This window comes from Clarias gariepinus, chromosome 26, assembly GCF_024256425.1.
Source record: "Clarias gariepinus isolate MV-2021 ecotype Netherlands chromosome 26, CGAR_prim_01v2, whole genome shotgun sequence".
Lineage (NCBI taxonomy): Eukaryota > Metazoa > Chordata > Actinopteri > Siluriformes > Clariidae > Clarias > Clarias gariepinus.
In genome coordinates, this window is record NC_071125.1 from 4,124,395 (window position 1) to 4,268,573 (window position 144,179).

Sequence of the window (144,179 nt, forward strand, 5' to 3'; positions counted from 1 at the left end):
AAAACAGTCTGTACGCCAGTCTATGCATATCCCCGACACCACAGCAGTACGACACACCGGAGATCGTCCTGCGCATGAAACATCAACCGGTGTGAAATCGAGAACAGCAGGATCTACAGACTCTATTCGAGGCGTATACAGATGGCTGAATGTGTGCGAGATGGTTCTGAAGCAGGATCTAAGAGATTAAGTGGAAATCCGATTCCACTCCTCTACTCATCACTATGCAGCTCGACAGTACGGACTTTTCATATTTACACCATGATAAAGAAGCTCTATATATGTAATGAAATGTAATGTTATATATATATTCTGTCCACATTGTGCTTTGTTGTGTAAAATATCTATCTATATATAGTATATAAATAAATATCTATTAGTCAACTATTTTAAACTCTCTGCATTTCTTTTTTTTTTCATGTAGTGGAAAAATGAGAACCGGTTTAAGGGATCTTTCAGTGCCTTATTAGTTTATACGGTACATTTAGAGTAAATGAATTTGTCTCCACTTTATCATCCTTCACCCTGTGACCTGGAAATTAAATGGTCAGAGTTAGACAAACAAACAAAAAAGCAAAGACCTAATAAACTACAGTGCTTCTCAAAACAACTAAATACTTAATTTAAAAAAAATTATTACACACGTTTTATCGAGTTTAAAGTCATTAAATCAAAGTTAAATGTATTAGTCAGTATGATATGCAGTGAAATGCCTAAACGACTGCGACCTTAAAAAAAAAAAGATAAGATAATAATAAGATTAATAAAAAATAATAATAAGACAATAGAAAGATAGAATTTTTTTTCTGCAGTTAAAGAAGAGAAAAAATTTCAGATTTTAGCACATTTCATTTCTCCGTCTGCTTACAGACTTTATGGAGATGCTGATTTCCTTTTTCGAGACGATTTATCACCTGTTAACAATACCAGAACTACCACTAACAGGCTTGCTGACCGTGATATTACCGTGATATTACATGATATCTATGGTGCATTGTCAATAGGAAGATGAGAAACACCTGATCCAACAATACAGACGAGCTGAAGGCTGCTATGAAGGCAGTCTGTTCTTAAATCATTCCTGCCATCTCCTCCATGTCTTGCCACACTGATGCAGTAATATGTGCTAAAGGAGCTCTGACCAAGTATTGAGTGTGTAAATGAACATAGGTATCATTTGGAGTTTTGATTTTTATGGGCTGTAAAAAGATTTATTAAGGGGAAAAAAGTTAAAGTTTATAAGATAATGAAAATAAAAAAACAGAAATGAAAAAAAAAAAAAAAATTCTTTAATTGGAGTTATAGAAAAATAAGCAATGATGAGGGATGTTTTTCGTTTTAGGGAACAATCCTATTTGATTCCTGTTATACCATGATACATCATTCTCATTAGAGAACAGTTATAGTTATAGTTATACATAATGTGTTCTTAACCTGTTCCTGTTAGCATTTACATTCAAATTTGCAGAAGCTATAAGGCTTCCAGTGTGAGGAACCTCTTCAGGACAAATGAGATATTTGAGGTCTCTTTCTCTCTTTCAATCTCTAGCTTTATTTTGTTTCCTATTAGAAAGACAAACTGAAAGGACAATGGATTAGAACTGCTTTTGCCGATCCACCGCAACACTAACTGTAACTAGAAACAGATTACAAATTCAGGGTGTCCTAACATAAATTACATAAATTCATCTAAATCTGTTTTTTGTCTAAATAAAAAAAAGACAAGGAATATCAGACTGAAAAACAAACATCACTTTATTTAAATTTCAAATCACTAATTTGGACAAGAAACCTTAAATCAGTTCAGCACTATGCATGTTACAGATTTTTTTTAAAAACATATATTTTATAGTTGTTAAGGGTAAAGTGCATATAGGAATGCATCCTGAGATTTGAAGTGAAACCTGAACCTGCAAGGTAGCGAATGATAAAAGAAAAGAATCCCGCGTCCAGAACCCTGAAAGTAAAAGTGATGAGTGCCGGTAATGTCTATATAAAATCACGCTTCCTCTGACGGGCTCAGGGGTTTTACAGATGGGATGTTGCAGTGTGCAGATAGCATGCGGGCCAAGGAAAGTGAAACTGCATTTATGAACATTTTCATATCATATTTAAAGTGAAATGCCACGGTGTGGATTGTTCTTAGGCTTCCTGTAATCTGCATATTTATAGATATTACATCACTCCACGAGGACACATGAAGTCACGGACTGGCAGTTTGGCTGTTTCCTGTCTCTGACTCGCTCCTGCAGAAAGGAAATATCAGTAACAAATAGAAAACATTCACCTTTTTGATTGAACACAAGTAATCAGTCATGTTTCGCACTGGAGCTATAAATCAAAATTGTCCAAATCACTTTTATTGCACAATTCTGCCTGTTAAATAAAGGTCAAGTAATATTACATGGCACTTATGAAGTACTTGACAAAATTAGTGGAAACCTCACAGCTACCTAAAACATTCTGTAAAATAAGCTTTATAAAATGCACAAGCTAGCAGACTATATATAAATATATATATACAGTGGAACCTTGGATTACGAACATAATTCGTTCAGGAAGCGGGCTCGTATTCCAAAACACTCGAAATAATGGAAACCCAAATTATTCATTCCACAGCCCAAAAAAATACATAAATAAAAATAATTAATGCAATATATAAAGTAAAAATAAAACAAATTAACCTGCACTTTACCTTTAAAAAAAAAGTAAAAATAAATCCCGACGGATAAGTGTTTCCGTTTGTGCGTGCAGGTGCTGTGTCACTAAAGCCGAGACAGTATGTGACCCGGCACGGTGTCAAATTACGCGTGCACACACATACCAAAGAAATGAGAAATTGGATTTTTTTTAACCTCCTAATGCGACTTACTTTGGCTTTACACGCGCGCAGACGAGTGTTATAAGAAACAGTACATGCGCGCTGTACAGATGTGCATACATACACGAAATAAAATATGTTTTACACACACACACACACACACGTGGTCACAGTGTTATAGTAAACAGTACAGACGTGCACAGATGTTGATTATACCAGTGAGAGATGAGCACTAAGACCCAGCAGGGGCGAAGATTACCCACAATTCTGCAGTGCAAGAGAGAGAAAAACCATTGGCTCAGTTGTGTTCCCATGATGCTCGGCGTCAAAACAAGAAGCGCATGCGTGATACATGATACTCGGTACTCGTAAACCAAGACTTGCTTCTTCTTCTTGCTTTTTCAAGTCATAATTGATTAAAAATCTTTGCTCGTCTCGCGGAACACTCGCAAATCTCGTTACTCGTAATCAGAGGTTTCACTGTATATATATATATATATATATATATATACTGTATGTTCGGTGCCTCAGTCGTTTGTGGATTTTTCCTTAGAACCCAATTAATAATTGTTCATGGAATACCCTGCAATTTCGGCAAATATCCTCCACAATTTTAGTTTTTTTTCTTAGCAATATATAATTTTTTATGCATTTAAACACTACACTTTTAAGAACAATATCATTTACTAATTTAAATATCAATGTACTGTATAAATGTTTTAGTACTGTAGAGAGAACACAAAGCAAACGTAGAGGAAAACGCGGCCTGTGGTGGTGAATTATTACTGTATTTACCCTACAGTACTTATACTAAAGAAAACCACAGCGCATTCCAAATAAAATGTGCTTGCATAAAATACAGTACATACTGTATAGGGGTAACATCTGTATTTTACATTCTAGCACTGCAGGAGACACAGCAATATAGTACTGTACAGTATACGGGTTTACCTGTACTTTATATCTATAATGAAGTACAGTATAGTTACAATATCTGTTTTTTGAGTTCTGAGTTTTAAACGAAATTAAAATGTTTTTTTGGGGTCATATCTAGGATTAAAATTATTAAAATAGGAATTTACAGGTTTTTTTTTTAACCGCATCCAAAATTAGTGTTTTTTACAGATTAGGAATGTAACTGTGAATTTTGTCTGTTGACTGTAAAACAAACAAAGAAAACACTCCTCATGGCTCTTCAAATACTACTGTACGAGGGGCGTTCAGGTCAAACTGGGACTTGTGATGCCATTTCTGTTGACTGATGGCATAAAACTGCTTGATATTAAAGCACAGTACGCTAATGAGACTCACACTGTGGTAAATATAACGTTTGAATGGTGCGAAGATTTTAAAGAAGGCCGTACATCTGTGAATGACAAGCCCACTGCAGTTTTGAGAACTGTACACACAATCATTCACCAACACCACTTGCATATTACTGGAAGTTATCGCCATATCCCCCATACAGTCCTGACCTCGCTCCAAGCCATTTCCACATGTTTGGGGCATTCAAGAAATTCCTGTAGGCCAGTGTTTCATAGGTGAAGCAGACAGTCTGATTATGGCTCCAGTGTACTAAGAAAACTTTCTACCTTGATGGTATCGAAGCGCTTGTGAAACTCTGGGATAAGTGCATTAGTGTAGCAGGGGATTATATAGAGAAATAAAGAAAGTTTTTAACTCTCCTATGTCTGTTATTTTGCATAATCAAAAGTCCTGGTTTGACAAAGACATCCCTTGTAGTAAAACATGGACCCTTCAAATAGATATTGGTAAGAGTACCTGGATAGAGGTGGGCTGTAATACCCACTTTGCTCCAGCACTTCTTCAATCATGACCTGGGAAACAGCAAACACATACAGATGTAAAACTATGGAACCTGCAGAACACTAAAACTGATACTATATTTGAAAAAAGTGACTTTTACAAACTGACCTGTACCTGCTCGTAAGTGATGCCTTCTTGAGGACCCAACTCCCCTTGAAATACAAGCATTAACAAGATATTATGATAAAAAAAAATATATATATATATACTCAGCAAAAAAAAGGCCCTTTTTCAGGACTGTGTATTTCAACAATAATGTAAAAATCCAAATAACTTTACAGATCTTCATTGTAAAGGGTTTAAACAATGTTTTCCATGCATGTTCAATTAACCATAATCAATTAATTAACATGCACCTGTGGAACGGTTGTTGAGACCTTAACAGCTTACAGAAAGTAGGCATTTAAGGTCACAGTTCTAAAAACGCAGGACACCAAAGAGACTTGTCCACTGACTGTGAAAAACACCCAAAGAAAGATGCCCAGGGTCCCTGCTCATCTGCGTGAACATGCATTAGGCATGCTGCAGGGAGGCATGAGGACTGCTGATGTGGCTAGGGCAATAAATTGCCATGTCTGCACCGTGAGACGCCTAAGACGGCGCTACAGGGAGACAGGAAGGACAACTGATCATCCTCGCAGTGGAAGACCACGTGTAACAACACCTGCACAGGATCGGTACATCCGAATATCACATCTGCGTGACAGGTACAGGATGGCCACAACAACTGCCCGAGTCACACCAGGAACACACAATCCCTCCATCAGCGCTCAGACTGTCTGCAATAGGCAGTCCATGAGGAGGAGATGCACTGCAGTGCTTCAAGCAGCTAGTGGCCACACCAGATACTGACTGGTACTTTTAATTTTGAGCCTCCCTTCATTCAGGGACACATTGGGAAACATTTTTAGTTTATGTCTTATGGTGTTGACTTTTTTAGTGTTTATACAAATATTTACAAATTAAGTTTTACTGAAAGTAAAAACAGTTGAAAGTCAGAGGACGTTTCTTTTTTTGCTGAGTATATATATATATATATATATATATATATATATATATATATATATATATATATATATATATATATATATTAGCACATAATAGGTAAAAAAAAAAAAGGGTGTTATTCTACCGTGTGTCTCAGCTCGGCCAGATGGCACCATGGACCACCAGTCCCTGCTGCCCAACCTCAGCTCTACTACCTCCTGACTTCCCTGAAGCACCTGAAGCAAACAAAATATTAAAAAGTGCTCTGAATTTAGATATATAAAAATTTTATACTTTACTGTTATCTGTTACCTTATTGAGCTCCATCTTTAAATGAAATGCACTGCTTCCTCTCTGAAACAGTGATTTCTTAAAGCGCTCTAGTGCACGCCGTTGAAAACTGCTCTGAGGTCCGGGTGGAAGCTGATCACAAGTGATATACAAGATAAAATTCTTTAGGAATATACAGTACATTCACATCAGCTCAGGATTAACATCATAAACCCTTCTCTTATTTGTCTATTTTAAGATTCTGATGGTTCTTAAAGGATTTAAAGTGTTAATGTTGTAGGGAAATGATATACGTTATCACCTGAGTGACAAATATGATTTTATGGAGCAGTTCAAGCAGCCTTAGGTTGGGATCGTTAATCTGACGGACTTTTCTGTGGGATACGCAGATTCCTGCTGATCCTGTGAACCACAGAAAAAACAAAAGAATAAGACATAAAACGTGACGGTAAAACTGCTCAGAGCTACAGCATGTCAATAAGTAAAATGTGCTGTTAACTGCTTTTAAAGGTGCGGTTGGACATGTTTAAAATGTTTGTGCGCTCCTAATAATGATAAAATTCCAAATAAACCTTGATAAAGCATATCAATCACAATATGGTATACAATGATTATGGCTAATTGTCCTGGATTAATATAATATATTTTTAAAAATATTTTTCTGACCCAGAAGTGAGCTTTGATTTCTGTTTTTTCTTAAAAGTACACACACACACACACACACACACACACACACACACACACACACACACACACACACACACAAAATAGCTAATTTCAACAGAGGAGGATGTTGGTTCAAGAATCAACACTTGTCATGGTGTATGGATTCCCTTAGATCTGCCCCTTTCATCAGTTATAGGTCTAAATATTACAGTTGTACAGTATATTGTCAGTAAATATGTTTGGTGTACCTGGTCGAGGTTTAGGCTTTAAGTCTGCGCTGCAATATAGAAAAAAAGATAACGTAAAGAAGGAATAAAAATAATGGGGTGTGCAATTGAAGGAAAATAAACAATCACTAAGAAATCTGTAATAAAAAAATATTTCTATTATGATTACTGTTTTTATACATTAATAGGCAAAGTATGCTTTTTATATCTGTTTATAGTTACATTATAGTTACCACCATAATAACTAACCACCCAGTCTAATGAGAAATATTCAAATAAATATAATACCGTGCAAAAATCTTAATCCACCCCTCATTTCTTTATATTAAATAAAATTATGTAAATTATATTAAAGAAATTGGATCAAATGGTTTGCTGAAAAATGGCAAAAGAGACAATTTCAAAATTGGTTGTTTATTTTTTTCCTCCTCATTTCCCCTCTCATCTGTTCCAAGCACTCAGCATTCAGCATCACCAGTATAACAGATCCTCTGTCATCATCTGCACCTCTCACTGGTTCATGCCTTTAGTGTAAGATGTTTTTTGATGCTCTAATGATTCACTGTGTGGATTAACAAACAAAAGACATTCTACTGAAATTGTTCACGTACAGGGACTGGATTGAAAACTTGCCAGAAGTCCTTCATGAAGCGTGGAGAACTATTCCTCAAGACTACTTTAAAATACAGAAAAGTCTACCGTATTACTCTTTGGAAGGACATGAGAAGAAGAATTGAGGGGTCAAGACTTTTGTGCCATACTGTACATTACATAGTATAAACGTATAGTAACATACCCAGATTGGCTTTGGTCGTCTGGTAGTGAGAATCTGTCAAGGCTCTTGGCTGAGTGTACACATTTCAGGAAAATGTTCAAGTAAGTTCTAGACAAATGTACCAGTGATAATACTTATTTAGGTAAATTTCGAATTCCAGGCCTTACCTCGCTGTTGGAGTAGATGTGTCTGAGCTGAGGCAGTTGTTGAGGCATTACTGGCTGCAAAATCTGTGTAAATGTAAGAGCAGCATTACATTTTGTCCAAGATCTTATTAGATCTTGTTAAAGCATTTGTGCTCCTTTACAAAAGCAAACCCTGATACCTAACCAGTAGCAGTACAGCATTCCTAGGATAATATTACAAGAGGATAAACTACATTATGCTGTACATAATATACTGTACATTATGAGACATTAGATACACTATATGCACCATCGCACTCAACACAGTCAAACTGTTGCCTGAGAGTTGTCTTTGTAGTCTGTAGCAATACATTATAGTTACCACCATAATAATGTACCAACAAAAAGCTTCACTGGAACTGAGAGTCCAAATCCTGTTCCAGCATGACAACGTCCATGTGCACAACTTGAGCTCCATTGAGACATGGTTTTCTAAGTTTAAAGTGAAAGATGACCTGTAGAGGACCCTGACTTCGAGGCTAGCCGATCTTTGGGTCTACTGACAACACTAATGCCCCAAAAACTAGTGGAAAAACTTCTCAGAAGTGTGAAGCTTATTATAACAGGAAAAGGGACAAATAGGTGTGATGGTCAGGTGTCTTCCTACTTTTTGCCATATAGTGATAATATATTGTTGACTTCACGGAATGGTTTAACTCTCCCGTCATCTTAACCAAAAATTGAAGTGATAAATGTTGTTTCATTGCATAAGGTTAAAGAAAGAATGCCACGTCGAATATGTGTCCTAATCAAAGCTAAAGGCGGTCCAAAGAAATATTAGCGTGTGTAGGCAGTGTATAATAAAGCCTGCATTGTGCATGTGTCGAATCATATCCATTACATCTGGACTTTCTTTTACTAACCTTGCACATTAGCTTCTCCATCTACAGAGTCTGAGAAACTTCGATCCCGTCTCTCAGACAGCTGTGTGTGTGGACCACTCAGGAGCTCGTCTGGAAAGTCCATTCTCTGAGACATTAATTGATTTTTAATTAAGTGCATTTACAGCAAAGCAGGCAAACAGTTTTACCATCTCAGGTAATATAATAATTAACAATTTAACACTCTCAATGTGTAAGAATTCACTTATAACTGAAATTAACAAATGTTTGATGAATACTGGCATGACCCAATATCCTTTAAATTTATTTATTTGTGGTTAGATTGTAAGATTTTGTAAGTTTTGTTAGATCATAGATCATCAATGGGGACAGTGCAACAATTAAGGTAACTCTTCAGGGCATGCAGTAATCACAGAATACCTCAAATCGCTTTATTCTTTATATTTCTGACTATTTTTTTAATGAAGGAATGACTTTTTAATGTTTTAAAGATCATAAAATTATACCAGCTATAGCCAGCATGACCATTAAATTACGTTTACACTGGACTAACTGACTTCTTGAAAAAAAATCTTAAATAAACATCCCCTCATAGGATTTTTCACCCTCTCAACAATTACATTAAAAAACAAATCTGTTTACGTGGAGCATTTGTCACATAAATTGTTACTGTAAAATTGATCACATCTGACAGTGTGAAATACTTTCACTCTAAGGCTATATCATTTATCACAACAATGTAGAACATATACAACTATACTGGGATTTGGTCAAAGCAGTACAAGACGAAAATGTAAAACATCTGTATCGAACAGTGCTCAGTGTTCAGTCTGTCATAGTGAATCTACCTGCAGAGGCCTGCAGCATGTGAGCTTCAGCCGGTTGCTCTCGATGCAATATTTCTGCGCTCGCCTCCTGTCGCGCTCGGCTCTCTTCTCCAGAGTGTTATGTGAGGTGTTCACACCATCCAGGTACTTCATTATGAGGTCACAGATCTTAGAGCTGACCTCTACGATGTCGGGCCGCATATCTGCATTCGGAGTCAGGCACCTGCCGAGAGTGAGTGAGGAGGTAAGTCAGGAAGCAAAGAGGAAGGGAGATCGACTGATTGGTAAATACTGTATATCCTAAGATGGTCTCACCATTTAATCATGTCTGTAACTCTTTCTGATAAGACTGTGTTCTCCAGGGGCTCAAATTCAGCTTCCACAATCTAAAATGAAACATAATAATAATAATAATAATAATATCATAATACAACTTAGGCTGTTCTAAAAACTAGTTCAAGACCACAACTACCCTCAAAAAATTGCTTCTGTACTGTATATGCTTTTACATATTAGGTCTAATATGCTTTAAAATTTTGTACACACACTCAATAATATTTAATGACTTTAACATAAACATACCATTATTTATTTTTGTTCAATTTACATCTTTAAATTATCTGGAAAATGTTAATATGTTTATACATAAATCTTTCTTTCTTTTTTTTTTAATTCACTAGCTGAAATTGAGTCTAAGTAAAGTCAAAATCAAATTAAAATGAAGCCAAGATAAATGAATAATTAAGAAAAAAAAACATCTAATTTAGGCCCAACTTTTACTTTAAAAGAGGAAAGGATTAAGCTTATTCATTGCACATAACATACAGTAATTTCTTGTCCTGGCCTTGGCACAAAAAAATGGAAACAAAAAAAAAAAAACACCTACGCTTACATAATTATTTGAACTTGAACCAACTATGCTTGCACAACTGACTGGTAAGTATTTCGTACCATGCAAAAGTCTTTTTTTAAGTAAATAAAATTGAGTGATGTACCAGGGTGAGTCAAAAATGATCCACTCTTTGGCTGTAGAATTAATCTTAATTTACTTTCCTTAAAAAGTGTTTAAGCCTGAGCTGCGAACCACAAATGCACCACTGTCCTCACTTCTTCACTAAAAGTAAAACTTCGTCCTCGTAGGGCTGCTTTTAGGGGACCAAACCGGTAAGAGTCCAATGGAGTGAGATCAGGAAAATGCTCTAACACCTCCAAACGAAGTGTCGACAGTGTGGGAAGGGGTGTGAGCATGTTCGTCATCAGTCGTAGATATGGGGAGGCGTCCAGCTCCTTCTTGATAGCTAACACTTGTGTGACCACCCTTGAACATCTCTATTCATTCATACACACTTCTTCAACTTTCTCTGTACAAATGCAGGTACACCCTCAGACCACAAATAACTAATCACTGCAAGCTTCTTTTCTTTTGTGCATGATCACAAGTGGGGCATCTGTTTTTGTTAGCACCGCAGTTACAAAGGAACTAATGTAACACGTTCACACCTGCACAACACTGACTGGAGAGCGAGTAGCCTTGAACAAAAATTGCCAACCATTTAGCATTCAGCATCACCGGTATACTAATCCCCGGCCCGGTCATCTGTACCAAACGTGCCAAAAATGAGAGCCGAAAATTCCTTCAGGAAGCCTAGAGAACTATTTCTCCCTTCATATTACCCCTCCCTGCATTTTTATTACTCCTATCGCACTTTATTTTTGTTCTGTCAGCACTGTGCAATGGGTCATATCGTGTATCTCGCCCCATGGGTGCAGAAGAAACGTTATTTCAGCTCACTGTAGCATACGGCTGTGATGAGAATGAGGACCCTCTTGAAAAAGAAAAATTATTTCATGGTTAAAGTCACAAAAAAAAGCAATAGTAATGTCTCTTCTAATTTTCTTTAGAACGATGGGTTGAAACAACTAGGGACCAACGTATAAAAACAGTGTGACCACAGGAGGAATTAGCAAACATGCAGACAAACTTTGTGACCTTGGTGGCAAGCGAGAGCATGTTGTTGCTGTAGAACGGGGGACGGAGAGTGACCATCTGATACAGGACACAGCCGGCGGCCCACACATCCGCCTTCTCTCCGTATGGCTCACTTTTCACGATCTCTGGACTGAAACAAAATGAGCCGGTGAACAATTAACCTGATTCATTTAGAATATACTTTATATAATGAAGCATGTTGTATCAATGAAACATGAAGGTCGCAAGAAACACAATACACACCAGGAGTAGAGAATGGTCCCGACAACAGACATTAGCTTGCTGGTTTCTTGTTTCTGCTTTGCGAGACCAAAATCAGCTGAAAAACAATACAATGTTTTTTTTTTTTTGTGATGAAATAGAAAGTCACATTGGGTTTTAGAACATGTAGAGATATTACAGTATGTATCCATAAAATTACTGTGTCTAGGAATACATGTGACTTATCTATGACTATTCATAATTCAGTGTATGCTTTACTAAGTTTTTATTACATCTTACACAATTTAAAACATAAATAATAAAAAATAAATCATGGAGATGGTGGACAGTCCTGAGAAACGTACGAGATATTACTTTATATTTCTACGTTTTCCACTTTAGACTACCAGCTAACTTCTGGGGTTCTGTGGTTGAATACCAAATAACATGAAAGTGAAAGCGTGTGCTCAATATAGGATGTACAATCCCTTGTTCCATTCACCAAGTAGTACCCTTACTTAGGGCCTAGAGATGGATTTGGGTTTCAGCCTTGTGTTAGAAGCTAGCTAGATTTTGTAGCTCGTGGACGATTCAAGGGCAATTTAAAACAACCAAGAAGAGAAAGTGTTGTTTAACATGAAATAACGTTATCAGATATGTTTTTTTACTGAAGGTTCTTCTGTGACTGGTTTCGAATGTGGGTTTTGGCCTCTTTAAAGTACCTATTTTCACCCATGCTGCAACCGAGAGTTCTAGTGTAATTAACGATTGGTACAATACCTCTGATGCGGAGTGATACATATAGTTAAACGTCCCAGTGCTGTTATCGTCTATTATCACCACTCGTGGAATGCCTCTCGGCCAATCAGATTACTCGGTCAGAACTAACTGTTGTTTAATAATTATTAGCAGTATTATTAAACATAATGTGTAGATATTTAAATAATATTCATTAGAAACATGTCTTGTACTGACTGATGGTGAGTTTGTCTCTTTCTCCCAGCATGATGTTATTAGGAGTCAGGTCTCTGTGGACGATTCTTTTCTCCTTGTGTAAGTATCTTAACGCCAAACACATCTGTGGAGCAACAAATTTTATGTAATTTAATTTTTGATTGAATCTTTTCATAATTTTAAAAAGCGGACTTTAAAACAATTTTGAATGACCACATTAAGCATTTAGAAACTTCAGGTCTTTAGATTCTACAATTTCATTACACTGAGAATTTTTTTATGAATTGTTGGTCTTGTCGTGCATGTTACTCTCTAGATTGATAAATTCTGTCTGTTCCATTGCTTGACTATTGATCACCTGAATGAAAATATTCCAGACTCGTTCTTCTGTGAACGTTTGCTGTTTTTCTTTTAGGGAGCTGAAATGCTCGGCAAGCGGCGCACCTTCCACCAGCTCCATTACGATATACAGCTTGTCACCTACAGTAATACACAAGTACATTCTGACTAAAGATAGACTGGCAAAAGTTATAGCATTAATCATGTTAATAAATGATTAACAATGAAAGAAAGAAAAAAACAAATTAAAATGTATGCCATGTATTTAATACAATATATTCAAATTCTAATTTTATTCGTCACATACACAGTCATAGACAGTATGATATAACGTGAAACACTTATACGACTGCTGTTGACCTCAATATAACAAAAAATAAGAGAATTAAAAAAACTTTTTCCTTTACATAATATACAGCAATAAGAATAAAAATAAAATATTAGAATAAGATACAAATAGAAAAAAGTTTAAGAATATATAATAAAAAAAGAAAAGAAAAATTGTAAAAATAAAATATAATAGAAATGTAATGTAGTGCAGTGTAAAACCTTTTTCAGTTATTGGCAAGATAATGTGCAATATTGCAGTTAAAGTTCATATACAACATATTTATTACAATATATTTAAATAAATGTCTACTTAATACACTGTATACACATTTATATACATATTTGTATTTTAAATTCTTAAATATATTTTATAATCAATTATATTAATCCAATATGTAAGATAATATATTTAGGGGTCCCTGAACAGACCAAAAATTAAGCATACTTACATTCTAAAAATGTCTTGAGGTATTTCACTATATTTGGGTGTGTCATCTAAGAAAACATGCAATGCAGTCATTAGTAATACAGCATTCATTTGCAAATAATATGAGCTCTTTATTTTCACCCAAATGTCCAAAATTACAGTAAATCCTTTTGTCCATTGTTTGTGTAAATATGCAATATATCATTATGACCACAAGGGGGCAGCAAATATTACAGTTACACATGCCATTTCTTACTTGCTCCTTGATTATGGTGAGCTCGGACACTATTTTCTCGACGTTGCTGTCTCTGGATTTCTTGTCGTTGCCGAATGCAGGATTGTGGAGGTTCACTTCCTTCAGTGCCAAACAGTTTTGCGCTCCCTGTTTGCGCACCTTTGAAAAGAAGACAAAAGTCTGGTAGAATGCTCGTATATATGTACAGTTGTCTACTATATATACAATAAATGTGTAGTTATATCACTGTATAAAATAAATTACTGTCATTATATCCTGCACAGCACATTGGAGGACCATGTAAGTGTTCTCTAGATGCAGCAAAAGTATGCAATGCTGCACATTTATTGTACTTTGTAATCACATTTTATTTGGTGCAGTTTTAACACTGTTATACGGTTGATACATGACTTGATACAAAAATTTAGATTAACCTTAAAAACAGTGCCGAAGGCCCCACTGCCCAGAGGATGGAGAACGGAGTAGCCGTTGATCACTTTGAGAGGAGGACGGTTCTGATTCACTGCCTCAATCCTCTCTTTCAATCCATCTAGTTCTTCAGTCTGCAGAAAAGAATATGTGCTTCAAAATACACTAGTGTTTATTAACCACATGCTAACTGCATCGAGATGGAGTGGAATGAAAATGTGGGCATATACTGTACTGTATGTCAAAACAAGACACACGAGAAACACAGGTAAAGAAAAAGGCAAGTCTAGGGATGTGCTCTAACCTACAGCTTTTTTCTTCACCTTTCTTTCCATCCATCTGAAATCGGAACGGATGAATGTCAGATCCAACCCACTAGTGTGCTCATGTAACAGACCTAATTTGATTTTGTTATATTGTGCTAAGGTTAGATGCACAGGCGCTCATGAGGTGCATATGTGTGTGTGTGAGGTTTTATCCCCTCGGGGCTTGCCGTAGAAGGGCAAGAAAGGCGCATGCGCACGTCCTGTTTTAGAGTGTCGCGGAGTTGGATTAGAAAAAGGAGAATAAACAGTTGACAAGGATTTTGTGTGCTCTCGTCTTTATTATTTTTTTTATATTGCAAAGTGTGTAAGCGAACCCGGCACGAATGCTCGGTCACATTGGTGGCAGCGGTTTTGTTTTAATAGCGTTTACGTAAGTCTGTGTGACGGCAGGTGTTTAACTAGTTAGTTTATAGTTGAAAGTTCTTAGCGGAGTTAGCACGCGCGAGTTAACGTGGGCGCGGCCATCATGTGGTGTAAGGAAGAGAACGAATTATTTTCAAGAAGGGACCGCGATAAGATTAACAGACACGTGAGGATTGAGTTGCCGCCGCCGTTTTCCGGTAACGAGAAGCAGAGTTTTTTATGTTGGGCACGGCAATTCGAGGTCGCTGTGAAAGCGCTTACAGAGGGAGATGACACTGCATCCTATAATTATGAACTAGCACGGATTTTACCGACACGGCTGACTAACGCGGCATTTCTTTTGTGGGACAGCCTTGCTCATACTGTTCAGGCGGATTATACAGCGGCCAAAGAACGGCTTAAGGAAGCTTTTGGTCAACGGCAATTTATGGATCGCTTCAGAGCCAGCCTATCAGCCCGACCTCGTGCTCTGGGGGAAAGTTTGGAAGTGTATGCGGCAGAAATCAGTAGGCTGGTGGACGAGGCCTTTCCTGAATACGGCGAAAGAGCCCAGAGGGAGGAAAGATTTCGTCGGTTCCTTGCTGGTTTGGATCCTATGCTCAGAGCTAAATGTCATGAACAAGGAGCAACGGATTTGGAGGAGGCTGTGATAATTGCAGGTCGGTGTGAGAATGCTAGAGATGCAATGAAGACTGATTACATGACTGGTAGTGCTGCAGGGAGTACTAGTGATGTAGGAGCTGTGGCTGCTGTTTACTCTGTGACTGATAATGGAGGACTACACAGAGCAATGGATCGATTGACTGAGGAAATGAGGGATATGAGAATGGAATTGAGGAGCTTGGGTGATGAGAATCAGAAACTGAAGGCCAGAGTGAGTTCTAGAGCAAGGGATGAGTGGGATGAAGGCCGCTCCCAGTTTAATGGAAGGTGTCAGTGTGCCTGCGGAGGTCGAGGGTGTCAGTCACGCGTCTTTGATGGTGCTTGGAGAGGCCGCTCACCTGAGAGGAAGTTTCAGCACAGGGATGAGCACGCGTCAGGTATGGATGTGCGTAATTATAAAGAATCACACCCTCCTTTGTCTTCTACAAGACGCAGCCCGAGTCCCGGCCCCCGCAGATGGAACAGCTATGAGGATGCTTCAAGAAAAAGGGGAGTGCATTTCAGGTCACCTGGCAGAGAAGAGCGCCACTATCAGCCGGAAAACGGACTGTAGCTGATGTTGCGGCCCAAACGCCAGCTATCTTTCCTATGGGCCTTTATACTGATAATGAAGAGGACTGTAATTCTGTGCTAAAAGACAATGAGTTCAGTTCTGAGACTGATCAGGAGCTGTTAGTGTCGTATGTGAAAGGAGTGATTGAAGGTGTGGAGGTTCGGATGTTAGTCGATTCTGGCTCCAGTGTGTCCCTTATGAGTGCGGATTTTCGTATGTCAATCCCTACACTTCGTAATCGCCCACTGAGAAAGGACTATGTTTCTGCACATGCAGTGAATGGACAAATGCTGGATACACTGGGTACTATCACCGTAACATTCCAGCTAGGAACTGAGTCATGGCAGCATGTTTTCCATGTGCTGAGAGAAACTACACAGACTGTGCTGCTGGGCTGGGATTTTCTGTTGAAGAATCACGCATTACTGGACCTCAGCCATGCTAAACTCCAATTGTGGGACATCACAGTTCCTCTGCTTAACAGTACTGAATTTGTTCCGACATGTTGCAATGTGTCACTGGCGACCACGACAAATCTACCACCCCTCAGTGAGACAGTGGTGCCAGTTAAAGTATGTCTACCCAATGCGGCTCATGTGACAGGTGACTTTGTTGGATATCTAGAACCTAATGTGGCAACATCTTCTAATTTAATAGTAGCGCATACGCTGGCAGGAGTTCACAATGGACTAACGAAGGCACGAATTTTGAACCCTACTGGACATGACATTTCATTAAAACAAGGAATGCACCTGGGTGAGTTATACTCCGTTGATGAATCGGATATTCAACTGTTTCATGCCCCGGTTGATGTAGCTGCGGTGACTTCGTCCACTGCGGTGCCTCCTATATCACTGAACGAGTCCCCTATTTCTGACTCGGAGAGGGCTTCATTGTATGCCATGCTGTGTGAATTTCATGACATTTTCAGCTCCTCCAAACAGAATGCTGGAAAGTGTAAGCTAGTGAAACATCACATAAGAACTGGCGAACAGGCTCCAATTAAACTGCGTGCTCATCGTACATCTCCTGATAAACGATCTGAAATAGAAAGACAAGTAGCTGATTTGCTTGCGGATGGTGTGATCGAGGAAAGCTGTAGTCCCTGGGCATCGCCAGTTGTCCTGGTGAAAAAAAAGTGTGGCGCATGGCGTTTTTGTGTGGACTACAGACGTTTGAACAGTGTGACTATTAAAGACTCTCATCCACTGCCCAGAGTCGATGACACATTGGACGCGCTGGCAGGCGCTGCCTGGTTCAGCACATTAGACTTTTCTAATGGATACTGGCAGGTGGAAGTTGCAGAGGAGGATAGGGAAAATACGGCTTTTACAACGGGACAGGGCCTATATCAGTGGAGATCTATGCCGATGGGCCTTTCCAACGCTCCGGCTACTTTTCAACGTTTGATGGAGCTTGTCCTTAGAGGGCTCCCATGGCACATCTGCATGGTATACCTTGATGATATTTTGATTTACAATAAAACCTTTGAGGAACACATGTCAAGCCTTAAAGAGGTGTTTTTGAGGATCCAGTCTGCAGGTTTGAAACTGAACCCACGAAAGTGCCACCTTGCCAGGGATCACGTAGTTTTCCTGGGCCATGTAGTTTCTTGTAAGGGTCTTTAGCCCGACCCTAAGAACACTGACAAAGTTTTGAACTGGCCGGTTCCTCGTTCTCCGTCAGAGGTGAGAGCCTTTGTGGGACTGTGTTCTTATTATAGACGTTTTGTCCAGGACTTTTTTAAAGCTTGCTGCGCCACTGAACCAACTCGTTGGTAAAAATGTGCCCTTCATATGGAACGATACATGTGATCAATCATTTCATCACCTGAAAAATGTGTTATCATCTGAGCCTGTCGTGATATTACCCGACTTCAGGGTGCCATTTAAAATCTATACTGATGCCTCCAACTTGGCAGTTGGTGCGGTTCTCGCGCAGGACAGAGATGGACGTGAACATGTGGTGTCATATGCCAGCCGAGCACTTAATTCTACACAGAAACGCTGGTCCACTTTTGATCGTGAGTTGTGGGCGATTGTGTGGGCAGTAAGGGAATTCAGGCACTACATTGGACTTTCCTCATTTACCATTATCACAGACCATCGTCCACTCTTAGCTCTTCGGCGAATGTCAGTTGATGATGACCCAACGGGGAGAAGAGCGAGGTGGATACTGGAGCTTGATCCGTTGAATTGGGTCATTGTTCACAAGGATGGCCGACATCACAAGAACGCGGATGCGCTTTCTCGCCGCCCTGAGACACTTGACACGAATGTGGCGCAGAACAAAGTTGGGAGGGCATTTCAAGTAAATGTGGTGAGTTCTAATCAGACAGACATTACACATTCCTCTGAAGTCAAAGATTCCACTGGCAACATGACTGCGGAGAACTCACTTGAAAATTCTGAGAGCATGTCTCATATTAATGTATTGTCGTGCAGTTTATCAGATATCAGGGCTATGCAAGCTGCTGACCCTGACATTAAAACTGCGTTGAGCTGGGTGACACACGCCCAAAGACCTCCCAGAAGAAAGATACAAGTGACTTCACAGTGTTTACGGAAGCTTTGGACTGAATTCGACCGTCTTTCTATCCTTGATGGACTGTTGTGCCGCTTAGTTTGCTGCCCCCTGACAAATAAACCTGTAATCCAAATAGTTGTCCCCTCTGTGCTGATTCCTGACATACTTTTGCAGTTGCATGGAGCACCAGCTTCTGCCCATTTCTCTTCAGAGCGCGTGTGGGAACGGGCGAGGCAATTTTGTTATTGGCCTTCCATGTACAGGGACATTAAGAACTGGTGTGAGCAGTGCAAGGCATGCCAGACACGGCGCAGTCCTGTTCCAGCCCAACGTGCACCGATGGGTGGATCCCAGGCAGTACGGCCATTTGAAAGGGTGGCTATGGACATCTTAGAGCTGCCCGTGACTTCGAAAGGAAATCGGTATGTGCTGGTTGTTGAAGACTATTTCACAAAATTTGTCAATTTATATCCCCTGCCTAATCAGACAGCACAAACAGTAGCACATTGTCTCTTCGAGAACTATGTTCTGCTTCATGGTGTTCCAGAGACTTTGCACTCAGACCAGGGTCGTCAGTTTGAGGCTGAAGTGGTTCAAATCCTCTGTCGTCTCCTGTCTATTAAGAAGACTCGCACCACGCCCTACCATCCTCAGTCAGATGGCATGATTGAACGTTTTAATCGGACTCTGATTGATCAACTAGCTAAGACACTGTTGACTTATAGTGGAGAATGGGACGAGTATGTAAAACATGTGGCATTCGCCTATAACACGACGACTCACTCCAGCACTCATTTCACACCTTTCTTCTTGACCCATGGTCGGGAAGCACGTGTTCCCGCTGATGTACTGGTGCCCACTCGTGTTCTTGACTCTCAGATGTCGGTATCGCATGCTGAATTTGTTTCTTCACTGCTGACAAAATTGGATTCTGCCTTCAGTGGCGCACGGATGCACATTGAGGCAGCGCACGACCATCAGAAACTGTACCATGATGTTGGCTTGCGTCACCAGCCTTATAGGGTGGGTGCTATGGTGTGGCTTCACAACCCAGTGGAGAGCCGCATGAAACTGGCACCTCATTGGAAGGGACCTTACGAGATTGTGCGAGTTATGGACTCATGTGGTGAAGTGGGACTGACCTATCGGATTGTAAATCCTTTGGACATTGGGGAACAGGCACAGGTCGTGCATTATAATAGGTTGCGGCCATACACATTACCTGTTTCGCGAATCCGGACACCGTCTCATGTTCCGGACTTGCAGCGTGTGTCGATTCCCCTGGGGACGGGAGTTTCTAGTGGAGCCCAATCTGTCTCTCCCCGGACAGATACTACTTCTTTGTCTGACTCACATTGTTCAGTAAGAGAATCTGAGCCTAGTGTGAGTAGGACTGGGAGAATTCATAGGCCTCCTGACCATTTGAAGGATTTTGTTCTTTATTAAAAGGATAATTTTCGGATTAGTCACTATTTGCTATGTTGCTGTTGTTTCAAAAAAAAAAAAAAAAAAAAAAAAAGCCAGTTGAAATGTGTTCTGTACTTTTAGTGTCATATTGTTCACTGATGCTACTGTTCCTGACTATGTTTGGGTACATAAACGGGGACGTTTATTTTGTGAGGGGGGGACGTATGTAACAGACCTAATTTGATTTTGTTATATTGTGCTAAGGTTAGATGCACAGGCGCTCATGAGGTGCATATGTGTGTGTGTGAGGTTTTATCCCCTCGGGGCTTGCCGTAGAAGGGCAAGAAAGGCGCATGCGCACGTCCTGTTTTAGAGTGTCGCGGAGTTGGATTAGAAAAAGGAGAATAAACAGTTGACAAGGATTTTGTGTGCTCTCGTCTTTATTATTTTTTTATATTGCAAAGTGTGTAAGCGAACCCGGCACGAATGCTCGGTCACACTCATATTCTGGCCACGAACCTGGGAGGGTAAATCCTAACATGCTTCCAGTAAAACAACAAAGCGAAACCTGTACTGCATCTTTTCATCACATCAATGGAAAGTGCTATCTGCCCTCTTCTTCATAGTGACCGCACAGATGCCTTTTATTAGCTAGTGTCGCAAGAAAGCACGAGCATCCCTCCCTCTCACACCAAAAGACCATTTTGCTTCTTTGGTTCCCGTCTACTTCGGAAAAAGGAAATTTCATGGAATATTGGATGATTATCAAGATAAGAAAATGAAAATATAAACATACAACATAAGCGGAATGTTTAAAGACGTACATTATGACAAGAGTTTGATCGTTAACGGTTTACCGAAAGCACCGAGATTCGTTCCTGCAGTGGAGCGTACGATGAGATGTCTCTGACGTAATGCCCGATGTCTATAAACATCTCGAACAGTTCCGGTGGGAAGAGCCTGTCCAGACAAATTAAAATGAACCATCCAGACATTTTAAAAAGCATTAAAAATAACATTTAATAAGCCAGAGAACTACATTATCACGCATACCTTTTAAAAAGATGTCTGTTGCGCTCCATACTAAACAGAAAGCGCAGGGTCCGGAAAGCGTAACACTTCGAAAAAAGGTGTATAAACGTTAGTGAAAAATGATGCTACGTAGCTAACTTGAGCAACACTGTAATGTAAGTAGTATATCTATACACCTGTAAAGATGCTGTTATTGGTCCATGTGGCAAGATCAGTTTCCCGATTATGTACACACCGTTTTCCTGAGAAAAAAAATAAAAGGAGAGAAAATCAGCTACCACATGATACATAGGCAACAATTAAAATTGACTTTTTAAAAAATAAATAGCGTCAATTTCACATAGTAATTATAGACAATCCTAATTCAAATGAAACACTAGCCACTAAACCGGCAACTACACTACACAATAACAGCACTGCCTGATTTCATGTGGCTCCTCACTAAACTAGCAATTGTCTTTTAGCGGTCAGAAATACAATCTTGAGAAATCATTCTCACACACGTTTAACGTGCAAGTCCAAGTGGCCACTAGGCGGCGCCAGTGTTTTTGAAATATTCTTTTGTGTTCACAGCCAAGCTTCTAAAAGTAAATTAAATTCGAACAAAGCAGTGAGGGATGACAAGTACTTTTTTTTTCACCTACTGACCAATTAGGTTACAAGTTGGTGGGCAGGTGTAAAAGAAAAATCACTAATTTAAGATTTACATTGTGATAAATTTTTAGATTTATGAGGGGTCAAATCAGGACGATGAAAATTTGTTGTGAATTAAAGCATAAAACCAATTGATATTTACAGAAGAATTCAAGCACAGAAGTTTACTGTAAAACATTTTACTGTAAAACTTATTCGCAATAAAATATTTGAATGGTAAAAATGTTTAGGCCGTATGTTCGCGATTCATGGTTTCACATTTTTACAACAAAATTCTTCATAATTTTTAATTTATATTATATTGTATATAATTTATATCATTGTCTCCCCAGTCTTATTTTTATTTTTTTTTATTTTGTACATACATACATATTCTTTAGTCTTTTTTTTTCTTTTTTAAATCTGCACAGTCTGGACCCACAGTCTGAAATTTGTGAATGATGTTTTCGGCATGCTGCATTAATTCAGTGGAATGCCTGATCCTTATAAATGTCAATGAATAACTTGCGGCCATCTTGTGGAAGAGACGCATCTAACTGTAGGAACTCGACACACAATCATTCACCTCCACAACTTGCACATTACAGGAACTCGACTAGGAGTTATTGCCACATCCCCTGTACAGTCCTGGCCTCACTCCAAAGCCATGTGCTTAAGAAATAAAAGGAGGTCCTGGGAGGCCAAAATGTCAGATGTGACCCACTAAACATTGGACGTCGGATAGTCGGATATGCAGATCATGTCTATATTGGGTCCGTCGGTCCATGACCAGTTCTGGACATCTAATCGACGTCCAAACTAGGTCCACTATTTGGATGTCCAACCATGACCCAACTTGGACGTCATTTGGACGTTCAACATTTGACCTAATCTGGCTTTTTTTTGGACGTCATTTGGACGTCTATGGCAGTGGCAGTAAATGTGTTTTACAAAATAGTGCCTATTAACATATGATTATACATATAAATACACATTATTTATAAACAAACAAGATTTATTATCTGTATGACTATTTATTCATTTGGTAGACCATATATATATATATATATATATATATATATATATATATATATAAACTGTTAGGGAAACAGGAAAATGTAAAAAAAAAAAAAAAAATATATATATATATATATATATATATATATATATATATATATATATATATATATATTTTTTTTTTTTACATTTTCCTGTTTCCCTAACAGTTTTTATTTAATTTAAAGTAGCCTATAATAAGGTATTTAAATTTTTATTTTATATTGTATTGTGGCGTAGGCGGGGCGGCGGCTGATGACCATCATGCATTGTGGGAGGGTTTCTGTGTGTACCATGTTCACTCATGGACTCAGCTCATCTATGTGTCAGTGGATCTCCAACTTCCTAACTGGCAGACCACAGGCAGTAAGGATGGGCGGACATGTGTCAGCCTCCATCACTCTCAGCACTGAAGCCCCCCAGGGGTGTGTTCTGAGCCCCCTGCTGTACTCTTTGTACACATATGACTGTGTGGCCACTACCAGCTCCACCACCATCATTAAGTTTGCTGACGACACCGTCGTGGTGGGCCTGATCTCTGATAACAACGAGACGGCCTACCTGAAGGAGATTAGGAATCTGGAGAACTGGTGCCAGAGGAACAACCTCCTTCTAAACGTCAGTAAGACAAAGGAGCTGATAGTGGACTTCAGCACTAAGCAGGAGAGGAACTACCAGACCCCTGTCATCAACGAGAGCCCAGTGGAGAGAGTGGACAGTTTCAAATACCTCGGTGTTCACATCACGCAGGACCTGTCATGGTCCTGTCACATCAACACCGTGGTGAAAAAGGCCCGGCAGCGTCTCTACCACCTCAGACGCTTAAGAGACTTCCGACTGCCCTCCAAGGTGCTCAGGAACTTTTACTCCTGCACCATAGAAAGCATCCTGACGGGAAACATCTCAACCTGGTTCGGGAACAGCACCATGCAGGACAGACGAGCTCTACAGAGGGTGGTTCGATCAGCTGAGCGCATCATCAGCACGGAGCTCGCTGACCTGCACTCAATCTACCGCAGGCGGTGCTGGACCAAGGCCAGGAAGATTGTGAAGGACCTCAGCCATCCCAACAATGGACTGTTCTCTCTGTTGAGTTCAGGAAAGCGATTCCGCTCCCTGAAGGCCAACACAGAGAGACTAAGGAGGAGCTTCTTCCCACAGGCGATAAGGTCTCTCAATCACACCACCACACAGTACTGACACACATATGGTCTTTACACACATACACTGGACATTCTGGACATTCGTTTACACTAGTGGCCACTGCACAACTACACCTGGTGGTCACAAGTCACAAGTCACTTTACATAAATCACTTTTTAAGCGTTTTTTGCACGGCACTAGTCACTTTAAATATGTGAATTGCACAAACAGTGGACATTACATTACCATTACAACTACCATTTCATACAAAAATTACATAAATATACCAGCCCGTTCAGCTGCTCTTATTGTTTTATATTTCATTATACATTCTTCAAATATTTTCTATATTGTGTATTTTGTTGTACAGTTATTTATTTATTTTATTTTATTTTATTATTATTATTTTTTTTTACTTTAGTTTTTATATTTTATTTTATTCTTTTCTAGTTTTATTTACCCTATATTTTAATTCTCAAGTTAGTCTTTATTTTAGGTCATGAGCAGTTGCCTAAGCATTTCACTGCATATCGTACTGTGTATGACTGTGTATGTGACAAATAAAATTTAAATTTGAATTCACCATGTTGGGGAAGTTTGTTTGGGCTAGTGGCTTCGGCCATGTTTGTGAGTTAGGGTGTTTGTGACCTGTTAAATTTTCCCAGGTTCATGCTTAGGCTGAACTAGGTGTAGGTTCCGGGTGAATGTGTTGCTCATGCTATAGAGTGCTGTGTGTAAATAAAGTACTCCTAGCAATTAGCATTGGGCAGCAAGTAAGCTCACTCATTCTCCAAAATCCTTCCGGCGGTAAACTGCTGCAATATTAAAATAAATAAATAAATAAATAAATTATATATATATATATATATATATATATATATATATATATATATATATATGCAAATTATATTTTATACAAATAAATCATGGTAGCCTATCCACCTTATTCCTATCTTACGAAAAAATTTAATTGGACGTCCAAAAATGACATGGAAAAGACGTCAACATTAGACGTGTGGTAGACGTCAAAAAAAGACATCGTCTGGCGTTACAAAACAAGCCCATCAATGGACGGAAATTGGCCGTCAAAAAATGACATGGAAAAGACGTCACTACGACGTCACGTTGCGCAGTGGGGAAGCAGGCAGCCTGATTATGGCTTCTGAAGTACTAAGAAAACATTCTACCTTGAAGATAACGTGATGGTAGTGAATCACTGGAATAAGTGCATTAGTGTAGCAGGGGATTATATAGATAAATATTGAAAGTTTTTACTCTTATTCTCCATAGACAAAAGTCCCGGTTTGACTTGAACACCCCTCGTATTATGTTGTAAAATCCTAATATTACACTAATAACGAGAATTATAGCACAATTCTCATGCAGTAAAATATCTAACCAATCACAGGCAAGACTAAATTCTTATAACGCAGAAGACCAGGGTTTGTTGGAAAAGATGGGTTAAGTCAGAGTTAGCTATCAGTTCTTAATCAATGGAATGGACTGTTTTCCTAATAGACTCCCAGACAGTAAGCATCTTATTGAACACCATATCTCTTACACCTGCTTATGATGGCTTTATACCTTTAGTACACTGACAGATGTGGTAGTTGGACATTACAGACAAACAGGTGACTGTTTCCGTTACCTGCACAACATGGTGGGCCGCTGCATCGTCCAGCACTAGCTCTGTTATTGCAGCACAGCATGCTAGCAACAGTGACAAAGTCGAGCAAAGGTTAAACTACTCACAATCATTAACTCACATGTAAAGCAGTTGATACTTTATCCTAAAGTATAACTCATGTGTCAAATGGCAGGAAGTGAAACTAGAAAAAGGACGTGAAGAAAAGTGATTAAGCAAGAGGATAAGTGTGCATGTATTGTACTGTATATACAGTATGTGTGTGGGGATGGGGGTAAGTGTGTGTGTGTAAACTGGAGCTCACCAGAGTGGAGGGCCACCATGTTCTCTTCAGTCTCAAGTGGACTCAGATCCTCACATACATGCTGCGTGTGCAGACGGCCAGCAGCGTTAGCACTGGAGAGAGTCGCTATGGACGAGCGATCAGAAACATACACTCGCTCTCTACAGGAACAAATACACACATCTTGTACAGTATACACATACATGTACATGTAATACTGTATATAGACAATCATGTGTACTGTGTATCATTATTGCTTTTCATGGGATTTATCATAAAATATATAAAATTTAAAATAAAAAAAAATTCTATAAAATAATAGAATTACAATAAATATTTATATATTATATTTATTATATTAATAGTTATAAAATATACATTTATATTAATTATAAACAAATAAAAAATGTAATGTAAAAGTAACATATTATCATTATTATTATTATATGTATAATTCTATTATATAAAGTGTTATGATATTATTATTATCATTAAAAAATCGATATTTCATAGTATATTGTATATACAGATGTAGCCTAGCCTGCGGATATATATAAACCCCAGTTAATATCACCAGGCTAACTCTGATATAAAGGAAGTAGAGTAGAGTGTTAAAGAGAGTAGTGACCCGTTCAGGATGCGCAGGAGCTGCTGAATTCCTCCCCAGGCACGGATGTTGGCGCTGCCCTCTGGATCCTGGCACAGCTGGACCAGAACCCAGACTGTGCTCCAGAGCAGCTTCAGATGGTCAGCGTGGAGCATGCTGAGAAGCACGGGGATGCCGTCGCATTCACACACCTGCTCACGGACGACTGGTACAGGGCAGAGAAGACGCAGCAACTCTGCGCTGAGCCTGTGGACACACGCAAACCAACATGCATACAAATGTTCACACTATGTCAGAGATAGAGCAGAGTTATACTGTAGTAACCAGCTTCCTATAACACTACATACTACTAACACAAACTGTTTTAATCCCCTTAGAGCTCAGAAGCATTTTATCAATAACCATTTAATGCATAGTAGCCATATTTATGTCCAAATCTTTTCAGACGTACTATAAATAAATGTAAACCCTGACTTAACACATAGATTTCTTAAACAATTACTCTAGATAGTGTAGATACATATATTTTTTTAATTAGTATGGTTATTAAAAATCTGTCTTTAATTTTTTTTTATCTCTTTACAAAACATTCCGTATGTTAACAACTGATATAGCTGTGTAAGCTTTAGAATTAATAATATATGTAAGAAAGCCGAAAATAATACGCTGTTATTGCAGTTAATAAAAATCCATTAATACTTTTTAAGCAATTGAGGAAAAATAATGCTTTAAGTCATGGTGCTGATTGGATCTTACCTTTTTGACAGCATGTCATATTCCTGCAAAATCACCAGCAGATTCTCCACAACAGACAGCTCTCCGATTTTCTCTTTGCAATCGTGGCTAAGAAAATCTGTCAGTTGCAGTCCAACCGTGGTATGATGTGTACAGTATATTAGCACTGATCATATATATTTATAAACTCACCTGTCTGCTAAAGAAGTGAGGGCCAGAAGGGCACCTAATAGCACGTTACTGTCTCTTGCCGAAAGCAGCTTTACAAGAGTCTGAGGGTTATAAGGATTGAAAGGACAAACACTTCAGGGTTAATAAAACATCTATAGTGTTAGTGTACACAGCAGCATCTCTGTGAGGCTTAAATACAGTACTGTGCAAAAGTTTTAAGACACCTTTCATTTCTGCATGATAAATAAAATTTAATTATGTATTAAATGAAAGAAATTGAGAAATTGTGTCCAAGCAGCAACCTCATTTCTCCTCTTGTCTGTTCCAACCACTCAGCATTTAGTGTCTTCAAGTCTACATTAAAGTACAAGAATGTCTGGCTCTTTGGAAGCAAAATATAAAATAATGATGAGTGGCTCAAGACTTTTGCTCAGTACTGCAGGTGTACATCCAGCAAAAACAGATAAAACTCCATGAATAACTGTTTTTCATAATTACTGTCACAATATGTCACAATAAAAGGGTTACATTCTGATTCATTAACCAACTGGATTATACCTTCCATTCACAATCCCACAAAACGCTTTCTGATTTAACCAACCTTATGAGCTTCACACTCAATCAGCCACTTTCTCTGCTCTTCAGCCATGGCCAGTTTTTGACACACATCTACAAGCAAAATTAGTATTTAAAAAAAATATATATATATCTTTATTTATTTATTTTTTTAAATGCTCTTCATGTAGTTTGAGCGCTTCTTACAGGTCATGGTGACGAGCTGCTCGGTTTCCAGTGCGCGCTCTTTATTTTCCAGATATGCGCTGCTGACTGAGTCCATGTACTGAAAGAGCAGCAAATACAAGCTAAAAACATTTCCAAAATATGCATAATACATGTCTTATCGCACAGATTAAGGAACATAGACACTGTATACAATAGCTTATTATTCATAACAGTCCTTACTTTTATAAGGTGAATTAAGCCATGGAGCTCATGAAACACTTTCTAAAGGAAGAAAGTATAAATTAGGACAATTCAGGAAGCTTACAGTACATTATATATACAACCTTATATAACAATTGTTTAAAAAGATCCACGCTTCAGTGTAGAAGATATGCAAACACTAACTCCGCCTTCGTGGTTTCAAATGAATGTTTAGCATTTATTGAACGTGTTGTTGTTTATAGGAGAGAATAACTTATACACAGTACTGTATCTTTAATATAATAACTTTAATTTAAAAAAAAAACACGATCAAGATTAATGTAACTCTTTGGTTAATGCTTTTATTAGTAAAGGACCTACTTATTGGTGCGTTCTGGCCTTATCAGAGACAAAAAGCTAACATTAAGCACCAGGTAACTCAATACAGCATGACCTTGGATTGCGAGACAAACAAAAATTTTTAAATAAATTTTAACTTGATAAATGAGCGAGCCCTTGCAACACGAGTAGTAAGTGTACGCTTTCTCTGCCGGGAGCCATGTGATCACAACTGAGCCATGGATCTTCTCTCTCTCTCGTGCTTCAGGATTTTGGGTAATCATCTCCCATGTGTTCAGTCTCAGTGTGTGTGCCTCATTTGTACATACAGTCAATATCCGTGCGAGTGTAAACTGTTTACTATATTGTGACAACGTGTGTGTGCAAAAAGCATTTTTTTATTTTGTGTCCAAGTGTAGTGACTGTTCTGTAGCAGTGCAGAAGATAAATCTGTTTAGCGACAATGCAGCGTCACATTTCCGCGAAATCCTCAAAAGGAGGCAAAAGTAATTGTCATTAGAGAGGTTCCTTGTTAAAGTCACACGAAAAGAAAAAGTTCCAGCGAGCCTACAAATATCCGTGATTCCGTTAGCGTGTGTGTGAAAATCATCCTACACAATAACCCTCCTTTTCCTCCTCCTCTTCTCTCTCTTTCTCTCTCGTCTCCCTCACACCAGCCATGATTCTTTTGAAAAGTAAAGTGAAGGTTAATTTGTTTTATTTTACTATATATTTTTCTTGATATTTTTTATATGGATATTTCTACGTTGTGGGACGAATGATCACAGATTCCATAATTTTTTAAAGTGGAAATTCCCTTTGATATACGAGTGCTGTCACGAACCTTCCTCTGATGTCTGTGTGTGCGTGGCATAATGTGCAGGAGGCGAGCTGGCGGTTTAGTAATTGGCTTTTATTTATAAAGCACATAAATCAACACAGGCATAAATTAACTCAAAGGAAAATAACTATAAGGACAACAAAAGCTAGACGCCTGACTGTGCTCCAGTCAGGCTCTTTATAATCAACTTAATTATCTCACCTCGGTTCAGGTGAATTCCCACGTCACCTGACCGAGGTGCAGTCTGGGACATGCAGTCCAACTAAAACACTAACTTTAACATAAAACAAAACAAACCCAGGCGCTTTGGCGCCCTCTAGGGGTTAACCGTTACAAGTGCTTTATGAATTACAAAGATACTCGCAATCCAAGGTTTAACTGTTTTATCATTTCCCAATAGTATGAAAAGTCAAACTGGGACTTTTGATTGTGCAGAATAACAGAGCACAGTTAAGTGTTAAAAAACTGCCTTTATTTATTTATATAAATCCCCTGCTACACTAATGCACTTATCCCAGTGTTTCACTAGTGCTTGGATACCATCAAGGTAGAAGGTTTTCTTAATATGCCAGATCCATGATCGGACTGTTTGCTTCATGTCTGAAATGCTGACCTCGCAGGAACTCCTTTAATGGCACAAACGTGAAAATGTCTTAGAGCAAATTCAGGACTGTATGGGGGATGTGGCAGTAACTCCCAGCTGGGTTCCTGTGATGTGCAAGTGGTGCAGTGGTTAGTAAAAAACCAGAAGGAGTTCCTGGGAGGCCAGCATTTCAAACATGAAGCAGGCATACCTTCATGGTATCAAAGCAGTAGTGAAACTCTGGGATAAGTACATTAGTGTAGCAGGGGATTATATATTGGAATAAAAGGAGTTTTTAGGCCAAATTTAATATTCATACCTGGTACCGAGGCTCTCTTATAAACAATCTCAGACAGATGAGGACTTGGAGGATGTTTTCAGATGATGAATGGTCCAGCCACTCACTGTAACACAATTTCACAAAAAAAAGGAAGAAAATAAAAAGGCAAGATAAGTCCTGGGTGCTTTGAAGTGAGGCCTTCATGTCATGTGTTTGTGTATTTGGAAACCTGCAATTGAGTCGGTTTTTGATCAGGGCGGCGAAGATGTCTGAGAAGAGACTATGATGAGCATGTCCAGAGAAATGCCTCTGTTCTCTGTACTTCATGCTGTAGAAAGATAAAGTTTCATCGGTTATGCTATCACAGATCCCAAGTTTGGATTGCGTAAATGCTATTCGCTAGGGAGGTATTTCGAGCGCTGGGGGTGGAGTAGTTTGTGATGGTCCAAGGCTACCTCCCCAAATTTGACAAATTTAGCTCACTTAGGTTGCCTTTTTAAGGCAATTTTAATGCAAATTATGCACCACCACTAGTGAGGTAAAGTCCTTGAGTGTTTGTACTTTGTTATTGTGTCCAAGTATTTTTCTACCTTTGTACTTTCACTGTGTATTAACAATATTGGGAATTTCTGACAAGTTAAAACATTTTTGCAAACCCAATATTGTCGTGACATCAATGCTGACAATGCAGTATGTAAACTTCCAGTACCCATATAAAAATGATACAGTATAGTCAAACCTTCATGACTCACAAGAGAAACACAGTGGTTGTTTGATATACATAACATCATGGTGAATTTTGATTTTGTTAATGGATATGCCATACATAGTATCAGAACTACTCACCTGAACTTTTCAAGCTCTGCTGTCTCTGCTGCTGTGTACCTCACATGCTTCCTGTTCTCATTCACCTGCGGAGAATTCTGCAGCTTTCTGCCCTTGTACTGATTTCCTGTAGACTAGTAAAGATGAACAATGTCAGTATGACTTGCAACATGACACGTCAAAGCATTAGGATAGGATCTCCTGTCCATTTATTTGTACCTGCTGCTTAGAAAACAGGGCCGAGACAAATGAAAGAAGCCGCCGCAGATCAAGAATCTCTCTGAAAATAAGAAAAACGTCAAGCCAGACCAAATAAAAAATACTTTTCCAAAAAACACATATTATAAGGCCTTACTTTTCTTTATTTTTTGAAAATGTTCTATCAAGTGTTTTCGCTCGTCTGTCTGGAGGTGGCATTTTGGAAATGGTCGTTCCTCTTTCATCCCTGCAGACGAAACATTATGCATTTCATGTTCAGTCAAAACAAAGTTGCATGGTTATGGAAAGTAAGACAAAACAAAAGAGCATAACTCTGACATCTTCTAGACACATGGAATATAGAAATCATGCTTACATTTGTACACAAACATACTTTACCTGCTTGTGCCATTTGCCTAATTATGTACTTGCTTTCTAGAATATTAACAAGTCAAATCAGGACTTGATGAAATTTCTTATAATGAAGGCTAAAATCTGACTAAAAGACTTCAAGCACAGTATGGTGATGAGACTCTTAGCTGCAGGAACTCGGCAGGGAGTTATTACCACATCCCCCATACAGTCCTAACCATGCACCTAATAATTTTAATTTCTGTTTGTCTCATTAAAGGAGTTCCTGGGAGGCCAGCATTTCAGATGTGAAGCAGGCGTACTGAGAAAAATTTCCACCTTAATGGTATCTACTGTAAAAACACTGGGATAAGTGCATTAGTGTTGCAGAGGATTATATATAGAGAAAAATCTAGTTTTAACTCTAATCTTAATTTTTTTTGTTTAAATATTTTTGGATATTTCTGTAAATAATTAAGTAAATTAAAGTAAAGGCTAAATAAATAACAACTAAAAACAACAAGTGAATTAATTAAAGTCATATTTTAAATGAAGACATATATTTTAGACATATAATTATTTAAAAAAAAATATATATATTTTTTTAAATAAATATAAAAATAAAATAATATAAAGACAAAATAATTAACAACTAAAAATATACTGAATTGAATGAAGATATTTTAAATAAAGACATATTTAATATGAATATATTTAAAATAAATATTAAAGCCATATAATACATTAATAAATAAAAATATTTAAAAATAAAATTACAATTAATAAATAAAATAAATAACTACATAAATGATATAAATACATTTTAAAATAAATCTAAAAATAGATAAATAAATAAATAAATAAATAAAAAACATTTTAAAATAAAGTTTCAAATTGAATAAAGACAAAAAATAAGGAAATACCTTGAAAAATTATTAAAGCTGCATATGACATACGTTACACTTGCATACACTCAGACTAGTATACATACTTCATATTCATACATAATGTCAGTTTATTTAATAAACTTTTTTATGTAAGTGTAAAACACTATTTATAATCTCCAAGCAGTCACAGGAATTAATTTAGTCCGGAGAGTCTAAAGGCTAAATATTAAATTGGTAAATAGTTAATTACTAACAGCATAAATATGGCACACAAAGTTCTCCTGCAAGCTGTGCCGCATCTCTCACCTGTTTTTATCGAAAACACCCGCGGCCATTAGGAGTTTTAATCTCAAGGTCGCAACTTAATTGTCAAAATGCAGTCAACATAACAACAGGCGCGCGCACGAACCGGAAGCTCCGGTATACCGAGGTGCACAGGAGGGAACCAATCAGAAGGCGCGATGGTGCTGCCTGCAGTGTTACTATGGTGACGCCCGACGCTGCAGCGCGCGCACAGTCGGGTAGTTTATACATTATATATATGTTATATACGTTTTTTTTTTATTTTTTTTATTTATCTATGTTATGTCATTTTTTGGTAGATTAACAGTGTAATTTTAAGAAATGAAGTAAGACGCAATTGCAGGTTGACAAAAACTGACAGAGAATAAAATAATTAAAGTTAAGGTAGCAGTGGTCAGGTGATCATCAGTTAAACATGAACAAGACAAGAGACAGAAGTTTATAAAGAGAAAATGGGGCATATGGCAGGATGGAATACGTGCAGAAAATTACCTGAAGTGAGTGCGTGTGTGTGTGTGTGTGTGTGTGATGATTTGACACCATGTACCCCACCTCGTTCCTGAAGTATCCTGGGACCCTCACAGCATAAGCAAAATAATAAATAAATGAAATAGCTCCTTGTGGGAAGTAAAACAAAAATGGCAATATCGCTAAATGGTAGTGCTGCTGAGGTTGTTGCATTTGTTCCCATTTCTTTAATTTAATCTACATAATTTAATTAAATTTTGCACAATACTGCACACAAATGTATTTGTCCATTAAACATATGCTTTATGTATTTTCTGTCAAAGCACTGTCCTGAGCAGGAATATTCTGTAGACTTTTTCCCCCCACATACACTTACTGTAATACTTTGAGAACACAATATCCTTTTCAGCTTAATAGATTTATGTTTCCTGAGATTCCTTTGAAAAAGTAAATGCAGACCCAAGTGATCGATCAGCATGCACATAAAACTGTTTGTTCTGCTTTCTAACTTTCAGTTAAAATGTTGATGTTACTTTAATGCATCAACAGCTTCGAAAAAAAAAGAAAGAAAAAAAAGAAAGTCAATTGACAATGTTTTAAACTAAACAGGACGTTTCCGTGACAAATTTCTTAGAAACTCAGGAGCCAGTTTTGGGTAAAAAGTTAAACTTTCTATTGTACTGTAGACTGTGTCTCAAGTCTAATGCTAAAACCAACAATCATCAATGTAAGCTTTATTTTTTATTTAATTACTTTTTTTTCCAATAGGGCAGCAAATACACGCACTCTCCTTTTTCTCGCGGTCTCTCCCACTTCCTCTGTCTTTCTCTTGGCCCCCGTGAAGCTCAGTTTGGTTCTGTCTCTATTTCCAACACAAAAGAATACCAATGAAAAACTTCATACTGAGCCACAGGTGGAAAGCATTATGTGTTACCTTCTGACTGCACCCACCTCTCTCCATCTGCAGTCACGCTGATAATCCTGCCCTGGCTTTACCTTGGTTTAAGTGGGTACGGAATGCTCCAGCTATGGAAAGAGAGGTGTTTAGAAAAAATGTCCCAGGAAAAGATTATAAAGGATACAGGAAAGGGCACAACATGGGTTCGAGACATCCGTCTTGTGGGGATGGACATCCCTTTCCTTTATGCATAGGTAGGGATTGGAAGTGAGGCAAAGGGAAAGGGAGAGAAAGGGACTGCCTGTTCTTGGATTGGTCACCAAATGGCTCTCAGCCAGCTGGACAGTGGCACTAAACCTACTTTGCTGTTTTGCCTGGCAGGTAGGTAACAAACTGCTTAAGCACTACAATGTTGACCTTCTCTTCTGTATGATGCTCTCCTGCCTGTACAAGCCAGATTAATGCTCAACAACATCAACCTTATACAGTTAGTTCATGCTGCAGCGCCATTTTCACTAGTACCACTGTGGGCATTGGTTCAGTGGCTGTACCTGTGTGCCTGGACTTATTTCTGTAGGCTTGGTGGATGGTAGCAAGGAACCAAATAATATCAGTGAGGGGCAAGGACTCCATGGTGATGTATCTTCACTCCCAGTTTTGCCATCAGTGGTTTGAGGACAAAAGAACAGGAAGCAGGCTGTGAGTCTCGATAGTGAACTGTATTTATTGGTTCTCAGTGAGGCAGCAATCTCTCTCTTCCTCTCTCTCAGTTCAGCTCAGCTCAGTCTTGCCAAAAAAGGACACAAATAAATGAACTTCATAATGGGGTTTTGGGTCATTGTCCTGTAGGAAAACTCTTTATTTCCACGTTTTAACCATCTAGCTGATGATATGAAGATATAATGAAGAATCCTGAGTTGGCCCTCCTTCTTTATTATTCCATCTATTTTATGTAGTGCAATAGTTCCAGTGGGAGCAGAACAGCCCCAAAGTAGGTGCTACCACCACCATGCTCAACAGCTGCTACAATGTTCTCGGATTGAATGCTTCTCCTCTACTTCTTCAAACATACATCAAAATGTCAAAACAACAAAAAAAAAATCTATAAAAGATTTTTTCCATGTCCGCATGGTCAGTTGCAAACTGTAGTCAAGCTTGATGGGGTAGATTTTATTGCAGGGACTTTTATCTCAGATGGCAGCATTTTAGTTCATGGTAATGTAAGACTCTCTTGACTGTAGACAGTAACACCGGTGATTAAGCAGCTTCAAGTTGTTAATTCCTGGGTTGTTCTTGGACATTGGTCACCAATTTCCTCTCAGCTAAGGGTGACAGTTTATGCCTCAAGTTCATGGTAGCCCTGTGCCTCGATGGTTCCTGGGTTGTCCCAGACCATCTGAAATGAAGTTGAGGGGGACAGTTTGGGTCTTCTTCTAAATCTTAGGCCACACCTCCAAATAACGTGAACTTACAAATGTTTCTACTGATTTTTGAATCTTTGTGACTTGTGTAAATCTACAGTACCATGTTTTTTTTTTTTTTTTCAGATTTACTAAAACTCTGTGGACTTTCCCATTTGTTGTCAAATAAACATTTTTTGATCAGCCAGTTAAAAGACATTTCGGGACTTTCAGCACTGAATTAATAATCTAATTGGGTATACACAATGCATATAAACTGTATTTCCCTTTATGTGTAATTTTAACCCTATTCTAAAGCCGAAAATAAACTCAATATGCTTTAAACTCTTGGGGTTGTTTGTTAAATTCTTGTTCTGCTTTCTCACTTTCAGTTCTGCAGTTTCTCCAAAACATTTTAGGGTTCTCATAGCTGCTGTGAGGGGGAAAAAAGCAAGAATGCAAAATGACAGGACGTTCCCCTGACACTGTAGATTGCTGTGTGTATCAGAAACTTGCCTGTTAAGAAAAGATCATCTGTAGGTGTGCAAGGTAAAAAAAAACAATAATAAAATAAAACAATAATGACATCACCATCATCAACATGATCAACATGATCATCATTATCATCAACAACACAACATCGAAATCAGTGTATTGCAACATGTTACACATTTGGAACCAGTCAAAAGTGTGGACATACCTAATTCAATGTTTTTTTTTTTTTTTTTTTTCTATTTTAGAACAATACTGTTTTTTTTCTAGACTACGAAATGACACACATGGCAGTAGTCAATTAGGTATCAAAAAGTACAGTCAGGAGTTATCTAAAGCACTGTTCTGGATCAGTTCTGGCAAGAACAGTATTGTGTCAAGTGCATTTGCAAAACCCTTTAAGCACGATGATGAAACTGGCTCCCATGAGGATCATCCCAAGAAAGCAAGACCAAAACTTACCTCTTTTGCATTTTCTTTTGGACTTCTTTTGGAATTACCAGTCTCATAAATCTCCAATTAATATCACCCAGATTAGAGTCGTTATGAAGGCTTTACAGAGCATAAGTAAAAGACACATCTTAATATCAACTGTTCAGGGGAGATTATTGCATTTTTGGATGCATTCAATGTAGAAAGAAATGAAAATTAGAAAAGACCATGGGATTAGTAAAGTTTTGACTAGTTGTGTAGAATGTGTAGAATGAAACCAGTCTTAAAACATTGAAGATATTACAGTGAGATTCATATTTTTTAAAAAAATGCCTGCTTTAACCTGTTTTAATCTAATAATAGACTAGTTATGTTATATAGTTATAGACTTATTTATCACTTTGTATTATCTAGTAGATACTGTACATATCTAACCTAACAATGTAATGAAGACCACTAGAATGGAGAAGTCTTTAAAAAAGGGGCTGAGCTTTTGGTCTCTTGACCCACTTGACATAAAAGAGCAAAAGGTAGATTTCTGCCACCACAAGTGAGCAACCCAACAGCAAAGTCACTTCACTGTTTTTCAAGGTAAGTGATGCCTGTGAATGATCTGCTTTGAGTCTGTAAAAGTGTTATAGTTTCACTTTATTCGGTCTGTTACTGCCAGCATGTTCTTGTTGCCACTGTGTCATGGGATTATAAATAATTAAAGTAAACACATTTAGACATTGTAAACAGTACTATATTATTATATACTATATTATTACTATATATATATTCAGTATAATCAGTCAATAACAATATTGGTATGAGCAACAGGATTGTGATTAGGTTTTCTTTACAGAGAAACAGAATTCACAGATCCAGAAAATCTACAGAACCCAGGTACGGTAATATTAACCTCTGATGATTTATGTCCCCTAAACTTCTTAATGTATTCAGGTCTAATAATGTGATTTTACAGCCCACACTATTTTTTACTATATAATAATATGAATAGAAGGTTTACATTTTTGCAGCACAAACTTCTAGTCTTTTTTTTTTTATCTTTAAGACACTTTTACTTGTTTAATAGTCAATAAAAGCATGAATGAATAATCACTTGATTTCTTGTGTTGTCCAGTTGTTCGATCAGACTCCAGTAATGGATAGATTTGGCACACTGAAGCTCTTTATTGCTGGTAAAGTAATTTCACCGATCAGTTCTATAAAGTGGAAGGGTGAAAACCCTACATTGCATTTTTTTTCTCTGTTTTAAATACACTGTAACCACCTCCTTACCACTACCTTAACCACTATTAACAACCATGGTAAGTGGGAAAAAAAGCAGTTTTGAATGCACAAAACATAAAGGAAACCATCTTGGGTTACTTTGCTGTAACCCTGTTCCCTGAAAAAGCGGGAACGAGATGCTGCGCGAAAGCACTATGGGAAAGTTAAGTTAAGCCTTGATTGAACTGCCGATCTTCCGGTTGGTAACTCGCACTCCTCATGACCGGTTGTGAAGCATGTGTGTGTCAAACACGGCAAAATTTTTAGCAAACATAACCTCGGTCAGGTGACGTCACTCCATTAGGTGCATCTGGAGGTTATAAATAGGAATTAACCGGAACATCCTCAGGTCAATTTTGCCCGAAGGATTTACCAACATCTCTCACCCGACTCGTCCAGTGGCCACTTCGGCCGTGGTCCCATGACATATGAAACCTGCTTTGATTTATACCACTGGCTAGTGTGGTGGTGTGCTGTAAATTTTGAAGAGCATGAACTAGACACAGTGAATGAAGTCTTACTGCTCCGGGGCTGTAACAGCGGAAGACAGAGGCTTCAAAACAACTGCGGAAGATAGTTGGGTGAGGATGCAGAATAGCTCTAGCTAGCCAATTGGCACAGCCTAAGCACCATAGAAAGGCTGATGAGGCCCACAAATAAGCCGGCAATTAAGGGGTGCTTTCCACAAACCCCATCAGTCAGAACGAAATAGCGACTGCTTACGTTCCGAGTGTACTAGGGCACAAGCCCGAGGTTATTTTTCCCTACAGAAACTTTCAGCACTAAAACAGTTTGGCAGTGGACTGGGTCTACATGTTTTATGTCCTGGAATGTAAATGACCCTGAGGGACAGAATTGTCCTGTCCTTAAAGCAGAACCTAGTGTGCTAGTTTCCCTTACGGCGCAAATCTAGTCTGCCCGGGCAATATTTACAAGGCTATCGTGATGTTGTCCATCCGTGCTAGAACATACTAGCCTCCTGATTGCTGGAGGGAGTATTTTAGGGCCAGAAATAAAGTCATCAATTCGAGTCAGTTGATATGCCACATGAGAAGATGACCTCTCCAGATCCCTTGGGCTGGTTGGCCATCTAAGGCTGCGCTCTGGCCCGTAAGGGAAAAACGTCTGCCATTAGCAACTTGCGACAACAGCACAGACCTAGAGTGGGACCTAGAGACAAGGACGAGCGTCTGAACCACATAAAGAGGGTACGAAGCTCTCGGCGGGTAACCCTTATTGACTCTGGGGATTGGCCCTTGGATGAAATTCTCCGGCACTTAGCCACCACTGAAGCGGTGAAAGTTACTTTCTGGCCTAGCTTGAACTCCTTTAGAGTGTTTAAAATAGATTTGACGCGCGCAAGAGACAGCTGTGCCCGCATTGCGGTCGGATCCCACATGACACTCAATTTCATACTTTGTGTAGGAAAGAGAACGCTTTCTGTGGCGTTGAGACTCCATTCTGAAGAAAACGAGGTGAGCTAGGGTGACGTGTTGACGCCGAATGGCTCTGTCTGGGAGGGGAACATGTGCTATGACCCCTTTTTCCAGCAAGTCTGTGATTTTTAATTAACAGAGGTGCTCACTGTGGTTTCACGGAAATGAAAAACCCACGCCGTTAAAACACAATGATTGAATTCTGTAGCCAGGGAGACATGCTTGGCAGTAGCTTACACGCTGCCAACTTCTCCGAAGGGGCGGTAGCTTTGTCGCTTAGCTAGGCGAAGGAGTAGTGGTGATGGTGGTGGCTGTTAAGTGTTCGGTGTCCTGAAACACGACAGGAGGGATGTTTGCACAGACAGGACTTTGGCTATTGGTCTTAAAAGACGGTAATGAGATATTAGTGAGCACTAATGCAACCAGAAATACATTTTTGATTTTGCACCCTTGATTCCTTTTTTACTGATGTAAGATATTTTGTTTATTTATAGGACAAAAGCAAAAAAACAGAAGTTGTGTTTTTATAAATGTGGCAATGTGCAATTTGCATGTAATTGTAAAGAATTGGATAGCATTGTAAACTCTTTATATTGGAACCTTATTAAAACTAAAAATGTATTTACTGTAGTTAACTTGTTTAATCTCCAGTTGCCCAATAGTACTTGTTTGTAGAGCTATGTAAAATCTACACATTACAATTACAACAATTGCTTGTGAAAAAGCTTTTAACTCCTTAGATTGTGGTTGCACCTTTGATTAAAATAAAACTGTTTTATGCTATTTATATATGTTTTTATAAACAAAAAATGCTTTTCAATTCAATTACCATATATGACATTTTTTTCCTTATTTTTATTTCCAGACAGTTCAACTAACCCTAGTAAAAAAAAAAAAAGTAAGCTAAGTATACTTAATCCTAGCATGCCAAAGCATACTTAAATGTACTTGCAGCCAGACTAATGACTAGTATACTTAAAGTTTGCTATTTTCGAACAAATAATTTTGTACTAAGTGTATTTAAGTTGCAATTGAATTGTACAAAAGCACAATTTTAAGTGTATTAAGTATACTTTGGTGTGCTAAAGTGGAACAACTTTAAGTATACTTAGTACACTTTTACATTTAGGCATTTGGCAGACGCTCTTATCCAGAGCGACTTACATTTTTTATCTCATTATACATAGAGTTGAGGGTTAAGGGCCTCGCTCAAGGGCCCAACAGTGGCAACTTGGTGGTTGTGAGGTTTGAACCTAACCTAACCTGAACCGTAGTCCAATGCCTTAACCACTGAGATACCCCTGGCCCATACACTTAAAGTATATGGCTGTGTGTGTACTAACCTACATACCTGACAGTAATTAATGAAATGTAAGTATATATTTAATGTATAAAGTATATATTTAATGTATTATTTTTATTGTGTTACAAATACATGATTAATATACTACAAGTACATTCTTATTGCAGCAGTAGCATGCTGTTATACTTCTGGCCAATTACAAATACTAAAAAAGTACATTTTGTGGGTAATGCAAATATACTTTATTGAATCATACAGTACATACAACCTTCTATATTACAAATTACAAAGATTATTGCAATTGTATTACCAGTACACTAAAAGTGTTTAGGATCATTTACAAATGCTAAATGCATTTTCTACACTATAACATGTTTTTGAGACACATTACATCAGTTATTATGAGGGAGATTTTATTCATGAGTTCAACAGATTAAATTTGCACAAGGTTACAAAAAAGCACTACTATAGTTTATTTGTGTTTAACAAAAGTCAGGTTGTTTTACAAACACACAGACTTTAAATTTTAACTGTTGTGTGAACACAGACAGACATTAGTATTAGAGTATACAGGTACAGTATTAGTTTAAACCTGGTGTGTGGACACAGACAGACATTAGTATTAGAATATACAGGTACAGTATTAGTTTAAACCTGGTGTGTTGATTCTAGCTGTTACACAGAGACTGAAAACAGGCCAAGAGCTACGGAACATTATACCACAAGCAAAGTACATAATATTTAGCAACAACACATTAGACAATACATTCTATAGCTTAAAGTATGTAATTAATTAAAAGCGCGCGCACGAGAAAGTTGTGCACTAAATATAAGTACATATAAATAGGTACATTTACATTTAACTGATAATATACCGAGACTACCTTATTTTAAAAATTTTATTCTAATGTGTACTTTCTGTACATTTGTACAATGATTGCCTGCATTTAGAAGGATGTACTGTTACTACTAGCTCAACAGTAAAAGACCTGGGCGTAATATTAGACAGTAACTTGTCCTTTGTAAATCATATTTTCAATATCACAAAAACAGCCTTTTTCCATCTTAGAAATATCGCCAAACTTAGGAGCATCTTATCTGTATCTGATGCAGAAAAGCTAGTTCATGCATTCATGACCTCCAGACTGGACTATTGTAATGCATTACTAGGTGGTTGTCCTGCATCCTCAATAAACAAGCTTCAGTTAGTCCAAAATGTGGCCGCCAGGGTTCTCACTAGATCCAGAAAATATGATCATATAACCCCAGTATTATCATCCCTGCACTGGCTACCTGTTCAGTTTAGAATTATTTACAAAATCGTATTACTAACATACAAGGCTTTAAATTAGACTTTAATTAGACTCATCTCTATGCTGAACTGGACTTCATGTTAATTTAAAGAATCTCTGTTATATTGTACTTTCAGCTGCATAACACACATGATGTTATATCATCTCTATCTGTTATCACACAAATGAGGATGGGTTCCCTGTTGAGTCTGGTTCCTCTCAAAGTTTCTTCCTATTGCCATCTCAGGGAGTTTTTCCTTGCCACTGTCGCCGTCACCCGTGGCTTGCTCATCAGAGACATTTCATTCATTCATCTCATTATCTTCAGAACCGGGCAGTGAACTGGGGCCCCCTGTCCGAGACGATGTCCTTGGGGAACCCATGCAGACAGACTACATGCTCCAATATCAGCTCAGCTGTCTGTTTAGCTGACGGGAGTCCGGAAAGGGCTACCAAGTACACAGCTTTGGAGAAACGATCTACGGTGGTTAAGATGGTGTTCTTCTCTTCCGAAACCGGCAGGCCCGTGATGAAGTCGATGTCAATGTGCGTCCAGGGCCGGCGGGGAACAGGAAGTGGTTGGAGTTCTCCGGGTGTCGCGTCAAGTGTCCTTGGCTCGGGCGCACACTGGGCACGCCTGAACGAACTCATCAATGTCCTTGGCCATGGATGGCCACCAGAAGGCGCGTCGGATAAATTGGAGGGTACGCTGGGTGCCTGGGTGTCCGGAGAGCCGAGTGGAGTGACCCCACCGGATCACCTCATTCCTTACGGCGTTGGGCACATAGAGTCGTCCAGGCGGCACACCTGCCGGTTTGTTTTCCGCCGTCTGTGCTTGGCAAACCCTTGTCTTAAGTTCCCAACAAAGTGGGGCAAAGATTTTGGATGAAGGGAGGACAGGCGTGGTATCCGCCCAGGGGATGTCCTCTTCATGCTGTTATGAGAGAGCGTTGGCCTTGGTGTTCTTGGACCCCGGGCAGTAGGACAGATGGAAGTTGAATTGTTTGAAGAACAGGGCCCACCGCGCCTGTCTAGGGTTCAACTGCTTTAGATTGCGGATAGTGATAAGATTTTGATGATCGGTCCAGATGATAAATGGCTCTCTGGCGCCCTGGAGCCATTGTCGCCATTCTTCCAATGCCCACTTTATGACCAGCAGCTTGTGGTCCCCTACCCTGTATCACTGCTGAGTGGGGTCCAATTTTTTGGAGAAGAAGCTACAAGGGTGCAGCTTCTGATCTGGACCTCGTTGGGATAGAACGGTCCTTGATAGTTATGTTGTTGAGCCCCCGATAATTGACACATGGGTGTAGTTAGCCGCCTTTTTTCTTCACAAAGAAGAACCCTGCGGCGGCAGGTAATGAGGAGGGCCGGATGGTGCCATGACAAGGGCAGAAGACACGTACTCCTCCATTGCCTGCGTCTTGGCGGTGGACACAAGTAGAGATGACCACGGAGAGGGAAAGAACCAGGCTGAAGGTCGTAAGGTTGATGAGGCGGCAGATGGGTAGCGCGTCGCTTACAAAAGGCTTCAGCCACGTCCTGATAGGCGGCTGGAATGGCGTTGGTGTCGACGTCAGGGTCCTCGGACTCCCTAGAGCACGTCCCAGCCGAAGCCCACAGGCAAAGTTCAGAACAGGTCGGCCCCCATTGTAAGATCCGGTTTTGGGTCCAGGAGATCAACAGGTCATGTTGTAGGAGCCAAGGGTATCCGAGTATGATGGGTGGTGATGAGACAGAGGTGAAGTGAAACTGGATCGATTCGTGGTGCTGGTCGATGATGAGGGTGATGGGTTGAGTCTGGGTCGTGATGGGGCTGGAGGAGAGAGGCGGACCGTCAACTGATGTGATTCGAACCGGCTGGAATAACGCTTCCAACTCCACTCCCAGTTTTTTGGCATAAAAAAGTCAATGAAGTCAATTAACGCAGTACTTCAGACCCGTTTGTGGCCAAACTGGAGGTGTACCTGTACCGTGAGCCGAGAGACGCTGGGTGTCGTGACAGAGAGGTGAAGATGACCCGTCGAACTGCTCTAATCGCTCACCAGGCTTGGGCGTTGGGAGCAGGAGGTGGAGAACCAACATGTCCATGGGTGGTGTAGGTGGCGGAGGTTGAGGGTCGTGGGGTGGCAAAGATGGAAGTGGATAATGGCGGCAGAGTTCTCGGGGCTGGCTTCGAGTTAGATCAATCCCTCCAGCGTGGCGGGAAGCTCCCGCCTGGCTAGTTCATCTTTGATTTTGGAAGCCAGTCCCTCGTAGTAGGACGTCCGGAGCGCGGTGTCTCCCCAGGTAGTCTGCGGTGTAATGGCTCACGGACGATCCTCCCTGCTGCAGGTGGTATAACTTGGTGTCGGTCTTCACCTCGCCCGTTATATGAATGAGCGGTACCTGAATTAGATCTAAGAACTGCCGTGGCCCATTCAGCTGCCTGCCCGGATAGCAACGAAATGAGTAGCGCGATGCGCAGCCGATCGGTGGAGCACTTGGTGGAATTGAACTCAAACACCAGATCTAAAGCCGTCAAAAATACACTGCACTTCCCGTCTGTTGCATCCCATTTCTCTGGTAGTAAAAGGAAAACATCAGAAGGGGGGGTTGCGCAGGTGCGGCTGCCGCGACAGGAGGCCGCCTAGCCGCGTTAGCAACAGCTGCGCGAAGATCCGCGTTCTCCCGCCGGAGCTCCGCAACATCAGAAGAGGGGGGGGGGGGTTGCGCGGGTGCGGCCACCCCGACAGAAGGCCGGCTAGCCGCGTTAGCAACAGCCGCGCGGAGATCCGCATTCTCCTGCCGGACGTCTTGGAGGCCCTGGCGCAGATTAGCGAACTCTCCGGTTAGCTGATCAATAAGCGTGGTGTGCTGATCTACCACGTTGCAGAGGCGCGTGTGATCCGCCGGGTTTACCACGGAAGGCTCAGTCATTCTGTCAGAGCGAACTAACCTGAAGTGACCAGAAGACGAAGCTTACCGTTTAGCCCTTTGTAGCGTGGATGGTAAACCTAAACACAGAAGCAAGGGAGTAGGCAGGATAACCACACGAATTAGTCTAAGGACTCTTACAAAAGGGGAGCAAGGGAAAAACACAAATTTAACCCACGTCCTATAAACTCACACTCAAATCAGAAAGCAAAACACAAGAAAGTGAGTACTCACGAATTGGTAGACGAACAGCCTGAACCGACATGGGCGAAACTCAATGACTGAGCAATGTTCCATGGGTTGTTTTTATACTTCTTTTATACTTCCTGGTTCGCGACCGCATTACTTTCGGGTCCTAGTGCCGGTTGCGGATTGAGTGTGTATGACAAGTAAACTTTGGAAATTAAACAAACCTTTCATTTAAAGTATATTTTCCAATAATATATTTTTTAGAAAGTGTACTATAATACAATTATTTTTAAGTATATTTAGAGTATAATTCCAAAATCTGGTAAAAGCATGATGTTAGTACTTTTTTATACATTAACTGATGGTACAACTTTTTGTTACTATATTTGCAATATACTATCGAGGATTTTAATATATTTGCAACACACCAAAGTGTATTTTTTTTTCACTAGGGAAAATGAATTTTTTTTTTTTCACAGGGGGAATTTTTAGTACAGGCTGTGAAATTTGGAAAAAATGAAAAGTCAGATTTTTGCTGCATAGTATGTACGTTAAAATGCATTTTTATGATTTATAAATACTACTAGTATATATTCTATTAGCTGCTTATGTACACAGATAATGGGAAAAAAACTATCATACATTATGTTTAAATATTAAAAAGACATTTATAACTGATGTTATACTCAGGCCTACTGAAACATGCAGGCCAAGTTCAGGAACAAGTTTTGAATTATGAGACTAATTATGACACTAATTATGAGACTAAGGCTAGAATTTTAAGTTTTAAGTAAGATTTTAAAAGCACGATTCTGATATTAAAGTAAGAAAAAAGTCAGAACTAAATACATTTTTTATAGTGGCCTTAATCCTCTTTCATGGAAACAAAACAGTAAACCAAATAAGTATGCAACAATCATGCAATCTGTCCAGAGTATAATTTCATTTCATACTCAAAGTTATGAAAGTTTTTCCTTAAATGCTGCACTGCTAACTGTTAGATGCAAACCTGCAATGCCATGAGTTGTGATATAAACAATAAAAAAATAATGTTTATTTTATCTTCTCAGCTTCACTGCTAGTTGGTGTGTGCCACTGCTGGTGGGTGTCCGTGGATTCAGTCAATGCCGTCAGGGGTAGCTGTGTGTTGGTGCCATGCCGCACTGCGGCTTACAGTAAAGTCGCCTGGTACAAGTATGCGAGATGGGGATACCCAACTGTGTACTCAAATGAACGCAGTGAGATATTAAGTGAGTTTAGTGGAAGGACATCAGTCCCAGGATCTCGTTATAGTGGAGACTGCAGTTTAAGGATTAACAACGTCCAGGACAGTGACAGTGAGGAGGGCCTGTACGTATGGGTCTGGGATAGAGATGGGTACAACCAAGGATTTTATGAAGATCATCAAATCATCAACATATATGTCTGTGAGTATACACATATTATACTGTATTAGGGTTACTGCATGCTAATGTGTGAATAGTTTAGAGTGCACCTATGCAGAATTCTAGAGAGATTTTTTACCACCTCAAATGCAAACATATTGATACTATATTTTATATTATAGATATTATCATAAAAGACGCAGTGGCTGGTTTCACATGAGCCTTAGCAGTTGTACGATAGAGTAGACATGGTTGGTGGATGGGAATTGCTATTATTGTGTTAGGTGTTAATTCGTCCTATGATAAATCTTACAAACACATATTTTTTCTCACAGGGGATCCTACAGAGCCTGAAATATCTGTTGAAAGCAAACAAGTAGAGGGCAAGCCTTTCACTGCAACATGCAAATTCCGCCATTCCTGCCGCTCGTCTCCACCACGGATTTACTGGTACGGTGCGAGTCCCATTTCTAATGCGTTTACCAACACGAAGGACTGGGAGGAATTTTGGGAATCTCAGGCCACTGCTACATTCAATGTTACTCAGGACACAAGTCTCAGGTGCAAGAGCTCTCTCAGTGGAACATCTTACTGGAGTACTTCAGTTTATATCAATGTCTTGTGTAAGTAAAGTTTGTAAGAATTATTTCATATTGGATATAAAATTAGAAGCCTTCTAACAGTTGTAAAAAATAGTTTGTCATTGGTTAACTTTACATCTCATTATTTCATGTGATCCTGTCATTTTAATATACTGTATTGTCTTGTGTTATCATGCTAATATTTAACACCACATGATCTTTCAATCTGCCTAATTTAGTAAAAAGTATATTTCATACACTTTTCCAGATGGCACATAAGCTATACGTTGCAATAAATTAATTTACTTAACACATACTGTATGCAAAAAAATCATGTTTTTTTTTTCGTCACTACATTAAGCTGTACTGAATATATTGTATCTACGAAACAGAGCTAGTATTCAATAAAATAGTCAAAATATGTTTGTTAAATATGTGAAATTTTATCATGAGTTATTATATCATAAATAACATAATGCTTTTTTTTAGACTTATTTCATTAATGTCTACAAAAATGTCTATGACTTCAAGATCTTTAACTGAATTGTATTATAAAGTGAATGTTTATACAATAAAGTGTAGAATATAAAAATGATGCTGCATTCGTTATCACACTTTGTTTCATCAGATGCACCCAGGAATGTAAGAATAGAATACACAAGAAGAAGTCCTGTAGTCGAGGGTGACAAGATCTCACTTCAATGTACCAGCAACAGCAACCCTACAGTCACAGCCTATGAGTGGGTCGTCATCCAAAACACCACCACCACCCGCTACAGAGAAAATCCTCTTGTCCTTCAAAATGTCAGGAGAGACACGTCTGTCTCCTGCAGCGCCACTAACTCTGTTGGAACGGGCCGATCACAACAGTTATCTCTCAGTGTCAATTGTAAGTAGCAGCTATCCATCAATCTTTTTTTTAAGTAATCATGATTTGATTGGATTTTACTTTAAATAAAAGGGGTAAAATTAAGAAATAAACTTTAATAATTAAGTCAATGTCCGTGGTGTAATATGTAAAAAATGCAAAATACTGCAAGACAGTAGGCAAAATGTGATAAACACTACAATCTAACGAGTCAATTTAAGGTTGGCATTTAAAGTGCTTTGAAAAAGCACATCTGCTTTTTTTTTGCAGATTTTTTAAATCAATTAGATTATTAAAATAAAAATAATATTACACAAAGATAACCTGAGTAAATACAAAATTGTTTTCAAATGATTATTTTATTTATTTAAAAAAAAAAGTAATTGGCCCATAACTGATTGTGCTACTCTTGTTTTAATTCAGTCACATTAGACAGTTTTCTAATATGAACTGCTTGTTTAAAGATCATGAAAATATTTAAATCCAGACTTTGACTAGGCCACTCCAAAACCTTAATTTTGTGTTTTTAAACCATTCAAAAGGTGGACTTGCTGGTGTGTTTTGGATTATTATGCTGCTATAAGTAGCCCAAGTAGAGCGCAGAATTCTTGGTTTTTGTTAATTTTCGCAGCTCCAGACCATCACACTACCATCACCATCTTTGTCTGAATTTTTAAGAAATTTGGAAAATGTAAGACGAGCTTTTATGTTCTTTTTGGTCAGCAGTTGTTTTTAAATTCTCCCATGGATGCCATTTTTGCCCACAGTCTCTTTTTCATTGTTTGAATCATAAACACTGACCTAAACTGGAGCAAGTAACTCAAGGTTTAGATGTTGTTCTGTGTATTTTTTTAAGAGCTCCTGAATGAGTCGTCGTTGTGCTTTTTGAGTAATTTTGGTGAACCAGCCAGTCCTGGAAAGGTTTAACATTGTTCGAAGCTTTCTCCATTTGTAGATAATGGCTCTTACAGTGGTTTGCTGGAGTCCCAAAGCAGGCATAATGAACTGCTATTAAGCACTAATACTGACAAATGTTAGTATATTTCGCATTTTGTGTTTAAATGCTAAAAACCTCTCCTTTACTGTAAGGACTTCGTCGTTTAAATGATTATGTCAAGAAGAAAATTAAAAAAATTCTAAGAGAGGCAGCAATCTTCAACATGCTTGAAATGACCAAATAATTTACAGACAGACAGGGTTGACAAATATACTGACAAGATAGGCAAGTGTATGAACATTATTCCTTGTGTTGCTATGGCAAGAGATGTACCAGTTTTTGTCAGGAATGGCCCTTTGTTATATATTATGTTACTTAAATGTACATATTAAAAATTGTTAAATTGTCCTAAATTATTAATACATAATTTAAAAAAATGATAAGACTAATAAATTAATTAATATGGTTAGGGGTCATTTGCCTAAAACAATTCCCCTGTTTTAAAGGACATCAACATGAAGCTGTACTTATAACCATATTTTACATTTATCCCATTTCATCAGATGCTCCAACGGATGTGACAGTAGATTACACAGGAAGCAGCTCTGTGGTCGAGGGTGGCCAGATCTCCTTTACATGCACCAGCATAAGCAGTCCTGCACCCACGCACTACAAGTGGCTCGTTTCCCCAAACAGCATCACCTACAGCCCCAGTGGAAGTACTGTTGTCCTTCAAAATGTCACAGGAGACACGTCTGTTTCCTGCATTGCCACTAACTCTATCGGACAGGGTGAATCAAAGCAGTTGTCGCTCAATATCCATTGTGAGTAGTCTTGAAGTGTTTTGCTGTTAAGTTTCTTTTAAAAAGTATTTTTTTAGTGATCTGTCTTAAAGTGGCAATCCAGGTTAACATTAGTGTTCCATTTGTAACAGTCCTTTATATTTTCAACATGGGAATGGAGGAAGCATGGAGACATTTACTTTAATATTGCAGAAAAAAAGATGCTGGTGAAGGAACAACTACTGTATTTAGAGCAGTTAGAATTTACAGTAGGTACACAATTAGAATGTCTATTACCGCTGCAGGAAAAACGACAGCACCCAAAATAAATCAGTTGCATTTCAAAGTCAGTCGTGAAATGACCGCCAGGTGGCGCAAAAAAGTGACTTTTCTCTCGCCGCAGTTTTAAAATACAATTTATTCATAAAAAAAAAAATTTGTATCGAAGAAATACAATAGTGATGGTAATTTCCAGCAGAGGCTGGGGCATTGCCTTTGTCTCTTTCTTTCTTTTCAGCACTTGTCTTTGGCTTGTATTTGTTTTTTGGCCCTGATACCTTACCGGTGCTACATAAATGATTGCACGAAGTGCAGAGGTATCAGGACCCTTATATAGACACACCGCCAAATGCGGCATATTCAGGCTGATTGCGCCGTTGCCTGGCAACCGGGTGTCTATAAATGGCCGTGCCTTTGCCTGTTTAGAACGTTCCAAACAGTGCGAAGCAATTTTGCACGGCTCTACCCCTTGTGAGACCCGCATCGTTACAGTTTATTCATTATTTTCTCGTTTCTTCAAAAGGCAGACTGCTAAAATGTTCGAAACATTACTGTTATTGTGTCACAAGTCAAGAATGCGTGTGTATACAGCTCAAAACATTCATCCATTTGGATGCGCCAAAGATTCACTTTTTTTATACGAATTACAATCTAAACAATGGATTTTTTTCCCGTTAGTTTATATAAAAGAGGATATTTTGCTTTATATAAGTACACTCAACAAAAATATAAAAACACAAAAACACAAGCATGGCTGAATGACATAGACATCTGCTGACGCAGTAGAACGTCCTGACAATGTTTTAACTTTATGGTCATTTATTTCAGTAATACATCTACTACAAATTTAAAGAACATAAAATATAAGATGACACAAAACACTACATGGAAAGCTTTTCTATTTACACATGACAAAATCTAAAGGCAGCATTGACATTTACTTCGCTTAAATTCGATCCTAATAAGATTTGATTTAATTTGAATTCCAAATTTGTACTATAATTTTAGTACTGTGATTATGAATTTGTTTAACTTTGTTTAATGTTTCACTTGATTTTACTACTGTATGTGCAGCTCTAAAGAAGCGTGGCTCATTAATCCTTGAAAGAATGAACTGAGGCCTGAGGCGACAGTCTATAGTTTTATAGCGCCACTTAGCGGTAAAAGCCAGCAAACGCACAAACCCCAATGCTGCTGCCGTGCGCCACGGCGGTAAAACCAACATTCCAATTGAGTACCTACTGTAAGTGAGAACTGGAGCAAACTAGTATTGCCAATGTTGCAAAACATTAAATGTACTGTAACTACTGTAGATACAGAGGGGCCCAAAAAGAATTTACAGTAGGTACACAATTAGAATGTCTATTACCGCTGCGGGAAAAACGACAGCACCCAAAATAAATCAGTTGCATTTTAACGTCATTCGTGAAATGACCGCCAGGTGGCGCAAAGTCATTTCTCTCTCGCCGCAGTTTTAAAATACAATTTATTCATTTAAAAAATTTGTATTGAAGAAATACAATAGTGATGGTAATTTCCACATAAGTACTTTATACAACAAACATGATAACTCTGAACCAAAGCTATTGATATAACTAGCTGGTTATTTTGACCCAACAACTGATTTATGTTACATGGCGCGGTATGAAGAGCTGCACCACAGGATGTTAAAATGGTCATAAGAGCCCTGACGCAGAGCTTTAGAGGGGATCAATGAAATAGGAGGCTGTGAGAGTGCTTGTGATACGCACGGGAAGACCTCCCCGTTTGGAGATGGCGAGGGATTATTAACTAAGAGAACTTAAAAGGAAACAAATGAAAACTAATAACGCAAAATTAAAAGAGCTCCGCTGTCTACATAAGAATGGACGGGGATCTGGAAAACAAAACAAAAACTATATACTTTCGGGGCGATTGCTCTTACCGAGGATTTATGGTAAAGAGAAAGGAGTTGTGTTTTGTGTTACTTTATACTTCACCCGAGAGAGCACGCTCTCCCTCTCTCTCTCTCGTCGGCGTCTTAAGGAGGCAGGGGCTGGGGCAATTGCACGCTCCCTCAATGCTTGTGGCATCTGTGGCATTTTGCTGTGAGACAAAACTGCACATTCCAGGGTGGCCTTTTATTGTAGGCAGTATAAGGTACACCTGTGCACTACTCATGATGTCAGATCAGCATCTTGATGTGGCACACCTGTGAGGTGGGATGGATTATCTCAGCAAAGCAGAAGTGCTCACTATCACACATTTAGACTGATTTGTGAACAATGTTTGAGAGAAATGGTAATATTGTGTATCTGGAATGAATTTTAGATCTTTAAGTCCATCTCATGAAAAATCGGAGCAGAAACAAAGGTGTTGCGTTTATATTTTTGTTAAGTGTATATATTTTTTCACGTCTGTGAGGCAAGTATTCACAAAGTTTCGGTTCATTTTCTGACTCACTCAAGTTCACCAAAAACAATAAAGAATAGTGCACCTGGTTTGCTTTCATTATTTTACAATTAAATAAAAGAAAAATAACAAGTCTTTGAGGGTCAGAAATCTGGCTGATAAGTAAGTGATCAAATACTTATTTGACACAGCAATTCACAATAAATTTTAAAAAAATCATACAATGTGATTTCCGGATATTTTTTTTTTAGATTCTCACAGTGGAAATGCACCTATGCTGCAAATTTTAGACCCCTCCATGATTTCTAACAGAGCTAGGTAAAAGAACTTGCAAAATCACAAGGTGATCAAATACTTTTTGATCTCATTGTATATAGTTTTCGCACATTAATCTGGCAAACTTTTTCTTAGCACATGATATAATCTAATATATATATATATATATATATTGTAGCGTTTTTACGCCGGAAGGAATGCTGGAGAGACGAGTGAGCTTATTTGCTACCGAATGCAATGGCTGGGAGTACTTTATTAAGCACACAGCATGTAAAGCATGAGCAGCACCTTCACTCAGGAGCCTACATCCAATTCAGCACTAGCTTGAACTGAAGCACATTTCACACGTCACACACCTCAACACACACACAACAGGGCCGAAGTCACTAACCCAAACACCTTTCCCCATCATGGTGAACACACCGACATTCCCGCAAAGCATGCTGGTCGTCAGCCGCCGCCCCGCCCACGCCACACTGCCCCCACCCGAGCTGTGACCGTCCCTGGTCACCATGAAGAACTTTGTTTCGGAAGCGTGGAGGCGGTCGGCGCTGGCGGTGGGAACGCCGGCGTCCTTTGGCAGGTGAGGGATGAACGCAAACGTAGTCCTGAGGCGGTCCGGCCTCCACAGAGTTCAATGTTTCCCCGGCGTGCGGCTGGCAAGGCGCAAGACGGTCCCAGTGGAGCAAAACTCGTGCCCGCCCCGCCAACCGCATCCGGTAGATGACATCGGAGAGCCGAGCTATTACCGTACAGGGGCCCACCCAGTGAGACACACGCCCGGCCGAGAGCCCCCTCCTTCTCCTTCCGGAGGAACACACCCACACCTGCTCGCCAGCAGCAAAATCTCGCCCCTGGCTGTGAGTGTCCACGCCCATTCGCCCCATAGGTGCCCCCACCCGAAAGTCTTGCAGCGGTGCCCGCGAGCGCTGGGTGGGGCCCTTCTGCCTGGCGATGAGCGGTTCACAGTTCAGCTGTGAGACCGGCGAGACCGGCGGAGCGACTGCGGGTGACGCTCTGGGTGACGCAGTAAGACGGCTGCATGCTGGCTTGGACGGCTGATCACCACCGGAGGGTCTGGAGGGCTGCACAGGGGAAACGTCCTGCGTCGAGGATTCTACGTCGGCTACCGGGAGTTCCATTTCCCGGTGTGCTGCTAACCTGTCCGGCTGTGGTTTGGGTCCAAGCAACCTGGCTACCCCGAAGTTACCACGCAGAGTTCCGCTGGACAAGTTCAGCACCGCACCCCATCTATCCAAAATGTCCAACCCCAAAACGCAGTCCTCCTCGACACTCCCCACTAAGAACTCGTGTGCGTAAGTTCGACCACCCACCTGGACTAGCACCGTGCGACACGCCCGTACCTTGACGCAGCCCCCAGCAACGGTGCGGATGCTGAAGGCAGGATCAGGCCGTCGGCGAACACGCTTGCTTTGCCCCAGTACTCCAGAGCGCAGCAGCGAAACAGTGGAGCCGGTGTCCACGAGCGCCCACAGTAAGACGCCATCCAGCACACAGTCAATGTAAAGCCCCGCGCGGCTTCCCAAGTGCCCTCCCGGCGCTAGTTTAGCGGCTGCTAGTGTACGCTGTCCCGTGCCTCGGCCTCGCCGCGAAACGTCGGAGAGTTGCTCGTTGCCTAGCCGCGACGGGTAGCCCTGTCCCCGGCTAGGTTCACGAACCGAGCGCCACTGAGCTGCGGGCGGTCGCTCGGCTCTTTCGCCGTGATGTACCGCCGATATGGGCTCAGTGCGCTCGGCCTCGCGCAGCGGCAGGTCGCTTTGCCGGCTAACGGCGCGCAGAGCTGTCTCTTGCTCCGGCGCTTGCGCAGCGCCAGCCTCCGCCCCGAGATCCAGCGCCGGAATTTTCACCTCGCCGCTCCGCGTTGGTTGCCGTGGTGTGCTCGCTTTAGCGCCGTCGGGAAAGCGCTTCTTCTTCGCGAGTAGTCGCTCCGCTACTCTGCGGCCCGCTTGGATTTTCAGAAGGTCCTCCGTTGTGCGCTCAAACCCGTTATTCTCCATCCCATTTCTGACACCAATGTAGCGTTTTTACGCCGGAAGGAATGCTGGAGAGACGAGTGAGCTTATTTGCTACCCAATGCAATGGCTGGGAGTACTTTATTAAGCACACAGCATGTAAAGCATGAGCAGCACCTTCACTCAGGAGCCTACATCCAATTCAGCACTAGCTTGAACTGAAGCACATTTCACACGTCACACACCTCAACACACACACAACAGGGCCGAAGTCACTAACCCAAACACCTTTCCCCATCATGGTGAACACACCGACATTCCCGCAAAGCATGCTGGTCGTCAGCCGCCGCCCCGCCCACGCCACAATATATATATATATATATATATATATATATATATACATACAGTATATATATATATATATATATATATATATATATATATATATAAAAGGTTCTATATTTAACTTAAATTTTAAATCTAATGTAATTTTAGTACTGTGATTGTAAATTCGTTTGATTTTTTTAACTTGTATTTCATAAGGTTTTGCCAGTGGTGGTACAGCTCAACGGGGGTCATTATTTATTAAAGAAAATTATGATGATCATAACAGCCTACTGCATTTCATTCTTATGATAACACAAAAACACAAGCAGGGCTGAATAACATAGACATCTGCTGACGCAGTAGAACGTCCTGACAATGTTTTAATTTTATGGTCATTTATTTCAGTAATACACCTACTACAGATTTAAAGAACATAAAATATAAGATGACACAAAACCCTACATGGAAAGCTTTTCTCCATTTGTGGATAATGGCTCTTACAGTGGTTTGCTGGAGTCCCAAAGCAGGCATAATAGACTGCTATTAAGCACTAATACTAATAAATGTTAGTATATTTCGCATTTTGTGTTTAAATGCTAAAAACCTCTCCTTTACTGTAAGGACTTTGTTGTTTAAATGATCATGTCAAGAAGAAAATAAAAAAAAATTCTAAGAGAGGCAGCAATCTTTAACATGCTGGAAATTAACTAAAAATTTACAGACAGACAGGGTTGACAAATATACTGACAAGATAGGCAAGTGTATGAACATTATTCCTTGTGTTGCTATGGCAAGAGATGTACCAGTTTTTGTCAGGAATGGCCCTTTGTTATATATTATGTTACTTAAATGTACATATTAAAAATTGTTAAATTGTCCTAAATTATTAATACATAATTTAAAAAATGATAAGACTAATAAATTTATTAATAAGGTTAGGGGTCATTTGCCTAAAACAATTCCCCTGTTTTAAAGGACATCAACATGAAGCTGTACTTATAACCATATTTTACATTTATCCCATTTCATCAGATGCTCCAACGGATGTGACAGTAGATTACACAGGAAGCAGCTCTGTGGTCGAGGGTGGCCAGATCTCCCTTACATGCACCAGCATAAGCAGTCCTGCACCCACGCACTACAAGTGGCTCGTTTCCCCAAACAGCATCACCTACAGCCCCAGTGGAAGTACTGTTGTCCTTCAAAATGTGACAAGAGACACGTCTGTTTCCTGCATTGCCACTAACTCTATCGGACAGGGTGAATCAAAGCAGTTGTCGCTCAATGTCCATTGTGAGTAGTCTTGAAGTGTTTTGCTGTTAAGTTTCTTTTAAAAAGTATTTTTGTAGTGATCTGTCTTAAAGTGGCAATCCAGGTTAACATTAGTGTTCCATTTGTAACAGTCCTTTATATTTTCAACAATGGAGTGGAATGGAGGGAGCATGGAGACATTTACTTTAATATTGCAGAAAAAGATGCTGGTGAAGGAACAAATACTGTATTTAGAGCAGTTAGAATTTACTGTAGGTACACAATTAGAATGTCTATTACCGCTGCGGGAAAAACGACAGCACCCAAAATAAATCAGTTGCATTTCAAAGTCAGTCGTGAAATGACCGCCAGGTGGCGCAAAAAAGTGACTTTTCTCTCGCCGCAGTTTTAAAATACAATTTATTCATAAAAAAAAAAATTTGTATCGAAGAAATACAATAGTGATGGTAATTTCCAGCAGAGGCTGGGGCATTGCCTTTGTCTCTTTCTTTCTTTTCAGCACTTGTCTTTGGCTTGTATTTGTTTTTTGGCCCTGATACCTTACCGGTGCTACATAAATGATCGCACGAAGTGCAGAGGTATCAGGACCCTTATATAGACACACCGCCAAATGCGGCATATTCAGGCTGATTGCGCCGTTGCCTGGCAACCGGGTGTCTATAAATGGCCGTGCCTTTGCCTGTTTAGAACGTTCCAAACAGTGCGAAGCAATTTTGCACGGATCTACCCCTTGTGAGACCCGCATCGTTACAGTTTATTCATTATTTTCTCGTTTCTTCAAAAGGCAGACTGCTAAAATGTTCGAAACATTACTGTTATTGTGTCACAAGTCAAGAATGCGTGTGTATACAGCTCAAAACATTCATCCATTTGGATGCGCCAAAGATCCACTTTTTTATACGAATTACAATCTAAACAATGGATTTTTTTCCCGTTAGTTTATATAAAAGAGGATATTTTGCTTTATATAAGTACACTCAACAAAAATATAAAAACACAAAAACACAAGCATGGCTGAATGACATAGACATCTGCTGACGCAGTAGAACGTCCTGACAATGTTTTAACTTTATGGTCATTTATTTCAGTAATACATCTACTACAAATTTAAAGAACATAAAATATAAGATGACACAAAACACTACATGGAAAGCTTTTCTATTTACACATGACAAAATCTAAAGGCAGCATTGACATTTACTTCGCTTAAATTCGATCCTAATAAGATTTGATTTAATTTGAATTCCAAATTTGTACTGTAATTTTAGTACTGTGATTATGAATTTGTTTAACTTTGTTTAATGTTTTACTTGATTTTACTACTGTATGTGCAGCTCTAAAGAAGCGTGGCTCATTAATCCTTGAGAGAATGAACTGAGGCCTGAGGCGACAGTCTATAGTTTTATAGCGCCACTAAACGCACAAACCCCAATGCTGCTGCCGTGCGCCACGGCGGTAAAACCAACATTCCAATTGAGTACCTACTGTAAGTGAGAACTGGAGCAAACTAGTATTGCCAATGTTGCAAAACATTAAATGTACTGTAACTACTGTAGATACAGAGGGGCCCAAAAAAATTATACACACAATATTGTATATGCCTCTTTTCTGACGGTCAAATGATGTTATCAACTATGGTGCGACTACTGACATCTTTAGAGGAAACATAGTACTGCACATTGCTGCTATAATTTAATTTGAGTTGTTTAAAAAGGCATAAATACCAACTGTTGAATCTTGTATACACTTTTGGGCCAATATATATATTGTAACGGGTTCAACCCATGCTGCACGGGGCGGGTGGCTTTTCTGGCTGGGATTGGGGGCCTTAACACAGTCCTCCTCGTGGCCTTCTCCTCTTTGTTGGCTAGGCCGCGAAGACGGGCTCGGTGCAGGAGGATAGCACGGAGATCAAAGGGCGGAATTACAGTGTCCTTTTTACAGTCCCTCGGAGCGTCATATCGCCCCGCTCGCTTCCTACTCTCTCCTACTCCACTGCACAGCTCTTTACAATCTCTCCGGACCCCGGACTAAACTCTGCACCTTGCTTTTATAATGCGCAGCAAGCCCGAGATCCTATTAACGTTAATTATTGCCAGCCCGCCCAAATAGGCGGCTCCGTTCCATTGCATACCTGCAAAAGGGGGTGCCTCCTATCTAGGGAGCCTAAAGAGTGAGCGAGAAGTGATAATAGATTTGGGCGAGACAATATATGTCATTTATTTCTTTTCTCTTAATAAGTCTGAATATTGTTATTGACTAGACGAGTTCTCGGTTTTATTCGTGTAAAAGCCAACAGGCCTGTTTAGAGTTTGTTTAGTGGTTGAGTGAGAACTGAGTGTTTTCTTGTGTATTTTACTGCCGTTTTTTGTTAGTTTATATGAACTCAAAATGTGGTGGATTAAGACGCTTATTTTTGCGAGAAGAGCTAGGAGATAGGTTAAATTGGGCGAGTAGTTTAAATTTTTTTTGTGCTGATCTCCGCCAAATTGGATTGCACTTTTTTGCACTCTTTGAATTGATGTTTTTTTTTTCAGTGTGTTGAAAGAGAAGGCACTGATTATATTAGGTGTTCATCTGAGAAGTTGTCTCATGTTTGAGATTACCATTTTTTTATTGTTTGTTTAATGGCATTGTGAATATACATATAGGCCTATATATATATATATATATATATATATATATATATATATATATATAGTGGAACCTTGGATTACGAGTAACGTGGTTTACAAATGTTCCGCAGGACCAGCAAAGATTTTTAAATAAATTTTGACTTGAAAAACGAGCATTGTCTTGGTTTATGAGCACCGAGTATCATGTTTCACGCATGCGCTTCTAGTTTTGATGCCGAGCATCGCGCAATTTACAACTGAGCCAAAGGATTTTCTCTCTTTTGCGCTGTGGAATCGTCTCCCCTGCTGGGTCTTGGTGCTTGTCTCATACTGGTATAATCAACATCCGTGTAGCGTGTACTGGTAACTATAACACTGTGACCACGTGTGTGTGTAAAACATATTCTCAATACAGAGGTTAAAAATCTATTTTCTTCCTCATTCCGTAATTTGACACTGTGCTGGTGTGTGTTTTACAAAAACACACAAGCACAGAAATGAAGGCGAGAGACACACTCTGCTCTCCGAAGAAACTCAGCTCTGTCGCTAATCTTTTCAGGGGTAAGGTGCTGGTTCATTTGTTTGTTTTACTTTACAGCAGTGATTCTGTAAGTCTGCGCTCACACTAGTGTCATGAGCAATGTTTATTGCTCATTTTCAGATAAAACAGTGTAGCGGGAGAGAGACGTTGATTTATGACCGCTGTTTACGGAAGTGTAGTCCAGTGCGGGATATGCATTGTGGGTAATGCAGTCCGGTGTGTGTGAATGCGAGATGTAAGCTACTGTAGGATATAGCGCCTGAGTTTTGTTCTTCAGTAGTTTATTTAAGTGCAGGATACACCCGAAAGTTTGTACTATAACCTGACATTATTTATATATATATTATAACATATATTATGTTTAACTGAAACCTGGATTAAAGAGAACAGGTATGTAGCTCTAAATGAAGCTACATACACCAGCCTCGGCTAACTGGTAGAGGAGAAGGCGTCGCAATTTTTTACAACAATAATCTGGCTATAGTACAAAAACACAGATTTAAATTTAATGCATTTGAAATTCTCTATAGTAACAAAGTTAGCTCAGACAATTCCGCTAATCATCATTTACAGACCCCCAAGGCCGTACTCTGAGTTTCTCTGTAAGTTTGCAGATTTCCTCTTAAACCTAGTCATTTCTGTAGACAAAGCATTAATTGCTGGAGATTTTAATATTCATTTTAGGAATCCAGAAGACCCTCTGAGTCCATACTGCACTCAGTAGGAGTAAATCAGTGTGTAGTAGGACCCACTCATAAAGCAGGTCACACTTTGGACTTAATATTATCCTTCGGATTAAGTATAAGAAACATAATTACAATTCCACAGACTGAAGTTATCTCAGACCACTGTCTTGTCTTGATTAAAGTGTTGTCACGAGCCAGCCACCTCCTGCTAACATCTCACAATCCTAACTCCACCCCGGAGTTTTCAGCACGCCCAGCGTTCATCACGGCACACCTGGATCTGATTACGGATCACCCCTAGGCTTTAAAAGCAAGCTGAGCGCACCTGTTGGTGCCGCAGTGTCTCGCTCGTGTGCCTTACGTCTTTGTGATTATTATTGATTTCTTGGATTTTGTCTCGTTGCCGACCCAGCTCCCCTTTGGACTCCTCTTTCGTCTCGTCCCTTCTGCTTATCTTGCCTGATTCTCGGACTGATTCCCGTGTATGACCCTGCCTGTAGTAGTTTCCTGATTTCTGTCTCGCCCTTTGGATTTGTTTTGTTCACGCGGCTGGATTTACTGGTTATCGACGCTTACCTGGTTAAAGACGCCGACTGTGTTCTTCGGTCCACGGCCAGTGACGCACCCCGCCGCGGCGCAAGAAGACTTCCGCTTCTTCGGAGGACCTCCCTCGACGCGCGCCGTGCCCATACTTCTCACGGACGTAAGTCAAAACCCCTGCACCTCTATCCTCGACCGCAACGCGGACCCACATCAGGAATCCGCATAGCGCTTGGCCCCTCTCGGCGCTACATCCGAGGATAATTCGTGCGCTCCCACTTCCGGGTTCACGGAGGATCCCCTGACGTCGTTGCCCGGACTCCCGCTACGTCACAAGGTATTTCCCAAAGCATCTTGTGCACGCCTTGAATGACTCTCTCTCTCACACACACACACACACACACACACGCGCGCGCCGCCCCCTGCTGCGCGCTTACTCTCTCTCACACACACACACACACACACACACATACTCGTGCCGCCCCCTGCTGCGCGCTTACTCTCTCCCACACACACACATACTCGTGCCGCCCCCTGCTGCGCGCTGACTCTCACACACACACGCACGTCCCCTGTGGCTGTAACTTAACCCTTTAATCCCCTAATAAAATCCCTTGAGATTATCTGTGTCTGCTATTGGGTCTTTTTCCCTCTCCTGCCTTTTCCCCCTCCGTGACAGTACACTGCGGCCATGGCAGACCCAGCAGACACTTCTTCCCCCAGGGCGGGCCTCCGCACCAGACTCCAGTCCAGGACGAGTAACCGATCCGAGGCTAGGCTTCGCCAGACCGTCGCCCAACAGGGTGCTCTTATTAATTCTCAGCAGCAAAGCCTCCAACAGATGTCACAAAGTCTGTCACAGTTGTCAGCCCAGTTTCAGCAGGTCTGTTCGGTTCTCCCAGCTACACTCGCACCCCTGGCTCAGCATGACCGCCCAGCACGGCACGAACCTCGCCTACCGAACCCTCAACCCTACGGCGGAGACCCTGGCACCTGCCGCTCATTTTTATCACAATGCTCTCTGCTACTTGAACTCCAACCCTCGGCTTTTCCTACGGAGCGCTCTAAGGTGGCTTACATAATCACCCTGCTTACGGAGAGAGCCCGGGAGTGGGGAACGGCCGTCTGGGACGCTAACGACCCTTGCTGCGCCACCTTCAGCGCCTTCACAGAGGAGATGAAGAGAGTGTTCGACCGCTCCCATGTGGGAAGGGAGGCCGCTAGGCAGCTCTTGGAGCTTCGTCAGGGTCCCCGATCTGCTTATGACTACGCCATTGAGTTCCGGACCCTGGCAGCCGCCGCTCAGTGGGACACTCAGGCGCTTTACGATACCTTCCTGAACGGGCTCTCTGAACCAGTTAAGGACCAGCTGGTGTCACAGCAACTTCCTGGAGACCTGAATGGGTTGATGGACCTAGCAGGGCGAGTGGACTCACGCCTCCGACGTAGGCACCGCACTTTTAGCCAGACTGGGCAACGGGTTGGAACTTCCTCACTGACCATGCCAGTTGCCGCCCCTGCGGAGCCCATGCAGATCGGACGAACCCGGATCTCACCAGAGGAACGGCAACGCCGTATGCAGGCGGGAGCATGCCTCTACTGCGGTCAGGTTGGGCACTTGCGTCTGCAATGCCCAGTAAAAGCCAGGCCCCCCCAGTGAACCTAGGCACACTGGAGGGGCGCACCCAAGAGCAGCTGCCTAGGGGCCGTCCAGTCCTGCCCGTCACGCTCTTCCTGGGTAATCAGCCCCACATAGCCCATGCCCTCGTCGATTCCGGTTCCGACCAGAATATGATCAGCGCCACAAGGGTCAAGGAACTATGCATTCCTACTCTTCCCCTGAACATTCCATTGTCCGTCCACGCTCTTGATGGAACGCCACTTCCTCCTATTACCCGACGCACCACTCCGGTAACCCTAAGGACCTCTGGGAATCACTCGGAAGAGATCTCCTTTCTCGTTATGGACAGAGCTCAGTGCCAGTTGGTGCTTGGTCGTCCGTGGCTTGTTCGTCACAACCCGCGCGTGGACTGGAGGAACAATACCATACTCGAATGGAGCCCTCTCTGCCTGGCCTCTTGCCTGAAATCTGCTCTTTGCCCCACTGTAACATCAGGACCTCCTGAGGACTTTCCCGACCTTTCCGTGCTCCCTCATGACTACATCGACCTCAAGGCTGTGTTCAGTAAATCCCGGGCCGTCTCTCTTCCACCTCATCGTCCGTACGACTGCGCAATTGACCTCCTGCCTGGCACTACCCCGCCCCGGGGCCGTCTCTTTTCACTTTCACATACTGAAAGGAGGGCCATGGACCAATACATCTCTGAGTCATTAGCCGCCGGCATCATTAGACCATCTTCATCACCCGCTGGGGCGGGGTTTTTCTTTGTGGCCAAAAAAGATGGTACCCTCCGTCCTTGCATAGACTACAGGGGGCTGAATGACATCACCGTAAAGAATCGGTACCCCCTGCCACTGATGTCCACAGCCTTCGACCCCCTGCAGGGGGCCCAATTCTTCACGAAATTGGATCTTCGCAGCGCCTATCACCTGGTCAGGATAAGAGAAGGGGATGAGTGGAAGACCGCCTTTAACACCCCGTCGGGTCATTACGAATATCTGGTCATGCCGTTTGGGTTAGCCAACGCCCCGGCCGTGTTCCAAGCTCTAGTCAATGACGTCCTCAGGGATTTTATAAACGTCTTTGTCTTTGTATACCTAGACGACATCCTCATCTTCTCGCGTTCCCTGGAGGAACACAAGATACATGTCCGTCAGGTTCTCCAGAGGCTGCTTGAGAATCAGCTGTTCGTCAAGGTCGAAAAATGCGAGTTTCATAGTAGCACAGTCTCCTTCCTGGGCTTCATTGTTGCCCCGTCTAGGATACAAATGGACCCTGCCAAGCTGAAGGCAGTCACGGGCTGGCCTGCCCCAACAACACGCAAGGAACTTCAGCGCTTCCTGGGGTTCGCAAATTTTTATAGGCGGTTCATCCGCAATTATAGCTCAGTAGCCGCTCCACTCATCTCGCTAACTTCAGCCAAGGCCCCATTCATCTGGTCGGAGGAAGCGGCTAGGTCCTTTCAGGATCTGAAGAGGCGATTCACTTCGGCTCCTGTTCTACTTCAACCGGACCCACGCCTTCAGTTTGTGGTTGAAGTGGATGCCTCCGACTCGGGCGTTGGAGCAGCCCTGTCTCAGAGGTCGCCCAAGGATAATAAACTGCATCCGTGCTGCTTTCTCTCCCACCGACTTTCTCCGACCGAGAGGAACTACAGTATTGGCGACCGGGAGCTGCTGGCGGTGAAACTCGCTCTGGAAGAATGGAGGCACTGGCTAGAGGGCAGTGAAGTTCCATTCCTGGTTTGGACGGATCATAGGAATCTGGAATACCTCCGTACCGCCAAACGCCTAAACTCTCGTCAAGCAAGGTGGTCCTTGTTTTTTTCACGTTTTAACTTCTCCCTATCCTACCGTCCGGGATCTAAGAACACGAAGCCGGATGCCCTCTCTCGCCAGTTCTCTCCTGCCAACGATCAGGCACCCGAAGCCACCGTCCTGCCCCCTCATTGCCTCGTGGGAGCGGCGCTACTGGAGGTTGAATCGCGGGTCAAGAACGCGCTTTATCAACAGCCGGGCCCCTCACAGACACCAGAAGGCAAACTCTTCGTTCCAGAGGCAGAACGGTCCCACGTCCTGGAGTGGGGACATAGCTCGAGACTGGCCTGCCACCCCGGTGCGGCACGCACGCTGGCCTTGGTTCAGCAACGATTTTGGTGGCCCACCATGAGAGAGGACACTCGTCAATTCGTTAACGCCTGCGACTCTTGCGCCAGAAGCAAGACCAGCAATAAACCCCCCGCTGGCTTCCTTAGACCCCTTCCGATTCCTCGCAGGCCCTGGTCCCACATCGCCCTCGATTTCGTCACGGGACTCCCTGACTCGGAGGGTAACACCTGCGTGCTCACGGTGGTGGATCGCTTTTCCAAGGCAGCCCATTTCATCCCACTATCTGGACTCCCTACAGCCAAGGAGACAGCCGAGCTCCTAATCATGCACGTTTTCCGGCTTCATGGACTCCCCACAGACATCACGTCGGATCGGGGCTCCCAGTTCACCGCCCGGTTTTGGTCTGCTTTCTGCAGATTAATTGGCGCTACCCCCAGTCTATCTTCGGGCTATCACCCACAGACCAACGGCCAGGCGGAGAGAGCCAACCAGGATCTTGAAACAGCCATTCGGTGCATGGTCACAAAGGAACCCCATTCCTGGAGCCGGATGTTACCATGGATCGAGTACGCCCACAACTCCCTACCCACATCAGCCACGGGTCTTTCCCCCTTTCAGTGCTGCCTCGGTTATCAGCCTCCTCTGTTCCCGTCCCAGGAGGTGGAGGTGGAGGTTCCTTCAGCCCAAGCCTTTATTCGTCGGTGTCGGAGAACATGGCTAAAGGCGAGATCTAGGATTCGCCGGACCGTTTCAGCCTTCAAACAACAGGCCGACCGGCGCCGCTCCAGGGCATCGTTATACCGCGTGGGTCAAAGAGTGATGCTGTCATCCCACTACATTCCACTCAAGACGACCTCACGCAAACTGTCTCCCCGATTCATCGGCCCATTTACCATCACTAGAATCATCAACCCCTGCACCGTCAGACTTCATCTGCCTTCCACCATGCGTCGGATAAACCCTTCCTTTCATGTATCCCAGATAAAACCCCTGGCCTCATGCCCACTGAATCCACCCACCCGCCCGGCTCCTCCTCCCCGTCTTATCGATGGTAGCGAGGCCTTCACTGTGAGCAAGCTTATGAAGGCCAGACGACGGGGCAGAGGCCTCCAGTACCTGGTAGATTGGGAGGGATATGGCCCTGAGGAGAGGAGCTGGGTTCCTTCCAGATTCATCTTGGATCAGTCCCTTATTGATGACTTCCACCGCCAACACCCCAACGCACCGGCCATTCCGCCAGGTGGCGTCCGTAGGAGGGGGGGTACTGTCACGAGCCAGCCACCTCCTGCTAACATCTCACAATCCTAACTCCACCCCGGAGTTTTCAGCACGCCCAGCGTTCATCACGGCACACCTGGATCTGATTACGGATCACCCCTAGGCTTTAAAAGCAAGCTGAGCGCACCTGTTGGTGCCGCAGTGTCTCGCTCGTGTGCCTTACGTCTTTGTGATTATTATTGATTTCTTGGATTTTGTCTCGTTGCCGACCCAGCTCCCCTTTGGACTCCTCTTTCGTCTCGTCCCTTCTGCTTATCTTGCCTGATTCTCGGACTGATTCCCGTGTATGACCCTGCCTGTAGTAGTTTCCTGATTTCTGTCTCGCCCTTTGGATTTGTTTTGTTCACGCGGCTGGATTTACTGGTTATCGACGCTTACCTGGTTAAAGACGCCGACTGTGTTCTTCGGTCCACGGCCAGTGACGCACCCCGCCGCGGCGCAAGAAGACTTCCGCTTCTTCGGAGGACCTCCCTCGACGCGCGCCGTGCCCATACTTCTCACGGACGTAAGTCAAAACCCCTGCACCTCTATCCTCGACCGCAACGCGGACCCACATCAGGAATCCGCATAGCGCTTGGCCCCTCTCGGCGCTACATCCGAGGATAATTCGTGCGCTCCCACTTCCGGGTTCACGGAGGATCCCCTGACGTCGTTGCCCGGACTCCCGCTACGTCACAAGGTATTTCCCAAAGCATCTTGTGCACGCCTTGAATGACTCTCTCTCTCACACACACACACACACACACACACGCGCGCGCCGCCCCCTGCTGCGCGCTTACTCTCTCTCACACACACACACACACACACACACATACTCGTGCCGCCCCCTGCTGCGCGTTTACTCTCTCCCACACACACACATACTCGTGCCGCCCCCTGCTGCGCGCTGACTCTCACACACACACGCACGTCCCCTGTGGCTGTAACTTAACCCTTTAATCCCCTAATAAAATCCCTTGAGATTATCTGTGTCTGCTATTGGGTCTTTTTCCCTCTCCTGCCTTTTCCCCCTCCGTGACAAGTGTCTCATTATAATAATGTGCGCACAACACCGTGCTACCACCTTAAACGTACATTCACATCAAATACCACACAGAGCTTTATCGATAATCTCCCAGAGTTATCAACTTTGATTGGATCGCCATTTGACTCCACAGAACTCGATCAAGCGACTGAATATCTAGAGTCAACACTTCGTTATAGCTTTGATAATTTAGCTCCAGTTAAAAGAAAAATGATTAGAGATAAGAAACTCGCTTCTTGGTATAATGACCACACACGCACTCTAAAACAAACTGCTCGGAAATTAAAATGCAAATGGCGTCAAACTAAATTGTTAGTTTTCCAAAGAGCATTGAAGGAGAGCATCCTGAACAATAGAAGAGTTCTCAGTGCTGCTAGATCAATGTATCTCTCCACTCTTCTAAAAAATAACAAAAATAATCCTAGATTTTTATTTAATACCATAGCTAAATTAACTAAAAACAAGACCACTGCAGAAATCTCCACAACAACAACATACAGTAGTGAGGATTTCATGAACTTTTTCAATAACAAAATCATAAATATTAGGCAAAATAATTCAGGCTTTGAAACCAGACAATTTAAGTGATACAGATGATACATTTATCTCACCACATCAGAACCTAGAATACTTTACTCCCCTAAAAGCGAGAGAACTAATTTCACTCATCTCCTATTCAAAATCGTCAACCTGTGAATTAGATCCTATACCGACACATTTTCTCAAGTAGATAGTTCCAGCAATAACAGAACCCCTGTTGAAAGTAATTAACTGTTCACGCAGCAGTGGGTATGTTCCTAAGTCCCTTAAAATAGCAGTTATTAAACCACTAATCAAGAAACCTGACCTTGACTCCTGTCAGCTTTCCAATTACAGGCCGATATCAAACCTCCCCTTTATCTCTAAAATTCTGAAAAAGGTAGTATCACAGCAGCTATGTTCATATCTACATAGAAATAGCATACATGAACTGTATCAGTCAGGATTTAGGCCTCATCACAGCACAGAGACAGCAGACATTAAAGTAGTAAATGACCTCCTAGTGGCCTCTGATCAGGGTTGTGTCACTATACTTGTGTTATTCGACCTCAGTGCAGCTGTTGACACTATTGATCATAGTACTCTCCTTCACAGATTAGAAAATGTAGTAGGAATTAAGGGAATGGCCCTCTTATGTCTCAGTTGAGTTTGGTGTTCCACAAGGTTCTGTTTTAGGCCCACTGCTTTTTTTCCCTTTACATGCTTCCTCTGGGCAACATAATTCGTAAACATGGTATTAGTTTTCATTGTTATGCTGATGACACACAAGTGTACGTTTCAGCAAAACCAGATGAGAAAAAACAGTTTACTAAGGTTGAGCAATGTGTGCAGGACATAAGAGATTGGATGTTAATTAATTTCCTTCTGCTTAATCCTGATAAGACAGAAGTTCTAGTCATAAGACCACAAGCAGCTAGAAGTAAGCTTTCTGATCACACTGTGATTTTAAATGGCCTTTCTGTTCCATCAAGTGCAACAGTAAAAGACCTCGGTGTGATTATAGATTCCAGCCTTTCATTTGAAGCACATGTAGATAATATTACCAGGATAGCATTCTTTCACCTCAGAAATATTGCCAAGATAAGAAATATATTGTCACCAAATGATGCAGGAAAACTAGTTCATGCTTTTATCACGTCTAGGTCTGGTTGTTTAACAAGGTGCTTAAACAAGCTTCAATTAGTCCAGAATGCAGCAGCGAGAGTCCTCACTCGAACCAGAAGATACGAGCACATCACCCCTATCTTATCCACATTGCATTGGCTTCCTGTGAAGTTTCGCATCGATTTTAAAATACTACTCTTGACATATAAAGTATTAAATTGTCTTGCGCCGCAGTATCTGAGTGAACTGCTAGTGTCTTACAATCCACCGCGCCTACTTCGAGCGAAGGCTGCAGGCTGCTTGTCAGTACCGCGTATTATGAAAACTACAGCAGGGGGCAGAGCTTTTTCTTACAAAGCCCCAAAGTTATGGAATAGTCTTTTAAATAGTGTACGGGACTCAGTCACAGTCTCAGTGTTTAAGTCCAGGCTAAAAACCTATTTATTTAGCCAAGCATTTTTGTAAATAGATTAGCCTTAGGTAAAAGAGCAGATCTGGGGGACTCATGGACATAGAGTATTAGGTGAACTAGTGTGTTTAGATGCTGTCTTTCCCACTCTCATTGATCACTCAGGTTTGTTGACGGTAAGGTGATTGTTTGCTTTACATCTCTAAAAGCCCTCATGTTTGTGTTACCCCTGGCTCTCCCTTTTTAGTTATGCTGTCATAGTTAGTCTTGCCAGAGTCCCTACTTGCACTCTGCACTAAATATACATTCACCTTATACATTGTTCGACTGTGACCATACCCAACTGTTATTTCTCCATCTCTTTTGCTCTCTCCTTTTCTCAAATTCAAATTTCAAATTCAAATTTTATTTGTCACATACACAGTCATACACACTACGAAATGTAGTGAAATGCTTATATAAAAATCGAATTATACTGTACAAATTGAAATACTGTACTGAGAAATATACTGTACAAATTGAAATATACTGTACTGGATGTGCAAATATGCATAGAACAAAGTGTCTTTGTGCAGAGGTTATTAAAGTGTCTTTGTGCACTGGTCCAGGATGTAAACGTAAAACATGTAGTGTAGTTGTGAAGGTAGGTGTGCAAAGTTATTAAAGTGTCTTTGTGCAATGGTCCAGGATGTAAGCGTACAACATGTAGTGTAGATATGAAGGAAGGTGTGCGTGTAATTGTCCATAGTGTCCATGGATGTAAAAAGATTGATTGATCAATTATGAAAAGATTGTGTTAGTCCTGCATAGTGGTGTGGTTGTGGTTGAGAGACCTTATCGCCTGCGGGAAGAAGCTCCTCCTCAGTCTCTCTCTGTTTCCTGACGCCACAACAGTGTCGTCAGCAAACTTGATGATGGTGGTGAAGTTGGTAGTGGCCACGCAGTCGTGGGTGTACAGAGAGTACAGCAGGGGGCTCAGAACACAACCCTGGGGGGCTGCAGTGCTGAGAGTGAGGGAGGCTGAGACATGTTTGCCCATCCTTACTGCCTGTGGTCTGCCAGTCAGAAAATTGGAGATCCACTGACACATTGATGAGCTGAGTCCTGGGTGCTCCAGCTTGGTGGTAAGTGTGGAGGGAATTATGGTATTAAATGCAGAACTGTAGTCGATGAAGAGCATTTTCACATAATTCCCCCTCCGAGTGTCCAGGTGAGTGAGAGATGTATGGAGGAGATGAGAGATTGCATCGTCCGTGGAACGGTTTGAACGATAAGCAAACTGTAGTGGGTCCAGTGTGTCTGGTAGTGAAGAGATGATGAAGTCTCTGACCAGGCGTTCAAAGCACTTCATCACTACTGAAGTGAGGGCTACAGGGCGATAGTCATTGAGGGAAGCAGGATGAGGTTTCTTTGGGACAGGAACAATGATGGACTCTTTGAAGCATGTGGGGATCACCGACTGAGATAAAGAGATGTTGAATATCTCAGTGAACACAGGTGCCAGCTGGTCTGCGCAGGCTCTGAGAATACGGCCTGAGATGCCGTCTGGTCCTGCTGCTTTCCTGTGTTGATGAACGCGCTTCCGGTGCTGGCAGTGACTTGCTGTCTGCAGCCGTTAGCGCCGCTAGCATTAGCATCGCTAGCATCTTTAGCTGCAGCCTCGAAGCGAGCATAGAAAGTGTTTAGCTCGTCTGCCAGAGACACGTCTGCGTTCATCATACCGGATGTTGGTGCTTTATAATCCGTTGTTGTCCTTAATCCCTGCCACAGGCTCCTAGAGTCACTCTGTTAGAGTTGTGACTCTAGTTTCCTCCCGTAGCGCTGCTTCGCCTTTTTCACCTCCTTCCGTAAACACACTGACGTCATCATCGGAGCTGTTTCTGAACATGTCCCAGTCTACGTCATCGAGTGCGTCCTGTAACACGGCCACCGATTGGTCCGTCCAGCGCGCGACCTCCCTCTAAACTGGAACTTCCTGTTTCAGCCTTTGTTTGTATTTTGGCATGAGGAAGATGGCGGCGTAGTCGGATTTACCAAACGGTGGGCAAGATTGTGCCTTGTAGCCGTCCTTGACAGTTGTATAGCAGTGGTCCAGTGTCATTTCGCCACTGGTGTGGCAAGTGATATGCTGATAAAAGTTCGGTGCTGCGCGTTTGAGGTTGGCACTATTAAAGTCCCCCGCCACAATAAGCGCAGCGTCCCGGTGTTGTGTCTGGTGTTGTGTGAGTGCCTCATGCAGCTCGCATAAGGCAGTGTCCGTGTCCGCTTGTGGTGGAATATAAACGGCACTGATTATGACCGATGTAAACTCCCGAGGTAGATAAAAAGGACGACACATGATGGACAGTAGTTCCAGATTTGGTGTGCAGGAGCGTGTGAGAGGAACAACGCTTGCGCTGTTGCACCAGCTGCTGTTTACCATTAACCACACGCCGCCTCCCCTTGACTTCCCCGAGTCCGGTGTCCTGTCCATGCGGTGAACCGAGAAGAACTCGGCCGGCTGGATGGCGTGGTCCGGCACCGCTGGGTTCAGCCATGTCTCGGTGAAGCAGAGGAGATTGCAGTCCCGAATGTCTCTCTGGAACTTTATCCTGGCCCTGAGGTCATCGAGCTTGTTCTCCAGTGACTGGACGTTGGCGAGCAGGATGCTAGGCAGAGGTGTGCGGTGTGCACGGGCTCTCAGCCTGTTCCTGACGCCGGCTCGTTTCCCTCGGGGCCGCCGCTTCGCGTCGCGTCCTTTGTTGTCCCTCAGAATCTCACTCGGCCAGCTCAGATCCGGAGTTAAAAACGTTGAATTGTGAGTACATTGTATACCAATAGAAACAAGAGTGTCTCTATCATAACTAATGTACTCCATGGTGGTAATTTTGCCGGTTTTAAAACGCTGTAAACTAACTTAAAGAACAAAAACAAAGAAAAGGTGGTCGGAACAGTCGTGACGGCAGCCGACCTCACCGGCGCCATCTTGGAAACCCTTTTTTCTGCTTTTTCCTCTCTCTCTCTTCATTTCTCCTTTTTCCTCTACCTATCTCTCTGTGGAGCTATACATGTCGCTCCTGGGCTGACAGTGATCCAGACCTCCTCTGCCCTCTGGACCTGTCTAACTCATCCTGGAGTCCTGCTTCTGGTTGGAGATCTCATCACATGGATGCCCCGTGTGGTCTGCCTGGAATGCGTGTAGTGACTGGGGATGGTTCCACTTTTCTATGAAGGTGGTCCTGTCCTCGACTGATGCAGACAGTTGTTCTCTGTGACTTCAGTCGCTCAATAGTTCAGGACTGGAATTTCTTACAGTCTACCTGAGCCTCCAGGAACAAACTGGACTTTAATCTTACACATCTCCTCTTATACTGAACTTCCAGTCTCGCATATTATTATGCACATCAATCCCTGCTATCTGTTTTCACCTAGATGAGGATGGGTTCTCTGTTGAGTCTGGTTCCTCTCAAGGTTTCTTCCTATTACCATCTCAGGGAGTTTTTTTTCTTGCCACTGTTGCCGTCGTCCTCGGCTTGCTCATCAGGGAGAATCATATCATTTTGATTCATACACATTCACATTTCATACAAACTTAATTCCTTTGATTGTGTAAAGCTGCTTTGTGAGGATTTAAATTGTTAAAAGCGCTATACAAATAAAATTTAATTGGAATTGAAATGCAAGCATGAATTAACAGGCTGTTACGCTGTCGTGAGCAACATTAAAATAAAGCAGAGAAGCTTTAATAATTTAGGGGAGAACAACAGTCTTTCCGTTAATGTGTGTGTGTTTAATTCAGACGAAAGGAGAAAGTTTTACTGTGTAAGATAAGGAGGGGGAGAGCTTCGAGTTCGTACTTGATGACGAGAACATTGCATAGCGCAGGGAGAGCTCATCTGGGATTCCATTTTGCGCTCCAGCTATGTGAACTAAAGAAAAGGATAAGTCCTGTGGTGAGAGAAACCAGTGTGTTATACAAAGGTTAGTGTCTTTTGCCCTTACCAGCCACTATAGATGAGCATGGGTGGTTTCTATAGTGAAAAGGCGACCTTTTAAATAAAAGTATTAATTATTAAAAGTTTAATGGTTTGCATGATATACTGTAGCTCAGTGCGACTTTGCTTATCCAATTGTTGCAGTCTGTAGTTCACAGGATCACTTTTTGCACAACAGTGGAGGGTCCTTGCTAATGGGCCAGGACCTTAGAGGTGACACTGGGGAGCAAAGATAGGACACAATAACTGGGCTGGAACTCCTGGGGTTGTGCAGGCCAGTCATAAGCACTCCTTTGTTCAGCCTAAGCTTGTTCCATATGCTGTTTTACAATAGGAAGCACATGGCTAATATTATTTTAAAAGTTTTGCACACATTCAATAAATGACAAGAAAGGTGATGGTTGCTCCTCCTAGGCTTTTTTGACCACATCAAGCAGGTAGCAAGGCCTATGATCGAAGTTTAAAGGAAGTGAACCCTGTGAAGGCTTAGGGAGTCTCCCGTACTGCTAAGAAGAAAATGGGGATAGGCTGATACCAATTTCACACTCCTTTATCCACCACCTACAGTAGCATAGCATTTTCTTCAGTGTCTAATTAAACCGTTCGACAAGCCCATCTTTCTGTGAGTTGTACACAGATGCGGGTCTGCTTGATCTGCAGCAGTCGACACACATTAGACATTAACTTTGACATGGAAGACGTATCTTGGTCTGTGAAGATTTATTTTAGCAATCCTATGCTGCTGAACAAATACACCAGCACCTTCCGCTATGTTCCATGATGTAGTTTTCCAGAGCGGCATTACCTCAGCATATTGCGTTGCTTGTTCTACCATGACCAAGATGATTTTGTGACCTTTGCTGATTTCAGGAGGTGCCTGACAATGTCCATACAGATGTGCTTGAATGGCACCGTGAGCTTCACTGGTACAGTTTTTGACACTTTGGGCAGAGCTGGCAGAAATTCACATTTAGACATTTTGCAGATGCTCTTATCCAGAGCGACCTACAACAAAGCTCATGTTTCCGTCATTGGATAGATCCTTACACTGGGTTACTTGGTTACTAATTAAGTACCAGTCAAACACCATTGGAATGTTTTTTTTTTTTTATATACAGCAGGCCATTTCTTACCAGGAATTACAGTACAAGGTGGGCCAGGGCTGTGCGGCCTCCTTGGCTTCACCCTCAAATTCACCTGTTTTAAGCAGGGTTCTTTCTGTTGGAGCTGCATTAAGCTCCAGTCACATCTCACCTGCTAAGACAGTGAGAAAAAATTATTAAAAGGATCATTAGCCTCACCTTCTGTGTGAGCTACTGTAGACAGGCTTGGCAGGTGTTGGCCTTCGCTTCCTAGGGCGGTAAAAACGCTTCTTCTGTGGATAATTTTTACAGTATATGCCAGAAACAGCAAACTAGTCGCAACCTAGAATCAGAAGGACGGACAGGTCAAGTATAATGCCAGCCGTCAGGTTATACTTACCAGTCACTGGATAGTCACTGAAAGCAGTATGCAATTGTGATGCAGTGGGCGGGACCACAGCAGGACGAGCTACAGAACTATGCTTGGTTGGTGGAAAGGCTGTAACGTGCTACAGTTTCTGCTTTGAGTAGATCAGAACTTTTGGTGTCTTCATCAGAAAGGGAGAACTGCTCCGCGGTTCTCTGAAAGGTGCGCCTCATAGTGGACATGCGGCATGAGTTTTGTTAACAAGTATTGAGCTTCTCTGCATGGGTCCGGCAGCAGCACAAAGCCTTGCCCATTGTTGCCTGTAGTACTTGCGATAGCTGCTCCAGCAGCGCCTGCTGTTGGATGCTCGTTTTCAAGAGGTGCCAGAGAGACTCCCCTGGGGTTCATTGTGGACGCAGTTCTGGTCTGCCTTTCATAGATGGAACCAGAGCAAGTATTTAATTAATTTGTCATACTATGTTAGTATAATTAGTCAAATTTTATCAAATAAGGTGAACTAATAAGTTAACCACTTAATTTTCTAGTTCTATAAGTTATTATAATATTAAATAAATTCATTAAGTAAATTTAAGGTTGTAGTAAAAAATAATTATGTCTATAAACTTACAGAAGGGTTGTTGACTGAATTGCATAAGGGATGTACAAGTCTAGCCAGGACTTGTGATGAAATTTGAATTAACAAATTTAAATTAAACCATCAAAGAAGACTTCAACCACAGACAAGTGATGAAACATTTAATGAAGCAGGCAGTCCATTTATAGCTCTGGTGTACTGAGAAAACATTCTACCTTGATGGTATCCAAGCAGTACAGAGGACTATATAGAGAAATAAAGATAGTTTTTACTTTTTTAAATGTGTTCTGTTATTCTGCACGAACAAATTTGAACACCCCTTGTACTATGAGTAAAAATGTTACAAGTTTTTGTGCTATGTTAAAATGAGAATGCACTTATTGACCCCCTTTATATTTACCACCTTTATTAGCTCACAGGGATGTGGAAGTAGATTCCACACCAAACAGCCCTGTAGTTGAGGGTAACAAGATCTCACTTCAGTGCACCATCAAGGACCATCTTGGATCTACAGACTATGAGTGGCTCGTTTCCCAAAACACCACCACCACCCGCTACAAAGGAAGTAACTTAGTCCTTGAAAATGTCAGCAGAGACAACCGTTTCCTGCATCGGTACCAATTCCAGCAACTATTGATCAGTATCTATTGTAAGTCATCTTGATGTGATTTATTTTCATTTAAAGTGAAATCCTGAGGTAGGTTACAGAAATATGTGTTAGTAGTCATATTATGTAGTGTTCTATAAAGATCTTGCACATGAAATCACAGAATAAAAAATATAAAGTATAAAAATATAAAGATTTTAGTTATTTTCTAGTGTGTACTAATAGTAATAAATGTTGAAGTATACTGTGTACTGTACAGAGCAACCAATGGAGGCTTTATCAATTCATTTTATTATTGTTTAATATAAAACAACATGATTAGATTAGTCATACTTAGCTTTTAATAACTTCAATAGTGTTCCTGTCACAGAAAATGTGACACAGGATATGTACTAGCACCTGTGTAATGACTTTTCTGTGTTGTAGTGACCAATGGAGGGGATAAAGAGGAGACAAATGAGAGCCATGAGGAAGACAAGTAGCCGAGCAACACAGCGCCGAGGTTGTGCATGTGTGTTTATGTGTGGACATGCATAGTGAAAAATTTCTGACAAAAAAAAGTGTTCAAGTACAATAAAATGTCTGTACAAGTTTAGCATGACTCCCGTCTTCTTATTTTTAAACCAACTTTTCTGTGGGCGTCCTTTACTCTTGTGAGTTCACTCAGGTTTGTTGATTAGGACGTAACTGATTGCTTTACTTCCCATGCAGCCCTCGGGTATGTTTCCTTCTGGTTTTCCCTTTTAGTTACGCTGTCATAGTTATTAATGTTGAAGTCCCTGCTTGCTCATTGTACAAATATACACTGACCTAATCCATTATACAGTATGTGACAGCGAGCCTAGCAAATTCTCTCGCTCTCACTCTCTCTCTCCCTCGCATGGCTCCTAAGACACAAGTAGTCTTGACCCTTTGTGCCCTTAAGACCTGGCTGATTCTTCCTGTTGATATACTTCTGTTTTTTATTATTATTATTGTTATTATTATTCACATCCGGAGGTATTATTTTTTTTCTGTAAGGCCGCTTTGTAACAATGTGCATTGTTAAAAGTGTTATATAAATAACATTGATGCAAATTTAATATACTGTGGAACCTTGGATTATAGTTGGCAGGGAATTAGACTCCCCTCTCCATCTTCCACAGTAACCCTTCTTCCTCTATTATTTAAGTTTCTCTCTCTCTCTCTCTCTCTCTCTCTCTCTCTTACACACACACACACACATTAACCTGCACTTTAAATTTCAAATTAAAATTTTATTTGTCACATACACAGTACGATATGCAGTGAAATGCTTAGACAACTGCTCGTGACCTAAAAATAGAAGACTATGAATAGTAATAGGAAATAAATATGAAAATTAAAATAAAGGGTAAATAAAACTAGGAAAGAATAAAATAAAATATAAAAATGAAAGTAAAAAAAAATAAATAACTGTACAACAAAAATACACAATATAGAAAATGGCAGCTGAACGGGTAGGTATATATTTATGTAATTTTTGTGTGGAATGGAGTTAGAATAAATGGTAATGTTCAGCGTTTGTGCAATCCACATATTTAAAGTGTCTTGTGCAGTGCAAAATATGCTTAAAAGTGATTTATTTAAAGTGACTTGTGACAAAGTGATATGATGACCACAAAGTGTAGTTGTGCAGTGGCCACTAGTGTAAACGAATGTCTAGAATGTCCAGTGTGTGTGTAAAAACCATATGCGTGGGTCAGTACTGTGTGGTGGTGTGATTGAGAGACCGTATCGCCTTTGGGAAGAAGCTCCTCCTCAGTCTCTCTGTGTTGGCCTTCAGGGAGCGGAATCGATTTCCTGACCTCAACAGAGAGAACAGTCCATTGTTGGGATGGCTGAGGTCCGTCACAATCTTCCTGGCCTTGGTCCAGCACCGCCTGCTGTAGATTGAGTGCAGGTCAGGGAGCTCGGTGCGGATGGTGCGCTCAGCTGATCACACAAACCTCTGTAGAGCTCGTCTGTCCTGCATGGTGCTGCTCCCGAACCAGGTTGAGATGTTTCCTGTCAGGCTGCTCTATATGGTGCAGGAGTAAAAGTTCCTGAGCACCTTGGAGGGCAGTCGGAAGTCTCTCCAGCGTCTGAGGTGGTAGAGACGCTGTCTGGCCTTTTTCACCACGGTGTTGATGTGACAGGACCATGACAGGTCCTGCGTGATGTGAACACCGAGGTATTTGAAGCTGTCCACTCTCTCCACTGGGCTCTTGTTGATGACGGGGGTCTGGTAGTTCCTCTTCTGCTTAGTGCGGAAGTCCACTATCAACTCCTTTGTCTTACTGACGTTTAGAAGGAGGTTGTTCCTCTGGCACTAGTTCTCCAGATTCCTAATCACCTTCAGGTAGGCCGTCTGGTTGTTATCAGAGATTAGGCCCACCACAACGGTGTTGTCAGCAAACTTAATGATGGTGGTGGAGCTGGTAGTGTGTACCAAGAGTACAGCAGGGGGCTCAGAACACACCCCTGGGGGGCTCCAGTGCTGAGAGTGATGGAGGTTAAGACATGTCAGCCCATCCTTACTGCCTGTTAGGAAGTTGGAGATCCACTGACACATAGATGAGCTGAGTCCCAGGTGCTCCAGCTTGATGGTGAGTGTGGAGGGAATTATGGTATTAAATGCAGAGCTGTAGTCGATGAAGAGCATTTTAACATAATTCCCCCTTCTAGTGTCAAAGTGAGTAAGTGATGTGTGGTGTAGATGAGAAATGGCATCGTCTGTGGAACGATTTGGACGGTAAACAATCTGTAGTGGGTCGAGTGTGTCTGGTAGTGAAGAAATGATGAAGTCTCTGGCCAGGCGTTCAAAGCACTTCATCACTACTGAGGTAAGGGCTACAGGGCGATAGTCATTGAGAGAAGCAGGGTGGGGTTTCTTCGGACCAGGAACAATGATAGACTCTTTGAAGCATGTGGGGATCACTGAGATAAAGAGATGTTGAATATCTCAGTAAACACAGGTGCTACAGTAGCTGGTCTGCGCAGGCTCTGAGGATACGACCTGAGATGCCGTCTGGTCCTGCTGCTTTTCTGGTGTTCACTCTCTTGAAGGCTCTCCTCACGTCATGCTCGGTGATGAACGCGTTTCCGGTGCTGGCAGTGTCTTCCTGTCTGCAGCCGTTAGCGCCGCTAGCATTAGCATCGTTAGCGTCTTTAGCTGCAGCCTCGAAGTGAGCATAGAAAGCACTTCAGCTCGCTTCAGCTCGTCTGCCAGAGTCGCGTCCGCGTTCGTCATACTGGATGTTGGTGTTTTATAATCCGTTATTGTCCTTAGTCCCTGCCACAGGCTCCTAGAGTCACTCTGTTGGAGCTGCGACTCTAGTTTCCTCCCGTAGCGCTGCTTCGCCTCTTTCACCACCTTCCGGACGCTGTATGACGCAGCCTTGTATGGTTCCATGTCCCCCAACGCAAGTCCCGTGTTGTAGACAGCGGGTCAAGATCTCAGAGTGTCGCGGATGGTTTTATCCACCCACGGCTTCTGGTTGGGAAACATTCTAATAGTCTTTTTCTCCACGGCATCATCCGCTAGTTTCCCAATGAATCCCACAACCGCTTCCGTAAACACGCTGATGTCATCATCGGAGCTGTTTCGGAACATGTCCCAGTCTGCGTCATCGAGTGCGTCCTGTAACGCGGCCACCGATTGGTCCGTCCAGCACGCGACCTCCCTCTGAACCAGAACTTCCGTTTCAGCCTTTGTTTGTATTTTGGCATGAGGAAGATGGCGGCGTGGTCAGATTTGCCAAACGGAGGGCAAGATTGTGCCTTGTAGCCGTCCTTGACCGTTGTATAACAATGATCTAGTGTCCTTTCGCCCCTTGTGGGGCAGGTGATGTGCTAATAAAAGTTCGGCGCTGCGCGTTTGAGGTTGGCACTATTAAAGTCCCCTGCCACAATAAGCACAGCGTCCTGGTGTTGTGAATGTTGTTGTGTGAGTGCCTCATGCAGCTCGCATAAGGCAGTGTCCGTGTCCGCTTGTGGTGGAATATAAACAGCGCTGATTATGACCGATGTGAACTCCCGAGGTAGATAAAAAGGACGACACATGATGGACAGTAGTTCCAGATTTTGTGTGCAGGAGCGTGTACAAGGAACAACGCTTGCGCTGTTGCACCAGCTGCTGTTCACCATTAAACACACCCTGCCTCCCCTTGACTTCCCCGAATCCAGTGTTGCCAGCTATTTTCAACGGACAGTAGCTAAAGTCTGCTCGAAAAGTCGCCAAATGTCGCTAGATGACGTCATGCGTAAAGTGCATATTGATGACGTAATTACGTCGTATTTGCATTTTGCGTGTTTTCCCTAATCCTTCCTCATGTGTCCAATATAATTATGTACTTAAGCTTTGTAACAGTGAGTAATATAAGTGCATCGGAAGAAAAAATAAATAAAAAAAAAAGAAAATGAGGAGAGACAGGCCTGTCTGTGAGTGCTTTGGGACGGGGGAGGGGCTGGCGGCGGCAGCTGCTGTGGCAAGTTGAGAAGAGTCAGTACAGACACATCAGAGTCTCCAAAAGTCTCCAGTAACACAAGAAAAACTCGCCAGATTTGTCGCTAGTTGCTTTTTAAAAAAAATGTCGCTAGAGGGATTTGAAAAGTCGCTAAATATAGCGACAAAGTCGCTAAGTTGGCAACACTGCCCGAATCCCTGTTCCTGTCCATGCGGTGAACCAAGAAGAACTCGGCCGGCTGGATGGCGTGGTCCGGCACCGCTGGGTTCAGCCATGTCTCGGTGAAGCAGAGGAGATTGCAGTCCCGAATGTCTCTCTGGAACTTTATCCTGGCCCTAAGGTCATCGAGCTTGTTCTCCAGTGACTGGACGTTGGCGAGCAGGATGCTAGGCAGAGGTGTGCGGTGTGCACAGGCTCTTAGCCTGTTTCTGACGCCGGCTCATTTTCCCTCGTGGCCGCCGCTTCACGTCGTGTCCTTTGTTGTCCCTCAGGATCTCACTCGGCCAGCTCGGATCCGGAGTTAAAAACTTCAAATTGTGAGTACATTGTATACCAATTGAAACAAGAGTGTCTCTATCATACCTAATGTACTCAATGGTGGTAATTTTGCCGATTTAAAAACGCTGAAAACTAACGTAAAAAAAAAAAACTAAGTCACTAAGAAAAGTCGGAGCATTCGTGACGGCAGCCGACCTCACCGGCGCCACTATCTTTACCTTTGAAAAGAATCGTGACAGAGCACTGTTTCCATTAGAGAAAGAGAAAGAGAGAGAGAGTGTGTGTGTGTGTGTGTGTGTGTGTGTGTGTGTGTGTGAAAGTGAGGGGAGGAGGGGTGGGTGCGTGAAGGCAAGAGGGTATGTGTGTGCGTGTGTGACGGGGCATGATGTCCAATAACAAAGTGCAGGCTGATACAGAGAGGGAGAGGGAAAATGAATCTTAAACCTCTCTAACGAGACTTTCTTTTGCTTTTTACGTGCGCACACACGTGTGTTATAATAAACAGTGCATGCATGCTGTACACACACGCATACAAACACAAAATAAAAGATGTTTTACGTGCCCACACATGGTCACAGTCTTATAGTAAACAGTACACAGGTGCACGTATGTTGATTATACCAGTAAAACACGTGACACAAAGACCCAGCAGGGGAGACGATTACCCACAATTCCGCAGCGCAAGAAGTAGAAAACCGTCGGCTCAGTTGTGATTATGTGACACTTGGCATCAAAACAAGAAGCGCATGCGTGATACATGATACTTGGTACTCGTAAAGCAAGACTTGTTCGTTTTCCAAGTCAAAATTTATTTAAAATCTTTGCTCGTCTTGCGGAACACTTGCAAACCGCGTTACTTATAATAGGGAAGTGAAACCAGAACTTTTATAAACTAAATGGCTTGATTATGTTGTAACAACCAGATAAAGTACTGTTAAAAGAAGTTACACTAAATGGAGGCCTTTTATCTCTGTGTTGGTGTTGCGTTAAAATCAGAAGCGCAAAACAGACGAACACACAAATAATTAAACAAACCCAAACGTACTGTATATTATACAAAAAACGAACAAAGCAAACAAAAAGTGCACCAAAAACAAGCAAACAAACAATATTTACAAAATACATACAACAGTGTATATGTGTGTGTGTGTAAGAATGAGTGTGTGCGCGTACGTGGATGGATTAAATGTCCAGATTCGAGGTTATTATGAGTAGGAGAATTGGATCACCGGGATTAATGAACAGTCCGAGAGCTCGATTACGGAGATTGAGAAGTCCTGTGAAGAGGTCCGGTCGTTGATGATCCGTATCGCTTCTTCCCGGTTGCCCCTTTAAATCTGGGTTGGTGACCTCCTGCGTCACTACTGACCTCTCGAGACCAGGAAGTAACGTCTTGCAAGAGCACACTTTGAGAACCAACAGGTTTTAGAAGCAAACATAACCGCTTGGGTCCTTTGAGTTCATCAGCTTAATCTTTCATGCCTATATATCAATAAAAATAACCCTTATGAGGCCGCTCTACAATGTATTATTTACAACAATAGGCCCAAAATCTGTAAAGGAAACTGAGTCTCACATGTTAATACTTTTTGCATTATTTTATCTTATTTAAAAATATATATTTTATAATAGATGACATCACCCAGTATCTAAACACTGACACGTACATTGATTTAAAATAATTCTGATTTAAGGTTTTAAAGAAGGAAGAAATAATTTGAGTATACTCACATCTTAAAAATCTTGAGCTATTTCAAAATGTCTGGGTGTGTCATCTCAAAATATGCAGTGCAGTTATTAATATAAATTTTTCATATTTTTGTAAATAATAACCTATTTTCCGGGTAATATAGCACCAAAATGTAAATCCATCTGTACATCATGTGTTAAAAATTGCATTGTGTCATTATGGCCACAAGGGGGGAGTAAACTTTACACTACAAGGATTACACACACATGGCATTTCCACCTGCCTCTTGATTATAATGAGGACTGACACTATTTCTCGACATTGCTGTCTCTGGATTTCTATCTTTGCCAAAAGCAGGATTGTGGAGGTTCACTTTGTTTAGTAGCAAACAGTTCTGTGCTTCCTGTTTGCACACTTTTGGAAAGAGACAAAATCCAGCTGTCTGCAACTTGTACAGTTCTAAATACAAAAGATGTTCATGTACCTACATGGATCATATGTCAAAGCTTTGTATAGCGTAAATTAGTCATTATATTCAATTTGCACAGCACATTGGAATACAATGTAAGTGGTGTCTAAATGCAATAACAGCTGTATGTTTGGTAATGTGCATATCAGAATAGTGTGTTAATAGTGCTCTAATAACTTGTGTAATAGGTATAATGATATTTATTTATTATTTAGATGCAGAATTTTTCAAAAAAAGAAAAGTCAATTATAATCTGCAGACATTAATGTGCATTAATGCACATAAAACACATTTGAGGGAAAATATATGAATGGATGTCAGTAAAAGACAAGCATGTGGCATTGCAAGGCAGCATAACACACTCACTATCTGCCCTTCTCCTTATACATAACCTTACATACTGTATACCCTTACCCTCACTGGCTAGTGGTACTGTGGTTGACAGAGGTGAAAAACAGCATGCCATTCCCATCATCCAAAGAGAGTATAGACAATTTTGCTTCCTTGGCTTCCAACTGAAGAAATAGAATGGAAAAACTGAGTAGCAAAATAAGGAAATGAAAAATATACTGCTTGCAAAAAAAATAAAAATAAAATGCACACACTGAGTTTTCCTATGCCAGTTTTTAATTTTAATTTCACTGTGCAATAGGGTGGCTGATTCATAAGCAGAATGAGAAAGAAGAAAAATTCTAAAAGTTGTGATAATCTGGTGGTTCAATACATTCAGGGCATCAACTGACTTGTACAGTAAATAGAAGCCTTTGTTTTTCTGATCACTATTTTTCTTGCCAGGTAATAATAGATAGATGGGAGTTTAAAATTTTTAAAATAGCAATTCTTTCCAGATGTTTGTTGCATGAAAACGAAAGGTTGCTTGACTTAAGCTTAATGGCTAAAGTTTAAGTACAAAAAAAGAGTCTTCTTTGTCTTTCGGCTGTTCCCTTTCAGGGGTCTCCACAGCGAATCCTCTGCCTCCATCTAATCCTATCCTCTGCATCCTCTTCTCTCACACCAACTAACTTTATGTCCTCTCTCACTGCATCCATAAATCTCCTCTTTAGTCTTCCTCTAGATCTCCTGCCTGGCAGTTCCAACCTCAGCATCCTTCTACCGATATATTTAGTATCTCTCCTGAACATGTCCAAACCACCTTAGTCTGGCCTCTCTGACTTTATCTCCAAAACATCTAACACGGATTTTACCTCTGATGAACTCATTCTTGATCCTATCCATCCTTGTCACTCCCAAAGAGAACCTCAACATCCTCAGCTCTGCTACCTCCAACTCTGGGGTCAGGGGTAGCTCAGTGGTTAAGGCATTGGACTATGGTTCGGAAGATCCCAGGTTCAAACCCCACAACCACCAAGTTGCCACTGTTGGGCCCTTGAGCAAGGCCCTTAACCCTCAACTGCTCAGATGTATAATGGGATAAAAATGTAAGTCGCTCTGGATAAGAGCGTCTGCCAAATGCCTAAATGTAACTCTGCCTCCTGTCTTTTCATCTGTCATCCTGTCCATCACCAGAGCAAACAAGAAGGGGCTTAGAGCTGATCCTGAATGCAGACCCACCTCCACCTTGAACACCTACAGCTCTCATACATGTCCTGCACCACTCTAACATACTTCTCTGCCACTCCAGACTTCCTCATACACCACAGCTCCTGTCGTACGCTTTCTCTAAATCTACAAAGTCACAATGCAACTTTTTATTACCTTCTCTGTACTTCTCCACCAGCATCCTCAAAGCAAATACTGCATCTGATGTACTCTTTTCAGGCATGAAACCATATTGCTGCTCATAAATGCTCACCTCTGCCCTTTACCTAGCTTTTACTACTCTTTCCCACAGCTTCATTGTATGGCTCATTAGCTTTATGCCTCTGTAATTGCCAAAGCTTTGCACATCTCCCTTGTTCTTAAAAATCGGCACTAATACACTTCTCCTCCATTCCTCTGGAATCCTCTCACTCTCCAAGATCTTGTTAAACAAACTAGTCAGAGACTCTACTGCCACCTCTCCTAAGCATTTCTATACCTTCACAGGTATGTCATCAGGACCAACAGCCTTTCCAAACTTCATCCTCTTCAACGCCCTTCTCACCTCACTTTTATTAATATTTGCTACTTCCTGCTCCACAACAATCACCTCTTCTACTCTTTGTTCTCTTTCGTTTTCCTCATTCATCAACTCCTTAAATCTTTCCATACCCTCCTGGCATCTGTCAGTACATTTCCATCTTTATCTTTAATCACTCTATCCTGCTGCACATCCTTCCCATCTCTATCTCTCTGCCTTGCCAACCTGTACAGATGCCCCTCTCCCTCCTTACTGTCCAGCCTAGCATACAAGTCCTCATATGCTCATTGCTTGGCCTTTGCCACCTCTACCTTCACCTTACGCTGCATCTCCCTGTACTCCTGTCTACTCTCTTCAGTCCTCTCAGTGTCCCACTTCTTTCTAGATAGCCTCTTTCTCTGTATATACTCCTGGACTTCCTCAATCCACCACCAAGTCTCCTTGTCCATTAAGTCCAAAACCAAGTAGTGGCCCATTAATGCTTAATTCCTCTCCAGGCTCAGATGTTCCTCTCCAAGCTTCTCTTTAACCATGCAATAAAATGCTATTAAGCAATCATGCAACTAAAATAACAAAACTCAACATTTGCATATAAAAATAAAATCCATTATTAAAAGCAACAAACTGTATTAAATTGATAATAATCTGTATTAAATGTATCAACCCTTTAATGTTCAAAATGCATCAGTGGTCTGGTAAATAATTTAGAAAATAAAACCAGATAGACTTCTTTATCAGTCTGTGTATTATGTGATATAATGCATCCTTTAATGCTGTTTAAAAACTCTACTAGAGTAGTGAGGGCCAGAGGGGGATTTAATAACACATTGCTGACCTGTGCTGAAAAGAGCTTTACACTAATTTAAATGATAAACTGTAACTGTTAACTAAAACATCATCATGAACTGAGAGCATACACAGCAGATCCCTGTTTACAGTGGATTCACTTATATAGTCTTTGAATCTTATATTTTTTTGCCCCAAACTTTCAAATTCAGCATGCCTAAAATGCCCCCATTCCAAGCAGGAATCTAAATATGGATGCAAATGAGTTCCACTATTATTCTATGCTTCAACTAGGTTGAATTTTGACTGACTAACTAGCTGGATTAGTAACTGGGTTGTCTTTACCACACACAATTGTACAAAATTCTTTCTAATTTAACCAACCACTCCAACCAGAACACACTCCGAGTTTTTTCAGAAGTGTAAAAAACAAAATTAGCACAAATACAATAGCACAGCATGAAGCAGAAATAGTTTGATTGACATTTTTCCATATATGGTCTAAAATATAAATTATTTTATATAAACTCCCTAAATGTGTTTTAGTTTGCAGAGCCCAAGTGATAAACGTCTTGTTAGTAATAATGATTTATGAATGACTTCTTTTGAACAGCACTCATTCGATTGACCACAATTTTCCTATTTTATTTTTTATTTTTTTGCAAAGATTGGGAAATGCAGGATTTCTAATGAACTAATCCTGTTTCTCAAACTAGCAGCCAAAAAAAAAAAAAAAAAACACACAAAAAAAGAGCAGAATGTGCAAAAGATTTTCCCATATTTGTACAAGGAGTACCACAGAAGATATATACACAGAATCTTATAAAACAGTTTCGGCTTAAGCCATGACCTCATTAAAGTGTACCAAGTGTCATTGCACGATGTGACAAAAACAAAAAGAGAAGTACTGTAGCAAAGCCTTCCAGCTCGCAATCACTCCTCTTCACATGCTCCCACACCACACTTTCAATTTCTCAAGCATTCATATTTAAAACAATTGTTTTTGGAAGGCAAAACAACGAAATCACTGAGCTTCAGCCTTTTTTTAAGAGTCAGTTGTAAACAGATTTTTATTCTGAAGTCAAATCGCTATATTGCTACACAGTGGCCGGAGCGCACCGGCATGATGCTTGGCCCCCTTTTTTCCTCTCCAAGTGAAGAGACATAATATTCATGTAATCCAGTTAAAATTAACACACATTTATAGCAGTGTAAAGGCATTAATCGTGGGACAGGGGTAGCTCAGTGGTTAAGGCATTGGACTACGGTTCGGAAGATCCCAGGTTTAAACCCCACAACCACCAAGTTGCCACTGTTGGGCACTTGAGCAAGGCCCTTAACCCTCAACTGCTCAGATGTGTAATGAGATAAAAATGTAAGTCGCTCTGGATAAGAGCGTCTGCTAAATGCCTAAATGTAAATTAATCAAATGCAAAATAAGGGATAATAATTGGAACAGTCATAATAGTTCTGAACATATACTGTACTATCTAATATTCAACAACAATCTAATAAAATAAATCAACATATAAATACATTTACAGAGTGTACCAGCTAAAGCATTAAAAGAGTTAGTGAGGGTAACGACAGTATTATCCAAAGAGGGAAAGACATGCAGCACAGTCCCAATTTATATTCAATATCTTAAGTTTTTTCTTTTTAAAAAAATAATGATTCTTCTTTAACTGTGCTTTCTTCATCAATAATAATAATAATAATAATAATAATAATAATGATCATGATGATGATTATCATCAGCATCATCATCATCATTAGTAGTAGTACTATTAATAGTAGTAATGATGTGCTTAATATTATATTTATAATTATCAGTAGTAGAAGTATTAGTAACTCTGTGGTTATTATTATTATTATTATTAGTAATAGTAGCAGTAGTAGAAGTAATGCTTGATAATTTTTATTATTAGTAAAATTAATGCTGTGGTTGTTATTATTATTGTTAATATAGTTGGGACAGTGGTGGCTCAGGTGGCTAAGGCTCTACGGTGTCGATTTGGGAATTTGAGGATCCACATTTAAGTCCTGCTGTCTACCCCACTACCCAGCCACTGCATGCCATGCCATTCCCAAGCCCGATTAGAAAAATAAGATGGTTGTGTCACGAAGGCATCCGGCATAAAACATGTGCCAAGGTGTCAATGCAAATGACAGTTAGTATAATTTTCTAGTAATCAACTATTGGGGTACAATTTGAATTTTATTGAAGAAACCTCCTAATGATAAAAATATTTATTTAAAAAAAAAAAAACTGAAAATGCACTGTTCCAAATTATTATGCACAACATAGTTAAAACATTTTACCATATCAAATTCAAAATTCTTCTCCCGCACGCTCCCTCATGATGGCGCTTCTCCCGCTGTCGATGGCTGGTCTGGCCCCTCCCAGCTCTCCGTGGGCGCGGCCTCAGTCGGGAGTCCTCGCTGACGACAAGTGCATTTTCATTATTATTATTATTATTATTATTAATACTACCACTACATTTGCATACAATGACGTGACTTAATTCTGCCAAACCTGATAGCAGATTGTACAGAAATTGTGTTCCCTTTCGAAGGCTACACTCAATGCTGCGTGAAAACGCTATGTGAACATCTTGTCATGTTGCCGGTTGTGAACCATGTGTGTATCAAACACGCCAAATTTTTGGCTTTTATAACCTCGGTCAGGTGACGTCATCTGATTGGACGCACCTGCAGGTTATAAATAGGAGTGAACCAGAAACATTCCTCAGATTCTTGTCTTCACCTAGTTGTGAGCGTGTTGTGTCTAACCAGCAAAATAAGTGTTTAACTCACCGATAATGGCAGAGTTTAAACGAGATGTCCCTCCGTGTGTATAATCCATATCGGAGGGTGATCTCTTTACTTTACTGCTTCGATTAAGTGCTACGCGCGCGCCTCGCATTCCTTGAGAAGCCTCGAGCCGCCGTGCATTCCTGGGGCTTAAACTCGTGCATCCGGCAGAGCAGTGAAAGACGGATTTAAAAACTCCTTTCTTTCGCGTTCTCATCGGATCGGGAAATTCCCCCGTCCGCTCTCAAGCGCGCCCTGGCGCTTCTTGTGAATGGGCAAAGATAAACATCCTCTCTTGCTTCCGCGGAGATGGTAATAGCCTCTAAATAAAAAAATAAATACATTAAAATAAATAAATAATAAGTTTCTGACGGCAGGTTCTGTCGGGTGGCCGGGGGGCGGAGCCTCAACGAGGCTCTCTCTCCCCTTTTCTTAGCAATCTCCATATGAGTTAACCCTTTCATGGAGTAAGCTGTATTCATCCCGTGTTTTCTTGCTATCAACTTATTTATTTATTTAAATATAGTTGAGGTAGAAGCGCGGAGTTATATGATGACACCCAGATAGAAGAGACGCTTCCAGGCTATCTCTCTTCTGGGACATCATCCTTCCTGAAAAGCTATTACTTCCTTTCAAGCTGTGTAGACTTTTTATCTTCCCTGAAGGGAAAAGCTTTTCAGGCAGCAGGTCAGGTTGGTGCTCCATTGCACACCATGGCGGTTTTGCACGCCCACCAGGCTGACCTGCTGAGTGACTTGAGTACTGGCGGGGCTCTGCAAGGTAAGGCGTATTGGACTTACGCCGGGCCACAGACTTGTCTCTTCATGCAACAAAGCAGATGGCTCGTGCTATCGGCCGTTTTATGGCTGCTATGGTCTCCGCGGAGAGGCACTTGTGGTTGAATCTCAGGGGCATCAAGGAGAAGGATCGTGTATTCCTCCTCGATGCCCCATCTCGCCTCCCGGCCTACTTGCCGATGTCGTTAACTCGGTCGCCACTAGGTTCATGAGGCGAAGTTATATAACAAGCCTTCGGGAAATTCCTTCTCCGCCTTGCTCAAGAGTCGGGACTGTCGGCCACCCAGTCTCGACCGGGTCTGACTGTTGCGAGGCGTGAAACACACAAGGAGAGTGTTTTTGAGCTGGGCACCCCCTCGCAAGATTGGGGTGCGTCACGCAATCCGCCTCAAAAGAGGTCAGACTGGCATATTGTCTTCACAAAGAAGCCCTGAGGTTCATGTGCCCAGGACCGTGGGGGGTGGCCCCCCAATGGGGAGAGGCACGCAGAATTCCTTTTAAAGAATGTGAAATTTGAGCGTAAGCAGCCACAGCTGTCTCCCGCTCGTGTCGAATCCATTCTCAACACCGTCAAGGAAATCAAGCTAGACCAGAAAGTGACCATCACTTTCAGAGATCTAAGCTCTCATAGCAGCTGTATCCACGGTGACACCTTTGGGCCTTCTGCATATGAGAGCATTTCAGTTGTGGCTAAGAACCAGGGGATTTTACTCCAATTTTAGGGCCAATCCCCAATAAGGGCTACGCGCCAGGTGCTTCGTACCCTTCTTATGTGGTTCAAACCCCGGTTTCTGACTCTGGGTCCCACTCTAAGTTCGTCTTGTCGTCGCAGATGCTAATGACAGACGCTTCCCTCATGGGCTGGGGTGCGGTCTTAGATGACCGTCCAGCCCAAGGGAGCTGGAGAGGCCATCTTTTTGCGTGGCACATCAATTGCCTCAAAATCATGGCTCTATTTCAGGCCCTAAAGCACTTCTTCTAGCAGTTGAGACTACCATGTCCTAGTGCGGGTGGACAGCACTATGGCAGAGTGTTATATATTAATATATATATTAATGTATAATACATATATTAATCGCCAGGACGGACTGTGCTCGCGCCGCTAAATAGCTAGCGCACCAGGCTCCTGTCCCTCAGGGCGATTTATATTCTGGGAAAATTTCATGTAGCGGAGGTGGACCTCTTTGCCTCGCAAGATCAGCAAATGTCCCCTTTACTACTCTTTGACTCTAAGTCAAGCTGGTCTTCCAGCCAGCGTAATTAAGACTATTCTAAGTACTAGGGCTGCCTCCCCTCAAATAGAATGTATTTTAAAGTTGGTGCATGACAAAGCAGGTAGACCCAGTCCACTGCCGAATTGTTTCAGTGCTGGAGTTTCTGCAGAAAAAATTTGTCCTCTGGCTTGTGCCCCCTTGTTGAACCACTAGAGTCAGCGCCTCAGGTTTCTGACCCTTAAGATGGTTTTTCTAAATGGTGTTACCTCTCTAAGAGGATCGGAGATTCCTATTGTTTTTGAAGCCTTCTGTCCTCCGCCTTTACAGCTTCGGAGCAGGAGAGACTTCACTCACTGTGTCCAGTAAGTGCTCTTCAGATTTACATCCACCGCATTAGCCAGTGGCGTAAGTCAGAGCAGCTTTTACATGTTTTAAAGCCGCAAGCTGCGTGAGAGATGCTATTGCCCTCTCCTATGAGGCGCGTGGGCTCACTTCGCCTCTAGGAATCAGGGTTCATTCAACCAGGGGAATCGCCTCATCAATTGCACTAGCAAGAGGTATTCCCTTGCAGCAAGTCTGTGACGCGGAGGGTTGGTCCTCTCCGCACACATTTGCCAATATGCATCCTATTGTTTAAAAGCCTTCTGTCCTCCGCCTTTACAGCTTCGGAGCAGGAAAGACTTCACTCAATTTGTCCAGTACGTGCTCTTCAGATTTACGTCCACCGCATCAGCTAGTGGCAGTCAGAGCAGTTTTTACATGGTCTGGGGCCGCAATGGGGGGTGGCCCCCACGACACTGGGCTATTGCCCCCTCCTATGAGGAGCGTGGGCTCACTTCGCCTCTAGGAGTCAGGGCTCATTCAACCAGGGGAATCGCCTCATCTATTGCACTAGCAAGAGGTATTCCCCTGCAGCAAGTGTGTGACACCTCTCCGCACACATTTATTACATTTATAGTCTGGATGTTCATGCTACTCCGGGCCCACGGGTCCTCGAGTCAGCTACCCAGACATAGTTCTGAGACCTTCTCGGCCTTGTGCGCACACGCTACACAACCTTGGAGTCCAGACACTTGCAGTGCGGCGGCGTTGGCACTCTCGTTCCCATAGCGTTTTCACGCAGCATCGAATGTAGCCTTTGAAAGGGAACGTCTCGGGTTACTTTGCTAACCCTGTTCCCTGAAAAGGCGGGAACGAGATGCTGCGTCCCAATGCCGCACTGCCTACGTGACCGGATGTCCGTTCAGACAAATCAATCTGAGAAATGTTTCCGGTTCACTCCTATTTATAACCTGCAGGTGCATCCTATCAGATGATGTCACCTGACCGAGGTTATAAAAGCCAAAAATTTGGCGTGTTTGATACACACATGCTTCACAACCGGCAACATGACAAGATGTTCCCATAGCGTTTTTTACGCAGCATCTCGTTCCCGCCTTTTCAGGGAACAGGGTTACAGCAAAGAAACCCGAGACGTTTGTGATTGTGCAGCAATCATCCTGAAGTTATCAGAGCCCCAGCTTACAGCATCTCCCAGATTGCAGACGACTCTGATCTGGATGTAATTCAAAACTGCTTTGCAGATACACTGGAGATCCGGATAAGAGTCTTTAGCTATCTGAATCTGTTATAACATAGTGAAGCCATAACAGTAATACCTCCTGGCCATTATTGTGTAGATTCTCTTGTCACTAAAATAGCTCTGCGGTTACAAATTATTTACTCCACAAGACCTTTTAAGGTGGGCTCTGAAAGCTTGGACCAAGGTACTGTATTAGCAGAAGGTTCTTTAAGTCATCTATCAGGCTTATTTTTCCAACACATCCCACAGATGCCCGTTCAGATTGAGGTCTGGGGGATTTGGAGGCCCAGACAATGCATGACAACACATTTACCTCAAACCATAATGAAACTTTTTTTTTGCAGTGAGGCAGGCCACATATGCTGAAAGAGGCCAGTGCTATAAGGGCCATGACCTTGTCACCAATTCACTGTTTCTCCTTCCTTGAATGACTTTTGGTAGGTATCAAATCAGTGTGCAATTTCACAAACAAATGTCGCATGATTTATAATTGTATTTGATGGTGTAACGCGATATTGGTCACTTTTAATCATATACATGAATTTCATGTTTATATGATTGGCAGAAATTGTGACGTTAACTGAATTTATTTTTTTAATCTAACCGCATCAGGGAAGTTTTAAAATTTCCAAATGCACACACAAATGCAGATTCATCAATCTGTAAGTACATTTCTGCATGAACTAAAAATATATTCGTAGAGAGTCATTTTATGTGAATCACAAAATGATTTGTGAATCACGTGTTATTCATTTGTGAAATACAGAACTAAACTAAACCATTTTACTAACTAACCAAGTACTAACCATGACAAAAGACATGCCATTTTAGAGGTGTCTATACATCTTACAGTGAAAATAGTATAGAACTACTACGGCTACTACTAGAAATAGTAGTAGAACTGCCTGTTCACATTTAAACACAGGACTCCTAGGAACTCCATTTATAGTCTAAACATGTAGAAACAGCGATAACTTGCAGCTGAACTCCTGTAATTCACAAGTGATGTTGAGCATAAATGTTCTCATGACATATAGGCACTCATTCACCCCAATAACCACAATGCAATAAATTTAGCAAATGTTTTCTGAACTTCCTTTGAGTAAACACAAGCAAGTGATCAGCGCACACACTAAACCAGTTGTTCTGCTTTTTTACTTTCAGTTAAATCTTTTTTATATATACTTTTACCATTAATCATATTTTAGGAGTAGAAAAACATGTGCCAAATGACAACGTTTTAAAAAAAGAGGAAGTTACATTGACGCATAGAGGGTGTTGGGGTTTTCTCACTAAAATAAGAAAACCTGGCAGATAGAAATCATCTGTAAGAGTATAAAGTAAGAAAATCATCCTTTTCATAGTCATTATAAAAATCATTACAATGTTGCTAATCATAGATGGTACCACGAGTTAGTTACTTAGTAAAAGGTTTGCTTAGATTTATTAATAAGTTATTATATTTATAGGATTCTTAATACAGTTATAGATATAAATATATTTTACTACTTAGTACCTAATAACCTGGGAACTTAGTTTAGACCACAATAATGTGCAGAAGCCTTAAAAATGGGCTGAGCTATTAGTCTACTATTAACTCTCTTGACTAACACACAGTAGAGTCCACACCCATGGCCATGATCTTTTCAGGGTAGGACAGTGCTTGTGAATGATATTTTTAACATTCTCACAGTGTGGTGGACCTGGTTTAAGCGCTTGTTGAAGTGTTACAGTTTCACTTCATTTGTTTGGTTATCAACATCCTCTTTTTCAAGTCACTGTATCAGGGGGTTATAAATGGTTGCAGCAGGCAGATTTTAAAGAGTCTATGAATAGAAGAATTAGACTGAGCAACAGGGAATGGATTGTGAATAGTTTTCCTGTACAGAGTATCTACTAGATCCAGGTAAGATTATTAACTGGTGACTTATCTTAACATCCTACACTACATTTGAATTTTTGCAGTACCTCTAAACATCAAACTTAACCAGTTGCTTCCTTTTTTATTTTTAAGACTCTTTTAGTTGCTTTGCTGTGAATAAAAACCAGTGGGACCCTGTTAGGATTTGTAAAGTAACATTTTATTTCTTGTTTTTTCCAAGCAGCGCTCCAGGAATGGATAGATTTAGGACTCTCAAGCTCTTCATTGCAGGTAAAGTTAAAACTGCATTAATAGGTGTTATAATATGGAAAGTTGAAACCACATCTGGTTTTGGCTCATCTGGAATGATGGATATGTTTTATTTCTGTTTTTAATGCACACTGTGAGTACTATTCATATTTTAAGGGACCCTGTAATGTACAGACAAAAGAAAAGAAACATGTCTCATTTTTTGTATGAAAAATTACATGAAAAGATACAAACATAATTTGGTGTTTTTTTCTGATTTAAAGAAAAGAGTGATAACTTTTCACTTTATTCATCACTGACTATGTATTCTTTTAATTAATACGGTAGTCTGCTTCTTCCATTAATTCAGAGCGTTTAATAACCAATTCCATATTTTAAAAGCCAAAGACACTGTGGTGGAAATCCACAACACTATAAAAACAAATAAGTCATTAACTGGATAATAGCACAGAAACCACAGTTTAACCACAGTTAAACTTCTACAGAAGTACCAGTCTCATATAGCAAACGGTTGCAGCATGGAGAATGGTGATTTCTTTCTCTCACCCATTCCATTTCATACACAAACTTCTCTGCCAACATCATCTACACCCTGTACATTGTATGCTGAAATACAAGCAGTTGATTTGTCTCAGAACAGAGGTCTTCACCTTATCATTCAGTAGAAAACTACAATCAGTTTATTTCTATTGTACTGTATCTTAGTATGTTGCTACAAACCAACAGGCCAGTTTTAAAGTTTCTACAGTATATATGACATAATTTATACACAATTAAAATGTGATACTTCTATTACAGTGACCAACTTGTTGATAGGATTTAAAATTATTTAAAACATTTAAAAGAGGATTTAAAAAAAGTTTACAGAACATTGAGTGTTATGCTAGGTTGTATGCTGTGCTCTTAATGTTGTATAAACAATACAAGACAGAGTGAAATAAAACAAAACAGCAAAATAAATACAACACAACTTAAGTCTTCGTAGCTCCTAAAACCCAAGCCATTTCTAGCCATTTTTTTGCTTTACTATTTTTTCATAAATAAATATATATATAAGAATTGTGAAATATCATTTTTAGCGCAACCCAGGCAATATGATGAAACTGTCCAACTATACGAACATAACTTTGCCAAAAATGTAAAAATAGGTCAAATAGGGCAGAGAAACAGCACTAACAAATATAATCATGTGTTTTTATGACCAATAATAAAAAAAATAATACAGGCATTTGTTAATTTCTACATTTATGTGGTGTCATTCTCATATTCCTGTAGTGGTGCATTTTTAAAGTAATATTTTTGTTTTATACCTGACATATTCGAAAACTCAAAAGCACAGTTAGATAACACACTAGGCTTTACATGTTACAATTCCCCCTGTCATGGATGGCTATAAAATATTACAATATGATTTTAGATCTTTATTATGTTAAAATATTATAATCCTATTATAAAAAAAAACCTAGTCACGTGAAACTCCTTTGTGAACATTGTTTTTTCATACAAAATGTCTTTTTACATCTGAGCTCTCTGAACTAAAATGATGACTAAATGTGTAAGAATTAAAAACAATAAAAAAAACACCTGGCATGGATCTGTGCCAGTTAAATGTTAAATAAGTATTAGAATTAGAAAATGCTAAAGATTGGTGTAACGGGTTTGACCTTTAGTGCACAAGTGGCACCACAGACACAAAGCGAGGTCTTATGGAAACAGGGATCATTTTATTTTGAAAAAAAATGGGGTAGGAAAGGGTTAAAGGAGCGAGGAAGGAAGGCGAAAGGCGGCGGTGGGCAGAGTGGCAGGATGCTGCACCCTCCTGAACAAAATCTTAGGATCCGGGAATACATTCCAAGTATTAGCATTTTACGCTGGTGGATCATAACCAGGTTGTAAGAACTGCTTCAAAATGTCAAAAGAAGAAAAAGAAAAAGGAACATGTGAAAAAAAAGAATTTTTTTACAGACAAAAACAGAGCAATTTATTGAAAACTCTATTTAAACTCAAACAGGCTGTTCATCAGCTGATCAAAGGACCATAGCCCAAAAATACCCACAACAGAACTTAGTGTCAAGGAACACATTAGTGAGTAGTGCCACTGTTGTTGTTGATAACTTCAAACACTCGTTTCCGCATGCTTGATGCAACTGTTTCCAGGAGGTAAAAATGGCTTCGCGAAGGTCATCCACAGCCTGGAACTGACATCCCCTTCTGTAAACTTCACTTGCCATCCATCCTCAAACATTTTTAAGAGGTTTTAGATCAGGGGAACACGCAGGATTGTCAAGAAGTGCAACTTTAGTCATTGAAGAAGTCCTTTGTTAGGTGGGTATTATGTACTGCAGAATTGTATTTTTGAAAGACTTACAGTAGTCACTGCCACAAACATGAGGGCCCTCAGCCAGCAGCCATTCGACACCCCTGCACAACCTAAAGCTCCATTTTTCCATTGAAGGAAAAAGCACCCCAGATCATGAAGGAGCCTTCTTCACTGTGCCACGGAGAAAACATCTCCACTGAGATCTGCTTGTCATGCCAGTATTGTTGGAATCCATCAGGACACTGCAGATACATTTTTTTCTCATTAGAGAGTAAAACTTTCTTCCATCTTTCAAGCTCCCATGTTTGGTGCTCACTTGCAAATTTCAAAAGGGCAAGTTTTTTGTTCTTTAAGCCCTTCTCTTGCAGATGCGATGGTTATTGGGCTGCAGTCAGCATCAGTAGGAGCCTTAATTTGGGTCAAGGATTGGCCATTGGCTTCACGGACAGCCCGTCGGATCCTCTGGCTCAGTGCAGGTTACATTTTAAAATATTGTCAGCCGTTCACAAAAAAAAAAAAAAAAGAATCGACACTGTTTATCTCACCAATAAATGCACATGTAGGAAAAACTTTTGCAATTTTTTTTCCAGAGCTATACAGTATATATAAAATAACATAGTAATGCAAATAATGGCTAAAAACTATTCTGGGTTTAAGGGTTAAAATGAGGTAAAGAATATTGTGGTTGATTGTGTCAGTAGCAAAACTAAAATGCCACAATAGTATTGCCAGAATCAATAGCCAGAGTCAAGAGCAACATATCCTCAGTCAGTTTTAACAGAGCTGTACTATGACAAGCTCTAACACTCAAATCTGACACCTAATACAGTGGTGTGAAAAACTATTTGCCCCCTTCCTGATTTCTTATTCTTTTGCATGTTTGTCACACTTAAATGTTTCTGATCATCAAACACATTTACCTATTAGTCAAAGATAACACAAGTAAACACAAAATGCAGTTTTTAAATGATGGTTTTTATTATTTAGGGAGAAAAAAAATCCAAACTTACATGGCCCTGTGTGAAAAAGTAATTGCCCCCTGAACCTAATAACTGGTTGGGCCACCCTTAGCAGCAATAACTGCAATCAAGTGTTTGCGATAACTTGCAACGAGTCTTTTACAGAGCTCTGGAGGAATTTTGGCCCACTCATCTTTGCAGAATTGTTGTAATTCAGCTTTATTTGAGAGTTTTCTAGCATAAACCGCCTTTTTAAGGTCATGCCACAACATCTCAATAGGATTCAGGTCAGGACATTGACTAGGCCACTCCAAAGTCTTCATTTTGTTTTTCTTCAGCCATTCAGAGGTGGATTTGCTGGTGTGTTTTGGGTCATTGTCCTGCTGCAGCACCCAAGATCGCTTCAGCTTGAGTTGACGAACAGATGGCCGGACATTCTCCTTCAGGATTTTTTGGTAGACAGTAGAATTCATGGTTCCATCTATCACAGCAAGCCTTCCAGGTCCTGAAGCAGCAAAACAACCCCAGACCATCACACTACCACCACCATATTTTACTGTTGGTATGGTGTTCTTTTTCTGAAATGCTGTGTTACTTTTACGCCAGATGTAACGGGACACGCACCTTCCAAAAAGTTCAACTTTTGTCTCGTCGGTCCACAAGGTATTTTCCCAAAAGTCTTGGCAATCATTGAGATGTTTTTTAGCAAAATTGAGACGAGCCTTGATGTTCTTTTTGCTTAAGTGGTTTGCGCCTTGGAAATCTGCCATGCAGGCCGTTTTTGCCCAGTCTCTTTCTTTTGGTGAAGTCGTGAACACTGACCTTAATTGAGGCAAGTGAGGCCTGCAGTTCTTTAGTTGTTGTCCTGGGGTCTTTTGTGGCCTCTCGGATGAGTTGTCTCTGCGCTCTTGGGGTAATTTTGGTCGGCTGGCCACTCCTGGGAAGGTTCACCACTGTTCCATGTTTTTGCCATTTGTGGATGATGGCTCTCACTGTGGTTCGCTGGAGTCCCAAAGCTTTAGAAATGGCTTTATAACCTTTACCAGACTGATAGATCTCAATTACTTTTGTTCTCATTTTTTTCTGAATTTCTTTGGATCTTGGCATAATGTCTAGCTTTTGAGGTGCTTTTGGTCTACTTCTTTGTGTCAGGTAGCTCCTATTTAAGTGATTTCTTGATTGAAACAGGTGTGGCAGTAATCAGGCCTGGGGGTGACTACAGAAATTGAACTTTTAACTGTGATAAACCACAGTTAAGTTATTTTTTAACAAGGGGGGGCAATTACTTTTTCACACAGGGCCATGTAGATTTGGAGTTTTTTTTCTCCCTTAATAACATAATATTCATTTAAAAACTGCATTTTGTGTTCAATTATGTTATCTTTGACTAATAGTTAACGGTTTTTGATGAGCAGAAACATTTAAGTGTGACAAACATGCAAAAGAATAAGAAATCAGGAAGGGGGCAAACAGTTTTTCACACCACTGTATATTCACTGTGAATAAGATGCTGAGGCTCTCTGGCTTGGCTGGGCATACACTTGGACTAAAGAGCTCTGGAAACAAACTGTAGCCCTTAGCTTTATTTAAGACTGGGTGCTAGAGGTTGAGCTGTGAATCTCCCTTTCCAGTTGGGCTAGCTGCTCCTCGAGTGCCGCTGCTTCCATCATCTTTTCCTGTACAAAATCCCAGACCTGTGCAGCGCGGCATATGGCCATTTACATGGCAAGCTCCTCCGCCTGTTCCTAAATGGCACATATCTGCCACCGATATTCCTCATTCGGGTCTCTGTCCCATGCCGTATCGTGAGCCAGAAACCTTTCCAGCTTGGCTGTGCTGCTCGCTCACCTGCTTCATTATCTGTCCGGGGCACTCTACGGGATTTCGCTCCATTCGGTCCTGTGCGCTCCACAGTGTCACGCCGGATGGCGAGCCGGCTGCCCACTAATTCCGCTTGCCAGAGCATTGTCACAACCTCCTCCCAAAAGATATCCAGGGGAGGCCCCTCCGCTATGCCACAGTAAGGGTCTTGCATTCTGTCAGGGATGTGGTGTGGGTGCAGGCGAGGCATAGGCGCAGAGGTGAAGACTTTTAAGTAATTTTAATAACATAAAAGAAAACAAACAAATATCCCTAAAACAAGAACTAACCAAACAGGAGTCTATGAAAACAAATCAAAACCATAAACCAAAACCAAACCAAACCAAACAGCATTCCACAATAGCAATTTAACAAAACAGATCAGGCTACTAAAATAGGTGCAAGACAAAGTTAACTGAACATGCAGACTTCTTAAAGCCAAACTAATTATTCAGTCACCTCGATTCAAGTGAGTCACCCCATCACCTGACCAAGGTGCATTCTGGGAAATGAAGTCCAACAACCAATAAACACAAAAATAACTCAAAGAGTCTCTGGGCGCAAGGCGCTCTCTAGGGGTTAACCCTGACATTTATTTTATTGGCCCAATATTACTTGTTTGTGCATCCATTTTTTAAAATGCACTTAATGGCTCCTCATAATATGGTTACACCACTGGTTAAGATAAAACATTTTTGTTATGTAGCCTTCTTGATATGGTAGTAATTTCATGAGACATTAAATTACTTCTAATTCAATTACTACGTTAGAAAGTTTAAAATAGTTAATTCTTCTATTCAGAGAAAATTAAGCTGCTGTCAGTGCACAATGTAAAACATTAGGATTACATTTAAAATTCAGATTTTTGTGCTGTGAAGTGTGTATTTTTTCATGATCTGATCATGATTAATAATGAAAATTTATATTTTTAAAAGCTAGCACAGCTTTCAACCTTCTAAAACATATGAATACCCTTAAAAATATCCAGAGTGTGGTTTCATTTTGTAATTAGCACAATACCAACCATATTCCCTACAATGTTTTTGAATTGTCTAAAATGTAAACCCAGGATAATCATGGATAGTGTTTTCTGCTTTATAAATAATTAACTAAAATTGTTTTTTCTCCTCAGTTTCACTGCTAGTTGGTGTGTGTCACTGCTTGTGGGTGTCTGTGGATTCAGTCAATGCCGTCAGAGGTAGCTGCGTGTTAGTGCCGTGCAGCACTGTGGCTTACAGTAAAGTTGCCTGGTACAAGTATGTGAGCAGGGGATACCCAACTGTGTACTCTAATGACTACAGTGAGATATTAAGTGAGTTTAGGGGAAGGACATCAGTCCCAGGATCTCGTTATAGTGGAGACTGCAGTTTAAGGATTGACAACGTCCAGTACAGTGACCGTGAGGTGGGCCTGTACGTATGGGTCTGGGATAGAGATGGGTACAACCAAGGATTTTATGAAGATCATCAAATCATCAAAATAAATGTCTGTGAGTATACACATATTATACTGTATATCTTAGGGATATAAACAAAAGGGCTAGGAATCACCAGTTACCAACCGACACAATATTATTGCAATACCTAGGTGCTGATTTAATTTACACTACGTTTCTGTAAATGTTGCAATTTTATATTTATCCTGATTTTCTCTGTATATTTTTTCAGGTTCTAAATTTTTACAATTCTAAATAAACTTAGCTGTACTGCATGCCAATGTGTGAATAGTTTAGAGTGCACCATACTTAGAATTTTAGAGGAACAGTGATTTTTTTTCCCACCTTAATTATACATTATATAATATAGATATTATGGTTAAAAAAATTATTTCAGAGTTAGGTGGTAAAGACGCAGTGGCTTGGCTTTTCATAGCAGTAGTACGATAGAGTAGACATGGTTGATGGGTGGGAATTGCTATCATTGTGTTAGGTGTTGTCATATGATAAATCTTATGAACACATTTTTTTCTCACAGTTTCTCCTTCATCTCCTCAAATATCTGTTGGAAGCAAACAGGTAGAGGGCAAGCCTTTTACTGCAACATGCAAATTCCGTCATTCCTGCCGCTCGTCTTCACCACAGATTTACTGGCACGGTGCGAGTCCTATTTCTAATACATTGTCCGACCCAAAGGAATCAGCGGGATTATGGGAAACTGAGGGAACTGCTACATTTAAAGTAACTCAGAACACAAGTCTCAGCTGCAGCAGCTATCTCAGTGGAACATCTTACTCGAGTTCTTCAGTTTTTATCAATGTCTTGTGTAAGTAAATTTTATGAATGATTTCATATTGAATATAAAATTAAAAGCTGAGATCAGAAAATCTTCAGCATTTGCCTTCTAACAGTTGTTTGAACTTTACATCTCATTATTTCATGTGATCTTGTCATCCTTTGATATTGTCTTATTGCATGAGACTAATATTTAACACTGTCTGATCTATCAGTCTGACTCGTTTATTAATTATTAAACCTAGACCTTTTATGCCATACGCTGTTTTCCAAATAGTAAGTAAGCTAGCCGTTGCTTTAAAGCAATTCAGGTAACAATTACTATTTAACAATTGATAATTGACTATTGAATAATTAATTAAATATAAATTATATTTTAAGTTTTGCTTATTATCGTTAATTATTGTTATTATCATAATTTATTTTTGCAGTACTAGATATACTAAGAAACTGCTAATAACCATTAAAATAGTTCAAATTTAATAAAATAATGTGAAATAATGAGTAATTATTATATTTAAAATAACATAATGGTATACTATTTTAGGATTTTTAATGAATTTTAGGGGTCCAAGAAATTCCAATGTAAAATGTAACTATTTAATTTTCATGCTTTTGTACTTATTTTAACATTAAATAAATTTATGATGCAAACCCAAGTTAGGAGTCTACAAAAACATGTCTACTACTTTAAGATCTTTGATAGAATTGTATTATGAACAGAAAGTTTATACAATAAAGTGTAGAATATAAAATGATGCTGCATTCATAATCACATTTGGTGTTTAACACGTTTCATCAGATGCACCCAAGAATGTGAAAATAAATTACACAAGAAGCAGCACTGTAGACGAGGGCAACAAGATCTCACTTCAATGTACCAGCAACAGCAACCCTGCAGTCACAGCATATGAATGGCTCGTCACCCAAAACACCACCACCACCCACTACAGGGAAAATCCTCTTGTCCTTCAAAATGTCAGGAGAGACACGTCTGTTTCTTGCATCGCCACTAACTCTGTTGGAACGGGCCAATCACAGCAGTTATCTCTCAGTGTTAATTGTAAGTAGCAGCTATTTATGAATATCTTTAGTAAGTCATTTTCATGTGATTAGACTTCCTGGGCAGGGTAGGTTAATGAAAAGAATTGGGCCCGGTTTCTCGATAATGCACACTCTTAGCGCACTAAGAACACATATCTTACTTAGATTGATAACTTTTCTAAGTGTGTTTCTCGAACTGTCCCTTAGGAGTCTTCTTAAGTCACTGCCTTTTACGTCTGACGTTACAAAGCGCTGTCTACAGTGAAGGTACTGAATTAGCTGACATTGGTTGCTCAGAAATCGATTTTTCACTCCTTTTGCATGACAGCGTTAAGAAAGGCATCACTTTCTATGCAAATTAAACATTGCACTAAATTCTTCCAACAACGTTTAAAAACGTGTAAAATTAAACATGTTTATTGTGAGATGGTAAGATGCGGTGTTAGGTACCGTGAGCTGCCGCGATTTTCTGCCAACGTTTCGCTGACGTTCCGCAAAGTTCTGCAAGGTCCGCAAGCTTCCACAAGGACCGCCAAAAAATATTAAACGTGTTAAACATTAAACAGTCCAATCTTACGAACATGTGACTTACCTAATTAAACGTTTCATTTGTCACACGGAAAGATGGAAACGTACTCACAGAGCAAAAACTCGCGGTGAATCATGATGAACCGTACTTACGGCCACCATGCGAAACCACAAAGGTGAGATAGGGGTATAAAGCATTATAATCACTCAGTAAAAAATTGATAAATGCGGGGTTTGAAACCCCTAAGTTTATTTTCTCATTTAACTAAATCAAATTTTATTATAAAATAAAACATCCAGTCATGAATGATGGCTAATGATCAATTAAACATTTTTTAAACAAAAAGCAGCAAGCAGCTGGACATCGGGACTTACAGTAGAGCGTAAGTACAACGCATTGGCCCGCAAGTGCAGGTCTGAGCAGGTCAAGAAGCTCCATAATATGTTGCCCTTGAGAGCGAAACCTTTTTAAAATAGCCACCTCAGGCAAAATATAAAAAGGGCTGAAGTTTTGCCTAAAGAAAAAATGTACATGAACCACACGGCTCCGCGGACGGTGCCGTCTTCGGTTTAGCACAACACGCTGTATCGCTGCCAAATTGTTTGTCACCTTATTCAATATTAAAAGTGATTGCTAATTGTAATGCATCAGTCACATTATGAAATAGGCTAATTAAAAGTCACTCTATTAGTTCTGATATCAAATAGAATAAAATTCAAACAGGCCTACAGTATATTTCATCATTAATACGTCTTTGATACCGTGCCATAATGTGCTCGCATACACTGCTGATTTATAAAGACTGCTGCTCAGTGGCAGCGACTAGCGTCTTGAGCTAAAACAAGGCTAAAAATGAGTTAAGATTGGTCCAGACCAACCTTATGAATGTGTGACTTACCTAAGAGATACGTTAAGGTACAACTTATGTAGTATTCTATAGTTTCTCTAACTGTTATAGTGCTTACATTCAGTCCAGCATCTATTAGGCATTAAATAAAACAAGATATTATTCCTCTTTTATTATTTTATTCTGATTAGTCTGAAGGTGTTGATTTTTTTACTTTAAAATATATTATTGATTGCCTCTTTCCAGCAGCATTTCTTAAGTATCAGTTAATGCATGAATATATGTATGATGTATGATTCATGTAAAATGAGAAAAAAGCATGTACTGTAGTTGTGAATATGGTGAAGTTTTCTGTAAGTAGACACTTTTATAATTTATTTTATAATTTATCTTTGTCACCACATGGACATCTTTACTTCATGTTATTTCAGTAGCATGACAAGATGCAAGCTTTTGTTGTAGTAAAAATCTTCTTTCTAAATTGATCTTGGCCACCCATCAGCCTCTGTCATAAAACATCTACCAATCGGATAGAGTGAAGATTATCACACCAATGTGGGTCTGGTTAGTTTGGGAAACAGTGTATTTACTGTAAGTCCTTAAGCTACATTTGCAATTGCTTACTTTCGTTTTTTTTATTACTTTCTTTTTTAATCTGCTTTAGAATTGGGCAAAATCAAGAAATAAACGTTAATAATTAAGTACATTTGTTTAATTTTTATGGTGCAATATGAAAAAAAATATTCAGTACTCATGAATAATGCGAGACATTATGCAAAATGTGATGAATTGCACCCTAAAATCTGAAAAAGTCAATTTAATTTTGGCCTATACAGTGCTGTGAAAGTATGTGCCCCTTCCTATTTTTTTCTTTTTTTTGCATATTTGTCAGGCCTAAATCATTCAGATTATTAAGTAAATTTAATTATTACACAAAGATAAGCTGAGTAAATACAAAATGCAGTTTTTAAATGATTATTTCATTTATTAAGGGAAAAATCTGTCCAAACCTGCCTTGCATTATGTGGAAAAGTAATTGGCCCATAACTGGTTGTGCCACCTTTGGCAGCAACAAGTGCGATAAAGCATTTCTGATAACTAGCCATGAGTCTTTCACAATACTGTGGAGGAATTTTGTCCCACTCTTCTTTTCAAAATTGTTTTAATTCAGCCACATTAGAGTGTTTTTATAACATAAACAACCTTTTTAACGATCTTAATCAGATTTAAGTCCAGACTTTGGTTAGGCCACTCCAAAACCTTAATTTTGTATTTTTTGAGCCACTCAGAAGTGGACTTGCTGGTGTGTTTTGGATTATTGTCCTGTTACATAAGCCAAGTGTGCCTGAGCTTGTGGTCACAAACTGATTGCCGAACATACTGTACCTTTAGGATATTCTGGTAGAGCACAGAATTCTTGGTTCCATTAATTATGGCAAGTCATTTATTTTTTATATAGTGCCAGGCAGATTTGGACAGCTCTTTTCCCTCAATAAATTAAATTATCATTTAAAAACTGTATTTTGTATTACCTGGGTTAACTTGTGTTATATTAAAATTAGTTTGATGAATCATGAATGTGTGACAAATATGAACTAAAGGAAGAAAATAGGAACCAAAGGAATAGGCAAATACTTTTTCATAGCACTGTACACCAAGTAAACAAGAGGAACTCAGCAATTATATTCAAGTTATACTGTATTCAATAAGTAATATAATACATATTTCTTTGACTGTAAAGACAAGCAATGTTTCAAGCCATGTTTAAAATAAGACCAACAATGCAATTTTAGTCTTTTTTTTACAAGTGTCATTCAACATGCAAAACTAATAAATCCTGTCCTTGTACATATGCTAAATCAACAGGTGCTTTTTCTTAAAATCATATATGTACTGTACCTAATGGTCTAGACTGCTATTAAGCACTAATACTAATACCAGTTTTCCTAATGCACTTTGTGTTTGAATGCTAAAAATTCCTCCTTTACTGTAAGGTCAAATGTTAACATGCTTGAAAAGACCAAATAATAATAATAATAATAATAATAATAATAATAATAATATAGTTTTATTTAACAATCGCACAGTCAGGGTTTCCAAATATATTGAAGGTCACTTTTAATCCTTAAGATGTATGGTACACAAGATAGGTAGGTACTGTAAGTGCATGAACAGTGCTGCTTGTGGTGCTGTGGAAAGAGATGCACCCTTATATGTCAGTGGCCGAATACATACATTATATATGTAACTTTTAATCCTTAAGATTAGGCAGATAAGTGTATTAACATTGCTGCTTGTATGATCCACTCTTTTAAAGATACCTCCTGAGATTTTGGAAGTTTTTTTCAATTAGAGAACCCCTATACTTTCCATTAGGCAGGCAGAGGTACAGTACATACAGTGTGCGTCTGATATGTACGTATGATGTTTTTTCTATATTTGGTCCCCAACATACGAACAAGTTCAGAGATTATGTATAATTGCATGTTCGTCTCTTAGGAAATTCGTAACTCGAATATTCGGATGTAGGGATTTTTTTTTGTATATATACACTGTACACATATATATATATATATATTTATATATATATATACAGTATATATACACAGTGCATATGGAAAGTATTCACAGCGCTTTCAAACCGCATCACTTTTTCCACTTTTTGTTACGTCACCGCCTTATTCTAAAATGGATTAAATTAATTTCTTTCTCAGAATTCCACAAACAACACCCCATAATGACAACATGAAAAGTTTACTTGAGATTTTTATTAAAAATGAAAAAAATAATTTAAGCACGTGTACCTAAGTATTTACAGCCTTTGCAAAATTGAGCTCATGCGCATCCTGTTTCCCCTGATCATCCTTGAGATGTTTCTGCAGCTTATTCGGAGTCCACCTGCGGTAAATTCAGTTGATTGGACATGATTTGGAAAGCCCTGTATACAGTATAGAAGGTCCCACAGTTGACAGTTTATGTCAGAGCACAAACCAAGCATAAAGTCAAAGGAATTGTCTGTAGACCTCCCAGACAGGATTGTCTCGAGGCACAAATCTGTGGAAGGTTACAGAAAACTTTCTACTGGTTTGAAGGTCCCATATAGGCCTGATTGGTAGATTGCTGCAGAGATGGTTGTCCTCCTGGAAGGGTCTCCTCTCTCCACAGAGGACCTCTGGAGCTTTAACAGACTGACCATCGGGTTCTTGGTCACCTCCCTGACTAAGGCCCTTCTCCCCCGATCGCTCAGTTTAGATGGCCGGCCAGCTCTAGGAAGGGCCCTGGTGGTTTCGAACATTTTCCACTTACAGTACAGATGATGGAGGCCACTGTGCTAATTTTTTTTTTAATAAAATAAATTAGCAAAAATCTCAAGTAAACTTTTTTCATGTTGTCATTATGGGGTGTTGTGTGTAGAATTCTAAGATAATAAAATTTAATCTATTTTAGAATAAGGCTGTAACATAACAAAATGTGGAAAAAGTGATACCTTTCGCTTCCTCCCCGATACAAGATTATTTGATCGCGTCTAGTTCAGGAGAAATTTAAACCAATTCTTCCTGGCAGAACTCCTTTAGCTCTATTATAATCTTTGGATGTCTCAAGTGTACAGCTCTCTTCATGTCATTTTGATTTAATTTATGGATTCTTTAGGCAAGTGTCAAAGAACTGGCAAAGTTTCATTAAATTCTGTCTGGTTAGTTTTGCATGTTAATGTGACAAAATCTGCTGGACAGACATACAGACAGACATACAAAGATATATAAAGAATTTTAGCTGAGACTGGTTTCAGGTCCTCCAATGTACATAAAGATATCATTGAAAGTTCTCACCATTTTTACATACAAAATATTTGTTTTATTTATATAGACCCTCTAGACTTGAGGATCAGATCACATTTTATGATAATTAATGCAGAAAATCATAAAATTCCAAAAGGTTCTCAAAATACTTTTTCTTGCCACTGTGTATAGAGCTGTACTTTTATTTTATTTGTACTTATTATATTAAATATTTAACACATTTCATCAGACGCCCCCACAGATGTGAAAGTAGATTACACAGGAAACAGATCTGTCGTCGAGGGTGGCCAGATTTCACTTACATGTATCGCCACAAGCAGGCCTGCACCCACGCACTACAAGTGGCTCGTTTCCCCAAACAGCGTCACCTACAGCCCCAGTGGAAGTACCGTTGTCCTTCAACATGTAACAAGAGACACATCTGTTTCCTGCACTGCCACTAACTCTATTGGAGAGGTCGTCTCAAAGCAGCTATTGCTCAATGTTCATTGTGAGTAGTCTTGATGTGTTTTACTGTTAAGTCTCTTTTCCTGAGCATGGTATTATAGTGATCTGTGTTAAAGTGGCAATCCAGCTTAACATTAGTGTTGCATTTGTAACTTTATGTTTTTCAACATGACAAAATCCGTCCACAGCATGGAGGAATTTTTAGTTTCTCGATAATACAATATGCTGTGTTTTTTTCTTTATTAATCCAGAATAAAAAAGAAAGAAATTAAGGCTGGTGAATGAACATCTGTTTAGAGCAGCTAGAATTTAAGTGAGAACCAGAGCAAACTGGTATTGCCAACATTGCAAAATATTAAATGTACTGTAAATATATACATAGATGCCCAAAAAAAGTAAACACACTTCAACATGAAAAATATATGCGTCTTTTCTGATGGTCACATGATAGCTTCAACGATGGTGTGACTACTGGTATGACCTTTAGAAGAAACATACTGTAGTACTGTTCATTGCAGCCATAATTCACTTCAAGATTTTAATAAAAGCATAGACAACAACTGTTGAAGTGTGAATAACAAGAAATTGTTGCTAACGAAGGAAAGGATAACATTCGGTGTAGCAAATCTACAGTAACTTCCCTTCATCACAGCACCCCACTATTGTTTATTTTCCCATGATAGCACACCCCAAGTATTTGTTCCAAAGTGAAATTGTTGACAGATTTTAGTCATTCAACTCTGTAACTCCATACTGCCTTACATGTAAAGCTTGCTGTGCTGTATACTGTATACTTCATGTACAATAGGAAATAGGGAGTTGGTTCTCAGTGCTTAAGGGATAGTAATGCTTTTTTCCCCCTCTGTAAAAAGCCTATATTTTACAGCATTTGGCGGGCACCCGTATCCTGAGTGACTTACCTTTGTTACATATCTGAGCAGCTGAGGGTTGAAGGCCTTGCTCAAGGCAGCTTGATTGTATTAGGGTCTGAACCTGTGACCTTCAGATTAGTAGCCCAACATCTTAACCAATGATCTACTTCTGCTTCATGGACTGAAAAAAAGTCTACAATACTGTACAACCGTTGTGATTTTTTTAAAAAAATTCTCGCTGTATTGAAATTTGCCTTCCTTTTGCATGAGTTTGAGAGGAACATAATAAAAAAAATACATTTACTTTAACTTTACTTCCCTGTCCTCAAATTTTGATACAGGGGCATGAAAAAATAGGTGAACCCCCATTGTAATTTCAGTTTTTTCTTTTTGCATTAAATAGTTATAAATTGTGATCTGATATACATCTAAGTCAAGAGTATTGACAAATATAATGTACCTAAAATAATAATACAGAAAAATCCGATCTTTCATGTCTTTATTGAGAAGAACCATAAAAACTTAATAATGCTAGTGAAAAAAGTATGTGAATCCTTGAGTGAATGACCTTAAAAAAGCGAATTGCAGTCAGGTGTTACCTGGAGGCTTGTTAAGAAAATGAATTTGAAGGTGTGGACTAGAGCTACTTTGACTGATAAAAACCCCTCAAAATGTTCGAGTTTGCTTCACACAAGGAGTATACATGCCTCGGCCAAAAAAGCTTTCCAAAGATCTACGATCAAAAATTGTTGAATTACATACAGAAGGGTTACAAAGTGATTTCAAATACGTAAAAAATTCAACCGTCTACAGCCAAGCACTACATCTGGTGGTGGAACAAGGTCTGATCCACAGCTACAAAAAGCGCCCGATGGAGGTTATTGCTGCCAAGTGGGGTTTATAACTGCCAATGTTAATGTTGAATAAATGTGTTTAATAAAGACATGAAAGATCATAAACATTTTCCTGTTTAGGCACATAATATTTGTTAGTACTCTTGACGTAATGAAGATCAGATTACATTTTATGACAAATTAATGCAGAAAAAAATCACGTACTTTATCTTTTCACTGTGTGTGTGTATGTTTAATATATATATATATATATATATATATATATATATATATATATATATATATATACAGTGGTGTGAAAAACTATTTGCCCCCTTCCTGATTTCTTATTCTTTTGCATGTTTGTCACACAAAATGTTTCTGATCATCAAACACATTTAACTATTAGTCAAAGATAACACAAGTAAACACAAAATGCAGTTTTTAAATTAGGGTTTTTATTATTTAGGGAGAAAAAAAATCCAAACCTACATGGCCCTTTGTGAAAAAGTAATTGCCCCCTGAACCTAATAACTGGTTGGGCCACCCTTAGCAGCAATAACTGCAATCAAGCGTTTGCGATAACTTGCAACGAGTCTTTTACAGCGCTTTGGAGGAATTTTGGCCCACTCATCTTTGCAGAATTGTTGTAATTCAGCTTTATTTGAGGGTTTTTTTGCATGAACCGCCTTTTTAAGGTCATGCTACAACATCTCAATAGGATTCAGGTCAGGACTTTGACTAGGCCACTCCAAAGTCTTCATTTTGTTTTTCTTCAGCCATTCAGAGGTGGATTTGCTGGTGTGTTTTGGGTTATTGTCCTGCTGCAGCACCCAAGATCGCTTCAGCTTGAGTTGACGAACAGATGGCCGGACATTCTCCTTTAGGATTTTTTGGTAGACAGTAGAATTCATGGTTCCATCTATCACAGCAAGCCTTCCAGGTCCTGAAGCAGCAAAACAACCCCAGACCATCACACTACCACCACCATATTTTACTTTTGGTATGATGTTCTTTTTCTGAAATGCTGTGTTACTTTTACGCCAGATGTAACGGGACACGCACCTTCCAAAAAGTTCAACTTTTGTCTCGTCGGTCCACAAGGTATTTTCCCAAAAGTCTTGGCAATCATTGAGATGTTTTTTAGCAAAATTGAGACGAGCCTTAATGTTCTTTTTGCTTAAAAGTGGTTTGCGCCTTGGAAATCTGCCATGCAGGCCGTTTTTGCCCAGTCTCTTTCTTATGGTGGAGTCGTGAACACTGACCTTAATTGAGGCAAGTGAGGCCTGCAGTTCTTTAGATGTTGTCCTGGGGTCTTTTGTGGCCTCTCGGATGAGTTGTCTCTGCGCTCTTGGGGTATTTTTGGTCGGCCGGCCACTCCTGGGAAGGTTCGCCACTGTTCCATGTTTTTGCCATTTGTGGATAATGGCTCTCACTGTGGTTCGCTGGAGTCCCAAAGCTTAAGAAATGGCTTTATAACCTTTACCAGACTGATAGATCTCAATTACTTTTGTTCTCATTTGTTCCTGAATTTCTTTGGATCTTGGCATGATGTTTAGCTTTTGAGGTGCTTTTGGTCTACTTCTCTGTGTCAGGTAGCTTCTATTTAAGTGATTTCTTGATTGAAACAGGTGTGGCAGTAATCAGGCCTGGGGGTGACTACAGAAATTAAACTCAGGCGTAATAAACCACAGTTAAGTAATTTTTTAACAAGGGGGGCAATTACTTTTTCACACAAAGCCATGTAGATTTGGAGTTTTTTTTCTCCCTTAATAACGTAAACCTTCATTTAAAAACTGCATTTTGTGTTCAATTATGTTATCTTTGACTAATAGTTAACGGTTTTTGATGAGCAGAAACATTTAAGTGTGACAAGCATGCAAAAGAATAAGAAATCAGGAAGGGGGCAAATAGTTTTTCACACCACTGTATATATATATATATATATATATATATATATATATATATATATATATATATACACACATATACAATGTGTATATATACAGTATATATACCAAAAAAAATCCCTACATCCGAATATTTAAGTTACGAATTTTCTAGGATACGAACATGCAATTATACAAACTCTCTGAACTTGTTTGTATGTTAAGGACTAAATATAAAAAAACATTTTATCATATGTACATATCAGAAACACACCTTACAGTATGGGGGCACTCTAATATCCTAATAAATTTCAAAAGAAATGTTGGTTTTGAATGTTGGAGTTTCTTTACTGTAAGTTCAGAGTTTTCAATTTAAGACATCTCATGACAACAGGTAAAACAAAGACAGAGCTCTTCATTTTGCTTGAAATTACCAAAAAATTACAGTTCAATTAGACATTCAGACAGACACGGTTGCTAAATATACTGGATGTTACAATTACTCCTTAAGATGTACATAAGATGGGCAGGTGAGTACATAAACAGTGCTACTAGCATGCGGCTTCGCCAGAAATGTTTCTTTGCTTTTAAGTCACAAAATACACATATTATGTTAATGGTATATACATATTATAAAATGTTACAGTTGTCCTAAATTAGAAATGTGGAATTTATAAGAATTATAAGACATCAAGAATCGTTTGCTTAGAACAATTTCCCGGTTTTATAGGATGTCAAAATTAGCCTGTACTTGTAACCATATTTTGCATTTAACACATTTCATCAGATGCCCCAACAGATGTGAAAGTAGCTTACACAGGAAGCAGCTCCGTGATCGAGGGTGGCCAGATCTCACTTACATGTACCAGCATGAGCAGGCCTGCACCCACACACTATGAGTGGCTCATTTTCCCAAACAGCACCACTTTCAGCCAAAAAGGAAGTACTGTTGTCCTTCAAGATGTGAGAAGAGAAATGTCTGTTTCCTGCATCGCCAATAACTCTATGGGACACGGCGAATCAAAGCAGCTGTTGCTGAATGTCCATTGTGAGTAGTCCTGATGTGTTTTGCTTTTAAGCAGCCCCTGAGCAGGGTACAGTAGTGATCTGTGTTTAAGTGGCAATTCAGATTACATTTTACATGCAGATTTTTTAAATATTGCTTTTCTAAACTTTATTGTGCATGTACTGTATTAAGTCAATATGGTGTGTAATAGTTAATATGATAAAATTTTCTGTGAGAAGGCATCCCACATTTGGGTTCGCCAGGGTCAGTGCTTTTCATCAGAGGGAAAACTACAGCATGGAGGGATTTTTAGTTTTCTCCTTAACATAATAAGCAGCATTTTTTTTTTCTTTTAATATTCCAGAAAACAAGTGAGGCTGATGAAGGAACAACTGTTCACAGAAGCAGGAATTTAAGGGAGAACCAGAGAAAGATACATTTAACCATAAACAGATATTTAAAAAAAAAAATAAAAAAAAAATAATAATAATAATATATATATATATATTTATATTATTTAAATGTACAAATCATGTCAAGCTCATCTTTAACTGATACAACGTTCAATGTTTATGATTTGCATTAGCTCACATTTTATTATGAATTGGAAGACTGCTACTATTTCTCTTTTACTTATTATGGACCATATAAAAACCAACCCCTTTTATACCAATTTATATCCAGTCCATTCAATTGGTAACAATGACCTTTTGTATCATTTCTAATATTTTAATTAACATTTAAATTGAGATGGGCAACATTTCACGTATTTATCTTGGTATAGTGCAAGTGAAAATAAGTTATTACTGAACAGTTTAGGGTTAAACCTCAAATCACTTCATCCTCCCTATATATTGTTAGTGTAAATAAAGCATTTCACTACTCTACCCTAGTTCACAATGCAGCTACTCATACTAGTTTGCTAGCACTGTGTGAGTTTTGCACCATCCTTGACTGATGGTGGACCATGATAGTGAGGGTGCATTTGATGTTTTGTAGCAGAACCACAGCAGTATTTGTTCGTAAATGGTTGTAGTTACATAGTAGAAAATCACAGGGATTCAGCATATTAGATTATAAGTGGATAGTATCTCTTAGCATTTGATGTATGGATATTCAACAAAGTGACAAATTCAACAAAAATGCAGCGCAAAGAGCAGCATCATCTCAATGTAACTAATTATCAGACACACTCTCTGAAGTTTCAGTGGCTCTACCAGGCTGCAAAGTGCAGGTGCGCAGGTCCAGCTGGCATAGTACTTTGTGCATTGAGTCTGAGAGCTGCAGGCACTTTGAATGAAGAGGTGGCGGGGCACGGTTATGTGTGCACTGCAGGCTGCTTTCTCTATGGCAAGTTCTCAGGAAAGAGTCTGCGGACATAGGAGACAGACATAAGAGAATGTACTGAAAGAATCTACTCACCGGACTGGGCTTCCAAGGTCATGAATGACAGCAAGATGGCATGTGGTTATCAGCATCCAGACCTGGTTAGGAGTTGGTGTCCCGCCCCTCCCTTGCACAGGTTCAAGGTGCACAGAGGTAGCTCAGTGGTTAAGGCATTGGACTACGGTTTGGAAAATTCCAGGTTCAAACCCCACAACCACCAAGTTGCCACTGTTGGGCCCTTGAGCGCGGCCCTTAACCCTCAACTGCTCAGATGTGTAATGAGATAAAAAAAAAAAGTAAGTCGCTCTGGATAAAATCGTCTGCCAAATGCCTAAATGTAAATGCACAAAAGCTCTCTGAATCCTCTTTGTTTTGTTCAAGCGCAGAGCTTTACAGTGTAAAAAAGGCATTGGCTTTCACTCCACCATCACAGCATCCCCTCCAGCTACGACCTCGTACCTGACAGCGAGAACATTGCGTAGATCCGGACCCATCTGCATTTCCTTGTTGCGCTTCGGCTCTTTGTACTGTGAAAAATGAGAAGGGTTTCAGCCCATGCCCGGTTTGATAACTCAGGAACTGTGCTTCAGTCAGGCCCAGTTTACACTTTTTAGGATTGGCAGTGAGTAGTTTTTTTTATGTTGTGCTGCACTTGATGCTTGAGCCCCAGTTCAGTGGAAAACGTGCCATTAAATAGATCTCACTCAACTCCTGTGCTGGCTTTAGATCTTCTCCTTGCTGCACCAGCTTCCAGTTCTGCTTGGCAGAAGAGAGTGGCAAGAGGTGAAAGATGTGACACTGATTCAATCCAACTTTTAATCAAGTTTACATAATTTAACCCAATTTGCCTACCTGGCTGTTGCAGTCTGTAGGGCCCACCCAAGTTTCCAATTGCCAATGCGCCAGGAGGTTATTTGTGGTGCTGGGGAGCAAGAGGAGGACATTATTACTCATAGCCTTGCCTTTATTCAGCCTAAGATTTTTTATATGCTGTCTATCTATAAAAAGCACAATGAATATTACTTTGCGAATTTAGCAGCTATTCAGTGACCGACTGGTGATAATTAATCCTCTCAGGCCTCCTTTGCCACATCAAGCAAATTGCTGGGCCTCTGGCCAAAGAGCAGTTTCAAGGGAATGAACCCTGTGAAGGCTTGGGGAGTTACCCATACTGCAAAGAGGACATGGGGGATAAGCTGATCCCAATTTCATCCTCCTTTGTCCACCACACCACATTCTCCTGAGTTTCTGATTAAAGCGTTCGACAATCCCATCTGTCTGCAGGTTGTACATGAAGTTAAGCCTTTATTTGTCACATATACATTACAGCACAGTGAAATTCCTTCTTCGCATATCCCAGTGTAACTGGGGTCAGAGCGCAGGGTCAGCCATGATACAGCGCCCCTGGAGCAGTTAGGGTTAAGGGCCCAACAGGGCCCAACAGTGGCAACCTGGTGGAGCTGGGGATCGAACCGTCGATCTTCCGGTCGGTAACTCAGTGCCTTAGCCCTCTGAGCCACCACTCAAATACCCACTCCTTTTGTGTCTACAATGACCAAGATGAATTTGTGACCTTTGCTTGATTTTGGGAAGAGCCTGACAATAGCTATCCTGATATGCTTGAGCATCCTACTGATGAGGGCAAAGCTCCTGTCACACCTCACCTGCTGAGACAGTAAGCAAAAAAGATTGGAGGAATCATTAACCTCACCTCCTATTTCTGGAGTCTGTGTGAGCTATGCAGGGTTTTCTGGTGTCTGCCTTTGCTGCCTCAATCGGCAAAAGAAGCGCTTCTTATGTGGCTTTTTTTCTTTGCCGGAAACAGCCCGGCCTGTTTCCAACTAATTCGTGAACTAGAATCAAAGGGTCAGGCAGGTCAGGTATAATTTTAGCCATCAAGTTTACCCTTGTCTACATACACATATGTAACTGGAAGCAGCTTGCACGGCGGTGCATTGGGCAGGACCACAGCTGGGCAAGCTACAGTGAGGCACTTGTATCTGTCAGTGTGGGAAATGGGGCAAAATTCACTTAAACCCAGCGTGTGGGTACCAACATGTCCTCTCCCAAACAGCGGTCATCAGCTTAAAAGCCCCTCGGTGCCACTCGGTTAATTTCTGGTCCCATCAGGGCCGGTTCTCAGGTAAGGCAGGGCATTGCAGTGTGGTGGGCCTTTCTTTCGGCAACAGCCATTTCTCAGGGCCAAATGAAAGTGTTGCAAGGGAGCACTCAAGCGTGCAGACCATATCATGAACGGTGATTCGTGTCAGTCGGTCGAGCTGAATGCTTAGCAAAGTTCGTGGATTGTAGGACCACCTGTAAAACTCAAGCGCAGCTTGTTTGCTGGAAAGGCTGTGCAAACAGCAGCGTCTACTCAATGTAGCTAATTAGCAGACACACTCTCTGAAGACTCAGCGGCTCTATGGAGCTGCCAAGGGCCAGGTCCAGCTGGCCTAGTACTTTGCATTGTATTACTGTAAAGCTTTACTGTAAATTACTGTAAAGTAAAGGATATGGAAATCATGGACACAGAGAGGCACAGGTGTGGTGCAAACTGCACAGTCGTTTTATTATTGTGCAGCCAAACAATGATAAACAAAACGGTCAGGGCCCGGTTTTTCGATAACGCATACTATTTGCGAGCTAAGAAGACTCTTAAGATATATCTTACATAAAGTGATAACTTTTCTAAGTGTATTTCTTGAACTGTCCCTTAGGAGTCTTAAGTCTGCCTCTTATATCCGACGTTACAAGGCGCTGTCTACAGTGAAGTTACTGAATTACTGTAGCTGACATCGGTTGCTCAGGAATCGATTTTTGACTCCTTTTTCATGACAGCGTTAAGAAAGAGGCACTTTCTATGCAAATTTAACATGGCACTAAATTCTTTTAATAACGTTTATTTCGACATGGGTTAACTTATTAATAGCATGCCATAATAGACAAATACATAAATAAAATTACCAAACTAATATTTTTATGTAACCTGTAGTGACAGTGAAACGAACACTCTTCACCAGCTTCAGAAACAATGTGAAGCATGTCAGTGGTTGGGCACTATGAGATGGCAAAGTAGAGGTTTAATACCCCTATCTCACCTATGCCGTTTTACGCAGGGGCTGTAAGTACAGTTCATCATGATTCAGCACGAGTTTTGGTGCCATGGTTAAGTTTTCATTTTACCACGCAAAAAATTTGAAAGATGTTTAACATGTGGAAGCTCGCGGACCTTGCAGATCTTCGCGGAACATCGGGCAGGCACTTGAGGCGGTTTTCTGCGCTTTGACTCACGCTGAGATGCGATGTTAGGCACCGTGAGCTGCCACGATTGCACGCCGACGTTCCGCTAAAGTTCTGCGAAGTTCTGCATGGTCTGCAAGCTTCCACAAGGGCCGCCAAAAATATATTAAGCGTTTAATTTTTCACGCAGAAAGATGGAAACGTAATCACAGCCCAAAAACCCGCGGTGAATCATGATGAACCCTACTTACGGCCACTGCGCGAAACCGCATAGGTGAGATAGGTGTATTACACATTACAATCACTCGGAAAAAGAAATGGATGCGGGGTTTGAAACTCCCAAGTTTATTTTCTCATTTAAGTAAATAAAATTTTATAAAACAAAACGTGTCAAAAGAAAAGTCCATTCAGTTATGGATAGTGGCTAATGATCAATGAAACATATTTGAAACAAAAAGCAGCAATCAGATCGGGACGTCAAGAAGCTTCATAATCTGTTGTCTTGGAAGGCAAAACCTTATTTTTTTTTAAAAAAATAGCGACCTTAGGGAAAATATGAAAAGGGCTGAAGTTTTGTCTAAAGGAAAAATGTACATGAACCTCACGGCTCCACGGATGGCGCCGTCTTCAGTTTAGCACAACACGCTGTATCGCTGCCAAATTGTTTGCCACCTGTTTAATATTAAAAGTGATTGCCAATTTTAATGCATTAGTCACATTATGAAATAGGCTAATTAAAAGTCACTTTCTTAGTTCTGATATCAAATAAAATAAAATTCTTAATCCGGCCCACAGTATATTCAATCATTTATACGACTTTGATAACGTGCCATAATGTGCTTCCATACACGGTTGCAGGTCCTGCTGAAGAAGCAGCGGTGGCGCGCAGGGGTCCTTGTAATCATCCGAGTCTGTGGGGAGAGGAGAGCGAGAGTTGTTACAGAATAATCAGACCTCTTTCAAGTGAATCACCCTGTAGAATCCATTGTTGTTGTTGATCTGATTTAGGATATGACATGTTTTGTGTTCCGAGTTGTTTTTCTGCTCACCGTGATGTAAACAGACTTTGCTTTTCTTTTGCATGGTCCAGAGAGGTAGATGATTAAAAGAAATTGATGTTTACATTTCCTCTTTTTTTCTTTTGTTTTTAACCTTAGCATATTCTTGTATAATTATATATCTTAATTTTTTTTTAGATTTGCCATCCATCTTGCCATCCTCAGTTTGTTTCACTAGAAATGGAATATTAACGTGTGAATGCCAAGCTGAGGCTAATCCGAATGCTAACATTTCTTGGACTGTAAATGGCAGGAGTGCATTTTTTCCAATATTCAACATCACAACCCAGCACAACGGAAGCCTAACGGTGTCAGAGTTGACTGGGCCTCAGGGCCACAATGTCACCTGCACAGCAGCAAACAGTGTGGGCCAAGAATTTACCCAGATTCTTGTTCAGTTTCAAGGTACTGTTCAGATTGGTGTAGTTTAACAGCAAACACAATAAAAGATGTCATAGTAGATAGATTTTTTTTATTTCTGTGCTTTAAGGGAATGCTTTAGCACTGGTGGTAGCTGGGGCAGCTGGGGCAGCCGGGGTGTGTATCATCATAATAATTGCTGTGGCAGTGATCGTGATTTGTAAGAAAAGGTAACGTTATGTTTTTTTATGTTTTATTATTTTAAATTTAGGGGAATTAATTTAAGTATGCAGGATAAATTTGTAGGTAAATATACAGTACAGGCCCAAAGTTTGGACACACATTCACTCATTCAATGTGTTTTCTTTACTGTATTTTCATGACCATTTACATTGGTAGATTCTCACTGAAGGCATCAAAACTATAAATGAACACATGTGGAGTTATTTACTTAACAAAAAAAGTGAAATAACTGAAAACATGTTTTATATTCTAGTTTCTTAAAAAAAGCCACCATTTGCTTTGATTACTGCTTTGCACACTCTTGGCATTCTCTCGATGAGCTTCAAGAGATCACTTGAAATGGTTTTCCAACAGTCTTAAGGAGTTCCCAGAGGTGTTTAGAACTTGTTGGCCCTTTGCATTCACTCTGCGGTCTAGCTCACCCCTAACCATTTCGATTGGGTTCAGGTCCGGTGACTGTGGAGTCCTTTTTTTTGTTAAGTACATAACTCCACATGTGTTCATTCATAGTTTAGATGCCTTCAGTGAGAATCTACCAATGTAAATGGTCATGAAAATGAAGAAAACACATTGACAGATAGATGGAAAGATGTATCCACTTCTCATTTACACACATGTATTCAGTCTTTCTGCGGCTAACCCTCATTCCTCTGGTTTCCATTACCTCCACCTTTCCAAATTTTTCTCGACCTGTTCCTTGCTCTCGCTAAAAAGCACATTGTCATTTGCAAACATCATAGTCCATGGAGACTCCTGTCTAACCTCATCTGTCAACCTGTTTATTACCAAAAAAAAACAAAAAGGGGCTCAGAGCCGATCCTTGATGCAGACCCATCTCCACCATAAACTCTTCTGTCACACCTACAGCACATCTCACCATGGTCTTACAGCTCTCATACATGTCCTGCACCACTCTAAAAAACCTCTCTGCCACTCCAGACTTCCTCATACAACAACATAGCTCCTCTCTCGGCACCCTGTCGTACGCTTTCTCTAAATCTAAAAAGACACAATGCAACTCTTTATTACCTTCTCTGTACTTCTCCACCAGCATCCTCAAAGCAAATAATGCATTTGATGTACTCTTTCTAGGCATGAAACCATATTGCTGCTCACAAATGCTCACCTCTGCTCTAGCTTCCACTACTCTTTCCCACAGCTTCATTGTATGGCTCATTAGCTTTATGCCTCTGTAATTAGCACAGCTCTGCACATCTCCCTTGTTCTTAAAAATCAGCACCAATACACTTCTCCTCCATTCCTCTGGAATCCTCTCACTCTCCAAGATCTTGTTAAACAAACTAGTCAGAAACTCTACTGCCACCTCTCCCAAGCACTTCCATACCTCCACAGGTATGTCATCAGCCTTTCCACTCTTCATCCTCTCCAACGCCCTTCTCACCTCACTTTTACTCATATTTGCTACTTCCTGCTCAACAACAGTCACCTCTTCTACTCTTAGTTCTCTTTCATTTTCCTCATTCATCAACTTTTCAAAGTACTCCTTCCATCTTCCCATTATCCTCCTGGCATCTGTCAGTACTTTTCCATCTCTATCTTTAATCACTCTAACCTGCTGCACATCCTTCCCATCTGTATCTCTTTGCCTCGCCAACCTGTACAAATCCACCTTACCCTCCTTACTATCCAATCTAGCATACAAGTCCTTAAATGCTCTTTGTTTGGCCTTTGCCACCTCTACCTTCACCTAACGCTGCTCCCCCTGTAATCCTGTCTACTCTCTTCAGTCCTCTCAGTGTCCCACTTCTTCTTGGCTAGACCTTTTCCCTGTATACACTCCTGGACTTCCTTGTTCCACCACCAAGTCTCCTTGTCCACTTTTCCCTTACCTGATGATACACCAAGTACCCTCCTACCTGTCTCCCTGATCACATTGGTTGTAGTTGTAGTCCAGTCAACTGAAAGCACCTCCTGACCACCCATAGCCTGTCTCAACTCCTCCCTGAAGACTACACATCATTCTTCCTTTCTCAGCTTCCACTGCTTTGTCCTCTGCTCTGCCTTTGTTTTCTTCACCTTCCTCACCACCAGGGTTATTTTACACACCACCATTCTGTGTTGTCTGGCTACACTCTCCCCTACCAACACTTTGCAGTCACTGATCTCTTTAGGATTACAACGGCGACACAAGATGTAGTCCACCTGAGTGCTTCTGCCTCCACTTTTATATGTCACCCTATGTTCCTGCCTCTTCTGGAAGAAAGTATTTACTACTGCCATTTTCATCCTCTTTGCAAAGTCCACCACCATCAAAAGCCAAAATATAATGGAATAAAAGAGGTTAATGTAGGCTAAAAAATAACATTAGCAGCAGCTTGCAAAGACTATTTAAAAAAAAAAAGAATAATATATATATATAGTATTTTTTATTTTTTTTAATGGTCTTTGCAAGCTGGGCATGGTTTCTTCAAGAATTATTTGAGAAAGCAAATATCGCATTAGAAAAATTATGAACTATTTGAGAATTTTTACTTGCTCTTATATGAAATTAACATATGCATTATTTAAAAACATTTATAAATTATGTCTGTGTATTACTTTGTTTATTTAGGCGTCATGCAGAGCCAAGTGGAGACCTTACCATTGCCCAGCCTACAAAGCATGAGAGAAGGTGCCATGACTACCATACAGATTCAGATGAAGACCTGTATGCAAATACACAGCAGGTTCAACGGGCTTATAAAGAACAGGTAAACACAAAAAAAATGTCAAAACCCCTTCTTAAAAATAAATTTCATTATACTGATTGCTATCTCCTCTGTGCGTCACTGTTGCCAATGCTGTCTAATGATGTCAGCGGCCTACAAATGCGCAGAGGAATGTCAATTCTGTCAAAATCCAATTCCAATCTTCACATTCTCATTCAAGTAACATGACAATATACTGTACTGTATATCCGATTAAGGGCCACATACAAAAGTGACTCAGATCCGATCCGATCTGACAGACAGCCTTAAAAAATCTGCCATTATGATTAAGTCAGATTAATGTGAACTTAGCCTCTGAAATGAAACACGACAGGGCATTCTGTTACAAAAAATAATCACGGATCGCATTTACGGCTCCAAACTGAATTCTATTCCAATAACAGGACCTTTTATTCTATTCTACTTATAGCCCAAAATATAATATAAAGTACTCTTATATTTACTATGTTTAAAAAAAAACTAAAGTTTTTTATTCAGTTTGAGTCAAAATTGAATGTCCACAAAATAGCTTAGTTCCTATAGTCATTTAGTTTATAGCAGCTATAAACAGATAATCCCTCACAAGTCTCTTTCCTTAAGGGCGTTTTCTCACTGGGGTCCGGGAAATGTTTCCGAGCAAACTTGGCCCCGGGACCAATTAATTTTTGTCTGTGAGCATGCAATCGTTCCAAGCTCGGGAACGAATCCCTGGACCAATAGTAGAGCAACGATTCATGTGTTCCCGAGCACGGAAGGTGAAACATAAGTAGGCGCTCGTGCTCAAAAGAGGCAGTGAAATAGTTACTGTTTGACTCCATACACAAACCAACCGTGGCTGCAAAAGAGTCTCTTCAGTAATGGCAAAGTACTGTGTTTGCTAAAAATTTAGACAGACGAAAACATTCAAAGACAATCGGACACTACAGATAAAAACACGCAAGTATCCGTAAGTACAGTATTTAGACGCACATGCGTGCAGCAGCAATAAGCTAGGCCGGGCAGAGTTAAACAAACTGCGGCTTGAGCAGCACATAGCACGCGGTGCGATACTGAAGTGAGAAAAAAAAAATAGGATGAAAACCGCCCAGAGTGATCGAGTCGGAAACCCTCTGTCCCACAACACCATCTACTTATACATCTGAACCAGACAGCGTGGAGCCTGGACCAGCAGAGAGCCTGCGAGTGAACGGTAAGTTAATATTAAATACTAACGTTATTAATGCTGTTAAAGAGAGTCCCATATTATCGCGGCATCTCCTGGTAATTGTCTTTGGATTTTGTGGTGACATTTTAAATGCATATAATAAGATATACAGGATGATCCTTTCACATTAGCTCACAACAAAGGTAACTCTGCATGTCTGCTTACTTTAAGGCCACAGAAAAATTCCCTGTTCAAAACAGTGGGATTTGATGAACTTAAGTGCTGTTCTTATGTAGCTATTCGAGTTACAGGTACTTTACTCTTCACTCATTTTTTTATGTATAGCCTTTTAAATTTATACTCCAGCACATTTCAGAGACACTTGAAAATTGAGATGCCGATGATCCACATAAGCTCCACACACGATTATAGGTTATCTGTGATTGCTGTGATTAAATTTGTACAAGCTGTTATGGTTGCAACCTTCAGCTAATTTCTTGCTTTTATACTTTCTTGCAGACAGGTACTGGAGAAAACACAGTTTGAGACCTCCGACAGTAGCACAAGTTTCATCTTCTTTCTCTTTTTGGACAGCAGAGAAGCAAACTACCTCTCTACCGCCACCTACTGTTTTTGGTTGTGTAAATACGCATGTGTGCCCGGGGTCGGAACGGATGTTACAATGTGCACGCAGACCTGCGGGGAGATTAGGGAGGTGGAGAAATCATGGTCAGGGACAGAACAAGCGGGTCCAGTGAGAAAACGCCCTAAGAAAACCGCTGACTGTGTGCTACCACTTACAGTATGTCAATTATAGTTTAGATTTAGATGATAATTTCTATTCGATCACAGTATAGGATCAGCTGAGAAATCTACATCTGAATCTCTAAATCTAATGTTTACAGTGGAACCTCGGATTACGAGCATAATTCGGTCAGGAAGTGGGCTCGTATTCCAAAACACTCAAAAATCAAAGCACATTTTTCCATAAGAAATACATCCCAAAAAAATAAAAACATAAAAATAATTAACACAAAATATAAAGTAAAAATAAAATAAATCCCGACCAATAAGTGTTTCCATTTACGCGCACAGGCGCTGTGTGTGTTTTTCTCTCTCCTCCGCTGCTGAGTGTGTGTTATGTGTGTGCGCGTGCATAATTTGACACCGTGCCAGTTGTGTGTAAGTGAAGCACCCCCTCTCTGTTTTACACACACACACACACACACACATTAAAGGCGAAAGAGAGAGAGAGATTGTGTGTGAAATGGCAACGGTGTCAAATTACGCACGCACACACATAACACAAAACCTACACACACACTCTGCAGCGGAAGAGAAAGAAAAACTTACACACACACTTAAACACTGACACACAGTAAAGGCGAGAAAGAAAGAGAGCGTGTTTGTGTTTAAACAGGCGCGGTGTCAAATTATGCGCGTGCACACACATACACACACTCTGCAGCGCAAGAGAAAGAAAAACACACACACATAACACACACACTCAAACACTGCCAAACAGTAAAGCCGAGAGAGAAAGAGAGCGTGTGTGTGTGTGAACCGGCGGTGTCAAATTATGCGCGCACACACATAACACACACACTCTGCAGCGCAAGAGAAAGAAAAACACACACACATAACACACACACTCTGCAGCGCAAGAGAAAGAAACACACACACACACACACACACGGATTGATTATACTAGTAAGAGACGAGCACTAAGACCCAGCAGGGGAGATAAATACCCGCACCGCCAGAGAGAGAAAAACCTTGTCAAAACAAGAAGCGCATGTGTTATACATGATACTTGGAGCTCGTAAACCACGACACTGCTTGTTTTTTAAGTCAAAATTTATTAAAAATCTTTGCTTGTCTTCCGGAACACTCGTAAACCGCGTTACTCATAATCCGAGGTTCCACTGTATTAGATTTAAATCTAGGGGATTTACTGTACAATGCTGTTGTATCACACTGTTGCTCTTTTTTATTTATTTATTTTTATTGAAGTCATGCATAATTTAGGGGACAACACATGAAAGTTCAGAAAGAGCTAAGTATTTCCCCTGGGCTTTGTGTATTAAAAGTCAAGGCAGATCCAAATATCATGTGTTCAATGGTACAGTAAAATCCCTTTCTTTAGGGATCAATAAAATACACTTAAAAATGAACATGGCTACCTGTTACATGTACTAAAATGTAATATGTGTATTGTACAATAATTTCATGTTTCTAAGATGAACATGAATAAATTATGTTGTATATACAGTATAATATAAATTATGTCGGAAATATCAGATCAAACATCGCAAGAAGATATCACGAAAAGAAAACACAGTTTGTTGAGAAGACAAACGTTTGGCAGGCGTGTGGAAAAGGTAAGCAGGAATTAATTCCCATCTTTCAAAATAGAAACGAAATACTGAACATAAATGTCACCTGCTGTTCAGCGATGTTTCGTCACGTTATTTTGGTTTAAGCTATCTCTTGTATTTTTAATCACACTTAAAATACCGACGGTCTGTTCTCATGAGTTGTAAAGCGATAGGAACAAAGTATAAATATTGTTCATTTGCTTATTGAAGTATCATGAATTTTAAATGAATCTATCTCTATATTTTTTCACAGCAGTTTGTGACTGAAAAGTGTCCTGTCTGCACCTGACTTCAGGAGTTTCCTGACCAACCGTCTCTAACGGTCATATTTAAAAGTCATAACGTACAGTTATAAAGTACAAAACGTTTCTGTTGGTGTTTAATTATTTTTTTCTATGATTAATACTTTATTGTGGTTTTTTTATGTTTTGTACATCTTTTCAAATTGAGACCTCATTTGTAAGTTGCAGCTGGTGTAAAATAAAAATTGTTTTATCCCGTTTGTCTTATGCTTCCTTCCTTCAAAGAATTCTGTTACTCTGCCACTGTGCCCAACAAGGTGTACCACAATTACAAATCACCAGTTATCATGAGTTGTCAATTCAAATAATGCCTGAAGAGCGTATATAGGAGATAAATCATGAATAATTTATAATCATTGTTATTAAAATAAGTTAATTAACACATTTTGTAAACATACAGTTTTTCCAAAAAAGTTTACTTTTGTGTTTTTTTTTTAATCTTATTATCATTTTTATGTTACAAATCAAGGTCTAGTTACTAAAGATAGTTCCTATAATGTCTTAAAAAAACACTTATTTTCTACAAATGTGTTCTTTTTTTGATGTAATGGTACTCTTATTTGAAAAATGTGGTTCTTTGCCTGATTAAGAGGTAACTTAAGGGTTTGAAAGACTTCAATTTGAAAAAAATAATAATGTTTGAACAAAAAAATCACAACATTAAAAAAGTCTTGAATTTTTTTTTTCAAGTATTTCACTTAGTGCCCTGTAACATAATAAATATACTATATACAGTTTATGTTAAGGATTCCAGCAAAATAAATTAGCAAATTGTTGAAAAAAATATGCCACTGTTATTGTTTGGGCAAGAGAGGCATTTTCTTTCCTTTCTCTTTTTAAGCTAACAGTTAAGGCTGGGTAATTAAATTGTTTATCTTAATTACTTTAAAGTGTTAAAATGAAAGTAGGGAAAAACCTGTTACTATCAGCAATTTGACTGAATTATTGACTATTAGAAATTTTAGTACATTCTTTATGCATTATATAGGTGTTTGGACCAGAAAAACAAAACATTTAAGAATAAACTGATATTATGTTTTTTAAATAAATGATAGCATTCGAAGACTTACTAATTATCTTTTAATTTGAATTTCTTCTTTTTTTGTACGTTTTTTTAGATCAGAGATTCCTGTATCTATGCGAATTATGACCTACCTTTCTAATTCAAGAGGAATCAACATGACAAGATGTTTAACTGAGAATGTTTTCTTCCCTGCTGCAGTACAGAACTGAGATTTAATAGCATTTACCTTTACATTGCCTAAACTTTAAATATAAATACGGTGGCACCGTAAGAAGAAAAATTTTGCACGAAATTTTAATTTGAAGACAGTAAAGATTTTGTGCAGCCAGTGCCAAGAAGAATAATAAATGCGAGGTTTAATATCTAGTTTTTTTTTTATATTTTACTTCATGTAGATGTCTTTTCTAAATGTTTTGATTATTTTACATGCAAAAATATAATTATTGTGTTGTAAATTGGTAATATTGGAAATATTTTTTGGCTGGCTAGACCGAATTTTTTGGATTTACATTATTTCCTATGGGAAAATGTGTTTTGCAATACAAGAATTTATGATCTTGCCTCCGGAAGGGATTGAAATCATATGTCAAGGTACCACTTATAATATAAGCAAGCACAGGCTTTATATTATTATATATTAAAAAATGCAGCCTTTCTTCTATATATATATATATATATATATATATATATATATATATATGCTATTTTTGTACTATATGTAATATGTAAACCGAAATAAAGATTTCCTAAATAAAAAAATGGCTTTCTTGTCCTCAGGTTAACATAAAACAACATAGCAAGTGTATGTGGTTCTTGTTTTAATGCCAACCATCACATAATCACAACTGCGCTTTTTTTTTTTCTCTCTCTTGCGAGCTGTGGAATTGTGGGTCTCATCTCCCCTGCCTCAGTTTTACATTCACTGGTCTTACACTCACTGGTATAATCAACAGTGTGCTATAATCAACAGTGTGCTACTTCCCTGCTCCTCTCGCCTTTACAGCACACACCCCTTCTCCTCCCGCCTTCACACACACACACACTCTCTCTAAATACTGCTCTGCCGCGATGCCTTCTACGGTAAAGTGAATGTTAATTCGTTTTATTATTACTTTACAGCAGTGATTCCGTTAGTGTGCGCTAACTAGAGTGTCATTAGCGATGTTTCTTGTTAATTTTCTCAATAAGGCAGTGTTTCTGTTAGTATTTATGTGTGTATGTGTGTGTGTGTGTGTGTGTGTGTGTGTCTGTGTCTGTGTGTGTGTGTGTGTGTGTGTTTTTGTGTGTAACTCAAATAAGAAAGGAGGAAGAGTTACTGTGTAAGATGAGAAAAGAGAGAGGGGAGGGTCTCATTTCTCCTCTTCTCTTACTTTAGCTTCACACACACACACACACACACACACACACACTAATGGAAACACTTATTTGTCAGGATTTATTTTTAATTTTTTTAAAGGCAAAGTACAGATTAATTTGTTTTATTTTTTACTTTATATTTAAAGTAATAATAATTTGTGGGGGTTTTTTTCTTTTTAGGGGGGAATTCTGTGGAATGAATAATTTGAGTTTCCATTATTTCTTAAGGGGAAATTTGTGTATTTACTTAAGGAATTGGTGCATTTATTTTAGGAATTTGGAGGGAAGTGCTTGTATAGATTTAGTTTTATCATAGAAAAATGTCTTTGGTACATTAAATTATGTGCATGTTGTCTTTAGTTCAGCTTTTCTGTCTCTTCATCATCTATAAACATGATTAGAATAAACAAACATGCAGATTAACATAATCTGGTTAATTTTTTTTCTTCTGTTTTAGCTCGTTTCCCTTGTTATTAAAATCTGGTGATGTCAACACAAATTAATCAACTGATATCATTTTTTATTTAAATCGATTTATTATTTTCTAGATCAAAACTGTAAGCTCTCTCTCTCTGTCTGCTTGTGGGAGAAACACGAAGGGCGTCAAGTCAAACTGGGACTTTACAGGAACTCAGCTGAGAGTTACTGCCACTCCCTTTACAGTTTTGACTTCATTCCAAAGCCATTAAACAAGTTTTTACTCTCATAAATGCATTCTGTTATTCTGCACAATCAAATATGTGTTCAAAATTATTTTGATTTGACAAAAAAAAAATTCAAATGAATATCATAGGATATACCATTTATTCCTTCAGAAAATTGGAATATGCAAAAAGATTTTGATTAAACGTTCTTTTTAGGGTGACCTTGGATTATTGTTTATTGGTAATGATTGATTATTAATTAGATACTGGAATAAGAAGCTAGACTGTAAAGCCTATGTGTTAGGGTGGTGAGGGAATCAAACCTCTACCCCCGAGTCTCTTTGTTGCCAACATATGCTCACTTTGCCAACAAAATAGACGAGTTGGAACTTTGCATGACCATGCAGAGAAATATCAGCGCTGCTGTGCCATGGTGATCACTAAGATGTGGTTACACCCAACAGTCCCAAAAGAGGCCGTCTAGCTACCGTAGCAGGCCACACCATACAACAGGCCGTCAGGACGAGCAACTAGTAAGAGCAGAGGAGGAGAACTGTGTGTACATAAACAACAACTGGTGCACTAATGCAAAGACCACTAACACTCACTGCTCACCAGGCCTTAAATATCTAACTGTACAGTTTCGCTCTTTCTATCTGCCAAGGTAATAGATGATTATGATAACTGCAGTTTATATTTCTCCTAATGCCAACACTGTTACACCACCGACTTAATGACCAATAATATTTTTCATTGTCCTAAAGTCACATGGGTAACTTAATAGACATGGAAGTTTCAGATCTACCACACGCGCTATCCGTCATCAGTAAAAGCTTTAATTATTTCCTACTATACAATTACTCTTGTTTGCACATTTGCAGGTGCACTTTATGTTGTCTATAAAAATGTGATACTTAGCTAGTTAGTTTTTGTTAATTTATGTTGTAATTTATGTTAGGTCTTTCTGTCCTGTCTCTGATAGCCAGCTAACTAGGCCTCTTGGTTAGCTAGTTTAGTGTTTCTGTTAATTTATGTTGTAAATTTATGTTGCATGTAGCACCTTGGTCCTGGAGGAACGTTGTTTCGTTTTACTGTGTACTAACTTTATATGGTTGTAATGACAATAAAGCCTACTTGAACTTGAACTTATCACAGAATATCTGGATAATGCCTTCCTTTCTAATCAGCTTGTTTTATAGAACTCTACCTCACTTTCCTTTGCATATTTTCCTTGGCACTAATTCCGTGCAACAGCTTCCTGACATTGTGCACCTGATTAACAGGAAGACTTTTTTTTTTTTACTCTGTTTCTCTCTGTGCCTGATGAATGTCTCTCTGTAAGCGGAGAGAAAAAGTGGAGGAAAAGTAGTCATCCTAAACAACAATTAACAAAAATAAATGATAAAATGAAGGTAATAACATTTCCAAAGACAGTGTTTGTTACTATTTTTTTATTTATTTGAGGATTGAAAACCATCGGGATTTAAAGTATTTTTAGATTTTTTATCTTTGGCCCATACTTGGCAGAAATGACCTATGTCGTCTCCTAATATTATACCGGACCTTTGTGGAGGAAGGACAAGGAGGATGACAGAAAACTTTTAATAATAAAATTACTTCAGAAGGTAAGCTCTCAGTCTATGTCTGTGTTGAGGTTTTATGAGAAATTGAAGAGTTTCAAATAATGCAAATGACATTTAAAGTATACAGTAATGGAATACGTTGGAATAAATAGTTGGCTACAGTTACACTGTGGTTTTCATGTGTAAATGTCTTAGAAAGTCTAACATCCAAAACCAGCAACCATCAATTTACGTCTTACAGTCTCAAAATTCTAGTGTGTTTGCATTGCTAGAACTGTTTAATTATGTTGTCTATTATTATTTATTAATAAAATTAATAATATTAATAATAATAATAATAATAACAATACCACTACATTTGCATACCATGATGTGATTCACTCTGCCAAATCTACTGATAGAAGATTGCACAGCAAATGTGGTAGTGATTGTGCAGCAATTATTCTAAAGATAGTGTCACCAAAACAGCTCTGAGATTTTAAATTATTTACTTCACAAGACCTTTTAAGGTGGGCTCTGGAATCTGGGACCGAGATATTAGCAGATTCTTGGATAATGGTCATGTCATGGATCAGGCTAATTTTTCCAACACATACCATAGATGCTTAATCAGATTGAGGTCTGGAAAATTTGGAGGCCCAGACAATGCATGGCAACACATTTTCCTTAAACCATAATTAACCTTTTTTCAGATCAGTGGTTAATTTTACAAACAAATGTCACACTCTTCATGAGTGTATTTTATAGTGTAATGCGCTATTTGTCACTTTCAATCATACTCTTAAATTTCATGTTTATGTGATTAGGTGAAATTGTAACTGCAACTGAAAAATGTATTTGTGAATCTAGCCACATTAAGGAAGTCTCAAAAACTCCACACACAAATGCAGGTTCATCTGTAATTACATATTTCTGCATGAACTAAAATATATATTTGTGGAGAGACATTTTTATGTGAATCATAAAACAGATTTGTGAATCGTGTGACATTCATTTGAACTAAACTGACTGAACATGTTATTAACTAACCAAGTACTAACAAAAAACCTGACATTTTAGAGATGTCAATACATCTTACATAGAAATAGTTTTTACATCATACATGCACTGAAATGTGCACTGAAGTGTGTTCATGTCAAATGGGGACTTTGGATTGTGCAGACTAAAAGAACACAGTTCTCATAGTTAAACATCTTTGATTTCTCTATATAATCCTCAGCTACACTAATGCACTTATTCCAGCCTTTCACCAATGTTTGGATTCCATTAAGGTAGAACTTCTTCTTAATACAATGGAGCCATGATCAAACCACCTGTTCACATCTGAAACACAGGACTCCCAGGAACGCCATTAATGCCCCAAACATGTAGAAATGGTAATAACTTGGAGCTGAACTCCTGTAATTCACAAATGATATTGAGCATAAACGTTCTCATGACATATAGGCACTCATTCGACAACCACAAGACACCAATAAATTTAGCACATAAATGTTTTCTGAACTTCCTTTGAGTAAACATAAGCAAGTGATCAGTGCACACACTAAATCATTTGTTCTTCTTTTTTTTATATAATTTTACCATTAATCATATTTTAGGAGCAGAAAAACGTGTGGCAGATGACAATGTTTTTTTTTTTAAAAGAGGAAGTTTCATTGATGCATAGAGGGTGTTGGGGTTTTCTCACTGAAAATAAGAAAACCTGGCAGATAGAAATCATCTGTAAGAGTATAAAGTAAGAAAATCATCCTTGCCATTGTCATTATAAAAATCATTGCAATGTTGCACATAGTCATTACAGTAGTTATAAAACATCATAGATGGTACCACAAGTTAGTTACTTAGTAAAAGGTTTGCTTAGATTTATTATTTTGTTTTAGAGTAGTAAGTTATTATATTTATAGGATTCTTAATACAGTTATAGGTATACATATATTTTACTACTTAGTACCTAATAACCTGGCAACTTAGTTTAGACCACAATAATTTGCAGATGCCTTAAAAATGGGCTGAGCTATTAGTCTACTATTAACTCTCTTGACTAACACACAGTAGAGTCCACACCCATGACCACAAGCAAGTTGTCATCTTTTCAGGGAAGGACAGTCCTTGTGAATATTGAGAATCAATGTTTTTACCATTCTCACAGTGCAGTGGATCTGGTTCATTTTTTTGGTTATTGACATTCTCTTTTTCATGTCACTGTTTCAGGGGATTATAAATGGTTGCAGCAGGCAGATTTTAAAAAGTACAGAGGATCTGTTAATACAAGTATTAGACTGAGCAACAGGGATTAGATTGTGAATAGTTTTCCTGTATAGAGTATCTACATTATCCAGGTAAGATTATTAACTGGTGACTTATCTTAACACCCTACACTACATTTGAATGTTTACAGTACTTCCAAACATCAAACTTAAACACTTGCTTTACACTTTTTTATCTTTAAGACACTTTTACTTGTTATGCTGTGAATAAAAGCCAGTGGGACACTTTTAGCATGAGTAAAGCATCATTTTATTTCTTCTTGTCTCCAGGGCTCCAGTAATGGATAGATTTAGGACTCTCAAACCTTTCATTGCAGGTAAAGTAACTGCATTAATAGGTGTTGTATTATGAAAAGTTAAAAGCGCAGTAACTGATCTGCAATGATGCATATGCTTCATATCTGTTTTTAATGCACACTATGTACTATTCATATTTAAAGGGACCCTGTGTTTTACAGACAAAAGAAAAGAAATGCGTCTAATTTTTGGGTTGCCATCACGTTATTTGCAAAAAACAAACATTTAAAGAAATTATTCTTTTGTAATTAAAGATGTTATCTAATCATGTTACAAATTACACGAAAAAAAGAAACATAATTTAGAGTTTTTTTTTTGGTATAAAATTAATTAATACAATAGTCTGCTTCTTCCATTTATTCACAGTGTTAAATACGTAACTAAAGGAAAGTATTAAGTAACCAATTCTATATTTTAAAAGCCAAAGATGATGTGGTGAAAATCCACAACACTACAGTATAAAGACAAATAAATCATTAACTAGGTTAAAGCATTGAAACCACAGTTTAACCACAGTTGGAACAGAACTCCCAGTCTCATACAGCAAACAGTTACAGCATGGAGAAAGGAGATTTCTTTCTTCCACCCATTCAATTTTATACACAAACTTCCTTGCCAACATCATCTACACCCTGTAAAGCTTGTTCTTACATAAAAGGAGTTGATTTGTCTCAGAACAGATGTCTTAACCTTATTATTCAGTGGAAACCTACAGTCTGTTTATTTCTATTGTACATTATTTTAAGGCCTTATGTTGCCAAAAACCAACAGGCCAGTTTTAAAGTGTCTACAGTCTATATGACACAATTAATACAATACATACAAATAATACAATTAATATATGATTATTTTATTACAGTGACCAACGTGTTGTACAGCTGGTAGGATTTATTTTTTTCTTTTAAAAAGTTTAAAAGAGGACTTGAAAAATGCTTAAGAGCACACCATACAACCTAGCATCTAAAAATACAAGACAGAGTAAAATCAAACGAAATGGCAAAATAACTACAACACGGAAAAAACACAGTCCCTAAAACCCAAGTAATTTCCACAACTCAGGAAATATGATGAAATACATTTTTATTCAAATTTAACCCACTTTAAACACATAACTGTGTCAAAAATGTAAAAAAAAAAAAAATTATAATAATAGGTCACATAGGCAAAGAAACATATACCTGTAATCATGTGTTTTTATGCTTGTTTTGGTTGTTTCCAGTTGTTTTTATGACCAATAATAAAAATAATACATGCATTCGGTAAGTTCTACATTTTTGCAATGTCATTCCCATATTCCTGTGGTGGTAAATTTTTGAAAGTAATAAAAACTTATTGACAGTAAAAACTGACATATTTGAAACACAAAAGCACAGTTTGATGTCTGTTACTTGTTACAATTCCCCCTGCTATGGATGGGTATAAAATATTATATGACACTATAATTTTTATCTTCATTATGATTAAATATTATATTCCTATTAAAAAGTGCCCTAGTCATGTGAAACTCCTTGTTGAACATTAATAAAATTTAGTTGTCTTTTTTGATCTGAGCTCTCTGAACTAAAATGATGACTGAATGTGTAAGAATTTATGGTTATATGCAATAATTTCCATATACGTATATGTAAAATCAGTATTACATACCTTTTTAATGTAAAAAATATTATTTAAATATTTATTTACAATATTTATTTAGTTTATGTAATTTGTATTACATGACTAGCCCTCGCAAAATAAATATGCCCAATAAGAAACCCAATTATATGCCGAATTATATATAGGGCTTATTTTGATCGGAATATAATATTTGATCATAATAAAGATAGAAAATTATGTTGAGTTCTCAGTTGTGACAGTTGGGGGGGGGGTTAAATTTTAATAGTTAATACATAAATGGGTCACATAAGTAATAATACAGTACTAAAAATACTAAAGATTAGGTACACACATATGCAAAAGAGAAGAGATTGCATGATTTTAATAGACTAAGAGTTGAAGCTGATCTTAAATCAAGAGGAAGCATATTCCACAGTCTAGGCGCAGCCACTGAAAATGTGCATTTTTTATTTAATTCTGACCAGCGAGGCTTAGAAGGGATTTATTGGTAGACTGCAGAGCCTGGCCTGATGTATAGGGAATGTGTCGTGGAGACAAACCATGTAGTGACTTAAAAACCCATAGTGCACTTGCATTTTGGACAAGTTGCAAATTATAGAATAAAGACTGAAAAACTCCTACAGTACCTAAATAAAGTTTGCAATAGTCCATGCAATTGTGATAAAAGCAGAAATTACCATCTCCAGGCCTTTAAACAAGAGATTTGGTTTGAATTTGGCAATGTGTTGGAGCTGGTTAAAGCTATTTCTCACAATAGAGTACCAAATCTAAGAGTTGGATAGTTATAGTTGTTAAATGTTGTTTGCAAGCCAAGTCTTGGCTTCAATTATGCAATCAGCGAGAATATTTAGGGGGAAATATCCTCAGGTTTTAAAGGTAGATATGTCATATAAAATTATATGCATACCAGTGATATGACACTCCATGGTTTTGAAAGTCTGTGGGAGCAAATATAAAGGAAACAGAACTAGTCCCACAATGGAATCTTGTGTTTTTTGTATTTGCACTATTTCTTACATTTATGACACTTTTTTTTCTTTTAATTCTTTGCTCAGACATGTTTGTACAGTTGGTTAACACAAAATAAATACAATCCATCATATTAGCTAGGTTGTGCTGAAAAAAGATAGCTCTTCCTATATTGCACAATCCTGAGCCCTATATATATACAAAATGAACAAAATCTAAAGACTGGGGGAAACATTCCAAGTCTTAGCATTTCGCGCTGGTGGATCATAACCAGGTTGTAAAAAATGCTTTAAAAGACAAAAAAGGAGCAAGAGACAAAAAACAGAGATTGGCAATTTATTAAAAACTGCATTTAAACTCAAACAGGTTGTTTAACAGCTGATCAAAAGACCATAGCCCCAAATACCCACAACAGAACTAAGAGGGGGGACTCAGTGGTGAGTAGTGCCACTATTCTTGTTGATATCTTTAAACAATCATTTAGACATGCTTGATGCAACTGTTTCCAGGAGGCTAGTGGGAATGTTGTTCCATGTGGTAAAGATGGCTGTATAAAGGGCATCCACAGTCTGGAACTGACATCCACTTTTGTAAACTTCCCCTGCCATCCATCCTCAAACATTCTCAAGAGGTTTTAGATCAGGGGAACACGCAGGATGGTCCAGAAGTGCAACATTTTAGTCCTGGAAGAAGTCCTTTGTCCTCCCCTGCACAACCTAAACCTTTATTTTCCCATTAAAGGGAAAAAGTACTCACAACCTGGTCATGATCCACCATGATCTCCGTCATGAAAACCACAAATTATTTGAATTTGTTTTATTTAAGTTAATAAAGCTCTGCAAATACTACGTGATCTTGGGTTATTTTGATGTGATGATGTAATTTCCTTTAAATACAGGGTAATTCAAAAATAATTAACCGATTTTATGAATAATTGCTTCAGTTCTCGAGCATCATTATGGAATGAGTTAGTGACTATTTTAAAAAGTAGTTATCTATGTTTTGAATGGCTGCCACCTTAAACATTAAACATTGAATAACAACTGATCTATAATCAACTCAGTGGATCATAATATGCTGATACGCACCTGGGAGGACTTGTCTTATCATATTGATTTTGCCCGTACTGCAGGTGGTGGTCACATCGAACACTTGTAATACAGGAAATAAAAGTTGATTGTGAATAGAACACTTCTGACTTGGCTGGAGTTTTGTATTACTTTTCCTTAATAATATATCGTGTAGTAAAATCAGTTGATTCTTTTTGAATTGCACTGTATACTCTCTAAATAACTATAATTATATTTAGAGTTTAGGAGAAATGTTGTCAGGAGTTCACAAAAAAATGAAACAAAGCTTCTCAATAATACATGCACCTGCAGGGAAAACTTAATTATTTTGCAGTGGTCTCTTATTTCTTTTTAGAACTATATATAAAATACCATAGTAATGCAAATTATGGCTAAAAATGTTCTGGGTTTAAGGGTTAAGATGAGGTAAAAGAATATTGTGGTTGATTGAATGAAAGTCAGTGGTAGCAAAACTAGAATACCACAATAGCCAGAGTCAAGAGCAACATATCAGTCAGTTTCAAAGGAGTTGTATTATGACAGATCCTGACTGAAAGCCCGACTGGAACTTATAGAATATATAATTTCTGCTTAGATGTAAAGACAGCTGGAAGTAAACTACTTTTTTTTTTTAAACGTTTTGAGTAAGTGTATAATCCCAGTCCATGTTGTCCTGTATGGAACTCCAAAGTGTTTAAAATTAAATAAGTAAATAGGACATAATAAAATAAATAACTCGATGAATAAATAAGACACATACATGTAATATGAGAATGATATTGTGAAATAATGGAACATATTTTTTTTTAAAAACGCTTATTATTGTGAAATATATTGCACTCTGCAAATTATTTTTCCCAATAACAGAGATAATTGCAGAGGCATTTTATTTAATTCATGCTGTTTTTATTTCAAAATGTAATTTTTTCAAAGTCAGTTTTTATTTTAAAATCCCGTTTTCCACGATGGCCTATTTATTTCACAATGCGACTTTTCAGCAGAATGAGTTGTTCTGTCAATCAGCGCCAGTGGGTTGGACCTGCGCGCCTATTGGCTGATCCTTTAACATCAATTAGTTTCCCTGAATACCTGCTCCGCGGACCGCTGCTACAGCTAGCAATAACGTGCTAGGCAGTGGCGGAAAGGCCATCTGGTCAATGTGGCCGGCCCAGTCAGTACGTAAATTTATTTTAAAAATGACGGAAACTATAATATTGCATCTCTTTTTTACGCAGGTAGATAAGTGCATTAATCGTACATGCGCCGATGATAAAGTGCGTGTTTTGTAACGGCCAACACTATGTTGTATTTCACATCATGTATGTACAGTATGTTGCCCTTTAAGAGTTGCTGCGCATGTCCGCTGAGGAAGTGTGTGCGCGTGTGTCAGCTGTGCTGTTCCCCCCCCCCCCCCCCCCCCCCCGAAACGCTCTATAGTTTTACCCTTTTCTTTACTTTTACTGTATGTTTTGTATTATAATTTTGTGACGCTAAAAAGGCTGATAGAGGTTTTGTGCTGAACGCTATTGTTGGCTCTGAGCTCTTTTTTCCTGGCTATCCGGCCCAAAGCGGCACAGTTTGTGTGCATGTAAATGTATTGTAATCCTATTCCATACGTGTTCTGAAACTACGCCCCCTTTTACTTTTAATTTACAGAGGGAGAGATATGGATCATTTCTCGATACAGCAAAGAATAAATAATTGCCATGGATAAAAAAAAGGTGGAGCTGAAAATTTATGCGACAAGAAGAAAAAACTTTAAAAGCAGATGCTGTGAAATTCCTCAAATTAGCAGATTATGCCTTTTGCGTGAGGGAAAATTACAGTTCCACAGGCTCTGACAGCTCTAACATTACAGTTCTAACATCTAACAGTTGTGTGCTAAGTTAAAACTCATGGAAGATATTGGACAGGTGTGAACTTCAGCCAGTTCTGGTCATTTTAGCTGATCAGATAGAGAAGGATAATATACCAGTAGACACTGTACTGCCACCTACTGTATAAAATATGTATTGCACCATTAGCCCTAACTAGATACTTCATGCGCTATTACTTACGTCTGAATAAAGGATCAACCAATCACACAGCTGGCTCCGCCCTATCGCTTTTGATTGACAGAACGACTCATTCTGCTGAAAAGTCGCATTATGAAATAAATAGGCCATCATGAAAAACGGGATTTTGAAATAAAAACTGACTTTGAAAAAATGACATTTTGAAATAAAAACAGCATGAATGAAATAAAATGCCTCTGCAATAATCTCTGTTATGGGGAAAAATAATTTGCAGAGTGCAATATATTTCACAATAATAAGCGTTTTTTTTTCCCAAAATATGTTCCATTATTTCACAATATCATTCTCATATCACATTTATGTGTCTTATTTATTTATAGAGTTATTTATTTCATCATGTCCTATTTATGTATTTAATTTTGAACACTTTGGAGTTCCATAGTCCTGCCATCATTCAAAATTTAGAAAAGTTTGAGGCAGTGACTTCTTATACGATACTCTAAAGCTAATTTGTAGATTTGTAGTTTTTTAACACCTACACACAAAAATTGTCAAATCTGACACCCTAATATATTCACTGTGAAAATAAAGTGCTGAAAGTTAAATGCTTATGGAAACTTAGTTAGGACTTTGGTTATTGAACTTAAAAGACAGAAATGAGACATTAATGATTGACACTGCAAACATGCATGTAAATTTCATTTTAGTTAATAATTTTTCTTAAAAAAAAGTTTATATTTTTATTTATAGAACAAATTTTAAGAAGGGAAACATGTGTTTGTACAAATGCTGCATTTTTCCTATTATACCTTATATAAAAATGCCAGCACATTGTTTTTCTTTATGTTGGTATCTGACTACAACTTTGTATCTCATTACTTGCAAATTATTACTTTAGCTTATTTACTGTATAATAAAAAATAAAATACATACTTCACAGCACAAAAATCAGATTTCCTAATGTAATCCCAATGTTTGTGCACTGTCAGCAGATTAATTTTCACTGTATATAAGATTAACCTATTTTAAACTTAAACAATTCTAATATAGTATTTGAATTAAAAATAATTTACTGTCTCATTAAATTACTACTATATCAAGAAGGCTACATGACAAAAATGCTTTACTGTATCTTAATCAGTGGTGTAACCATATTATAAGGAGCTATTAAGTGCATTTTTGTAAATGGCTGCACAAGCAAGTAATATTAGGCCAATAAACTACATGAAAAATTGATTTACAGTATGTTTATAATTAATAATGAGTAAATAATTTATGAATAATTTAAATGTTAGCCCAGCTTTGATGTAAAAGCTTAGACACTTCTAGAAAATATAAATATCCCTAAAAATATCCAGAGTATGCTTTTACTTTGTAATTAGCAAAATACAAGCTACAATGATTTCCTACAATGGAAAATCATTGATAGTCTTTTCTGCTTTATAATAAAGCAAAATGTTTAACAAAAATAAAAAATGTTTATTTTATCTTCTCAGTTTCACTGCTAGTTGGTGTGTGTCACTGCTGGTGGGTGTCCGTGGATTCAGTCAATGCCGTCAGGGGTAGCTGCGTCTTGGTGCCGTGCCGCACTGTGGCTTACAGTAAAGTCGCCTGGTACAAGTATGCGAGATGGGGATACCCAACTGTCTACTCTAATGAACGCAGTGAGATATTAAGTGAGTTTAGTGGAAGGACATCAGTCCCAGGATCTCGTTATAGTGGAGACTGCAGTTTAAGGATTAACAACGTCCAGGACAGTGACAGTGAGGAGGGCCTGTACGTATGGGTCTGGGATAGAGATGGGTACAACCAAGGATTTTATGAAGATCATCAAATCATCAACATATATGTCTGTGAGTATACACATATTATACTGTATTAGGGTTACTGCATGCCAATGTGTGAATAGTTTAGAGTGCACCTATGCAGAATTCTAGAGAGATTTTTTACCACCTCAAATGCAAACATATTGATACTATATTTTATATTATAGATATTATTATAAAAGACGCAGTGGCTGGTTTCACATGAGCCTTAGCAGTTGTACGATAGAGTAGACATGGTTGGTGGATGGGAATTGCTATTATTGTGTTAGGTGTTAATTCGTCCTATGATAAATCTTACAAACACATATTTTTTCTCACAGGGGATCCTACAGAGCCTGAAATATCTGTTGAAAGCAAACAAGTAGAGGGCAAGCCTTTTACTGCAACATGCAAATTCCGCCATTCCTGCCGCTCGTCTCCACCACGGATTTACTGGTACGGTCCGAGTCCCATTTCTAATGCGTTTACCAACACGAAGGACTGGGAGGGATTTTGGGAATCTCAGGCCACTGCTACATTCAGTGTAACTCAGGACACATTCTCAGGTGCAAGAGCTCTCTCAGTGGAACATCTTACTGGAGTACTTCAGTTTATATCAATGTCCTGTGTAAGTAAAGTTTATAAGAATGATTTTATATTGGATATCAAGTCTAAGGATGAGATCAGAAAATCTTCAGCATTTGCCTTATGACAATTTCCACATGTTGCAGTTAGTGTAGCTGTTTTATTTCATGTTGCATGGTTAACATATATACTCAGCCAAAAAAGAAACGTCCTCTGACTTTCAACTGTTTTTACTTTCAGTAAACTTAATATTTGTATGAACACTAAAAGAGTCAACACCATAAGACATAAACTAAAAATGTTTTACAATGTGTCCCTGAATGAAGGGAGGCTCAAAATCAAAAGTACCAGTCAGTATCTGGTGTGGCCACCAGCTGCTTGAAGCACTGCAGTGCATCTCCTCCTCATGGACTGCCTATTGCGGACAGTCTGAGCACTGATGGAGGGATTGTGTGTTCCTGGTGTGACTCGGGCAGTTGTTGTGGCCATCCTGTACCTGTCACGCAGGTGTGATATTCGGATGTACCGATCCTGTGCAGGTGTTGTTACACGTGGTCTTTCACTGCGAGGATGATCAGCTGTCCTTCCTGTCAATTTATTGCCCTAGCCCAGTGGTTCTCAAAGTGTGGGGCGCGCCCCACTAATGGGAAATACAGACAGGTGGGGCGCAATGAACGGGAGGGAATTAATGGAAAATAATAGAAAAGTACCTATTCTAATTCATGCTTTTCTTTATTGATTTATTTAATCTTTATTTTCTTTATCGGACACTCGAAACTAAATAATGACACACAAAGAAATGGATCATTAATACAAGTAAATTAAAATAACATCAGAGAAAAAGTGGAACCACAGTGCAACAATAACGGTTTAACGTCGGCATGTTAACTGCAGAGGAACAATATATAAGGAAACATTCGGTATTATATATGTAATTTCATTTATTCCAATGTGTATGCTGATGTTTCTCTATTTTTGTTAAACATTAATATTTTATCAGGCAGTACTAGTCTAGCATTTCTAGTTTCCAAGTGCGGCAACAAAGTTGCTTTTTGATCCTTCAGGCGCTGAACAGAAGGGACGATCAATATCGTTCCACGCTTTTTGTTGGTGTGCGGCTTTTTGCGATGTTCCCTAAATCATTTGTTGCGCCGTAGAAAATAATGGTGTTTATGCTTTTAAACATGTACAATTTAAGGCGGATGTAGCTTAAAGACAATGTAGAGAGGAAATATATCTGGGTATCTTATTCGCGGGTTTATTTACGCAGCTATTGAATTCTGAGATGTGAATATCAAACTAACTTTACCGCGGACACAAACACGTGTTATGCGCTAAAATCCCCCCTGCCACGGATTGCCCAAGCGCCCCCCTCCCCCCAACACACACACACGTAATCTCTATCAAATATTATATTAGGACATACTGTACATTCAAAGGTTTATTATTATCAAATATATAATTACTATTATAATTAACCCTAGGCACGTGACAGCCGTCAAAACAAATCCCCAAAAATTATGATTTTATGGCACATTTATTTTGCAGGGGATTGTCAATCTACAAATAACAAATTATTTATCACAAATTACACTAAATAAATATTGTTTGTGGTGAAAAATTACATCAAACGATTTCTATACAACCTTTTTTTATATTGCTTATTTTATAATTAAATTTATTTGTTATAATTCGTAATTTGTAAACCATAAACTTATGAGTTTATGTTCTAATATATTATTTGAAAGAGATTATGTAGGGGGGGAATCCGTGGCAGGGGGCATTTTAGGGCATAACACCGGGTCAGTAGCGTACTATATGTAGTGAGCATAATAACGTCAATGGATACATTTATTACATGGACCACAAAAAAGCAGTGATTTAGCACTATCAGCCTAATCAACCAAAAAGCCAGCCGAAAGGAAAACATGATGAAGCCTACTGTATGTTGCGATTGGATTCATGGTGGGGATGGTGGGGGCAGAGGAGAGACCCATGTGTGTTTTGTGTCTTAAACCGCTGGCAGCAGACAGCACGAGACGGAACAAAGTAGGAAGACACTTAGAGACAACACACCCCAGTCACATTAATTAGCCACTCAACTTCTTTGAAAGAAAGCTCTAGATAAGTGACAAAGTAAGTCTGTTATAACAATTGCACATGTAATTTCCCTCTGGGATTAATAACGTTATTTGAATCTTTTATCTGTTTTGAACTTGGTATTATTTTATCTTATTGGCTTAGAAATTGATATTTCAATAAATAGTAAACTTGGCCGTGGGGCTTGAAAATTCGCCCACCCCCTTAACTGGGGAATGACAGAAAATGTTTGAGAACCACTGTCCTAGCCACATCAGCAGTCTTCATGCCCTGGGCATCTTTCTTTGGGTGTTGTTCACAGTCGGTAGACAAGTCTCTTTAGTGTCATGCGTTTTTAGAACTGTGACCTTAAATGCCTACTTTCTGTAAGCTGTTAAGGTCTTAACGACTATTCCACAGGTACATGTTATTTAATTGATTTTGGTTAATTGAACATGCATGGAAAACATTGTTTAAACCCTTTACAATGAAGATCTGTAAAGTTATTTGAATTTTTACAACATTATTGTTGAAATACACAGTCCTGAAAAAGGGGCATTTTTTTTTTTTTTTTTGCTAAAAGGCTAAAAGCCTCTAGCTTATTTGCCAATTATATATGTTAACAGTGCAACATGAAATAAAACTGCAACATAAACTGCAACATGTGGTAATTGTCATTGCAGCTGATTGGTCATGTGGTAGATCCATCGGCTGCATTTCTCTGGCAAAAATGAAGAATATCTACTGTAATGTGTAGAATAAATAGTTCAAAAAGTAACGAGTCTAATGCAGCTGGATGTAGCATAGTTAGAGTAACGTTAAAAGTAAAAGTAAAAAGTATGCAGTAAAACTACTCGAAGATTTTTGCTCTTCAAAAAGTTACTTACATAAATGTAACGGAATAAATGTAACTTGTGTTACACCTTTGGTACTACAGTAGATATACAGTACTGTATCTAAGAAACAGAGCTAATATTTAATAAAATAGTTAAAATATGTTTGTTAATTATGTCAAATTTGATAGAATAAGGTGAAATGATGATGTTATTAAAGAAAATAACATAATGGCATAACATTTTAAGTTTTTTTTAAATATTTTTTTTAAAGAAGTCCATAAAAATATGTTAAAATGTAACAATTAAACATAACATAAAATTCCAATGTTAAATGTAACAATTAAATTTTTCTGCTTTTGTATTATCAAATCAATTTATGATGCAAACCTAAGCTTAGAGTCTACAAAAAATATGTATATTACTTTAAGATATTTACCTAAATTGTATTATGGACAGAAAGTTTATACAATAAAGTGTAAAATATAAAAATGATGCTGCATTCATAATCACACTTGATGTTTAACACGTTTCATCAGATGCACCCAAGAATGTGAAAATAACTTACACGAGAAGCAGCACTGTAGTCGAGGGTAACAACATCTCACTTCAATGTACCAGCAATAGCAACCCTACAGTCACAGCCTATGAGTGGGTTGTCACCCAAAACACCACCACCACCCGCTACAGAGAAAATCCAATTGTCCTTCAAAATGTCAGGAGAGACACGTCTGTTTCCTGCATCGCCACTAACTCTGTTGGA

General features: G+C 39.7%; 4 protein-coding genes across 4 annotated transcripts in view; 3 read left to right on the forward strand and 1 right to left on the reverse strand.

The window, feature by feature from the left end:
• Positions 1 to 2,028: 2,028 nt before the first annotated feature.
• nek10 (NIMA-related kinase 10) lies at positions 2,029 to 33,063 on the reverse strand. The gene is made up of 36 exons (XM_053487884.1): positions 33,031 to 33,063; positions 31,644 to 31,733; positions 31,508 to 31,568; positions 31,310 to 31,422; positions 30,693 to 30,791; positions 30,503 to 30,587; positions 28,460 to 28,501; positions 28,259 to 28,337; positions 28,098 to 28,165; positions 27,518 to 27,597; positions 27,347 to 27,433; positions 26,612 to 26,836; positions 26,005 to 26,144; positions 25,704 to 25,765; positions 21,400 to 21,465; positions 21,245 to 21,309; positions 21,049 to 21,151; positions 14,359 to 14,487; positions 13,946 to 14,083; positions 13,712 to 13,757; positions 12,952 to 13,073; positions 12,615 to 12,717; positions 11,682 to 11,757; positions 11,439 to 11,568; positions 9,764 to 9,834; positions 9,470 to 9,671; positions 8,643 to 8,748; positions 7,762 to 7,824; positions 7,616 to 7,664; positions 6,841 to 6,869; positions 6,228 to 6,328; positions 5,948 to 6,058; positions 5,781 to 5,871; positions 4,757 to 4,800; positions 4,604 to 4,659; positions 2,029 to 2,246 (listed from the first exon to the last, which is right to left on the reverse strand). The coding sequence occupies exons 1-36, from the start codon at positions 33,057 to 33,059 to the stop codon at positions 2,204 to 2,206; spliced, it is 3,204 nt and encodes a 1,067-aa protein (XP_053343859.1). The 5' UTR covers positions 33,060 to 33,063; the 3' UTR covers positions 2,029 to 2,203.
• Positions 33,064 to 37,278: 4,215 nt separating this feature from the next.
• LOC128514120 (B-cell receptor CD22-like) lies at positions 37,279 to 75,885 on the forward strand. Its single transcript, XM_053487818.1, has 10 exons — positions 37,279 to 37,308; positions 37,565 to 37,605; positions 37,844 to 37,901; positions 46,199 to 46,555; positions 46,849 to 47,136; positions 47,723 to 47,983; positions 49,463 to 49,723; positions 55,960 to 56,220; positions 75,096 to 75,332; positions 75,717 to 75,885. Exons 3-10 carry the CDS (start codon positions 37,865 to 37,867, stop codon positions 75,770 to 75,772), a joined length of 1,758 nt encoding a protein of 585 aa, XP_053343793.1. The 5' UTR covers positions 37,279 to 37,308; positions 37,565 to 37,605; positions 37,844 to 37,864; the 3' UTR covers positions 75,773 to 75,885.
• Positions 75,886 to 93,365: 17,480 nt separating this feature from the next.
• LOC128514122 (myelin-associated glycoprotein-like) lies at positions 93,366 to 126,971 on the forward strand. Its single transcript, XM_053487821.1, has 10 exons — positions 93,366 to 93,592; positions 93,788 to 93,838; positions 100,089 to 100,445; positions 100,930 to 101,217; positions 101,989 to 102,249; positions 112,235 to 112,495; positions 118,276 to 118,542; positions 118,628 to 118,727; positions 121,313 to 121,451; positions 126,391 to 126,971. Exons 2-10 carry the CDS (start codon positions 93,802 to 93,804, stop codon positions 126,433 to 126,435), a joined length of 1,755 nt encoding a protein of 584 aa, XP_053343796.1. The 5' UTR covers positions 93,366 to 93,592; positions 93,788 to 93,801; the 3' UTR covers positions 126,436 to 126,971.
• A 5,026-nt stretch (positions 126,972 to 131,997) lies between these two features.
• Positions 131,998 to 144,179, forward strand: part of LOC128513831 (myelin-associated glycoprotein-like) — a 17,991-nt gene continuing 5,809 nt past the window's right edge. The window contains exons 1-4 of the mRNA XM_053487381.1: positions 131,998 to 132,218; positions 132,417 to 132,463; positions 139,611 to 139,967; positions 140,261 to 140,485. Coding sequence (XP_053343356.1) covers positions 132,427 to 132,463; positions 139,611 to 139,967; positions 140,261 to 140,485 — 619 coding nt within the window. The 5' untranslated portion in view covers positions 131,998 to 132,218; positions 132,417 to 132,426. The remainder of the gene's footprint in view (positions 132,219 to 132,416; positions 132,464 to 139,610; positions 139,968 to 140,260; positions 140,486 to 144,179) is intronic.

Excerpts from the sequence above, each read along its gene's own strand:
- nek10 (XM_053487884.1), bottom strand. The coding sequence starts at position 33,059 with ATGGCCGCGGGTGTTTTCGATAAAAACAG. Across the intron at positions 28,502-30,502 it reads TAAGAGAGCCTCGGTACCAG|AAAGTGTTTCATGAGCTCCA; the intron begins GTATGAATATTA and ends TTCTTCCTTTAG. Across the intron at positions 27,598-28,097 it reads TTGAGTGTGAAGCTCATAAG|ACTCTTGTAAAGCTGCTTTC; the intron begins GTTGGTTAAATC and ends TATAACCCTCAG.
- LOC128514120 (XM_053487818.1), top strand. The coding sequence starts at position 37,865 with ATGGATAGATTTGGCACACTGAAGCTCTTTATTGCTG. Across the intron at positions 47,137-47,722 it reads AGTTTATATCAATGTCTTGT|ATGCACCCAGGAATGTAAGA; the intron begins GTAAGTAAAGTT and ends TTGTTTCATCAG. Across the intron at positions 49,724-55,959 it reads GTTGTCGCTCAATATCCATT|ATGCTCCAACGGATGTGACA; the intron begins GTGAGTAGTCTT and ends CCATTTCATCAG.
- LOC128514122 (XM_053487821.1), top strand. The coding sequence starts at position 93,802 with ATGGATAGATTTAGGACTCTCAAGCTCTTCATTGCAG. Across the intron at positions 93,839-100,088 it reads TCTCAAGCTCTTCATTGCAG|TTTCACTGCTAGTTGGTGTG; the intron begins GTAAAGTTAAAA and ends TTTTCTCCTCAG. Across the intron at positions 100,446-100,929 it reads AATCATCAAAATAAATGTCT|TTTCTCCTTCATCTCCTCAA; the intron begins GTGAGTATACAC and ends TTTTTCTCACAG.